The 112,203-nt window shown below is 42.2% G+C and overlaps 2 protein-coding genes across 5 annotated transcripts; both read left to right on the top strand.

The window, feature by feature from the left end:
- Positions 1 to 26,213: 26,213 nt before the first annotated feature.
- MARCHF6 (membrane associated ring-CH-type finger 6) lies at positions 26,214 to 90,903 on the top strand. Its single transcript, XM_080681768.1, has 26 exons — positions 26,214 to 26,504; positions 43,808 to 43,904; positions 44,688 to 44,761; positions 46,936 to 47,079; positions 49,525 to 49,597; positions 50,588 to 50,756; positions 51,365 to 51,554; positions 53,207 to 53,268; positions 54,050 to 54,082; positions 55,566 to 55,617; positions 61,831 to 61,889; positions 63,384 to 63,464; positions 63,709 to 63,777; positions 63,857 to 63,931; positions 64,990 to 65,124; positions 66,755 to 66,874; positions 67,625 to 67,725; positions 69,212 to 69,349; positions 70,563 to 70,767; positions 72,962 to 73,031; positions 76,375 to 76,556; positions 78,695 to 78,829; positions 81,244 to 81,333; positions 83,996 to 84,128; positions 85,435 to 85,570; positions 87,686 to 90,903. Exons 1-26 carry the CDS (start codon positions 26,486 to 26,488, stop codon positions 87,774 to 87,776), a joined length of 2,733 nt encoding a protein of 910 aa, XP_080537894.1. The 5' UTR covers positions 26,214 to 26,485; the 3' UTR covers positions 87,777 to 90,903.
- Positions 90,904 to 92,167: 1,264 nt separating this feature from the next.
- On the top strand, positions 92,168 to 109,601 carry ROPN1L (rhophilin associated tail protein 1 like). Of its 4 annotated transcripts, none has more exons than XM_080681766.1 (6): positions 92,168 to 92,230; positions 96,559 to 96,732; positions 100,424 to 100,547; positions 102,101 to 102,262; positions 107,611 to 107,786; positions 109,418 to 109,601. In XM_080681766.1, exons 2-6 carry the CDS (start codon positions 96,602 to 96,604, stop codon positions 109,479 to 109,481), a joined length of 657 nt encoding a protein of 218 aa, XP_080537892.1. In that variant the 5' UTR covers positions 92,168 to 92,230; positions 96,559 to 96,601; the 3' UTR covers positions 109,482 to 109,601. The 4 variants fall into 4 exon arrangements, with proteins under 4 accessions (XP_080537892.1, XP_080537891.1, XP_080537893.1 ...); XM_080681765.1 differs by lacking the exon at positions 92,168 to 92,230 and adding an exon at positions 95,912 to 96,111; XM_080681767.1 differs by lacking the exon at positions 92,168 to 92,230 and adding an exon at positions 96,115 to 96,303.
- Positions 109,602 to 112,203: the final 2,602 nt, after the last annotated feature.

The following is a 112,203-nucleotide window of genomic DNA, read 5'->3' as shown; positions in this document are numbered from 1 at the left end:
CAGTGTATCAGTAAGTGAGCAGTTGATGTCATTCCAAGCAGACATCCTTCCTCCGGGTACCCACATATTTCTCCCCACTAACCTTTTTAAGTTTTTCACACAGCTGAGTCTATTTCCTCCTCTCCTACTCAGTCCTACACCTACATACACTATACTCTGCCGGGTCCACTCCCCTTTTTTAAAAAAATAATTCTGTATTGTTGAAAGTATTACATATGTCCCCCTTTTTCTCCCATTGACCCCCTCCAGCCCGCCCCCACTCCCCACCCCAGGCCCTCACCACCCTGTTGTCTATGTCCCTGCCGGCCCACTCCCTTTTAAAAGCCTCTCTCCAAAGTCACCAAGGATTTTCATATGGCTAAATCCCAAAAGATGCTGATCAGCCCTTCCTTTCTTGACCTCCCAGCAGCATTTGACAACATAGATTAATGTCTCCTTCTTGGAACACTTTCTTCCTTTGGCCTACATGACTCTCTTATTAGCAACACTTCCTTTGCCATCCCCTTAAACTGTTGGTATTCCTCAGGATTCTAACTCAACTTCTTCTCTTTTTTATTCCTAAGTGATCTCATTGACTCCCCCCCTTTTTTTAATTCATTCTTTTTTTGCTTGTTTCTCTCTCTCTCTCTCTAACTTTTCTTGGTGTTTTCTTTCTTTCTTTCTTTTTCTCAAGACTTCAGTGAACTTTCCACCTATTGATCACTCCAAAATTCTTTGCTTCTGCTGAGATCTCTCTCTGTGTTGTTTTTTGTTTGTTTTGTCTCTAAGAGTTAAGGACTCTTTATTTATTATTTATTTTTCTTTCTTTTTTGTCCTCTTTATTGACTTTATTGGGGTAACACTAGTTAACAAATTGGTCATCAGTTTGGCTAAAATAAACTCTCTACAGGTTTGGACATTCTTTTTTTTAAAAAATATATTGTATTGATTTTAGAGAGGAAGGGAGAAGGAGAGAGAGATAGAAACATCAATGATGAGAGAGAATCATTGATTGGCTGCCTCCTGCACACCCCCTACTGGGGATCGAGCCCGCAACCCAGGCATGTGCCCTTGCCTGGAATCAAACCTGGGACCCTTCAGTCCACAGGCTGACGCTCTATCCATTGAGCCAAACCAACCAGGGCCAGGGTTGGACATTCTTACAGGATCATGTGTTATCCTGTAGTTGATGAACCTTGCTTTCACATGTATAGTAATCTGAGGTTTCTTAAGATAGAGTCTATGAGTATTCTCCCGTTGAAACACCAGAGCTCATTGAGTGGATGACTCCTGCCCCCATCACTTTCTGTTAACCCCAAGACATGTCCTTTCTGTTTCGATTCCGTTTCCTTAACTAGAAAATAAAATGGGGGATTAAACAAGATTTGGTTCTCAAACTTTAACATGCATCAGAGTCCCCTGGAGGTCTTGTTAAATCGCAGAGCACTGGGCCCCAACCACAGAGCCTCTGGCTCAGGACGCCCAGGGTGGACCCCAGGAAATTACATGCCCAACAAGATAGGTGATGACCCTGATGCTCCCGGTCCAAGGACCACACTTTGAGAGCCACTAGACCACAATCACAGAGACTAGCAGACTCACTTGGGAACTTATAAAATTCAGATGTCGTGGGCTCAGACCTACAGAACTATAATCTTCAGGGGTGGCACTGCGGAATCTGTATTTCAAAAGGGCTCCCCAGATGACTCTTATGATGGACCAAGTTTAGAAACTAATTGAACTAGAAAATCTGTACAGGTCATGTTAGTGTCAACCTTCCATGATTTCATGTTTTGGTTCAGCTGAAGGAGGGCAGGTACAACTGTCAGGATGGAATATTCCTAGTAGCTTGCTCAAACTGGAAATATACAAGGAAAGAGAATTCTGGGAAAAATATCTCAGCCTAGCCAAGTGGGTGCATTACCAAACCATCACACCATGGTGGGTACTCTCCGGTCCCCCTCACTGCAAACGTGTTATCTTGCTAGATATACATAGATTTACTATCAAAGAGATCCATTCACACCCCATTCGGAAACATCAGCAAACAAATTATTTTACTGCCTTCAGATTTCTCCACAATAATTTTTTTTTTTTACATCTGAATAATTCAAAGAACTCACAAGAGTGTTAATTACCCAGAGCAAACTGAGGACGGGGACAAATCCTTGTTTCTATACTAAAATGCATAAACTGCTTGCTTGCAACACCCAAAATGGCAGTTTTTCAGCTTCGCCTATTTTAATTCCAAACTCCTCTGGAAGATTCATCACATATGTTAATATTTAACCCAGGCTCAAAAAAATAAAAAATGAAAAGAATTAAAGGTTACATTCTTATAAAAACTCAAAGTAAATGAACACTAGGCTTTCATGGAGTTCCTTAATAAATTAAAGAGCTATGACTCGGCAGTCACAGCTGGTTATCCCTCCAAAGTTGTTTTCTTTTTTATTATGAAATAAAGAAATAAATTCCAGGGACTGGATGAGCCCAAGCTGAATTAACAAACAGAGCAAAGGCAAAGTTAAACAAAACCGCTGACTCTGCTAAAACCTCGTGATTAACACTGATCTTGAAGGCAAGGTCAGGAAAAGTATTTCATGGAACTGCTTCTCCCAAGAAATTTTGGATCAAAATCAGAAAAAGTGCTGGTGTGTTTTAGAACATCTCAAAATACCTGAAGGAGAATTTATTCCATTTCATCTCTTACCATTTATGGGGTGATGGTGCTGACTCAGCCTTCCACCCCTTGAATGCAGCAGCAGGCAGCCAGCAGGGAAAGCACTGAGTCTTATGTGGAGGGCAGGTAGTGCTGGTGAAGGCAGGTCAGAGGCTGGGTCCAAAAGAAAGTACCTGGTGTCTAGAAGATTCTTGAGCCATTAAGCCATCACTTCCAGACAGACAGAGAGCTTAAATTAGCTATTTTCTATTATTATGAAAATGTACAAATATAAAAGTAGAGAGAAGAGTAAACTCCATTATACCCTAGACTTAGATATAATTATTGTTAATAGTTTGCTAAATTTGCTTTATCAATTTCTTTTTTTGCTGAAGTATGTAAATTATAGACAACATGACATTTTGCCCATGAGTAATTTTGTGGTAGTCAGCCTTCCAGATGACACAGAACACTCGCTGCCTCTGGGAATCCACACCCTTCTCACATTCTTCTCACATTGTACCAGGCCTGGTCTGTGTGGCCAGTAGAATCCAGAAATAGTGATGGTATGTCTCTTCTGCTATTAGGTTGTAAAAGACACTGCGGCTTCCATCTTACATTCTCATTCTCTCTCTCTCTTTCTCCTTCTTCTCCTCCTCCTCCTCCTCCTCCTCATCGCTTCCTCTGGGGAAAGTCAGCTGCCATGTCATGAGCACCACCATGAAGGCCCATGTGGCAAAGAAAGCCTCTGACCTACAGCCATGTCCTGGGCCATCACGGACACAGATCCTCCAGCCCCAGTCAAGTTTCACATGACTGTACCCCCAGCCATCTGACATGTAACCTTGATGGTAACTGCCTGAGAGACACCAGGCCAGAACCACCTGGCTGAGTCACTCTCAGATTCCTGACCCTCAGAAACTGTGCAAGGTAATAATTTCAATTGCTTCAAGCTACTAAACTTTGGGCTACATTGTGACACAGCAATAGATAGTTTATAGACATTTTAATACCTGCAAGTGGGGTGCGCTGTGACAAAATCCCTAAAATGTGGGAATGGCTTTGAAAGGGGGCAGGGGCTCCATTGAGAGTGTGAAAGCCTGAAGTGCCTTGAAGAAAATGTTAACAACAGAGTCCACGTCTTTAAAGATTCCGGTAAGAGATTGCAGGAAAGTGAGGCAAATGCTATTAAGAACTGAAGGAAGGGGATCCTGGTAATGCTGTTGCCTGCAGGAATGTGGACAGAAGGAAACGTATCAAAGGCACTGGTGATCTGGTTAAGGAGACTGGTGATCTGGTTAAGGAGACTGGTGATCTGGTTAAGGAGATTTTGAACCAGGGTGTTGAAAGTGGTGCTGCCTAGTTTCTTCTAATCGCTTACAGAGGAAGCGATAAATCAAAGGAAGAGCTGTTAAGAGGAAAAGAACTATGACTGGATGGGTTTCAAAATTCTCAGCCTTTACAGATGGCAAATTATGCTAGAATTAAGGAACGGCTTCCAAGCAAAAATCAAATTCAGGGCTCTGCCAGGAATAACTATGAACCAGAGATAAACCCTGGAGTGTGCCTGTAAAGTCATTTTTAAAAGATTCAGAGAGATATAAGGTAGTACACCAGAATACTGCTCAGTCAGACAAAAGTTCCTCTAAAGAGATCAGAGGTGTGCCTCACCACCATTGTTTGAAAGTTTGCTTTTTCCCAAATCCACACATTGAAATCCTAATCCCAGGGTGATGACTTTAGGAGGTGGGGACTTGGGGAGGCAATTAGGTCATGAGGATGGAGCCCCTCTGAATGAGATTAGAGTTCTTTAAAAGAGCCCCAGAGAGCTCCCCTTCCACCATGTGAGGATACAAAAAGTGCAACCCAGAGAAGGTCTTCCCCAGACCATGCCGGCACTCCGATCTCAGACTTCCCGCCTCGAGAACTATGAGAAATACATTTCTGTTGCTTATTAAGTACCCAGCCTGTGGTATTTTTTTAATATATATTTCTTTATTGATATCAGAGAGTAAGGGAGAGGGATAGAGAGATAGAAACATCAATGATGAGAGAGAATAATTGATCGGCTGCCTCCTGCACGCCCCCCACTAGGGATCGAGCCCACAACCCGGGCATGTGCCCTTGGCCGGAATCGAACCCGGGACCCTTCAGTCCGCAGGCCAACGCTCTATCCACTGAGCCAAACCGGTTAGGGCTGGTATTTTGTTATAGCAGCCCAAACTGGCTAAGACTCCCCCAGACCCTCTCAATCGAAAAGCTTAGCTTTCTTAGCCCTCAGTTCTTTCCCGGAAAGCTTAGCTTTCTTAGCCCTCAGTTCTTTGCAGAAGCCCTGCCTGGAGAAAGGCTTATCTCAGAAAGAATTGTGGGCATTGCCTTTGTCTAATGGAGTGGATCCCAATGAGATTCACAGAAATTTCACAGAAGATTTTAAGAGAATTATATGTACAGAATCATGACCAGCTTGAACTGAAAGGGACAGGGATAGTATCAAATAAAAAGAGGCCTTTGGACCCTCAAAATTCTACTGACAGAGCGTAGACTGAGAATATCACTCAGCTGCAAACACATGACACCTTTTATGAAAAAGTATGGATGACTCACAGGGAGAACCAAGAGCCCGAGAGCAGAGCCTGGAGCCTTGGAATGTAGTGCCCAAGCCTGAGATGAGGAATTTACATTGACCTGTGTAGATTCTAGAATCTATATGGACCAGCAACTTCTTCATGGCTCTCGTTTTCTCTTTGTTTGAGCAGCAGGGTCTAGAATGGTTATTCTATGCCTGTCCCATTATATGTTCAGTGGGAGAGGGTGTTATGGATTGAATGTGTGTGTCACCTCAAAATTCATAAGTTGAAGCCCTAACCTCCCAACATGATATTTGGTATTTGGAGATGGAGCCTTTAGGGGTAATTAAGTTTAGATGAGGCCATGAAGGTGGGGTCTTCATCATGGGATTAGTATCCTTATAAGGAGCGATCAGAGAGCTACCTGTCTCTTTGCCTTGTTAGGATATATCAAATAGGCAGCCATCTCCAAGCCAGGAAGAGAATCCTCACCAGAATTTGACCGCACTGTGAGAAATAAATGTCTGTTGTTTAAGCCCTCGAGTCTATGACATTTTATTATAGCAGCTCAAGCTGACTAATACAGAGGGGTGGTGGGAGAAGACAACTTGTCAAGAAGAACTATACAGGAGAAACTATATTTAAGGAAATATGATTACACATGGACCTGATTTAGATTATGAGATTCTGGACATTAAGCAGATGCTATAATAGGCTGAGACTTCTGAGGACTCTGGAAGAGGTTGACTATATATGTGTGTGTGTGTGTGTGTGTGTGTAGTGTTTTTTTTTTATCCTCACCCGAGAATACTTTTCCGTTTTTTGAGAGAGTTGAAGGGAGAGGGAGAGATAGAGAAACATTGATGTGAGAGAGACACATCAATTGGTTGCCTCTCACACGTGCCCCAATCAGGGCATGGAATAGAACCTGCAACCGAGGTATGTACCCTTGACTGGAATCAAACCCTGGACCCATCAGTCCTCAGGCTGACACTCTAACCACTGAGCCAAACCAGCTAGGGCGAGGTTGACTCTATTTTGCATGTGGGAAGTACGTGGGTCATTGGTGGACTGTGGTAATATGCAAGTTAGGTTACTTGGATTCCCACCTCCTGGTATCACACTCTATGTAGTCTTCCTCCACAATTGCACCACAGTTCATCTGTAGGCCCAGTAGCATACAGAGGAAGTGATGGTACATCACTTCTGATATTAACTTACTAGTTAGTGGCCTGGTGCATGAATTTGTGCACATTGAAAGGAAATTAACTAGCCGAAACCGGTTTGGCTCAGTGGATAGAGCATCAGCCTGCGGACTGAAGGGTCCTGGGTTCGATTCCGGTCAAGGGCATGTACCTTGGTTGCGGGCACATCCCCATTAGGGGCTGTGCAGGAGGCAGCTGATCGATGTTTCTCTCTCATCGATGTTTCTAACTCTCTATCCCTCTCCCTTCCTCTCTGTAAAAAAATCAATAAAATATATTTTAAAAAAAAAAGAAAGGAAATTAACTAGAAGAAATATTTTAATATCGCTATTTGCCCTTTCTCTATAATAGAAGTGTCAATCAAATTCACAATCGACAATGATAGATCGACACGCATGCGATTGGCGCCAGTGAGACCTTTATATGTATTGTGCATGCGTGAGTCAACTTAGCCTTTTATAGATATAGAACAAACTTGCTTAATTAGACCTGCTTTCTGATTTAGCCCAGTGAAGCACCCCAAATTCTCTCTCAGGTAATTGTCAGCAACACAGCAGTAAATATCAACACAAAGCAGGTTATTATTGTAGGTCATGCAGGGAGAACAAAGGGTAAAATATTTAACTGCAGCAGTGTTTGACTATATTCTGTGCACTGAGAAAACCTGAAGTCACTTTCAAGGTCTACCATTTCTTATTTCTTTTCAGTCAGGTCAAGTTTCTAAACTTTCTAAATCTCCGTTTTGTGGCTAATGAAAAGAAAATAGGATTCCACCGAGTCTCCTATCCACCTACTCCAGGACTTCTGTGAGGATCAAATGAGATGAGGCACGGGAAAACGCTTCACAGACATTTGGTTACAGTGTAAAGTGTTTCCACCTGGCTATAAAGCAAGTCGTGGTCCTGGGCTAAAGAAACTGCAAGGAGGCTAGTGTTCTCTAGGGAGAGGAAGCCAGGCATTGCCATGTGACATCATTAACCAGATGGAGGGAAGGACACTTAGCATATTAGCCTTTTATATATATAGATTTTTGTAAGTGTGGCTTCTCTCTCTCTCTCTCCCCCCTCCCCCACCCCCTCTCTATCACATCACTTGTTTTAGGAGAAGCCAGCAGGCCTATGAAGAACTGAGGCTTCTGGCCAAAGTCAGCAAAGAATGCAGGCTTCTTTCCAACAGCTATGTGCCTAGGCCATCTTGGACACAGATCCTCCAGCTCCAGTCATGGTTCAGATCTGGACAGTGCACTCCTGAGAGATCCTGAGCAAAACCACCTGGCTAAGCCACTCCCAGATTCCTAACTCTCAGAAGCTGTAAAAAATACCAAGAAACTTTTAAAGTCACTATGTGTATCAACCATGGGATCCTGGGGCCTTGCTGACCCTGGAAAGACGCTCCCTCTAGGGCTAGCTAATTCCACAGAGAGAGCACGTGCTTTCATAGGCAAACCCGCTAATCCAGAGCCCATACCCCAACCACCTCCTTGATGGGACTCTCACAGAGCTCTCACACTCTGGGCCACTGTCTGCTGCACTAATCACCCCAGGACGTCTAGCAGACTAGAGATAGCCCCTGTGTCCCAGAGCCACTGAAATCATTCAGATCAGCCAATCCTAAGCTTGCCTACCCTGCCTCACCTGTTCCTCCCTGTGGAAACCACATTAAAGGCTCTTGCCCACATTTCTCCCCGACTCTCTCTGCCTCTGAATTGACTTTGGCTTCCCATGTAACCCACATGTAGCATGGCGTGCCCCCTCCTCTTGGGATGTGTGAATATGATGAACTATCTTTTTAATGGCAGGCATCTCCTGATCTGTTGAACTTGCCATACCTAAATAATAATAAAGCCTACATTTAAAATACTTTCATTGATTTAGGATACTTTGTTACACAATATCAGATAACTAATACAGTAAACATATATGTGTGTGTGTGTGTGTGTGTGTGTGTGTACTTTTCCTTCATACCACTAATGCCATCTTCCCACCTTAAAAAATCTTTTTTTTTTTAATCCTCATCCCAGGATATTGTTTCCATTGATTTTTAGAGAGAGTAGTCGGGAGTGAAGAGGGAGAGAGGAAGAAACATCTACGTGAGAGAGATACATCAACCAGGGCCGGGAATTGAACCCTCAACCCTTGGGTCCAAAGGCTGATGCTCTAACCGCTGAGCACTGGCCAGGGCAATAATCCTTTCTTAATAGCATCTAATACCTAGAACATCTTATAAATGTTCTCCGTCTCCCCAAACATGTCTTTACAACTGGTTTGTTGGAGGACAGGGTCCAAATAAGGCCCACATATTGCATTTGATAAAATTTTCAGGTCTCTTTTCAAAGTAGAATTTTTATTTTTTTAAAACGTATTTGTATTGATTTCAGAGAGGAAGGGAAATAGAAACATCAATGATGAGAGACAATCATTGATCAGCCTCCTGCATGCCCCCTACTGGGGATTGAGCCCGCAACCCAGGCATGTGCCCTGATAGGGAATCGAACCTGGGACCCTTCAGTCCACAGGCCGACGCTCTATCCACTGAGCAATACCGACTGGGGCTCAAAGTAGAATTCTTAAAAAGACAAAACCTGAGTCGCCCATGAGCATAAAGGAACTAGGTATCAAATATTTCATTAACTCACAAATGAGGGAAGCAGCAGGATGGCTAATTGGTTGAAAGAAACTTTGAGAAACTAAGTATACACAGGCATTGGAAAATAACTGCTAAATTAGATTAGAAAAAAAGCCTGGTTAATAACCTCCAAGGCAATAAAACTGGTCATCAAAATGTTTTTTTTCTTTTTTAAATTCAAAATGTTTTTGATTGTTGCTACCAGACAGAAATCATTTGCATCTCTACCAGACAAAATTAATCTCAGTTGCTCTGAGAACCATTGACATCACTGTCATTTTATACATGTTATCCTCTTCCCTCACAGAATTGCAAAACATCTTAATTAATCTTAAATAGCCTGAAGCAAATCTGCACTCCCCAGGGTGTTAGTGCCCCAGCATGATATTGAAAGGACAGGACATTGGGTCATCCGTTTCTATTTCCAAGTCTTGAGAGTTTATTTTTTCTTATCGCTCTTCTAATCTAAAAATTGAGTCATTATCTTATAGAAAGCCCCATATTCTGACTTGATGTGCTTGCTTTAATCAAATGTGATTTTTAAACCAATATCGAGTTGCTAAGAATAACACCATGTTATTAAGTGGATGAAATGATTTGCGTCAATAGGATCTATTAAATCATGATGGGATGTTGCAATAATGTTTTATTAATTTATGCATTTTCGTCACTAATCAAAAATTCAATACATAGGATTTCCTGTGGGTACGCTCCAGGAAAGGGTGTGGGCTTGCTTGGAAGGCATAACCCTGAGGTTTTCATTTGATTGTTGACCCAAGACACAATTCACCTCTCCTGCTCCTCCAGGAGTCCTTCGGTGTCTAACAGACAGAGGTTTCCTGGGGGTTTTCTTTGAAGCCCTAGGCTTTGAAACCATGTGAGGGGCTCTCCTTGCTCACCAAGGCAGGACTGCTGTCAGCTCGCTGGAGAATCAGTTGGGGACCTTGGGCACAGGTTCAGGGGGTTAGCCTGGGACAAGCTCCCCTGGTTGCAAGTCTCCTGAAGGCCCTTAGAATTTAGGAGGTGCACGCCTGTGGGGGAAAAGAGGAGAAAGGCGCGGATGCACTCCAGGAGGGAGAGCACACAGTAACCTCAATTTATTTATTTATTTTTTAAAATATATGTTTTTATTGATTTCAGAGAGGAAGGAAGAGGAAGAGAGATAGAAACATCCATGATGAGCCAAAACCGGTTTGGCTCAGTGGATAGAGCGTCAGCCTGCGGACTGAAAGGTCCCAGGTTCGATTCCGGTCAAGGGCATGTAACTTGGTTGCGGGCACATCCCCAGTAGGAGTTGTGCAAGAGGCAGCTGATCGATGTTTCTCTCTCATTGATGTTTCTGACTATCTATCACTCTTCCTTCCTCTCTGTAAAAAATCAATAAAATATATTAAAAAAAAAAAAGAAACATCCATGATGAGAGAGAATCATGGATCAGCTGCCCCCTGCAAGTCCCCCACTGGGGATCGAGCCCACACCCCGGGCATGTGCCCTTGACCGGAATCGAACCTGGGACCATTGAGTCCGCAGGCCGACGCTCTATCCACTGAGCCAAACCAGCTAGGGCAGTAACCTCAATTTAATAACCAATAAGAGAATGAGGATTCAGGACTTGTGACTTTCATATATTGAAAGTTAAAATGTAAAGCCAAAATAAACATCTGACAGTTTTTTTTGTACCCAAAACCACCCTCAAGGATGCCAAAACACATACTAACAAATCCATGCAATTTCTAGCTGCCAACATATTGAGTACTTTCTAAGGTCAAACCAAAAATGCATCAAATTAAAACAAAAAATTATTTTTATCTTCCCATCTTCAGGTCATGAGTAAAATTGGTCTGTTCCAAGCTACCACTTTAGTGTATTTGTATCTATTATATGGATTTGATCTTACTTTGTCTTGAGTTGTCACAATTTGTGGGACATATCAAATCACGTTTTTTTACAAAAGATATTTATCTAATGAAAGTGATAATACAAAGGAAATGCTCATGTAATCTCCCCCAAAACTATTAGAATAAGCACTTTAAATAAATGTCAAAGTGTAATAAATTATGGCTTAATATTTCTGCTGATAAAGTAGTTTTGAAATAAACAGCATACAGTTTTTTAAATTAAAATGAAACATTTATAGTAGCTCTATTCATAATTGCCTCAAACTGGAAACAAGGCAAACATCTTTCAGTGAGTGAATGGATAAACAAATGGTGATACATGCATACAATGGAATACTACGCAGATATAAAAAGGAACACATTATTTATACACCCCCAAACATGGATGGGTGATTAAAAGAAGCCAGTCTTAAAAAGATACATTCTATATGATTCAATTTATATGAACTTCTGGAAAGGCAAAACCAGTGGGTACCAGGGGCTGGGGGTGACAGAGGGTTTCATAATACAAGGCACAGGAGGGAGTTTTCTGGAGGGATGAAAGGTTCTTGATCCTGATTGTGGTGGTGGATACACATATTCCCACATATGCTGAAATACACAGACTTGTGCACTGAAGTAAAAAATTTACAGTATGGAAATGTACATTTTTAAAAATATATTTTTCTTGATTTCAGAGTGGGAGGGAGAGGGAGAGAAATAGAAACATCAATGATAAGAATAATTGATCCACTGCCACTGGGAATTGAGCCCAAAACTCGGGCATGTGCCCTGATTGGGAATCGAACCTGTGACCTCTTGGTTCTTGGGTTGATGCTCAACCACTGAGCCATGCCGGCCGGGCAGAAATTTAAAATATATAAAATAACAGTATCAAAAGTCTAAATAGTAATTTCTTAACTCATCCTTTTTCTCTAGGTATCTGTTGCCCAGTATTCTTGAGCTCAGAGAAATACATTCTGTTATCAATTCCTCAATTTCAAGAGAACCCATAAAAGGTGTATTGTTCAGTCATGTGTTTCTTTTTCGATAAAAGATCAAAGAAAAGAACAAATCCTGATATTGAGAGATAAGTTTTAATTTAAAGTCTCGAAAAGGGAAAGGTCATGATGTCAGGGGAGAGCGTGTTGTATGCCAGTGCGGAGAGAGCTGCTGTGAGGAAGCAGTAGCCTTGAAAGGGTGCAGAAAGGAAAGCACAATTTTGCTTATTCAAAGCCAAAGGCAAAGGAGGACAGATTCAAACTTCTTTGAGTTCGAAGCAAGCAAAGCACCGATAAGGACAAAATGAGAAGCAATCAATGAACTCATTTATCAATTTCTTTTTCTTTCTCCCTAACTAGCTCTTAGTCTGAAAAATAAAACGCCTCAGTTTTTTTTTTTAAATGGCTAAACATTATTATACTTTGGCATTCAAATTTAAACTCACAGACTTTCTTCTTTTCGTTAAATCTTTTTTATGTTTCTATTGAATTTAGAGAGAGAGGAATGGAGAGTGAGAAACATGGATGTGAGAAACATTGATCAGCTGCCTCCTGCACACATCAAACTGGGGATCAAGCACACAACCCTGGCTTGTGCCCTGACCAGGAACTGAACCGGTGATCTTTGGGTTCATGGGATGATGCTCAACCAGCTGAGCCACTCCAGCGGGGCTCACAGACTTTCTTGAACAACTCCACTTTCTTTATTTCAAAGGTGAAGACACTACCTTACTGTTCTGAAAGGTGGGAAAATATCTGTTCTTAGAGATGAGGTCAGTTTTTTATTGTAAAAGCTGTTACCATTTAGGATACTATTTGTATTTGTTATCTATTGGTGCATAAAAAATGACCCTAAACTCTAGTGGCTTAAAGCAACAATATATTGTTTCTCAAGTTTCTGCGGGTCTCCCCGGGCTCAGAGAGCTGGTGGAAATGCTGAGGCTGGAAGTCTTAGATGGCTTCATTCACTTGTCTGGGCCTTGGTCTGGCTGTCCGCTGGACTTCTCTTCCACGTGGTCTCGTGGTGCTCCAAGAGCTTTAAAGCAGAATTTATAATACCTCGTGAGGCCTAGTCTTGGAGTTGCACAATGTCATTTCTGCTGCATTCCATTGGCCAAATCAAGCCCAGAGTCAAGGAGTGGAGAAATAGTTGAACCTCTTGATTTAGGGAGGAGCAGCAAAGTCACCTTGCAAGGGAGTGAGGACGTGGGGACACCATTTGCTGGGGGGGCCACAACTTTAACAATGCACCACACTACCATTAATGACTAGAAGCCCGGTGCACGATATTTGTGCACTGGTGTGGGGGCTGTCCCTCAGCCCAACCCGCACCCTCTCCAATCTGGGATCCCTCGGGGGATGTCCGACTGCCTGTTTAGGCCCAATCCAGGCAGTCAGACATCCCGTTCACAATCTAAGACTGCTGGCTCCCAACTGCTCCCCTGCCAGCCTGATCGTCCCAAACTGCCCTCCCCTGACAACCCGGTCACCCCCAAATGCCCTCCCCTGCATATTCCCTCTTTATTAGATGGGGTTTTTTCTTTAGCATATTGGACAGCCCTAACTGGTTTGGCTCAGTGGATGGAGCATCGGCCTGCAGACTCAAGGGTCCCAGGTTCAATTCTGGTCAAGGGCATGTACCTTGGTTGGGGGCACATACCCTGTGGGGAGTGTGCAGGAGGCAGCTGATCGATGTTTCTCTCTCATAGATGTTTCTAGCTCTCTATCCCTTTCCCTTCTTCTCTGTAAAAAAATCAATAAAATATATATTTTTTAAAAAGAAACATTTAAGATTCCTCCATATCTGCCTGGCTGGTGTGACTCAGTGGTTGAGACCCCAGGCTGCCACTGCTGGAAGGGGATCGCACCCCGGCCAGGCTGAGACCCCAGCCCAGGCTGCCGCCTCAGCCCATCCAGGCTGAGACCCCAGCCCGGGTTGCCATATGAGCCTGGCCGGGGATGGTGCCGCGGTGGGTGCGCGCCCTGGCCAGGCTGAGACCCCAGGCTGCCATCTCAGCCTGGCCAGGGATCAGGCCACGGGGGTGTGTGCCCCAGCCAGGCTGAGACCCCAGCCCAGGCTTCCGCCCCTGGCCAGAAGATTGCGGGGTGGGGGTGTGCAGCCCTGCCAGCCTGAGACCCCAGCCCAGGCTGTGGCCGGGGATCGCGCCGGGTGCTGGTGCCTCCCAGCCGGACATCCCGGACTGCCGCCGCTGGGCAGACTGGGGGACTCCAGCGGGGCTAAGAGGACTGGGCGCTGCCATCTTGTGGCTATGGGCGCCGCCATTTTTGTTGCGGAGTGATGGCTAATTTGCATATTACTCTTTTATTAGATAGGATGTTTACTGCTCATATAAGCATTAATTAAATTAGCTCTTGGCTCTGAAAGTGTAAACAATATAATTAGGCTAAAGATATATTTTGGGTCAGAAGCTCATAATCATTCCAGCTTTGATATAATTAATCCTTATTTTAAAACTATCGGAAACCACTTATAGATGAATCAAAGCAATCTGACCCTGTGGACTTTATGGGGAGTTTAACCATTAGTGAAGAGAAAAGTAATAGGAAATCCATTAGCTATTTTTAAATACTCTATTATTATCTAACTGTATGTCAACTCCCTCTGTTTTCCTGATGTCTAAACATTTCACAATCTTATAGAATTATGAAAGGATCCAATTCCCAAAAGGATGTGGGCAAACCTGAATATAACTTTGAACTGGAGCTGGAAGCCTGGCAGGTTCCTGGAGCAGAAGGTACAAAGGCCAGGATAACAACCCTTGTGCACACAGCTCAGACTTGGCCCTCTGCCACCGCAGGGTGCCAAACCTGCCACACTGTGGCAGTACGGAGGGGCGCTCAGGCAATGCAGATGGGGACCAGGGCCATGCAGACACCTGACCACATCTGTAATCTGGGCTCATTCCAAGAACTCCCTGGGAAGAAAGTGGCTACAGGTTCAATCCAAACTCCCTGGCATGGAAGCCAGGCCTCCGTTTACCCTCCTGGGCCTGTCTCCCCCACTCCCAACCCCCTCTTTTCACCACAGCCAAGTTCACCAAGCACTTTCCCATGGCTGGGCTTTACCCCATGCTGTTCCCTGCTCCCTGCTGCAAAGTCTCTCAGATGTGGAGGTAAATATTATTTCAGCTGTAAAGCTCCTCCCCACACTCTCACCAGAGCCCCCACTCCAACCGGCCACCGGTGGGTGTTCCTGTGGACTTCTGCTCTCTGTGTAATGCCTCTGGAATGGTTATAGCTGGCAGTTGGGATGTCTGTCTCCCTCTCAGCAGGAGGAGGACGTCTTCCCTGGATCCAGCCCTCCCTGAGCCCTGTCTACTCCTCTCAATACAGTGAGCAATTGCTCTCAGAAGTCTCCAGAGAGCAGGCTTTCTATATAGAAGGTTCTTCGTCAACACCTGGGTTGCAGATCCATTCCATTGCTTTTTGAACTGGCCCCACCCCCTCTTTCCAAAATACCTAAAATGAGGTCTTTGATGGTTCCTTAAAATGTTAGGCTTAGAGTTACTATAAAACTTCGCGATTCCACTCCCAAGTATATAGCCAAGAGAACTGAAAACATATGTCCACACAAATATTTATACATGAATATTCCAAGCCGCATTATTCAAAATAGTCAAAAAAAGTGGATACAACCCAAATGTCCATCAACTAATGAATGGAGAAACAAAATGTGTTATATCCAAACAATGGAATATTATTGGTGATAAACAAAGAAAGAAATGAAGTACTGATACATGCTATAACATAGACGAACGGGAAAACATCATTTAGGGGTGGTGGGTGAGGAGGAAACGGGCAGTGGCTACTATGGGTACAGGCTTGATTTTTCAGAGAGGCAAACGACCCAAAATTCCCTGTGGGGATGATTGCACAGCCCTGTGAATATACTAAACCCGTGGTCCGCAAACTGCGGCTCATGAGCCACATGCGGCTCTTTGTCCCCCTGTGTGTGGCTCTTCCACAAAATACCACGGCCTGGGAGAGTCTATTTTGAAGAAGTGGCGTTAGAAGAAGTTTAAGTTTAAAAAATTGGGCTCTCAAAAGAAATTTCAATCGTTGTACTGTTGATATTTGGCTCTGTTGACTAATGAGTTTGCCAACCACTGGCCTAAACCATTGAATTATACACTAAGTGGACGAATGCTATGATATGCGAGTTATAGCTCAATAAAGCGGTTAAAAGTAAATGTCCTTTGAGCACTGTCAAAGGGTATCCAGAGTCCCCTACATTGTATATCATTTATCTAGAGGCCCCTACATTGTATGTCATTTATCCAGAGGCCCCTACATTGTATATCATTTATCCAGAGGCCCCTACATTGTATATCATTTATCCAGAGGCCCCTACATTGTATATCATTTATCCAGAGGCCCCTACATTGTATATCATTTATCCAGAGGCCCCTACATTGTATATCATTTATCCAGAGGCCCCTACATTGTATATCATTTCTGTTCTAGGCGCAAGAAAAACGCCTTGGAAACCGCTTCCGGCGCTTGGCCCTGTCGCTTGCTCTTCAAGCCTCCATCTCCCTCTCCCCTTCTTCCCCTTGCGAACCGGGTGGGTGGGGTTTTCGGAGTCGCAGCAGGTGGTGGGGAACCCCTGGCCCGCGTGCCAGGGAAGGCTGCCCCGAGGTCGTGCCACCTGCGGCCAGGGCACGTCCCCGGCGACCCCAGAGATGCACCCCAGAGGCCCCAGAAGATCCTGAAACCAACCATAACGGAACCCCCAGACCAGAGAGGGCTTTCCAGAGGGCGAGGGTGGCGGCCACAGGCCCGCTCCGCCACCGGGCACGCGGCACCTGGGTCCCGTCCCTCCGGAATCGCTGCTGGGGGAGGGGGGGGGGCGGGAGAAAGAAGAACAGCGGGGAGGGGCCAAGACGGGGTGTCCTTGGGTGGGCGCGATGCCCCTCAGGGGCCGCCGAGGTTGGGGGCGAAGGAGGGCGGGGAGGGAAACCGGGAGCGCCCACACGAGGTGCCGACTCAGCGGGATCCGTCCGACTCTCCCGGAGCTTTGGATCGCCCCCACCCCCACCTTGGCGCTGCAGCACTGAGATTCCGAGACCAGGCCCGGAACCAAAGGGACGGCAGGGGGCAGGAGGCGTGAGAAACCGCAGTATTGTTGTTTGAGAGAAAGCAAATACGAGTGTCCGAGCAGCAGGGGTTCGGGGGTCGCGGAGAAAGCAGAAACGGGGCGGCCAAGAGCTAGTGTGAGAGGCGGGGGCGCCCCACGGGGCGGGCGATGTGGGCAGGCCAGGCTGGGGGTGCACGGAGAAGCGGATGGGTGCCAAGGGAGACAGCGGGGTAGACGCTGCGTGCAGGAGATGCTCCGAGAGGGGTTCAATACCAACAACACCCAGTGCTTGCAATCCTTCTACTCGAATGGAAACCGCGTCCCAGGCGCCCCACGGTGTCCTGGTTTTGCCTCTAATGACCGTGCCACCTGCAGGATTAGGGGACATCTTGCCCCTTCCCAGTCCGGAGCCAGTCTCTCCCCTGCCCCCCGGCGGCTTGCCTTTGGGGCTTCCTTGGGCCACCTTGTCACAAGTCGCTCCTTCTGCTGCCCTCCAGCCAACGTGGCACGGGTGCTTTCAAGAGCTGGTGGCAGATGCCCGTTAGAGTTGCAGGGATGAGCAAGAGGGCAGCTAGCTGTTCATCAGGCCGTCTTTCTTACCACTTTTTAAAAAACTGATTTCAGACAGGGAGAGAGAGATAGAAACATCAATGATGAGAGAATCATTGATCGGCTGCCTCCTGCATGCCCCACACTGGGGATTGAGCCCGCAGCCAGGGCATGTGCCCTGACCAGGATTCCAACCGTGACCTCCTGGTTCATAGGTCAACGTTCAGCCACTGAGCCACGCTGGGCTGGGCATCTTATCACTTTTTTTATTGCCAAAATATTTTATGCTCATTATTTACAAGCTACATTGTGAGAGAACAAATGGCATTCCAAAGATGTCCACCTTATAGTTCCCAGAACCTGTACATCTTACACGGCAAAAAAACAACACACAACAAAAACAAAACAAAACAAAAGATAACAAAAACGTGCAGGGAGGCATGCTGGTGTGCAGCTGGAGAGAACAATGAGGGTATCTCCAGGGCTGTAGTGATGAGTGAAATAAATCAGACACAAAAGGCCCTTACTGCCTGATTCTATTCAGATGAAGTTCAAAAGCAGAACAAACTGAGGGTGATGGAAGTCACAGTCATGTCTGTGGGGCTGGGTAGTGAGTGGGGCGGACAGGAGGGAAGTCTGTGCGGTCCTGGGTGTTGTTACAATTTATAAAGAATTGCACTTTAACAGTATGTGTTAATCCTACATTCTGAAAGCTTTGGATCGCCCCCACCCCCACCTTGGCGCTGCAGCACTGAGATTGCGACCACGTTAACAAGCCTTTCACGCAGATTCAATGGAGATTCGATTTACGTTGTTTGTTATTTCGTTGCTAAGCAACACAGTCTAAGCTGTACAACCAAGTGACACCAACCATTAGCAGTTAATGTGGGGGATGTGCTAAGCCAAGGATCCGAGAGCTACCTACGTGGACAGTCCCCAGCCCCAACCCCTTTATGCTCTGGCGGGGTGGGGGTAGAGGTGGTAGGAGGTGAGCGTAGAGGTGGGAGGAGGTGGGGGTGGGTGTTGAGCAACAGGGACCAGCAGCAGGCCTGGCCTCTCCCTGACGTGGGCTGGCTGCAGTGAGCCACTCTCCCAGCCGCCTGCTGCATCTATCCCTATGGCAACTGCTCCCCAGTACTAGGGCTAAAATGAGGCTCTGTGGGTGTCAAGGCAGTGATTGGAGATCTCACCTGCCCTGCAACACAGTGGTCTGATGAGGAAATTGATGAGTCACTGCAGGAAAAAAGCTGATGCTTGTTGGGCAAAGTCATTCCTGTCCAAATAGGGCAGATTTGAGGAAGCGGGGCAGGCCCAGAGTGATGAAGGTTATCTGAAGGGCAGGGGTGGGCAGGGCACTACAGAAAGATCTAAGGACCAGTGAAAACTAAAACAATGTTGAAATAAAGACCACCCAAATGAGACAAGCAAAGTCTGTTTACTCAGAGCTTGCTGTACAGAGGAGTAAGCCACCCTCTGTTGTTTGGCAGAGGCTCAAAGGTAGGCAAAGGAGTGGGGAAAGCTTCATAGTGGAAAAAGGGACGCCTTCAAATGTACTGCTTGGTGGCTGTTGGCCTGGGGAAGCTAAAGGCAGCTCCCCTAGAAGGGGAGGGGCATCCTATGTGATTGGTTAGGGGAGCACGTTTGTCTTTCTCCAGTTGGTCCTAAATTGGAAGCCAAGTCGAAAATAAAGGAAGTGACAGTTAGGTGCTGGCCATCCTGGGCCAATTGCTGCAGAGGTTGTGGTCTGGCTTTCTGGGCTGCTTACAGCAGGCTGTGGGTCAGAGTTCTGTTGTCATACGGTCTGGCCATTGTTCATTTGCATATATTTTTAAAAAATATATTTTTATTTATGTCAGGGAGGAAGGGAGAGGGAGAGAGATAGAAACATCAATGATGAGAGAGAATCATTGATTGGCTGCCTCCTGCACACGCCCTAATGGGGATCAAACCTGCAACCCAGGCATGTGCCCTTGACTGGAATCGAACCCGGGACCTCTTAGTCCACAGGCCGATGCTCTATCCACTGAGCCAAACCAGCCAGGGCCATTTGCATGTTCAGTCTCTCAATGACTAGCTGGAGGTCATATACTAGTAGATTAAGGGAGTGGTCTCCATGGTCTTACTAACAAGGGGGTTAGGCACTGTGCAGGGTAGGAACACAATTGTAAGTCTCCCTACCCTCCAAGAAGTGGGACATGGGGGAAAGTAAAGGGGAAAGTTTAAACACCCATCTAAACTCAGAAACACAGGAGCAGGGGCACCTTTGATGGAAATTCAGAGTTTCTCCTGTGAGCCTTTTCCTCTTCAGCTCCTACTCATCCGAGTGCTGAGAGCTGAATGAGTTACTTCATATCAAGTTCTTCAGACAGTGCCTGGCATTTAGCTAGCACTTGGCCAATGTTAGTTATATTATTTTTAGAGCTTTTGAATAACTGCTCAAAAAATTAAATTGAAATATTGTTAGGATCAATGTCAAATTGTGTTGATGTAACTGTGAACTAAAGAGTCAGAAGCCTGGCCTCAGAGCTGAGTGGAGAAGGGTGGGGAGTGGATTGAAGGAGCCAGCAGTAGAAACACAGCACCCCTGGGTCCCAAGAGTAGACTTTTGGTCCAGCCCAGACAGCATGCCCTTCTCAGGGGCAAAGGAGGAAGGGGGTCGGGCCAGTGGGGAGACTGGCAGCTCCTCTTGAACTCTGTTTGGGGTGAAGGAGGAGCAGTTCTCTAAAAAAGAGGCAGATAATGTTGCCTGGAGGAAGGGAGATGGAGGACTTCACAAATATAACATGTATGTGTGCTCATAGGCTTACCATTTGTTGTCCAGAAAACCTATGAAATCCTGAAGTTATAGTTAGACTTCAAAGTTCCATCTAAGCAGTTACAGTGGTAATCAGTATGTGGGTTCCCCAAGTGAGGTTGTTAAAAGGATCCTTTCCCAGTGGAACTCGGCAGAAGTCCCTAATTCATTGCTAATGTTCCTTGGGGATAGGGATCAAGTCTTTCACTTGCCTGACCTGCATATCTTCCAGGTTTAAGATAGCATATTCAACAGAATAAGCCCTCAATAAATGTCTGATGATAATGAAGACATACAAGAGGGTGACACAAGAAATTCAGCTTCAGAGCTTAATGGTTTTCATCAAAACAGGAGTGAGAGGTGCCAGATAATCCCTTAGGGTTCCTTTGGGATCCATGCATCTGAGATAAAACCTCTAAGGAAGAGCTTCCCTGTAGGGCAACTACATAATGTCAGGTTAGAAACCAAAATATCGGATGGAAATGTATATTTCAAGAGACTCAACAGTAAGAGAGACACGCCCTCGAGGCCCAGGAGCTGTCCAAAGTGTGGCCCAGGGGATTGAAACTGGAGATGCGGCCACAGCCTCTGAAGCCAGCAAGTCAATGTTGAAGTCTAAATTGGTGGTGAACACAACTTCCCTGTGGCAGCTGTGACAAATTATCACAAACTTGGTGGCTTTACAAGGCACTTTGTTCTCTCACAGTTCTGGGGGTGAGAAGTCAAGGTGTGGGCAGGGCCCGTTCCCTACAAAAGCCCTAAGGAGAATCCTTTGCTTCAGCTTTTGTTGGCTGCCACTGTCCTTTACCTGTGGCTGTATCACTCCAGTCTCTGCCTCTGTCTGCACGTGGCCGTCTCCTCTGTGTCTCAATCTGCCTTTGCCTCTCTCTTATAAGGACAACTGTCATTGGATTTATGGTCTATCTGGCTAATGCAGGATGATTTCCTCATCACAAGATCATTAATCACATCAGTAAAGACCATTAAACATTTTTTTAAAAATATATTTTTATTGATTTCAGAGAGGAAGGAAGAGGGAGAGAGAAACATCATTGATGAGTGAGAATCATCAATCAACCGCCCCCTGAATGCCCCCCCACTGGGGATCGAGCCTGCAACCCAGGCACGTGCCCTTGACTGGAATTGAACCTGGGACCCTTTGGTCTGCAGGCTGATGCTCTATCCTCTGAGCCAAACCATCCAGGGCTAAACTTTTTTTTTTTTTTTACAAAACTGTATTTGAGTCAAATAAAGGATATACCTGGAAGCAAGATCTTGACAGACTTAAGATAAATGTGTGTGTGTGTGTTTTTTAAATAATAATAAGGTAACATTCACAGGTTTTAGGAATTAGGGCAAGGGCATATCTTTTGGAAGGGGGCCACCATTGAGCCCCCTACACCATATCTCAAAGGCAAGAACATTAAAAAATCCACTCCTAAAAATGCTTGTTTATGGCCACAGAGTTCCCATGAGGTTCTGAGGATGAGCCCATGAGCTCACATGGGTCAGCCCGGCTTCCACTCTCAGAGATGGGATTCATTGCCAGCCTGCTGTAACCTGACTTTACCTGGGAAATCCAACATAGTTCAAAAAATTCCCAAGCTACAGGATCCTCTAGACCTGGAGGCTCCACAGCCAATTTGGATGTTTTTTAATTCCAAGGGTGGACGTGATGGTTCATTTATCCTTGGGGTCCATGGGGCTTGCATGGTTCAGCATTTTGTGGTTTGCATGTTTGGGTACCCCAGCTATGTGAGATGGCCTCTTAGAGAAACAGACACCAGTGGTGACCATATTCCCCTCTTATACTCAACACATTTTTATAGATTAAAGGCACCCAGAAATCTTATAGTAGAGAAGCCTAGTATTTCCCAACTTGCCTGCAACCCTTTGCAACTCATAAATCACACTTTGCTTTGAAATGGAGACCTCTGAAAGGGAAATGTATAGGCATATGTCTCATTGTTTTCTTTGGGTTGGCAGAATGAGGAAATGTCAGATTACGCCTCTTTCTGACCAAATTCGCAGCCCCAGGGCTGGTGCCAACTGCTAACTCTAATGGGCTCTGGTCCCTGGTAGGGCCCTGGGCCCTGGCTGATGTTCAGCAGCAGTTCTGTGAAACTGTTGCAAAGCCATGAGTTCCTATTAAAACATGGGCTCACAGTAAAAAGTTGAGAGCTTAATGGCAGTGTTAAGAGGGTAGCTGCTAATGGTGAGGTTTATCAGTTGGAGGCCTAGAGTAGGACAGACCTGTTCTTTTAATTCTGGTTCTTCTACTCGTATGGCCAAGAGCTAGTTACTGATCAGCTGTGAGTCTCGAATTCCTCGCCTGTGAAATTGGTATAATATTTATTTCACAGCATTGCCATTGATGTTCATTGGACATAATTATTGTTGTTTTTAGTTTGTTATTGTTATAGGTAGTGCTCAAAAAATTATAGCCTCTTGTTCATGTTATTGCTATATGAAACCCAGCATTACTCTTGTATCCTCATGACAAAGTAAACACACACACACACACACACACACACAGGCACAAATGAGGCTGGAACATGTGTATGCTATACCTTTAAGTACCACTTTTGAGCAAAGTAAAATTTCTTTTTTCAGATTGAAATTCTGTACCAGTTCTAACATTGGTTCTGTTGGATAAAATGTGGCAAGTAAACATATTTCCATATGTAATAATGGTGTTCTTGTTTGAAAACAATGAGAATTCTAACATAATGGGCTTCTATTGTTTTGTCCTCGCCTTTTCACGGATATGTTCTTTATCCACTTCCATAATGCAGTTCCATGGCAGTGTCCATGCTCTTACAGGTCCTAGTTCTTTGGCAAAATCATTTGGTTCAGGGATGGGCACCTTGCTGAACAAATTAACTGTCCTTCCCTGGGAATTTTACTTTTTAAATCCTCATCTGAGGATATGTTTTTATTGATTTGAGAGAGAGAGAGAGAAAAAAAAAATCAATGTGTGAGAGAAACATCAATCAGTTGCCTCCTGTATACACCCTGATTTCGGATTGAACCGGAAACCTGGGTATGTGCCCTGACTGGGAATCCAACCCACAACCTTTCAGTGTACAGGACAACACTCCAACCAGTTGAGCCACACCAGCCAGGGCTCCTGTGAATTTTTGACTTGGGACAATAGATTATCATTCTCAGCCTGTCTAATGGTGAGGCTGAAGATGTGACCTTGAGAGCTATCAGTGGCCTTTTCTCCAGCCACATGGAGGGAGCTAGTCTGATAGCATGAAGCTAATGTGCAGAGAGAAGCAGAGCTTCAGAATGGAGACCGAGAGAAGTCCCTGGGGTCCAGGAGGCCAGTACTTTTGGGACAGTTTATTCATATCAACACTACATTCCTCCCTTTTGCCTACCAGTTTAGTTGGGTTCCTTTCCAAGAGAGCTGTGACTGACTTATGAATCTCAAAGGGATGTTGTGAAGACCAGTTCTTGGCACAGAGCAGAGACTCAACTTATGTTGGTTTAGTACTCTTATATTTGACCAACAAATGAAAAAGAGATTGGGGCAATTTTCAATTCTAGAAGTAACTTTCCTTTAAGCATCATTAAGTTAGACCTCTAAAGACAAAAGGAAGGAGGCCTCCACCCCCCACCACATACACACACATCCCTCCAGTCCTAACTGGGTTCTGCTCCTGGAGGTTCACATACCTGCCTTGAAATGCTAGAACTTCCTTCAGGAAATCCTACAGTCCATCTTTCCCTTGGAATCCTTTCCCCTATGCTATCCCACATCTGGGAATTGGTCTGGTGGCTCTGAACTGTGCTTGGACCTGAGGTGAGAGAGATGTGTCTCACCACAGGCTTTACAAGGCTGTAAGCTCATGGGTAGGGGGGTGGGGGTGGACTCAAGTTGGGGTTGGGTGTGAGGGATGAGGGTTAGAGACTGAGCCTCCTTCACATTCAACACCAAAGAGTTAAATAGGCTCATTTCTCAAGACCAGTCATTGAAAACAGTGAGTCTCCATTATTGTGTCAAGAATTTGCTTTCGTGCCTTGGCTAACGTTAGTCAAATCAGTGACATTAGACTTCGAGGGCTGCTCTCTTTTTGGAGGACTCCATTTCATAATTTTTATTCTAAGTCTTGCTGTGATAGATGAGGCTTGGGAGAGGGGCCTTCCCAATTCCTTCACTCACACAGATGGAAAAAATGTTTGCTAGCATTCTTGAATCTATCTGCATATTGTTTAAAATATTTTTTGTTGGGGTTAGAGACACCTTTGCTTCTATTCAGGCAATTCTATGGTGGTGGCCTTTCTAACCTGCATTTTCTTTTTTTTCCAATCCTCACCTGAGGATATGTTTATTGATTTTAGAGAGGTGAAGGGGGAGAAGAGAGAAAGAGAAACATTGGTGTGAGAATGATCGATCCCTCCTCCCATATACACCCCGAACCCGGATCGAATCCACAACCTAGGTATGTGTCCCGACCAGGAATTGAACCCACAACCTTTCTGTGTACAGGATGATACTCAAACCGAGCCACACCGGCCAGGGCTGTAATCTGTATTTTCTAAATAGTTTTTCATTTAGAGAAAAAGCCAGGATCATGAGGAAAGGCAGAGTACATTGGGCCGAAGCAATTTAGCTTTGGCCAGGCAAGCTTCCATAACTCAGTATATCAAGCCCTGTCCACAGCCGCACCCATTTCTTTCAGGTTCATGTTTCAATCACCAGCCTAAGCAGTTTATAGACATAGTCCTTCCAACCCAAGCAGAAGTCTCCCTGGGTGGAATCTTGGTAAAGTTAGTGCTTGTCTTACTGTTAGCGATATTTTAGCACTTCCTCTTAAATTTCAGAGATATTTCAGTACAGTGAAATTCGGTGTACCACAATAATTTAAAAAAAAAAAGGTTGATTTTAGAGAGGAGAGAGAGAAATATTGATTTGTTGTTCTACTTATTTGTGCATTCATTGGTTGGTTCTTGTAGGTGCCCTAACCAGGATTGAATCTGCAACCTTGGTGTATGGGATCATGCTCTAACCAGTTGAGCTACCTGGCCAGGGACACAGCACTTTTTAAAAAAAGCAATACCAGACAATTTAGTCAGGGGCATTGACTTCTTTTTCCCTTAGATTGTCAAATAATAATAAAAAAATAACAACAGCTGTATGGTGTGAATGAATAAAAAAATACACCTATTTTTTGGATCAGATTGGCAAAAAATATATTTTTTGGTGTGCCGCGGAACTTTAGTAATTAGTTTACGTGTGCCATGAGATGAAAAAGGTTGAAAATCGCTGTTTCAGTGCTTCCTCAAAAGGAGCATCAGAACTGGCCAGGTGCGGAATAAAAAAATCACCTTCCTGGGCCCACTCCAGACCGGCACCAGAATCTCCGAGGGGGTGGGCGAGTCGGGTGGCAGGAGGGTGCAGAATCCTTATTTTCACAAGCACCCAAGTAACTCTTTTTTTTTTCTTTTCAAATATATTTTTATTGAATTCAGAGAGGAAGGTAGAGAGAGGAAACATCATTGATGAGAGAGCATCACTGACCCGCTATCTCCCGCAGGCCCCAGCCCCAAACCCCCCAGACGTGACCGCCTGGTTAACAGGTGGAAACTCAACCAGTGAGCAACACCAGCCAGGCCGAACCCAGGGAATTCTTAGGCACCCCAGGGACGGTCCACGCCGCCCTCCCCCTTCGCATTCTCTGTCGCCTCCCCACGGGGCCACCAGAGTTCGGTTCCCTCTTAGTTACAGCCCCACGGCCCCCGCACAACCCCGGCTCCCCCTTGCCAGGATCTCTGGCTCTGCCAGTACCCGACCCCTTCGCCCCAGGGTCCCCGCCGGAAGTGACGGCCCCCGTCGTTGGGAGATGCCCCGCCCCTTCCGGGCCTCGCCCCGCCCAGGCCTCGCCCCTCGGGTCTCCCAGCCCCTCCCCCTCCCGCTCTCGCCCGCTTTCTGTCAGCCTCTCCCTCTCCCTCTCCCCTACACTCCTTCCTCTCGCTTCCTCGCTCGCACCTGAGCACACGCACCTGTCCGGGCCGGCTCCGCTCTCTCCTCTCTCCTCCCCGCCCTCCCCGCCCCAGACGGAAGGCTCGGGCCTCCGCCGCGGGAGCCTCGCGGCTGCGTCACCGCCGCCCCGCCAGACAAGATGGACACCGCCGAGGAAGGTAAGTCGCGGCGTCCGCGCCCTTGCACCGGCGCCCGGGTTTCGCCAGCCCGCACCCCGTCCGCGGCGCTCGAGGAGTGCGGCGGGGCGCCACCCCTCGGGCGGGGGCGCGCGGGGACCGCGGCGGAGCCGGCGCCCGAGCCGTTTGCCCGCGGAGCAGTCGGCGCGAGGGGCGGTGGGCCGCGGCGGCGGGGGAAGGTGACCCCTCGGCGCCCCCCGCCGTTTCCCGCCCGCGCGCGGAGGTCCGGACGCTGCGGGGCAGGGGGCATCTGGGCTGCGGGACCGAGGCTGGTCCGCCTCCTGCCCCCTGCATCCCGCCAGGCCCCGGGCGGGGGGGACGCGGCCGTCGCGGCTGCTCCAAGTGTGGGGGCGTTTCCCACGCCCTCCCCTCACTTGGTTTTGTCTTTCTTTCTGTCGTCTTGCCCATCGCTGTGCAGGCCCTAACCCCCTCGCGACAAAACTTCTTTGTTGACTCTGAAACTTTGCGAAAAATACCCCGCCAGGTGACGGCCGAGTGGCGTGAACTCGACTGACCCCGATCTAAAAACCCTGCCCTCAGCCTGCTGGTCCCAGTAGAATATGTTTACAAAACGAGGAAGAGGAAGGCCCAGCGAGGCTATTCGAGGGAGGGAGGCTCTTCAGAATTCTTTTGTGTTGGTGTAGTTTATTCTGTGTTTAGTCCCTGACACCAGGACCAGGGCTTGGTGTGTGTGCTTTGGGTGTGATTGTTTTGGAACAAGCTGAGCTTTGTAAACGGAATACATAGGTATAAACATCTGATTATGGAAATGCATTTGTTTATCCGGATACTGAATATGGTAGGTTATTTTTAAGCAGTTTTTATCTTTTTAGAGTGGGTCAATTTAGAAAATGTATAGAGGAAATTCTTAAATTATCCTGTTTCTTGATGTTTTGGTTACCAGTGAAGATACGTTTATGTTTTGGGTATATTTAGGTGGGGAAATGATTAACAGCTTTCAACCTTATGAATTGCGATTTTGGTGGTTTTAGGTGAAAATCATGGAGCGCTGTCATGGCATGGAATAATGAGTGATAAAAAGTTTGATATTGTCTAAATATACCATGAGTTGATAGAACTCGACTTATCTTTTTTTAAAGAAGTCTTTCCTTTGATACAATCAACGAGAACCTCCATTGTAATAACACTGCATGTGACACCCCGGTTTACAAAGCATACTCATATGCATTCACATTTGATCTTCACTGGAGCTATGTGGGGTAGGTAGGTATTATCTTTTATAGACGGGGAAATTTGGGCTTAGGTATTTTAATAGGTTTTTCAAGTTTCACACCCAGTAAGAGACAGATTTGAAACTAGATATTCTGATTATAGAGTTTTCCTTTTATTATGCCTTAGTTGTTAGACAGAACTTTATTTTGTATTTGCTTTATGAAACTGCCAGTCATTAAGTGAAAATGAATTTTAATACTTCTCTTGCCTACTTTTGCGAAATTACAAATTGGAAATCTTGTGAAATTTTCAAAATTAATTTAAACTGAACTTGGAAAAAACACTGGAAGAGAAGAATTTCATAATAAAAATGTTAGTCAAGATGCAAAAAGTGCAAATAACTGTTCTATTTGCTAAATTACAGATAATTTCTTATATTAAGAAAATGGATTGAGTTCTTATTTGATTACAAAAGAAATCTTTCAGGAGATTTGGAAAATATGGCTAAACATAAAATTTAAAATATTTTAATTTTATCACACCTTATTAAAACACTGATGATATTGTTTACTTTTCTATTTTGAATGTTAATCTGAACAAAGAGAATAAGAATGCTACTAAAATATCAACCTTGCAAACAGTGTAACTCTTCTCTTTTAAAAATAGCATTTGCTTTCCTCTAGTGGCGCCATATATGATGTTATAATGCTCAGAATGTTTTGTATTTATAGTAAGCAATACTGAATTCTGCTAGAAAATTGATTATTTGCCAAATGGATTTTGCCCTTTCATATTATTTACTAGATTTTAGAGATCTCAAAAGTGTTTAGTGTGTTAAATTTTTGTAAAATCAACAGGTTTATAATAGATTTTCATAATACAAAGGATGGGTGAGTCATTCTTAGGTTTGTATGAATGCAGATGTATTACATAAACTGTTATCCATCATCAAATCTTTAAACTTGAGAGCTGAGGGAGACTATAGATACGAAGCTTCCTCATTTTATGGATTAGGAGTCTGATCCTGCAGTGCACTGAGATTTTTCAGTTCCTGGGGGGCGGGGAGGGGGGGAAATCTATCCTTTGCTCAAGGATATGTTTTTTATTCTTATTTATTTATTTTAATTGATTTCACAGAGGGAAAGGGAGAGGTAGAGAGACAGAAACATCAATGATGAGAGAGAATCATTGATTGGCTGTCTCTTGCAAGGCTCCCACTGAGAATCGTGCCTGAAACCCCAGCATGTTCCCTGACAGGGAATGAACAGAGACCACCCGGTTCATAGGTTGACACTTAACTACTGAACCACACCTGCCTGGCAGGATATATGTTTTTTAAAAAAGCACCACACTATTGGGATAGATGTTGCAAGCTAGTATTGATGTATGAAACTCTCATACGATATTAAACATTTTGCCATTGTAGACTGCTCTCATTTCAGCCCAGTGATACATAGAACTGATTTTTTTTTCATTTTGCTAAATTATTCCTTATGCTAGCAGAACATAAAAAACAATTTTATCAGCTTTTTTTTTTTTTTAAACAAAATGCCAAAGCAATTGTTCTTTTTTTTAAAACCCTCACCTGAGGATATTTTTTTCCATTTTTTTTTTTAAGAGAGAATGAAGAAGGGGGTTGGGAGAGGGAAATATCAATGTGAGAAAGAAACATTGATTGGTTGCTTCCGTTTATACCCAGACAACGGATTGAACTGAGGTAGTGCCCTTGACTGGGAATTATACTGGAACCCTTTGATCCTGGAGCCGGTGCTCTAACCACTGAGAAAAATCGGCCAGGGCCAAAGTAGTTGTTCTTTTTTTTAATTTGCTATTTTTATTTATTTATTTATTTATTTTGTTAATCCTCACCCAAGGATATTTTTCAATTGATTTTTAGGAAGAGTAGAAGAGAGAGGGAAAGACAGAAAGAAGAAACATCAATGTGAGAGAAACACATCAATTGGTTGCCTCCTGCACGAGCCCCAACCAGGGCCCCGGGCTGGGGAGGAGCCTGCAACCGAGTCGAACCTGGGACCCTTTGGTCTGCAGACCAATGCTCTATCCACTGAGCCAAACTGGCTAGGGCCAAAGCAGTGGTTCTCAATGCTTTATGAAACACTAGTGGCCTGGTGCATGAAATTCATGCACATTAAAAGGGAATTAAGTAGAGGAAGTATTTTAATATTGCTATTTGACCTTTCTCTATAATAGAAGTGTCAGAGATGAAAGAAAATTAGTAAAATGTATATGGAGATCTCAAATCTTCCTCCTGTCAGTATCTGGGGCACGCCACGAGACCCAGAGTCAAGTCCCCACCCACCTGTGTGTGCTTTGAAATCACTCGAGACTCAGACCCTATCAAGCCCCACATTGGCTGGGGTTGCAGCCTCAGGTCCCCCGGCCTGGCACTGGGCAGGGGGAACAGCCTAAGGTCCCCCATCAAGCCCCGCTGGGTGGGCAGCATGGCCTCAGGTCCCCCGGCTCAGCCTCTGGTCCCTCGACCTGGCCTCCAGTCCCCTAGCCTCAGCACGGGGGCAGGGGGCATAGCCTCAGGGTCCCCTGGCCTGGCCTCAGGTCTCCCAGCCCCAGTGTGATGGCATGACGGCGTGATGACCATTTGCATATTAGCTCTTTATTATATATAGATAGGCATTGGGGCGGTATGAAGCTGAAGTGTATTGCAATTGATCCTGTTCTGTATTTACTATGGGAAAACCTGAGGTGACTTGGATGAGTTAAGTGGATAAGTTGTAGGAACCAGATAGCTAGTTACTGTCTCTCTAGAACCACATGGTCTTTTAATTCTGCTTCCAGACATGTCTGCTTCATTCTTCTTACCACAGATCGACTTTCACTGTTTGGGCATGCTTATGATCAAGCAAATATGCACTTATTTGACAGAGTTTTATTGAGCACCTGATACAAGCCAGGCACACTATTTTATGCACTTGGGCTAGGCAGAGAACCAAATATACAAAATCCAAGCCCCCTCCCCCCCCCCCCAACACACACACACACAAAAATGAAACAACACATAAAAAACAAAAGCACAAAATCATGTAAGGAATTATATGGCATAACTAGAAGGTTATAAATGCTGTGGAGAACAGTAAATCAGGAGGGAATAAGGAGTGCCAGCATATGAAGATGGGTTGCAATTTTAAATGTCTCCTGCTCACTGAAAAGGAGTAAAGGAAGAGAGGGAATTACATGTGCAAATAAATGCTCTGTGGACAGAGCAGTCTGGGCAGAGTGAACAGCCAGTGTGAAATCTCTAAGCTGGGAAAATGCCAGGAATTTTCAAGAAATAATCAGGCTGGCCAGTAAATGAGTTGGGGGAAGAATAAGTAAAATATGAGGTCAGAGAGATCATGGGGCCAGTGGGGAATGTCGAGGTGAGTGAGTAAGTAGGACTTAGGTGACTTACTTTTGTGAGGTAGGGAGCCATGGGAGGGTTTTAAGCAGAGGCAAGACAATTGGCTACTCCCCTGAATATACCCTCTTTCCTGATCAACTCTTAAACCCAAATTTCTGGGAGCTAGAATCTGAGTGGTAACAAGATAACAAGAATAAAAATCATGTCCAAAGATACAGACTTCCAGTTCTGAATAAATCCCGGGGAATGTAATGTACAGTAGGGTGACTATAGTTAATGATATATATTTGAAAGTTGTTGAGATCTTAAAAGTTCTCACAACAAGAAAAATAATTTGTAACTGTGGTGATGCATTTAACTAGACTTATTGTACAACATGTACATATATTGTATCTTTATGTTGTACATTTGAAACTAATGTAATAGGTTAGTTATCTCAGTTAAAAAAAAAAAGAATAAAATCATGGCTGACTGTGTCCATTCTTGATCTGGGCAGACATCCTAAAGTTGTCTGTTACATTGTTGAATACCTTCTAGGTTGGAATGCTCTGAGTAATTAATACAGGACTACCCCAGTATTCTCTTCCGGACAGGCTGATTTTAGTGGATTTCACTTTTCTCCTGTAAGAACATGAAGTTTGCTTATTTTTAGTATAATGCAGGTAGAATGGCAAAAGTTCTTAAAAAGGGGACAGGAAGTAAGACCCCAAGGAAAACCTGTTATTTGGACTATATTTTAGAATTCTATTGCAGTGAGCTAGGCAAGATATTACAGGCATATCTTGGAGATAATGTGAGATCTCTTCCATACCACTGCAATAGAGCAAGTCTTGCAATAAAGAGAAGTTTAATCTTTTTGCTGTTGGATGTTCTTGCCTTCACTTTGAAGCACAATAAAACAAAGTGCAGTAAAACAAGGTTTGCCTGCGTAGGTATTTAAATTAAGGAGTGGGAATAGAGAGAATGAGAAAGAAGAAACAGATCAGTAGAATTAATAGAATAATGAATAATAAGGTGATGTAGATATAGGGGAGAGGAGCATTTAAAAATGATTGATTTAGAACTGGCTGGTGCTTAAGTGGTTAGAGCGTTGGCCCTTGCACTGAAGGGTCTTGAGTTTGATTCCCAGTCAAGGGCACGTACCTGGGTTGCAGGTTCCATTCCTGCCCTGGTTGGGGCATGTGTGGGAGGCAACAAATTGATGTGTCTCTCTCACATGGGATGTTTCCCTCCCTCCCCCCCTCTCAAAAAAAAAAAAATAAAAATCAATGGAAAAAATATATTCTGGTGAGGATTGACAAAAAGAAATTTTTTGATTTCTAGTGTAGTTTCATGAATTGTGAATGGGAAAACAGAAATTTAGTTTCAGACATTGTATTAGTTTGCAAGTGTTGCCATAACAAAGTACCACAGTCTGGGTGGCTTAAGTAGCAGAAATTATTTTCTTACAGTTCTGGAGGCTAGAAGTTTGAGATCAAGGTATAAGCAGGAGACCCAGTGATTTCACTTCTGGGAATATATCCTAAAAAACCCGAAACACTAATTCGAGCGTATATATGCCACCCCTATGTTCATTGCTGCGTTATTTATAATAGCCAAGATTTAGAAGCAGACTAAGTGCCCATCAGTAACTGAGTGAATAAAAGCTGTGGCACATTTATACAATGGAAAATGTTCTTTTAAAAATTAATTGACTTAAATTAAAGAAGGAAATTTTACCTTTAGGGACAGCATGGGTGGACCTGGAGAGTGCAATAAGCCAGAGAAAGGCAAGTACCATATGGTTTCACGTATATATGCAATCTAGTGAACAAAATAAACTAGCAAACAGGCTCTTAGATACAGAAAACAGAATGACAGTTGTCAGAAGGGGAGGGTGGTTGGGAGGCTGGGTGAAAAAGGTGAAGGGATTAAGTAAAAGAAAACAAACCCCCTCATAGACAACAGTATGGTGATTTTCAGAGGGGAAGGGAGGTAGGGGGAAGTGGGGGGAGGTAGAAGAGGGTAAAGTAGAATAAATGGTGATGGAAGGAGACTTGACTTGGGGTCTGAACACACAATACAATATATAGATGATGTATTACAGACTTGTACACCTGAAACCTTTATAATTTTATTAACCAGTGTCACCCCAATAAATTCAATAAAAAAGAACAGAAAATGGTATCAGTGGGATTGGGTTCTTCTGAGACTCCTGTTCTTGGCTTGCAGACTTTTTGTGTTATCCCTGTCTTTACATGGTTTTCCCTCTGTGCTTGTCTGTGTCCTAATCTCTTTTTATAAAGCACCAATCATATTGGGTCAGGACCATCCTAATGACCTCGTTTTTAAACTTAATTACCTCTTTTAAAGACCTTGTTTTCAAATACAGTCATTAGGTATCAGGGGGTCAGGATTTCAACATAATGAATTTTTGTAGCGGTGGGAGAAACAACACAGTTCAGTCTAGACCTGGCAACCACTGATCTGTTTTTGTCTTCCAGTTTTTCCTCTTCCAGAATGTCATAAGTGGAACCATACAGTGTGTAGCATCTTTAGACTGGCTTCTTTTACTTAACAAAATGCTTTTTTTATTTCAGTCATTTTTATTGCTTAGTAGTGTTTTCTTACAGGGATGTATTACAGTTTGTTTACCCATTCCCTAGGTGTAGAATGTTTGGGCCCTTTGTTTCCGGTATACACTATATTCAGATAGATTTTTGTGTTAACATAAATTTTCATTTTACTAGTTAAATACCTAGGAATAGGATTGCTGATTCCTATGCTAAGAGTATCTTTTTCTTTTTGTCATTTTAATAGGTATATAGTGTTACCTAGTATGATTAAAAAATTTTTATTGTGATAAAATATACATAAGATTTACCATTTGAACCATTTTAAGTGTATAATTCAATGACATTAAATATAGTCATATTGTTGTGCAGCCATCACCATATTATTGTGATTTAATTTGCATTTCCCTAATGACTTCAGCAATTTTTTATTTCTGTACCTTCTTTTGGTAAAGTGTTCAAATGTTTTTCTGATTTTTTTTTTGGGGGGGGGGCGGTAGGGGAGGACTGTTTTCTTGTTAAGACCTCAATTAGTAAGCTGGACAAAAGACTTTAAAAGATAATTCACAGAGAGAGAATTTAGTAAAATGTGAAACTGTCCAGCTTCACTAGTGATAAAACTGCTTTTTAAAAAAATCCTCACCCTAGCCGGGCAGGTTTGGCTCAGCTGTTGAGCATCGATCCAGTAACCAATAGGTTGCAAGTTTGATTCCAGTTCCCGTCAGGGCACATGCTCGGGTTGTGAGCTCAATCCACAATAGAGAGGCCGTGCAGGAGGCAGCCGATCCATGATTCTCTCTCATCATTTATGTTTTTATCTCTCCCTCTCCCTAAAAAAATAAAATTAAAATAAAAACATAAAAAAATCCTCACCTGAGGATGGATATATATGTGTGTGTGTGTGTGTATGTGTGTGTGTGTATATATATATATATATATATACACACACATATATATATATATACACACACACACATACACACACACACACACACACACACACACATATATATTTTAAATTGATTTAAAAGAGACAGGAAGGGGGAGAGAGAGAAACATCTATGTGAGAGAGAAATATCAATTGGTTGCCTCCTGTACCTGCCTCGACCGGGATTGAACCTTTTGGTGTATGGAAATACCAACTAACTGAACCATCCAGCAAGGGTGATAAAACTGTTTTTTAATTAGCTGCTGTATTACCTAGTTATTTTTATACTTATTTCAATAGTGCAGTGTATTTGGGGGAATGAAATAAAGGTGGAGTAGATAGTAAAAATATAAAGAATACTGACACTAAATTGTGGGGAAAAAATTCAAGAAAACTCGATCACACAACCAGGGTGGTTGTGGAGGAAGTAAATAAAGTGGAAAGGAGCACTCTTTTGGATTGAAGGTTAGGTTTAAATCCTCATTCCCTCATTAACTTGATTGATAATTTAGTTGGGTCTCAGTAATTGAAATAGTTAACTAAGTCAACTCTTAACTCAGTCGTGGCTGATAGAGGTGATGTTAGGTCCACATTTTTTTTTTCTTTTTGGTGGTGTTTGGATGGGGTACAACAGCAGTTATTGTCTAAAGATTTTCTGTCTTGCTAGGTAGCCCCTTTCCTGGTCCTTTGGCTAGAGAGAGCAGGCTTTTAGGGGGGATATTTTCTGTCCTCATCGATGTTTCTGAAATAGAAACACCAGCTTTTCCACCTCCACCATCAGTCCAGGGTATATGAAGCAAAACACAAACCCAGAGAACTAACTGGTAGTGGGTCCCCAGGTCCCTTGCTGGTCTGCCTTCTCTTTACCTTTTAGGATTTTCTTATGTTTGTTTTATTTATAACTAGAGGCCCAGTGCACGAAATTTGTGCATGGGTAGGGAAACCTAGGCCTGGCCAGCGATCAGGGCCGATCTGTGGGGTGAGTGGTGGGGCGATCAGGGGGGCCCCCACTGGCACCCGCCCTGGCTGGCCTAGCGCCACCTGCTCGATGGCCCCGCCCCCTGCCGATGCTGCCGGTTGCCTCCCTCTCTGGGGCGATTGGGGAGGGGGTGCCGCTGTCACCTGCCTTGGCTGCCTGGGGCCTGTGGGCTGGAGGCAGCTCCTGTGTTGAGCGTCTGCCCCCTGGTGGTCAGTGCACATCATAATGACCAGTTGTTCCACTGCCGTTCAGTCGATCTGCATATTAGGCTTTTATTATATAGGATATCCTGGGTTTTTAGCTGTACCCGGTGGGAAGAATAGGAAGAAGTACATCTATTTCATTTTGTTCTGGAGCCTTCAGTCCTCTTACAGTCTTTACTGCCTTCTCCTCCTAGAGATAACCACTATTCTGACTTTTAATGATATATGTTAGTCTTTCCTGTTTTTGAACTTTTTAAATGTGCATTTGTATAGTAGTTACCCTTTGTGTGATAAATCCAAATTGTTGTTTGTGGTTTTAGTTGGTTTATTCTCATGCCATATAGTATTGTGTGAATGGTAGTTTCCATTTTGGTGGTATTACTGTGAATAGTGCTGCTATGAACATTCTTGTACATGTTTTTGAACATTACTATATAGGAAACTATTGCTTTTAAAAGTAGGATATTAGCAAAATGCTACACAATATATACTATAGGCATTACACATGTAAAATAAGGAAAGGACTTCTTTTTCCCATCCCTGATCCACCAAAGGTAGCAATAGTTTTTTATGTATCTCCCAGAATAGATATTTAGTTCTGCATATTTATGCCTTGTTTCAGATTTTTCTTCTGGAACTTGGAATGGCAGGAAGAAGCTTCCCTTCCTTCTAGACCAGTGGTCGGCAAACTCATTAGTCAACAGAGTGGTAAACTGCGGCTCGTGAGCCGCAGTTTGCCGACCACTGTTCTAGACTACACGCAGATTAGTTAATGAAATTTAGCTGGGGATATAGAGCAAGAGCAGGTGCAGCCTCTTTTCAGCAGCTTTTTCTAGTCTTCAGTTCCCTAATAAGGTGTGGAAATGTCCATGACACAGTCTAAGCAGCGCTCAGGGCCTGCTGAACAGCCAAATGTTTGCCTTACAAGTATTTTATAGCAAGGGCTTAGCACTTTCCTATTGATTTACACCAACAATCTTTGCCTTTCCATTTAGGGGAATATTCATATATAAAGTACTCTTGAACAAAACGCAGTCACATCATGTGGGGAAAAAACAGTCAATACTGCCAAAGAGATTTGTGACATTCTTTAGAACAAATTCCATATTCGAGACACTTAGATTAAATGATTTTAAATTAGAATTGGGTTGTTGGTTGTGCAGAGATAGGCTTTTAGGAATGTTGAGACAGGTATTATTTAAATCTGATTCTGCTTTCTTCCCTGATGAAGATATAGCCAGTGAAAGTTTTATCACATTTAAAAAAACATGACCAGTGAAATAAGAAAATTGCTAACATGAATTTTCAAAATTGTGTGTGTTATATAAATCACATGCTCAGCCCTCTTGCTAAAGAACTTCATTGATAAAATTAGACTTGGTAGTGTCAGTAAAATAAGAGTTCAGCTGTGATATTTGCAGATTGCTTACTTAAAAAAAAGTGTTATGTAAAATTTTTTACACTTACAAAATAGACTAATTTAATAAACCTTTATATAACCAGCATGTAAATTTGACAGATTATGTCAAGCATATGTCCGATAATTCTTGCATCTCACCATTCTCTTCCCCCTCTCCCCTGACTTTGTATTATTTTAAAGCAAATCTCAGATATGCTATCTTTTCATCTGTAAATACATATATATTCTAAGAAATAACTTTTTAAACACGTAACCACAATACCACTATCATACTGCTTATTGTCTTCATCTTCCAAGTTTTAAAATGACTGTCAATGTTGTTATTAGCTGATGATTACTGAATTCTGCTTATAATTTCTTGGCGGTTCCTTCTAGCTTAGGATATAGATATAGCCTACTAGGGATGTATGATTGGTCAGATTACTGTTTGAAAGTCTCTAGAATAATTCTCTTCTGTGGTTAAGCTTCATATACATAGATTAGTTTGTTTTTATTTAGGAGTTGTCTGTTTTCCATTTTGATATAATTTTGTTTTATCCTATCTAATAAAGAGGGAATATGCTAATTAACCATCACTCCATCACAAAGATGGCTGCACCCACAGCTGAGGCCAAGTTCCCATAAGGAGCCTTAACAAGCAATCAGCAGGGAACCTGAGGCTACGCCCTCCCCCGCCCCCGTGGGGCTTGACAGGGGACCTCAAGGTGCGCTTCCCATCCTGGTGCTGGGCTAGGGGACCTAAGGCTGCTCCCCCGGCCCCAGTGCCAGGCCGGGGGACCTCAGGCCGCGCCCCCCACCTGGTGGAGCTTGTCAGGGGACCTCAAGGTGCGCTTCCCATCCTGGTGCTGGGCTAGGGGACCTAAGGCTGCTCCCTCGGCCCCAGTGCCAGGCCGGGGGACCTCAGGCCGCGCCCCCCAACTGGTGAAGCTTGACAGGGGACCTCAAGGTGCGCTTCCCATCCTGGTGCTGGGCTAGGGGACCTAAGGCTGCTCCCTCGGCCCCAGTGCCAGGCCGGGGGACCTCAGGCCGCGCCCCCCAACTGGTGAAGCTTGACAGGGGACCTCAAGGTGCGCTTCCCATCCTGGTGCTGGGCTAGGGGACCTAAGGCTGCTCCCCTGGCCCCAGCGCCAGGCTGGGGGACCTCAGGCCATGCCCCCCACCAGGTGGGGCTTGACAGGGGACTTCAGGCCGCGCCCCCTACCCCGGCACCAGGCTGGGGGACCTCAGGTCGCACTCCCCGCCCCAGCACCGAGCCAGGGGACCTGAGGCTGTGCCCCTCTGCCTGGTGGGGCTTGACAGGGGACCTCAAGGTGCACCCCCAGTGCTGGGTCGGGGGAACTCAGGCCATGCCCCCCGCCCAGGGGGGACCTGAGGCTGCACCCCCCTCCCGGTGCCGGGCCAGGGGACCTGAGGCTGCGTCCTCCTTTCCCCCCACCTGGCGGGGCTTGACGGGGGACCTCAGGCCATGCCCCCCATTCAGCGGGACTTGACAGGGGATCTCAGGCCATGTCCCACACCTGGCTGGTCTTGACGGGGGACCTCAAGGCACGCCCCCCCACCCCGGCCTGGGCTGGGGGACCTCAGGCCATGCCCTTGTCCTGGCGCCGGGCCAGGGCACCTGGGGGCTACGTTCCCTGCCTGGCAGGCCTTGACAAGGGTGGGACTAGCCAGGTCTGGATCTATCCCAATGAGGTAGGGGGGGCCGGCCAGGTCTGGGTCTCACGCGATTTTGAGGCGTATGTGGATGGGCGGGGACTTGACTCTGGGTCCTGTGCTGTGGTGTGCCTCAGACTCAGACAGGGGGAAGGTTTTCATATACATTTTACTGATTTTCTTTCATCTCTGACACTTCTATTATAGAGAAAGGGCAAATAGCAATATTAAATTATTTCCTCTAATTAATCCCCTTTTAATGTGCGCGAAATTCGTGCACCGGGCCACTAGTACTTATATAAAAGGCTTGGTGTACGAAATTTGTGCACCTGGCGGTGGGGGGGGGCGGGAATCCCTCAGCACGGCCTGCGCCCTCTCACAGTCCAGGAGTCCTTGGGGGATGTCTGACTGCCGGCTTAGGCTCGCTCCCTATGGAGCGGGCCTAAACCGGCAGTCAGACATCCTTAGCGCTGCCACGGAGGTGGGAGAGGCTTCTGCACTGACCACCGGGGGCAGCTCCTGTGTTGAGCATCTGCCCCTTGGTGGTCAGCATGCGTAATAGCGACTGGTTGTTCTGTCGTTTGGTCGATTTGCATATTAGTCTTATATAGGATTTCTGTGGTTCTAAAGCAAGGTGATTTAGATGTCTAATGTTCTCTTATCTTTCCTTTTATAGATACAATGGTGGTTTATGAAGCCCCTGACAAAATAATGAAAAATTTGTGTATGTGTATATTTTGAGAGAATCATAGTTATTCTCTCATTTTTTCCCAAAGGTTTCAAGGCAAAAACATATTGGAACCACTACTACAGAGCAGTGGTTCTTGAACTTTTTTGGTTTCAGGATTCATTTACATTCTTAAAAACATTAAGACTAAGAACTTTTCTTTTCCATATAAGAAAATGAAACAAAAAATTGGATATATTTATTAATTCACGTAACATATCTATTATGTGTTAATATAAACTTTTTTCATGGAAATAACTATTCTAAACCCAAGATATTGGTGAAAAGAGTGGGTTTGTTTTAGATTTGTAAATCTATTAAATGTTTGGTTTAATGGGAGGCAGCTGAATTTTTTTCATCTATGGCTTCATTCAATCAGTTGTCTCATGTAGCATTTGGAATATATCCCTGTACATAGGCAAGACAATTACAGTAAAAGACAGACAATGTCTTACTGTTAAAATGAAAATAGTTTTGACCTTGCAGAGGCTAGATGAATCCCAGTTCTCTACGCTGGACTCAAGCAGTGTCTAGGGCAGCCGTGGGCAAACTACGGCCCGTGGGCCGGATCTGGCTGTTCTATCCGGTTCTTTTGCTCTCCCCTCCACTCCTTTACTTTGAATTTATATTAGTTCACACAAACACTCCATCCATGCTTTTGTTCCGGCCCTCTGGTCCAGTTTAAGAACCCATTGTGGCCCTCGAGTCAAAAAGTTTGCCCACCCCTGGTCTAGGGGCTTGATTTAGATTTGTTGTGTTTGCTTATTCAGAAGGATTGAGTCTTCTGAAAAATCGGTGTCTCCTCTTATTCAAGTGTGTTCCTCAATCCCCTTAAGTGGACATCCAGAGTCTCCACCTTCTTCCCTCCAAGCTGACCACTGAGGATCCTTGCCATAATTCCTTCCAACCTCTTAGGGCTGGGTTGCCCTCATGGGGTCTGGTCCATATCAGAGGAGGAGCCCACCAGAATATGGTTCACACCCACGTGGATATTGCTCTCAGTATAGTCCTTGCATCCTGTTGGCTGTAGTGTGCCAACAAGGATAATCCCTGCTCTATCCCAGTCCATTGCTGCATTTGTGGTCATTTACCATGTTTATGGAGGGCTATGTGGAGACTCCAATTCCAGTGACCACGGTGTCCTGCTGGCTTCCTTTGCACTGTGCTCTGCCTACGGGACACCCCTTGCTACACTGTCACTGCAGTGCTCTACTTCCTACATCCACAGTTGCCTGAGAGCTGGCTGGAGAAACAGGACAAGGGAACCGTTTGGCCCTATGTTTGACCGGCTCACCCACATTTGCACCCAACCCACCCTACATTGCTGGTCTTGTAGTACTAGGTAGTAGCATGGGCCAATCGCTGAAGTTAACCCCTGAGCATCCAAATACTGTGGCTGGTTGGGTCATGATGAGAATGGCTTTTATGCTTGTTCCGCTTCTACCTGGATAACTGGTAATTCCATACCTAATCCAAGCCCACAGGCACCAGCAGCTCTGGTGATGGAGCATCCCATGGTCCTATCAGCTACTTTAGATGGAAGTCCGTAGTGGCTTATGGTGATCCAGAATCCAGGTAATAGGGAATCAGTTTTGGTTCCATAGAGGGAGCCTAATGATCAACTATCCCAGTCAAGGAGGGTCAGCAGAGGTGCAAATTACAATGGTGGAAAACAATACTGGACTCCTTTGATATACTGTAATTGGAATGAGTCCACTTTAAATCTTTTTTTAAAATGTATTTTTATTGATTTCAGAGAGGAAGGGAGAGGAAGAGAGAGAGAGAAGCATCAATGATAAGAGAGAATCATTGATTGGCTGCCTCCTGCACGCCCCACACTGGGGATCGAGCCCACAACCTGGGCATATGCCCTGATTGGGAATCGAACTGTGACCTTTTGGTTCATAGGTCTAAGCCAGTGGTCGGCAAACTGCAGCTCGCGAGCCACATGCGGCTCTTTGGCCCCTTGAGTGTGGCTCTTCTACAAAATACCACGTGCGGGCGCACACATACAGTGCGATTGAAGGAGTACCCTAATTAAGTTAATAACAATGTACCTACCTATATAGTTTAAGTTTAAAAAATTTGGCTCTTAAAAGAAATTTCAATCGTTGTACTGTTGATATTTGGCTCTGTTGACTAATGAGTTTGCTGACCACTGGTCTAGACAACCCCACCTGACTCTGGCAGGGACAGGATTGCCATGGGTGGCGATGTGTGGCATTTTGCTTGCAGAGTGATTTGGCTGGCTTATTGATAACCGAAGGAACTTGTGTGCTAACTATTTAGGTTATGCTGAGTGCTCAGTATACCTCAACTTCGACAAGTGGCGTTCCAGCCGGTGCCAGCGGCCCTTTAAATCCATTAGTGATGGGCTTGGATTGCAATTATTCTGCATTAAGGAGTTCCCTGTGCGAGTAGATCGAAAGGTTGCATTAAGTCCCTGTCCCTTGTACACACTGCCTGTTGCCCCTCAGATTGTCCACTTGGGGTTGGCACTTGACCCCAGCAGATTCTAGAGAAGATGGTCTAAATGAAAGTTGCAACCAGATTTTGGTTGGTGGTCCTGCAGGAGGAGCATAGAGGAGTGAGTGAGAGCATGATGGATCTGTTGTGATTCCTTCTGTGTGATTACTTCTCTGTATGTTTCGGGCTACCCTTTCGAGAAGAGATGTCTTCTCACCAGGGGTGGTCCGTGTTCCCAAGAGCTACTTGGGATTGTGGTTGGGAGGGTGAGGGATGAGCTGCTGCCCTCTAACTACGACCAGTAGCCCTGTGCCCCTGTGGATTCTTCTTGTGGTGGCTTCTGTCCCGCCTCTCCCTGGCCTGCCATCTTGTTCTTGGGGTATTCCTCCCCTACCCCCAGTCACATGTGCTCACCTGTGTCTTTCTCTCTCCCCCTCTGGTAGAGTGAGGGAAAGCTAAAGGGAAGTCCCTGCTGCCATTGCTATTACTATGTTAAGTCCCTAGATGTAGAGTGTAAACTGTTGATTTTATTTTGACTTTTAGTTTTATGGTGTTAGATACTTTTTATATTCTTTTTTGTTGTTGTTGTTGATGATACTATTACAGATGTCCCCATTCTCCCCCACATCCTTTGCCCACCACCATCCAGCCCCCACTACCCCTACCCTGATTTTCACCTCTCTTTTGTCTGTGTGCATGGGCTATGTGTTTATGTTCTTTGGCTACTCTCTTCACCTTCTTTTATCCAGTCCATTCCACCTCCCTCCCTTTGATCTCTGTGGACTTAACTTTAAACTGTTAGGACACTAATGGTGACTTGATATTGCATATTTCTACTTAGCATTTATTAGTTATGGAAGGAGTGAAGTTTTAAATAAAAACTGTTACTTTTAAGTTTGATATACTCACAGAACAAAGAAACAATTGACCTTCTTATATGTTAGGGAATTTTTAAGGTACACACACACACACACACACACACACACACTAGAGGCCCAGTACACAAAATTCGTGCACTGGGGGGGGGGGTTGTCCCTCAGCCCAGCCTGCCCCCTCTCCAATCTGGGACATCCCTGTCAAAATCCGGGACTGCTGGCTCCCAACTGCTCGCCTACCTGCCTGCCTGATTACCCCTAACGGCTTCTGCCTGCCAGCCTGATCGACACCTAACTGCTCCCCTGCCAGCCCGATTGCCCCCAACTGCCCTCCCCTGCAGGCCTGGTCACCCCCAACTGCCCTCCCCTGCCAGCCCCGTCACCCCTAACTGCCCTCTCCTGCAGGCCCGGTTGCCCCCAACTGCCCTCCCCTGCTGCCCTGGTCACCCCTAACTGCCTTCCCCTTCTGGCCTGATCGCCCACAACTGCCTTCCCCTGCTGGCCATCTTGTGGGGGCAGCCATCTTGTGCGAGGGTGTGATGGTCAATTTATAGGATATCCTAATCACACTTTTTTGGTTTTGCATGCTATTGATTAATGTCTTATCAAGTGATAGGTTCTTGATTTAGCATGCACTATTTTAAGTTTTGTGGTCTATTTAAAAAAATATGTTTTTATTGATTTCAGAGAGAGGAAGGGAAATGGATAGAGGGATAGAAACATCAGTGATGAGAGAGAATCATCTATCTGCTGCCTCCTGCATACCCCCTACTGGGCATCAAGCCCGCAACTCAGGCATGTGCGCTGACCAGGAATCGAATCGTGATATCCTGGTTCATAGGTCGACGCTCAACCACTGAGCCACACCTGCCGGGCATATTATTTTTTTAAATTATAACCAAAGATAACTCAAGTTTTCCTTTTTATTAACAGACATATGTCGAGTGTGTCGGTCAGAAGGAACACCTGAGAAACCTCTTTATCATCCTTGTGTATGTACTGGCAGTATTAAGTTTATCCATCAAGAATGGTGAGTCATCCTTCTAGAAAATCTTGTCTGAACTTCAGTTTTGTCATCATATATAAGGGGGATTGTTTGAATAAACTTTCTCTATAATTATTTAATTTTTTTTTTGTTGTGAAAATTTGGAAATTGCCCATATTCCTTATTGCTATGCTATGTAATTTGGAATATTGCTTTCCAGGTGTATGTGAATCCTGTTTATTTCTACCATGGAGGGCTTATTTTGTTCATTGGAAGTATTAAGGTTTTCTAGTTTTGCCTGGCATGGTAATAGCTTACATTATGAAATACTTTGTGCCAGGTAGTGCTCAGTGCTTTTCTCATTTAAGCCTTACAACAAAACCATGAGGTGGAGTTATTATTATGCAGATGAAGAAATTGAAGCATAGAAAGGTTAACTAGTCCTATGTCACATAGCCAGGAAGTTAGTGACAGATCAGGATTCAGACCTAGCCCTCAGGATAACAGTATTATGATACCAGTATTAAAACTGGTGTTGATGTTTGGGGATTTTCTTATAATCAGTTAGCTTTGAGGATATTACAATTTAAATTAATCTAACCATTTTAATAGTAGGTATACATATTGTTCTTATCTCTATTGTTATTGTTCTCTACCTTAGAAGGCATCTGTTATTAAAAGTTTGGAATATTTTAAATTTGAAATTGCCAAAATTGTAAAATCTTTATGAAATGTAACATTTTAATAAAACAGAACATTAGTTTTTAATGAAACCTTAAAGTTTTCTTGTTATAAATATTATACTTATGAGTATATTTGTAATTGCAGCTTAGTTCAGTGGCTGAAACACAGTCGAAAAGAATACTGTGAATTATGCAAGCACAGATTTGCTTTCACACCAAGTAAGTTCTTTTAGAAGTTTTCACTGCATTTTTGGGTAGTAACTGGCCACATGAAAGTGTTTAATGATTATTTTCAATTAGTTTTTCTTTGATAGTAATGGAAAGTACTGCTATAGCATTTTAGAAAATACTTTTAAAAATACATGTCTGCTTTTAACACATGAGAGATATTGATTTAATTTGTGTTATATTTCTTTTTTATTTATTTTTTTAAATTATGGACAAGTTCAAATGTTTGCAAAGGTATAATGAGTCCACTTGTACCCATCAATCAGTTTGATCCATTTTCAACTCATGGTCTTTACATGGCATTAATTGTGTTAAAGCAAATGCCATTATTTATAATTTCACCGGTACACCTTTCAGTATCTCTAAAAAGTAAGGGTTTCTTTTAAAAAACATAACTATGATAACATTACTCACCCAGCAGAATTAATAATGATGCCTTGATTTTATCAAATATCATATCACTGTTCAGATTTGGGATATCTTTTGAGTTAAAAGTATGTAGGTTGGAATAATAATGATAATAAAGTTTTAACTCGTTTTTTAAGGTCAGTATTTTCTAAGCCTATAGTAAATATTTTGCAGGTCTTTAAAATTTTAATTGCATTTTATAATTCTGTACCAGTTGATTGATATTTAATATTGTTCATTGTAAAGAATGAGAGCAGTGGTCACCAACCTTTCAGACCTCACGGACCACCTATTGGCGACTGCTGAATTAGAGGACTATACTGGCAAATTATCAAGGATATGAAGCATGATTTTTATTCTGGGATCCTAGTACATTGCCCTCCTCCCCCAAATGTTTTTTTTTTTTGTGTGTTTTATGTTTTTTGTTTTTAAGTATCTTGAGCTGCTGAGTATAAATGCTGTGAATTAGTATTAGTTTTAATTCATTGGTTGATTCTTGTGTGTGTCCCCTGATCAAGGATTGAATCTGAAACCTTGGCATATCGGTTGGATGCTCTAACCAACTGAGCTATCCAGCCGGGGCCAGAGTACAATTTATTAAAGCCATTACAGTTTCACTTTTGGAGCTTTATATTCATTACCATCAAAATGTCAATTCTGTTGTTTCATAATCTTTAATTTTTTGTAGGGCATAAAAATTTAGCTGCTTAGCTATAGTAAACTGTAAGACTAAATAAAGGATCTTTGAGGGTGTCTTGTAAAAAGTTGTTGTTTGTTAATTATTTCTTAATGTTTGTGGGTGGGAACAGTTTTGTTATAGTGTTCTCATACATTTTTGACATTTAAAAAAAACTTTATATATCATAATTCTTGTTTTGGCCTCACTGGAGAAAGAGGCACTCTACTTCTGTGTTCTTTTGAAGATATCTGTGGTGGAGCAGTGGTTTACATTGGAAATCTTTCTAAAGCATGGTACAACCTCTTCCTCTGAGTGTATTGAACGACATGTTACAGAGAGTTGGGAAGACCTTAATTTACCATTTGCAGTGTTAATTATTGTGCTAAAATTGAGAAATGGTTGGTTAACAAATGCCAGTTGTCTGTTTGCTTCACACAAAATGGACCTGCAGATTGTTATGCCTTTTTTTGAATGTTTCGATTTTTTTAGATGGAGAGGAAGAGACAGGGAGATAGAAACATAGCTCTGCTGCCTCTTGCACTTCCTCTGTTGGGGGTTGAGCTTGCAACCTGAGCATGCACCCTGACTGGGAATCGAATTAGTGACCTCTTGGTGCATGGGATGACACTCAGTTCACTGAGCCGCGCTGGCAGGGGCCAGGTGTTGTGCTTTTTTAGTACTATTTCTAAGGCTTGTGTTTGGAAGGAGGGCTTATTCTTGATGACATGTCACTAGCTTTACCTTTTTCTCCTGTTTGCTTTATCTGATATTTTATAATCTGGGAAGCCAGATAATCATATTGTTTGAAACCTAAAATATGTGTAAATTAGCTTTTCATGAAGTTCATGGCTGTGAATGAGAGACGCAGACTTCTCTTGAATCTTTTTTTCTGCTCAGAGGTCTTTTTTGTTGGCTCTATTTAAATGTGGTATTATTATAAGTATTTGATTCATTTTTTATAGGAAAAATACTTGTGTAACACAAATATTGAAAGTTAACTTTACATGCCTATTTTATATTTATGAATTAATCTACTTTTCAATCTTCATGAAATTATATATAATTTTTTCTATAATAGTTTATTCCCCAGATATGCCTTCACGGCTTCCAATCCAAGACATATTTGCTGGACTGGTTACAAGTATTGGCACTGCAATACGATATTGGTTTCATTATACACTTGTGGCCTTCGCATGGTTGGGAGTTGTTCCTCTCACAGCATGTGAGTACTTATTCCTCTGTGGTTGGAATTAATTAAACATTGCATAACTATTTAATATTATAGAGTAATATTAGATCATATTTTTATTCGAATGATATTTAATTATTTGATATTATTATGTCATATATTAGTAAAGCCTCAGGAAACAATTCTCCTGAATTAAGTATTTTTAAACACATTAGTTTCTTTCTTTCTTTTTTTTTTTTTTTTAATATATTTTATTGATTTTTTACAGAGAGGAAGGAAGAGGGATAGAGAGTTAGAAACATCGATGAGAGAGAAACATCGTTCAGCTGCCTCTTGCACACCCCCCACTGGGGACGCGCCCGCAACCAAGTTACGTGCCCTTGACCGAAATAGAACCTGGGACCTTTCAGTCCGCAGGCTGACGCTCTATCCACTGAGCCAAACTGGTTTTGCCAACACATTAGTTTCTTGAATGAATGTGTGAAAGAAAAATACAGCATACAGAGTCTAATAGTGAGAGTTCATGAGAGAATTGAAAAAACAAAATCAATTCATAGTGGAAGAAACTTGAATTTTATTTCTGGAAGTTCGTTAGAGCCTTCAAAGATTGTAAAAGATGGGTTTTCTTGAGATTTCCCCCCTTCTTTTAGAAGTCACTCACATGTCAAATGATCTTGAATAATTGGGAGGCTTTCTTTCAAATACAGGAGGCTCTCAGGGAGGTTGGTATACTAACTCTTTAATTGATACTTTTTGAGTTCTTCATTGTTCTTAAAGACATGGAGAGGGTATACGGTGCCAGATTATATAGATATGATTTTTTGCGATCTTGAATGCAGATAAGATTTTTGAATAAATATAATTCATATTCTCAGGTCTTCTTAAAATAAGATAAACTTACTCATTTATGAAAATGAATGTCTTGGGAGATATACCACATAGCAGAGTAAGTACTGTAGAAGTGTGAATGAATTAGTGAACTAGAAGATTGAGCAAGGAGTTCTGTAGGATGTAACTCAAAGAGACAAGAAGTTGAAAGTATGAGGGAAAAAAGTGAGAGATGGAGGCTACATCAACTTTTTTAGTATCTGTCTAATAAGTAGTTCCAGAAGGTAAAAGAGATGATGGAAGAGGAAATGATAGACATCTTGTAGATTGAAAGAGAGCTGACCATGATAAAAGAAAGAGACTCAATGTATTCTAAAGTTTTCCAGTTTTGAGTAGGGTGTTGTATAGATGTAACGCTTGCAGCTTATCCTACAAAGTAATGAAAATCAGACTAATGTCAGACTTAAAATCAGCAAATATTTTGCTGAAGCTAGAAGACAGCAGCAACTTGAAATTGAATGCTAGAAGGCAAATTTCAAAATCTGACAAAATTTTTGAACCTAAAACCTACCCATAAATTATCAGATGGTGGAAGGGCAATATACAGACATTTCAATAGATGCAAGGACTGAGAAAGTTTATTGCCTCAAACTATTTATGAAAAATGTGTTTGAGAATATGCTTGCATAAAATAAGCAAGGAATCAAAGAGAAAGTTGTGAGCTACAGAGAAAAGAATCAAGTATGTCTTACAGCTAAATCGTAATTGTTAATCTACAGTCTCTTTTAGGTAATAGCATAGAACTAAAATTCTAGATGATCTTAACAGGGGAGAAATTGTGAGGGGAGGATAGAAATGGGCGCTTTTTAAGTTGTTTGTCGTATTTGTGGGAGATTATAGATGTGCTACATGCAGATAGGAAAATATAGTGTAACTATACATTAAAAATATAGGGTAGCCAAATAGTGTAGGACTAGATTCACACTTGCATTGTTACCTGATTAACAGCAGAGGAGCCACCGCTGTTTATGGCATTGGAGCATGTACTCTATTGAAAACTTCTCTTAATTTCAAAAATGTGTACTCCCAAAACTGAAACCCTTTAATTTCATGAGCAGACTCAATGAATTTTAGAATTCTAGGTTAAAAAAAATTCTCCATATTGTAATTTTGGAGATATCTTTATTTTAGATTTTTTTCCTCTTTCAGACATCTAAGCTCATTCAATAAAAACAAGCAAGTGTGAATCTAGAATCTAAACTTTAAACATTTTTGAGTAACTTTTACTCTTCACTACCACTATTTTTATGCTTGACCATTAAAAATTTAAAAAAATTTATTTATTGGTTTTTTAGAGGGAGAGAGAAAAAAAATCTATCTGTTTTCTCACCCTTTTATGCATTCATGGGTTGATTCCTGGATGTTCCCTGACCCGGGATTGAACCCATAGCCTTGACTCATTGGGATGATGCTCCCCAGCCAGGGCCTTGACCATTTTAAAAAAGTTTAATATTTTGAGACTCATCCTTGCAAAGACTAAATGTGTATTTTAGTGGCATTCATGGTATTCCACTTTACGTGTTTAATTGAACAACTGTGAGGTTGATGATGAGAATTGTAACTGTGTGCCATTGTGTCCTCTTTTGATAGGCCGCATCTACAAGTGCTTGTTTACTGGCTCCGTGAGCTCACTACTGACACTGCCACTGGATATGCTATCTACGTGAGTATGAACTTTGTGACAGTGGAAGGCTGCATAATGGTGTTCGTTTTTCTCCACGTTTTTATTTTTTTAAATACTTACTGAAGGATATGTTCTTTGATTTTTAGAGAGAGGGGCAGGGAGAGAGCGAGATAGATTGATGTGAGAGGGAAACATTGGTTGGTTGCCTCCTGCATGTGGTTCAGGATCAAACCTGCAATCTAGGTATGTGCCCTGACTGGGAATCGAACCCTTGACCTTTTAGTGTACGGGGTGATGTTCCAGGTGAGCCACACTGGCCAGGGCTGCTCCACATATTTATTTTTGTTATAATTTGAGAAGTTTTTCAGTTTCAAGGACAAATAATAATTTCAACAGTAGAAGTAGCTGACATGTATATATACATATGTGCTGTTTGTTTTAAAATATACCTGTCTTAAAAACTGTTTTGTAATGGTGGGACAGCTTGTTAAATAGGCTGTTGTGCATTGTGGGATATGTACGATTATGTTCATTATGTTCACATGCTGAAAGTTCATTTAAATAGGTTTTTGCAATATAGACATTTGAATTCAAATTTATTTTTAAAATGTTTCTTGTGATTATTAGTGTCTGGACTCTAAAAAACGTCTTCCCTATAGTAGTTTTACTGTATCTTAATTTGACATTAAGCATTGTAATTGAATTTTCTTTGGGAAAGACATTATTAGATGTGTTTTATTTATTACTGATGTCAGAATTAGAAATGCTATAAATTATTAACTATATCAAGATCATTAGAATATTAAGCCTGCAAAAAATAATACTTATATATGCTAAATCTTCTTTTGTGCCAACTGCCCTTAGTAATTATTTTTGAGAAACTGATTTTTACCCAGAAAATTATGAGTTTTCTGGCTGCCTTTTTCCTGAGATTTTAGTATAAGATGAACTGTTGTTTTCTTGGGTTTCTTGGGTTTCCTTAGGTGTTCTCTGGAGTAATTCCATATAATTTTTTTTTTTTTTTACTAGGGACAACTTATTGGCAGATTGTTTGCAGGGTTGTTTTGTGGTGACGTGCACATTGTGCGCATTCATCAGCCTGGTGTGGTTGCGAGAGCAGATTGTCCACGGGGGAGCGCCGATTTGGTTGGATCATGCTGTTCCACCCTTCAATGCTGCTGGACACCACCAAAATGAGGTTACTCGTGACTTCCTTCAATTCTTTTTACTGGGACAGGACATGAGAGTTGTCGTCACCCTTTAAGACCCAAGCCCTTGACTCCCATGTTCCTCATTGCAAAGCACAGTAGTGAAAAGGAGTGGGAGAATATTAAGGGAGATGTGAAAAATCAAAAGAATGCTGCTGTGACTTGGCCTCTTAATTTTCTAGCAAGACTGGGAGCAATATTGGGGGTATACTGAAGTTTTATATCTGTATGTGTATAAACAAATAAATATATTTTTATTCCTGAGGGGCCATTAAAGACGGGAGTTGACTTTTAAAGAAGGATTATGTATGGAATGATGTATTCAAGATAGCCATGTTGTAAATCCATAATCTATAATGCTTTATGAAATGGTAATCCTTAAATTATACTGAATGAATATATACACTGTGAAGTGAATTTATATCCTTATATACCAAATTGATCCAAAATAAGATACATTTGACTTTGAGAGGTGCGTTTTGGAATTTCAATATTTTGAGCTTTGCTATTTTGTTTTTTTAGAAGGAAGAGCTTGATTTAGAAATAGAGCAAAACTGAGGTAAGTTAGCTAAATGTCTGCGTTCTCCTGTCATTTTAGGCTCCAGTGGGAGGAAATGGTGCTGAAAATGTTGCCCCTGACCAGCCTGCCAACCCACCAGCTGAGAATGCAGTCGTGGGGGAAAACCCAGATGCCCAGGATGATCAGGCGGAAGAAGAGGAGGAGGAGAACGAGGAGGAAGATGAGGCAGGCGGGGAAGATGCAGCGGATGCCAACAACGGGGCCCAGGGTAATGGCTGCTTGTTTGTTCTTACCACCTCTTCTCCACCATGAGTCCATTACCAACTTGCCTTGGGGGGAGGAATGGAGTTTTCACAATTTAATGGGTTTAAAATTATATTTTTAACCTGTCTTTATTTTGGCAAACTTGCATGTATGGATATACATATGCATACATTTTTTTTCTGTGAAGCAAGGCACATTTTGTGTTTTAAACGCCTACTTTACGCAGGACTTTCGTAGGATGGGTAGGAAGAAATTATTTGTAAGGTGGTGTAGATCCTAGTTTTTTTTCCTTTTAAAGGAATTTGATAAAGATTTACCTTTTTTTTGGCCATTCTTTTGAGTCAGGACTTTTAATATCAAAGAAAAATTCTTGAAGTGTGCACTGTAGACCAGATGCAATCCAGAGAAACCAGTTTCTGTTTTTAAAAATATTTTATTTATTGATTTTAGAGAGAGGGAGAGGAAGGAAAGGAGATAGAGTAAGGGAGGGAGAGAGAGAAACATCAATTTGTTCTTCTTATTTATTCATTTATTGATTGCTTCTTGTATTTGCCCTGACTGGGAATCGAACCCACAACCTTGGTTTATCGGGACGATGCTCTAATCAACCTGAGCTACCCAGCCAGGGCTCAATTTCTCCTTTTCTAGCATGTAATTTTGCAATGTAAAAGAAGATCCGAGACTGAGCCCTCCAAGTCAGCTGTCAGTAGCTCAGTGCCTCCTTTTCTCTCTTCCCACCCAGAGTTTTCTTGTCAGGTGCTGCACTGTCTCTAGGTCCACTTGACATGGCTAATATTTGAGTGTCTCCTGTGTGCCAGGCACTCAAAACATCAGGGCTCTGTCTTCATGGAGTTTCTGGTCTAGTGAAGAATACCTAAGTGAGCAAATTTATTACACACTGTGATAAACATTGTGTAGGTTGCTCTGAGCATGCTATTGGAGAGAGACTTATTTAAACAAGATGCCCCCGTCGCTCAGAGTAAGGGCTTTTTGAGCTACGACCTGAAGGTTGAGAAGCGAGTTGTGTAATGGGGCCTTTGCCAGGGAGAGGCAAGTATCCGTTCAAAGACTCTGAGGACGCAGCCTACTGCTTCCCTAGTGCTGGCCACCATTTCTGTCTCAGTCTAATGCAATAGCTCCTAACTGGTCTTCCTTCTTCCATTCTTGCTCCACGTAGTATTTGGATTGCTCTCCTGATTTTAAAAATCTTTTAGTGGTTTTTCCATGATACTGAAGAACAAAATAAAATCTAGGCTTCACATTCCTTTTTGTATGATCTGATCCCTGTGTGCCTTTCATACTATATCTTCCACCGCCTCCTAATCACAGAATTCTAGTCCTCTTGCTTCCTTACTCTCCTCAATTCCACTGGAGTTATTCCTCCTTCAGAGCTGTTCAATTCCTTTCTTTCACATAACCCTCTTTCTTTCCTTTCTAGTACTTTCCACATAGTAGCACCACCTTATTTATTTTATGTTGTATTTATGTATATGGATTCTTATTTATTGCCTAATAAGTAAATACTCATATGGAAAAATTTTAAATGTGGTTTAGCTTCTCAACAACAGTTTACAAAACACCAAATTAAAAGGGTGCATTTTATTATTTATAGTTCAAGTTACATCAGTAATCTTTGAACTGCATTTTTATTTCTAGATGACATGAACTGGAATGCTTTAGAATGGGACAGAGCTGCAGAAGAGCTTACATGGGAAAGAGTGAGTAAGACTTCTATCAAACATCAGTGTTTTAATTCTGTAGTTGTTTGATTTAAAACTTTAATAGATCTTTAATTTCTAGAGAAAATTAAGTGATGTTTTATTTGTACTGAAAATGGTAACTGTTTTTCTGTCTTCTGGTTTTTGAAACAAACCTTGCTCTACTTAGGGAATGTTTAGCCTGAAATTGTTGACTTTCAAAAAATGAAGTATCAATTTAAAATTTAAGTATTATTCTGATGCTTCAGTTGACAATATAGTTGTATCATGAAGTCTTGACTGGCTCCATAGCTAATGTAAGGATGAAACCCAAGATGGAATTTTTTTTTTACTTCAAAACCATGATTTGGAATAAAAGGAAACCCAAAATACAAAGCTTCCATAAACAGAGGAGTTTTTTATTCTCTGAAAATGGTAGGCTATATTGGAAAGTAGTGGGTAAGGATTATGTTTAAAAGATATTGAAAGGGCCCTAGCTGGTTTGGCTCAGGGGATAGAGTGTCGGCCTGCGGACTGAAGGGTCCTGGGTTCGATTCCAGTCAAGGGCACTGGGTTGTGGGCTTGATCTCCAGTAGGGGACATGTGGGAGGCAGCTGATCAATGACTATCTCATCATTGATGTTTCTAGCTCTCTTTCCCCTCTCCCTTCCTCTCTGAAATCAATAAAAAATGTTTTTTTTTTTTAAATAAAGATATTGAAAGGAAAATGAGCCATTTTTAATAAATAGAATTAAAAAAACCTGTTTTATCTTGAATTAATGCCTATTATTATTCATTTTAGATGCTAGGACTTGATGGATCACTAGTTTTTCTAGTAAGTAAAGCTAACTTTTTTTAAATAATAGAATTGTGACTTATTTGTCTTAGTGATTCAGTTGAGGTAGTAGTTATACTGAGGGATGTATCTGGCGGTAATTCACAGATTAGTGAGAATATGATGTTACCGAGCTTCTATTCAAAGTTTGATCACAATCAGTATAGAAGGTATTATTTGACTACATACTCATTTATCTCTCATACCTCATCAGTCCCTCATAGATGAGTCTCAGAAGTTAGGCAGTGGTGTTGACAAAAGTGCATTCTAATTATTGGAAAAAATATTTATAGGATGACTTCATTCATGGAAAGATATTTTTAGTATCCACCATGTGCCAACTATTGTGATAGTTACTGGGAGGTTCAGAGGTTAATGAAATAGGATCCCTGTTCTCAAAGATGCTTTATAGTTAGTAGAAAACGACACGTGAATAAGAAACTTTAGAGGTACTACATGGTAAAGACTCAGTTACAGAAGGTGTGTATCAGAGGTACAGAAGAGGCCTTGGTTAGGTGTTTCTTATTGGAGTTTGTCAGCAGGGAATTTTAAAATAAGATAATTTAGAGGTTGAGGCACAGAAGATATAGGGAATAAGTACAGTTTGGGAGCCCTTAAGGCAGAAAAACTGAAAAAAAATTCAAGTGATAGAAGCTGACATGGTGAATAGGAATGTACCAGTCATTTCTTAGACAAACTAATCATCCTTTTTGTCACTTGGATTGTAGCAGATTGGGCTATTCTTTCCTGATGGGAATATCTTTCCAAGAAGAAAGTCTTACAGTGTTGGCCCTTTTTGGAAGGATCATTTAACTTGATGGGGGAGGAGTGGTGGGCCTAGACAAATGGGCTTGATCTTTCTAGTGTCAACAAGGAGTGTAACTAAAGTATATGTGTCATGGCTGGAAATGATAGCCGTCATCTTGGAGCTGATAATACATAACTGTGGAAGTGGATCAGTGGCAAAGTGAGAATGAGTATTCTGAGGCATGAACAAAGAAAGACAGGACAGCATAGGGAGAAAAGGGACCAGAGAAGATAAAGTGACCCTACAGAAGTCTTGAGAACAAAATGGACAGTGAAGGAAGCACTGTATTTTTCCATTAATATGTTGTTGAGAATTAATGGGGTTTTCTAATTTTTCTCCATTTGGAATTTTTCAGTGTCATTTGATTTAATGCAGTCTGGAAGTTATTTATGAGAATCTGTGTAGTTTGTAGTGAATTATTAATTTCTGAAGAGGAAATGTTTATAGATTAACGTCTTTGTGTTTTTTTTCCCTACATGTAACATCATGAACTTGAGTTTTATTAGTTTTATTTTTATGAGCTTTCTAATGAAAAATTTAAAGTTGTACATAATTTTTAGAATGAAATCTCAACTATAGAGTGAACATTTCAGTCTTCTAATTGAATAAGTGGAGTAGTCTAAACATATGTCAAGTAGGAATTGAATATGTTTTATTAATGTTCTTTTCCTTTAGGAACATGTCTTCTGGGTGGTGTCTTTAAACACACTGTTCATTCTTGTTTTTGGTAAGTGGTTTTATGCTTTTGTTTATTGTATTATGGTAGTTTAATTTTCTAGGAGTCTTCTGATATAGGTTTTTGTTTTATTTTTAAACAGGAATATATGAAATAGTTTTAGATAGTAGTCTGTATAGAAATCCGATACAGATACCTTCTTTCCTAAGCAATAGTGACTTCAATAACCTATAGTTGCCTACCATCTCTGCTTCAGTTGGGCATTTCTGTCTCTTTGTAGAAGCTAATTTTACTAGTAGACTGACTTGAGAATATACAATATTCTACCTCTGGAATTAACTTTTTGCTAATTATCTGCGTGCGCTTCCCTATGGCAGAAGGTCTTATTGCCATCTGCCAAGGCCTTATCAGAGACCCTACTTGGGAGTTGCCACCGGAGATGGATATAGGCTTGAGGGAAGACAGTGACCCTTCCCCAACTCTGAATTCCCCTTAAAACCAGATTTCAGTAAATGCAAAATCACTTTTAAGACACTTTCACTACTACAGCTGTGAGGGTTCTATGGCAACACACACGAATCCCTCCCATTGGGTATAATTAGAGAAAGGAAGGCAGGGCTGAGGAAGTGCAGTTGCCAGATTTTTCTGCTTTGGGAAAGATAAGGTAAACTGAATCAAGTAAACCAAGACCTTAGAATTCAATTCCTGCATCTCTCAAGGGAGAGAAGATAGAATTTGATAAAATCAGGTTATTGCTGGGCTGGGCTATGATTTGTGGAGAGACCTAAGAGCAGCAGTCTCCAGCTAGTGGTCCGCGGACCGCTGGTGGTCCGAAAGGTTGGCGACTGCTGCCTTAGAGTACAGATCTCTCCATAGGGGTGATCTTTGAGAAATTCCTTCCTTTAATGCATATGAGTTACCCCTCAGTTCTACTGAGGAGGAAGGATTACATTGAATTCCAAGTTACTTGCTTTGTGTTGTGGACCTCTTTGTGACATAGAAAGCAGTTCTCTTCAATAGGAAGGAAGCCATATGGTCAAAAAGACACTGAACATGGCCCTGGCCAGTGTGGCTCAGTTGGTTGGATGTCATCTTGTACACCAAAAGATCACAGGTTTGATTCCTGGTCAGGGCACATGACCAGGTTGTGGGCCTGATCCCCAGTAGGGGGCATGCAGGAGGCAGGCAGCTGATCAATGATCGATGTTTGGCTCTCACATTGATGTTTCTCTCTCTCCCTCTATTTTCTTATCTTAAAAACATCAATAAAAAAGACACTGAATATGTAAATTGAGGATGAGACAAAATTAATTTCTGAGTATTATCAGTAAAGAACAAAATAAAATTACAGGTAACTTGTTAAAACAAATATTTTTTTTTTTTAAAGAATTTTTTTTAAAAATATATTTTATTGATATTTTACAGAGAGGAAGGGAGAGGGATAGAGAGTTAGAAACATCGATCAGCTGCCTCCTGCACACCTCCCACTGGAGATGTGCCCGCAACCAAGGTACATGCCCTTGACCGGAATCGAACCCGGGACCCTTCAGTCCGCAGGCCGACGCTCTATCCACTGAGCCAAACCGGTTTTGGCTAAAACAAATATCTTGATTAAAAAGATGGCACAGATTAACAGGAAGCTCATCTTTTTGTTGTTTCCCCTTGCATAGGAGGGTAAAAAATATGCCTGAAGATTATTCTGCATTTTTTTTATATGTAAAATTATATTCACTTTTTGAGTATAATGAACTCATGGATTTGTATATATTCAGTGTGTTTCCACCAGAATGTGAAACTTTTCATCTTGACCAAGTTCTTCTTTTTAAAATTATTTATTTTTTTATTTTCTTTATTGATTAAGGTATTACATATGTGTCCTTATCCTCCCCTTGCCTTCTCACCGCCTCCCCCCCCCCCCCCCCCCCCAGCTCATGCCCTCACTCTCCCCTGGTGTCTTTGTCCATTGGTTGTGCTTATATGCATGCATACAAGTCCTTTGGTTGATCTCTACCCCTTACCCCCACCCTCCCCTTCCCTCTGAGGTTTGACGGTCTGATCGATGCTTCTCTGTCTCTGGATCTGTTTTTGTTCATCAATTTATGTTGTCCATTATATTCCACAAATGAGTGAGATCATGTGATATTTATTTTTCTCTGACTGACTCTGAGCTTAAAATAATGCTCTTCAGGTCCATCCATGATGTTGCAAATGGTAGGAGTTCCTTTTTATAGCAGCGTAGTATTCCATTGTGTAGATGTACCACAGTTTTTTCATCCACTCATCTGCTGATGGGCACTTAGGCTGTTTCCAAATCTTACTATTGTAAATTGTGCTGCTATTTTGAACATAGGAGTGCATATAGCCTTTCTGATTGGTGTTTATATTGAAGAAACAAGTCATCTTTAAACCTGAATTAGAGAAATAAGAACTCTTATTATATAAAGGAAATAGCATCTAAGTAAATATTTTTCTAATCCAATCCTACGCTTATATAAGTTTATATGAAAAAAATTTCTTGGTACACTTATATAACACTAGAGGCCCGATGCACGAAATTCGTGAAAGAGTAGGCCTTCCTTCCCCTGGCTGCTGGCACCCAGGACCTGGGCTTCCCTTGCAGAGGGAGGCCCCACCCACCTGTTGCAGCCTGCCTGTCAGTGGCCTGGGCTTCCCTCTTTGGGGTGATCGTGGAGCCCCCCGATTGATTGCCCTCCCGGCCGGTGGCCTGGGCCTCCCTCTGTGGGGCAATCATGGGGTGATTGCCGGGCCTCCAACCAATCACATCGCACTCACCTTGGCTGGCCTGGCGCCAGTGGGTGTCATAGCATGGTCCCGGATGGTCATTCTGCTGTTCGGCCATTCGGTTGATTTGCATATTATGCTTTTATTATATAGGATTATACTTAGAATCTCTTGAAATGAAATACATTTTCTTCTTTTTAGGAATATACTTTTCCTTTTAGGTGAACACAGTCGTCATTGGGATTAAGCACACGTTCTTTTTCCTACTGCAATTTTCCTCTGGCAGTTTTTGACTCTTGTCATCATGTAATTTGAAGAAATATAACCTTACAGCACTACTGTCTCTAGTAGAGTGGAGTGATCCTGAGAAACTGACCTTAATTTCAGGATACCTATCTAGTAGTTGCTTCAAATAGGATAGAAATTGATTGTTACAATTGATGCTCAGGTTAGTGTGTTTACATATACAAATAGAGTTGAAACCTGAAAGTTTGCCTTTGTCAGGGACCTTCTTGAGTCATCCTCAGAGTTGGGTATGAGAACAAATTAGAACAAATTCTGCATATGTATTTTTTCTTATTTAACAATTTCTTGTGCTTTATAATATATATAGTATTAGTAAAATAATGCACATGTCTACTTTGTAAATAAATTCTAAATAGATCTTAGACCAGGGGTGGGCAAACTTTTTGACTCGAGGGCCACAATGGGTTCTTAAACTGGACCGGAGGGCCAGAACAAAAGCATGGATGGAGTGTTTGTGTGAACTAATATAAATTCAAAGTAAAGGAGCGGAGGGGAGAGCAAGAGAACCCTCCGCTCTTTCGGCTCCGCGGACCGGATAGAACAGCTGAATGGGCCGGATCCGGCCCGCGGGCCGTAGTTTGCCCACGGCTGTCTTAGACCAATAAATAAATTTCTACCCATAGGATACTTGATCAAAACTGTTTGGTGGCCAGATTCCTATAGATTCACACTCTAACTTTTGTGTTAATGATTGAGTTCCTCTTCCCCCTTCTCTAATCTATGCTACTCATTTTTTAAGCATTAGTAAAAGATAATTAAATTTTATTATTAAGAACAAATTAAAATTTTATTAACATGGCAAGAAAAACTTGAAGAAAAGAGACTGTAAAAATTGTCACTCTGGCCCTAGTTGATTTGGCTCGGTGAGTAGAACGTCAGCCTGCGGACTAAAAAGTCCCGGGTTCGATTCCGCTCAAGGGCACATGCCTGGGTTGCGGGCTCTATCCCCATAGGGGGTGTGCAGTTGATGATTCTCTCTCATCATTGATGTTTCTCTCTCCCCCTCTCCCATCCTGTCTGAAATTAATAAAAATATGTGCAGGAGGAGGCAGCCAATCAATGTTGATTTTTCTTTCTCATCGATGTTTCTATTCCTCTCCCTTCTTCTTTCTCTAAAAATTAATAAAAACATTTTAAGATTCTTACTATGAAATAGTTAAGGATGTTTTCTTATTTAACTACTAGAGGCCCGGTGCATGAAAATTCATGCACTGGAGGGGGGCATACCTCAGCCCGGCCTGCCCCCTCTCACAGTCCGGAAGCCCTCGGGGGCGGGAGGCGACCCGGTGATCAGGGGAAGGCGACGCCCCCATCACACCTCTGCTGCTGCCACTGCCAGCAGCGCAAGCCTCGGCCAGCCCTGGTTACCTGAGTCTCGGATGGCCCTGGGCGGCTGGGCAGCCACCATCCGAGGCTTGCCTGTGTCTTGGGCCAGCCCTGGGTGGCTGGGGGGCTGAGGGGACTGGGGACTGCAGAGGCAGGTGTGTGGAGTGGCTGGACCCACCTGGGGGCAGGCCTGGCCGTGCTGCGTGCCTGCTGCCCTGGTGGGGCTGAGGGGACTGGGTGCTGCCATCTTTTGAGGGTGTGACAGTCAGTTAGCATATTCCCTCCTTATTGGCTGTGGGCGCCGCCATCTTTGTGAGGGCGTGATGGTCAATTAGCATATTCCCTCCTTATTAGATAGGATAATGTCATTCTCACACCTTAGAGAATCACCAGTACTTAATATTTCTTAGTAATCCAACATAGTAAAAGTTTCTAGATTGTTAGTCCTTAAATGTCATTTTATAGTTGGTTTGTTTGAATGAGGATTCAGATAAGGTCCAGACATTACTTTTGGTTATTAATCCTTTTGATCTAGAATATTCTTCTGTTTAATCCCCTTTTTTGCCATTGATTTGTTGAAGAGACTTCGGTCAGCTGTCCTATAAGTGCCTCGTGTTCTACATTTGTCCAACTGCTCCCTGATAATGTCTGTTACCTTGTTTCTTTGTCTCCAAGGGCCTCATTAGATTCAGGTTCAATATGTTTGGGACAGATCCTGAACTGGTTGTGTTTTGCCTAGTAATATAACATATCAGAAGATAGATGATGTCTGGTTCTCCACCTTTCCAATTGGTTCAGGTGATAGCATCTTGAAGTCTTTATTGTTAGATTTCATTTTTCCCTTAACCATCAGAAAGTAGTGTGAGGGGGTGGTATTTTAGTATCATGCAAATATCTAGCATTTCATCAACATTTCACCTAATGATTTTATTATCCCTTGATGATACTTGCCTGAAATAATTTATTAGTCATTACAAAATGATTCTTTTCAAATTGTCATTTTTTACATTTTTTGGGTGGATTTTCTATAAAGAAGAACTTATTTATCAGCTAGAGCTATTTAATTAACCTGAACTTGTTGGTTCAGAAGCAGCAGGACAGATGTGCAGGTCTTTTCCTTTATCAGTTTTCAGGGTAAGGAATTGATGAGCCCACTATTTCCATTGGTGATAAAAGTGTTTTCTGTGATGTTGCTTTTTTCCCTTTTGTTTTTGATTTTGGCCTACCACTTTTTGAGTATAATGAACTCATAGATTTGTATATACTCAGCGTGTTTCCACCAGTTTGGGTCATTATTCTTTTTGATGCTCATATCTTCTCTTTTTTTAGAAATTTATTCTGTACAGATTTGGAGGCCAGAATTTATTTTATTATTAATTAATTTATTTTTAATCATCACTCAAGGATATTTTTCCGTTGATTTTTAGAGTGGAAGAGAGAGGGAAACACAGAGAGAAATATCGATGTGAGAGAAACACATCAATTAGTTGCCTCCTGCACACAGCCCTGGGCCTGGGACTGAGCCAGGGCCAGGGAGGAGCCTGCAACCGAGGTACGTCCTTGACCAGAATTGAACCCAGGACCTTTAGGTCCGCAGACTGACACTCTATGCACTAAGTCAAACTTGCCAAGGCGGTACTCATATTTTTTCATTGGCCCATGAGACCCTCTTCACAATGGTTCTCAGGTCCTTTTGCCATTAGTCTATTAGACTTTGATTACTTTGTTGTTGTCTGGTTACAGAGAATGTCCCAAGAAATACATTTTTAGCCTTAGTTCTGTTATGTTCCATTACTTTAAAAATCCCTGGTTCCTTTCTTGGGAGATGGTACTAGGAGTGCTCATTGTTTTAATTTTGATGTTTTCATTGAGTTTTTTCTTCCCTTTTAGCATTTTGCCCTTACCACATTGGTCATTTCTCCCTTGTTGGTTTGGGATTTGAAGAACATGTGAGTATAATACTTTTACAAACTTACTTTTATTGATCTCTCCCCAAAATTTGATATCTGTTGAGTAATTAATAATGTTGTAGAGTTACTTCATTTCTCAATCTGCCTTATACAAAAGAATAGTTATCCAACACCAGCTTGTTCTTTTCTTTAAAAACTGATATGTATACTGAGTGGTATAAGACACAGTAGGTTATCTTGCCAGCTAAGAAGATATGCTCTAAAATCCCATGGTGCACTGTGTTCCTTCCTGTTGGGTGGGCCAGTGGCATACTATGGGAAAATTTTTTTGCAGGCTGATTTATGATTCGTTTTAATGAACCTTGTACCCTTCTCTTCCTTTTCACCAGATGCCCCCTGGTACATTTAGAAAAGTAACAATATATCAGTCGATTAAAAAGTGGTTAGTCGATCTTGGAATGGTGTGCTGTAGAGTTTTCTAAAGAATTTTCTTTAATTTTGACATTTTATCATTGTCAGGGGACAGATACATTTGGATGGACAGCTACTACTGTTTTGGGGGACAGAAAGATTTAGTTTTTTAAGGAAGAGCTGACAGATCTGGATACTCTGTTCAGTTTGTGTATGTGAATCCTGAGAGAGTACATTTTGAAGTGTTCTGAAAGGCCAAAGAGATGTGTTTGCTTGTTTCTTTTTTAAAAAATTTATTTTTATTGTTGAAAGCATTACAGATGTCCCTTTCCCCTCCCCCCTTGACCCTTTCCATTCCTCCCCCATGCCTCTCGCCCCCCGCCCAGGCCTTCACCTCACTATTGTCTGTGTCCATGAGTTATGCATATATACATGTAAGTTCTTCGGTTGATCTCCCCGCCTTCCCTCTGAGATTTGTCAGTCTGTGCTAGTCTGGATCTATTTTGTTCATCAGTAGAGATGTGTTTTCAATATTTGATACAGCTCTCCAAATTCTCACTAGTTGAATGCAAGAACTTGAAAAGTTAGGATAAATTCTTCGATAAATTTTGACTTTCCAAGCTATCACCACTTGCTATCTGGAATTCAGGAATAAAAATGATGGACAGTATTTGTCATTATTGAAAACTCTTGTTCTATAAGTTGAGAATGAGACAGATTTGGAGAGTAGTCACTTCTAGTGGTAGGAAATGAGGTGGCTGGGATGCACTGGACGGGTGGACAGCTTGTGCTCAGCCTTTAGCAAGTCTACTTCAGAATGGAGTAAAGTGCAGACTATTGCATTACAACTTTTTCCTTATTTTTGTAAAATTTAATTCACTATTTTATTTTGTCTGCTGGAATAAAGTTATTCTTTATTTTTTCCTCATTCTTATATAATACATGACATTCAATGGGAGAATCTGGTTTAAAGATGTCATCCAAAGGGGATTTTAATGGTTTTCTAGTTGTAAATTGCCTATTTTCAGTTCACTTCCAGTCTATTTGAATTGTTTAATACATTGTTAAACTGGGGTGGATGCCATGTGGTACAATTAAAGTTTATTTTGTTCTTATTTCTAGGTCCAAGCATCTCATTTTGAAGGCCTAATCACAACCATTGTTGGGTATATACTTTTAGCAATAACACTGATAATTTGTCATGTATCCTTTAATGAACCAACTTGGGTGTTTAACATATTCATACCAAAGAGTTGTTCCTATTACTGACAAAGCTATTTCTCTCCCCTTGTCCTCTTAGTAAAAGTTGTAGGCATTTGTATTGAGGATAAGGGCAGACAAAATGTGAAATACATTCGTCTGCCAAATAATATTAAGTGTTGCTTAAGTTATTATGAGTTTTATTGCACCTTGAAATGCTCAGTTTTTCCTTGACTAGATGCTATAGGGCTTGGCAACTCTTGTTAAATTTCATAGGTCTCGTCGTTTGCTGGGAGTCTGCTATATTGTTGTTAAGGTAATTCTTGTTATAAGTTAAAAGTGGAAATGATTTCTCCTCATTTGGGTGATATTGATGACATTTATTTTTGCTTAAGGTCTCTTTGCTAGTGGTGGTAGAAATTGGAGTGTTCCCTCTAATTTGTGGCTGGTGGCTGGATATCTGTTCCCTGGTGAGTTTATTATTCATTATCATACAACCTGATTTAAAGGCTTCAGGAAAGACATCTTTAGAATGGGTTTCTTTTAAAGGAAAGTCAGTATTTGATAATAATTTGCTTATTTTTTTCTGAGAATGTATCACTATGGAGTCTTAATGTTGCTAATTTTTCCTGATTTTTTGTTGAGGCTTCATGCAGATTTCTGATGTCAGAGTATTTTGATTGAAACTTTTCTAATAATCAGTGAAGAATTTTCTTAGTGGCTTTACTCTTCTAAATTTTATGGTAATGCCAAGACATTACGTGCATAAAAAAAGCAATCAATCTGAGAAGATGGTCCTTGTTACTACCATTTCATAAGTTCAACCCTAACTACTTGTTTTAACTAAGATGCTCATTTTTTATTGTTATAATCTCTTTTTAAAATATTTATATTTTTTAATTTTTAGAGAGAGGAAGGGAGAGGGATAGAAAGAGAAACATCGATGAGAGAGGAACATCATTGACTGGCTGCCTCCTGCACACTGCCTACTGGGGATTGAGCCTGCAACTTGGGCATATGCCCTGACCACTGGGAATCGAACCATGACCTCTTGGTTCATGGGTCAACCACTGAGCCATATCAGCCGGGTGTTTATTACAATCTTTAGTGGCTGTCGGTGATAATCAGTTTTTTACTTTTCAAAAATATTTTATATGTGGAAAAGCTACCTTTGATTCTGAGATAACATTTTCTCTCATACTTTACTATTAAAATTTGTCATGAATGACCTGTAACCAAGAAAAGGGTTTTATGTTAACCTAAAATGGTTCTTTTTACTTACCAATTGGTTTATTAGTCTTGCTACTTATATTTAAAAATTTAAAGTGTCATACATCTTTGAAATAGTATTTAACCTTATATCATTTATATTTCTATGACACCATGAAATGGTATTAAGAGAACTATAGTCCTGGAACATCATAACTTATATGCGTAGTGATTTTTATTCACTTCCTAAAAGATGGAAATACTAATTTGGCAAATGTAGATGCTACAACTCTTATTCACCTGTTCCCTTTTGATTTAGGAAATGTTTGATGCTACTCTGAAAGATCGAGAACTGAGCTTTCAGTCAGCTCCAGGCACTACCATGTTTCTGCACTGGCTAGTGGGAATGGTGTATGTGTTCTACTTTGCTTCCTTCATTCTGCTACTGAGAGAGGTAAGTTCTACGGGGAGATCCTGAAGCTACACATTCATGAACAGGACTTTTGTTTAACCACAGTTGTGCCTCAAAGGTTATTATGATTTCCTAACGAAATAATTTTCTCGATTTTAATCTAAAAGGAAAAAACTGATAGTAATTGTTCTAAGCTGTTTTTAGTCATTTGCTTTAAAAATTGACACGTTTTAGTATTTTTGTCTATAATTAGTTATGAGTTTGAAAGATGAGTAGACTGAGGGGAAAAAAATTAACCAGTTAGCTGCCACACGTCCAAAACAGAAACCAATCCTGCTTGCGTCTATTGACGCTTATGGCATACAAAGGGTTAAATAAAAGCACTTATTTTACATGTGGCCATCCTCTAATACAAATTCTTGGACTTTTATGTGATCTGTGCCTGTCTTGGACTTCATTCAAAGAAATGTAATGTTGGAAATACCTTAAAGATATGGTCTTGCAGGATTAAATATGTAAAATGGTCTTGAAGCAGGCACTTTAAGTGTAGAATTAGAGTGAGGGTTCTTTATTATTCCAGTTCACTTGCCAAATGGGTACCTTAACTATTTTTGGAATACAGTCTTTACGATTTGGAAGACAGTGGCAGTGGGGTCAGTATTTGATTAGTATACATCTCATGCTCCATCATTCTGGTGCAATAGGAAGTATAAAACTGATACATGTACTTGCCACTGTGCATCCTTTCCCTCAGTGTTACTGCATAGTCACTCTGTTGTTAGTCTGCTATTTGCTGGTGTATTAATAAGTGAGAAATAAAGACATGATTCCCATTCTCCTTGATTTTGCATCCTGGGAAGGAATACAACCGTTGAACAAGTCAGCTTAGTCCTTTAAGAGTGCTTTGAGAGTGGTGATGGGGATGTGCACCACTGAAGGACCAGGCCAACTAATGCAATGTTAATGGAATCCAAAAGCACAGAGGCTTAATGCTATTCTTGTACTTTGCTGTTTGAGTGTTTTGAGGAATTGGGGAGGGGGTTGGAGGCCAACATGTTCTCCTGAGTCATATAGTGTAAGTTCAATAAATTCTTCTCAGGAAGGGTAAAACTGAAATCAGATCGTCTACTTAGGACATTTATAAATTACAACCTAATTCTTTCACCAGATGATACAATATAGTGACAATTTTCAGTTTTTTAAAAAATTTATTGATTTGAGAGAGTGGGATAGAAACATCAATTTATTGTTCCACTTATTTATGCATTCATTGGTTGATTCTTGTATGTGCCCTGACCGGGGATTGAACCTGAAACTTGGTATATTGGGACGGCGTTCTAACCAACTGAGATACTTAGGCAGGGCCAACAATTTTCAAAACAATATTTATTTCTCATTTAGGAGATCTAGATATGACAAACTGTCCATTAATACATTTATTTATCATTAATTGATTAAAAGCATCAAAGGATATCAGTCACAGGGTAGTTTTCATAAAGATTCTGATTTAGGAATTTATTTTCCCAGGAAAGTCATATATGAATTTTCGGGGGCCCATTTTTTAAGATGCCAAAATAATTTCACAAACTTATTTTTCTGTTAATGTTTTAGTTCATATACAGAGCCCTGAAGACATTAGTAAGTATTTATAGCATTTAAAATACATTTGCAGGTACTTCGACCTGGTGTCTTGTGGTTTCTAAGGAATTTGAACGATCCAGATTTTAATCCAGTGCAAGAAATGATCCATTTGCCCATTTATAGGCATCTCCGAAGATTTATTTTGTCAGTGGTAAGCATACCTTTATATTGTTTTTGAAGTAAAGTGTACTACCCTTTAGATTTTTGGTCAGGGGTACTGGTACAGTAGATTGAGTATCTTATGTTTAAGCCTGTGGAACTAGTTGTTAAGTAGGAGTTTTATTGGTTACTTTGATAAAGTAAATAACATGTCTACTAAAACAAAAATGCCTTCTATTACTTTAGCAGTATAGCTGATTGCCAAATTATGAGTTTCTGAATTATAATTAATTTGCATTAAACCAATGGAGACTTGTTTATATCTTCTAAATTAAACTCTTATCAGAGGGTCTCAAAGTTTCTTCCCCATCTAGAAGAGGAAATTACCTAGTTAAATCTAAATTTTTCCAAAATAAAATTCTAACAGTAATATTGTGCTTTTTGGAAACTTTTGTAGCCATTAATATGGGTCATGTCTTATAATGATTACAGGTGATTTATTATTTTTCAGACAATTCCGATCCTTCATTGTCAGGTTCCAGCTCTCTCCTCACATACCATGCAGTGATTATCCTTTGTGGCTCATGTTTGAGCCCTTGTGTCCTAGAGAGAGAAGAGGAATAGCCATCTCAGGAATGCATTCTTTATACAGAGTGATCTAAGTATAGTGTGTTGAGTGAGAACACTCCGGGCCCTGGGTGGGTATAGACTTGGGCTGCATATTGGTTGAGTGTGTTCAGAAGTCAGCCTATCTCTCACGGGAGTGGTTTACAATGGTGTTATGCCCTTTTTCTTACTACAGATTGTCTTTGGCTCCATTGTCCTTCTGATGCTTTGGCTTCCTATACGTATAATTAAGAGTCTGCTGCCTAATTTTCTGCCATACAATGTCATGCTCTACAGGTAAGTTTTTGAAATTCAGAAGCTTTTCTAATTTAGCTCTGTTAGGGATTTGATATTAAGAGTACATACATTTAAAACATATATTTCTTACCGGAGCATCACTAAGGTAATTACAAAGAGCCATTTTCTGCATATGGAGTTTGCCTTTGTTCAGCATTTAAATTTTTGCCATACCTAATGAGAGTTGGTTAGTAGCATTATCTTTATATGAAAAGCACTTCATAAGGAATGTAGCCATAGTTGCACATTTAATTATGGATATAAAGTTTATAGATGGAAAATCTTCGATTTACAAACTGAAGCCACCTGGAAACCTAGTCTCTTATTCCTCCTACGTTGTTTACATTACCCCTTCAGTCACCTAAAGCAGAAATCTGCCTGGCAAATTATATTTCTCAGTTTTACTTTTAATTACCCTTTAAATCTTGTCATTTCTAATTTTTTAAGATTCTATCTATTCCAAATCCATTTACCACTTACTACTTTAGTTTAGGCCTTCCTCTTGTTCTCCATTTATAATCCATAGAGGCCCGGTACACGAATTCATGCACATTGAAAGGAAATTAATTAGAGGAAATATTTTAGAGGCCGGGGAGGGACTGTGGGAGATTGGCTCCAGGGCATGTCTGGCATATCTCGCCCAGTCGAGATTGGGCTGATTTGGGCTAGGGAGGGACCGAGGGAGGGCTCCAGGGCATGTCTAGCCCAGTCCTGATTGGCCTGACCCCAGCAGCAAGCTAACCTACCGGTTGGAGCGTCTGCCCCCTGGGGGTCAGTGTGTATCATAGTAACTGGTTGAATGGTCGAACAAATGGTCAGACACAGCATATTAGGCTTTTATTATATAGGATTCTTAACACCCTTCCTTTATAATCTACATGATAATATTCTGGTTGGGATGATGTAGAGGAGCCAAGGCATTCAAGAAGGTGTGTTGAGCCCTGGATGGTGTGGCTCAGTTGGTTGAGCTAGTGCCATGCACCTATTCGATACTAAGGTCAGGGCATGTGATACTGAGGTCAGGGCTGATGTCAAGATGCAGACTCAATCCCCAGTAGGGGGCATGCAGGAGGCAGCTGATCAATGTTTCTCTCTCACATCAATGTTTTTCTCTCTTCCTCTCCCTTCCTCCCTCTCTCTCAAAAAAACCCCAATAAAAACATATTGTAAAAAACGTTGTGTTGAGTAATGAGTGAGCAGTCATATAATCTGTTACTAATATAGCATGTGAGGTAAGGACTAAGACCTCACCATCAGATTTAACCACATGAAGGTCATTAGTAGCATTTGTTAAGGAAGTTTTGTGGAGTTTGAGGGGGAAGCCTTTCTGGCCTCGAGAAAATGGAGGAGAGGTGATAAAGACTAGAGTGGGTTTATTCAACTCTTTAAGGAGTTCTACTGTCATCTCTTTAAATGTTTAATATGATATAATTATAATGGGAAATAGAACTCACATTGTGATTATGGCTCTTTGTAATTACCTTAGTGATGCTCCAGTGAGTGAACTGTCCCTTGAGCTGCTTCTGCTTCAAGTTGTCTTGCCAGCATTACTTGAACAGGGACACACACGGCAGTGGCTGAAGGGGCTTGTGCGAGCATGGACCGTTACTGCTGGATACTTGCTGTAAGTATAGGCAGGTGACTTGTAGGCATATTATATATCGATTAACGACCTTTCTGAAAAAGTATGTTTCATGTCTCAGGAAAAATAAGTTTTAATAAGAAATAATTTAGTGATATCTTCAGGTATATATAATACTTCTAAAATTTTTAATGACAAAAAAATTTAAATCATTGTGCATTATTTTATGGAGCATGTGTGCATATTCTTATTCTCTTACAGAAGTTTGCTGCTGGCCCAGGTTCATTTCATACACAGGGTTAAAAAAAATTTTTTTTTAGTGCATTAAAAATAAACCAATATACCCTTATTTTAAAAGTCTTAACCTGATATGAGCTCTTCTCAGATTTTGGTTGTGTTTTTTTTTTTTAATATATATATTTTATTGATTTTTTTATAGAGAGGAAGGGAGAGGAATAGAGAGTTAGAAACATCAATGAGAGAGAAACATCAATGAGCTGCCTCCTGCACACTCCCACTGGGGATGTGCCTGCAACCAAGGTACATGTCCTTGACAGGAATCAAACCTGGGACCCTTGAGTCCGCAGGCCGACACTCTATCCACTGAGCCAAACCGGCTAGGGCTCAGATTTGGGTTTTTGGTCATTTATTTAGTCAGCATTGTTGCATTTATTTTTTTAAAGCTTTATATGTTATGAACTTATTTAAAAGTTGAATCTTTGTGATTTAAACCATTTTTTTTTTTTTTTTAGAAAATATACGGCATTCTGTAGATACCTTAATGTGGCATATGTATTTGGCTATATGTGATCATTTATTTTTTTCTAACTGCCCTGTATTTTGCCCTGAGCCTTTTCCTCCTAACTCATTTTTGCCTTAATCTGGAGGTTTTAGTTGAGAATACATGTCACGGCAGAGACAGTAGCCATTTATAGAGAGGAAAAGAAGTTGTTTTTTTCCTTAAGATGTTCACATTGAGTATTTGTGTATTGATTTCTTTTCAGATACTGACTGAAGAAAACAAAAATAAATTTATAAATGGGATATTTTGTATACTAATTAACATTAAATTTGGAAAGGTTTGATTTAAGGTGGGCACCAACATTTAGACCAAATTGAGGTGATAGTACTGTGTACAGATTCTGCTTGTACATTTCTACCCTAAATAATTATTAGTATTAAGGAAGTAAATCTCACGTCTGCTGTTTACTCTGATCCTGAAGTGAGGATTGTCACTGATGTAATTTTTCCATAGGGATCTTCATTCCTATTTATTGGGAGACCAAGAAGAAAATGAGAACAGTGCAAACCAGCAAGTTAACAATAACCAGCATGCTCGAAATAACAACGCTATTCCTGTGGTGGGTGAAGGCCTGCATGCAGCCCACCAAGCCATACTCCAGCAGGGAGGGCCTGTTGGCTTTCAACCTTATCGCCGGCCTTTAAATTTTCCACTCAGGGTAGGTACTGTACAGACTTAACCAAAAGTCAAGGTTTTTTCAAATTTCTATTGAGAAATTTTGGTGCTATTATTGTTGATGTTAGCATGTAGTTATCTGTGTAAACGTGTCTTACAGTGTCCTGATAAGAACTCATGTTTTAGTCCATTCATTATGTAACATGTTAATGTCAGGTAAGTTTATCAAATTTTAGAGATGGGTCATAGAATTGGGATTCCATGTGCTATTGCTCCATGCTGTTTGAAAGTAACTAAGTAAAAGACTCTAGAGCAAATACGAAATTAACATTATTGATACATTTCAACTGTATCAGGAACTAAAATGGGCAGTTTAGTATTTTTCTCCCATTTAATTCTAGCCCAAATACTTAAAGGTCTGAGTGGTAATTTCATGTTTACGTTTGATGAAACTGAAGACCAGATTGGTTAAGGAAGAGACGTTTGGTCTGAGTGAGACATTTCCCCAAAATCACCAAAAGTGTTCTTGACAAGGGTCACCAGTGTTGTTAAATCCTATGGTCAGGTCTTGATTCTCATCTCGCTTGCTCTATTAGTAGTGTGTTACATGATTGGTCACTCCTTGTTGGAGTGACCAGGAAGAAAAGTACTTTCACAAAGTACTTTTTTGGAAGGTGTTCAGGAATCTTTGTGGAAGTGATGCCTGAACTAAGTCTTCAAAGCTAGGAGGCCAGGCAGAGTGGAAGATGGAAAGGAGGAAGGGCATTTTAGGCAGGTGTCAGGACAAAGAGGCAGGTGAGACTTGTAGGTTTGAAACTACAGGAAATTACATGTATCGAGAAGGTGGGGTATGTGTAGGCAAGTGATGAGAGGTGAGGGGAAGCCCGGAGAGATGAGAGGGAGCTGGGAGAGATTGGGGGGATGAAGCTGGGAGAGGTTGGGGGGATGAAGCTGGGAGAGATGAGGCTCTTGGAATGACAAAAAGTGCTTTCTGGTCTAGATCAGAGAGATATATTAATGGGTTTCTCAAGCAGTGAAAGCTGACCAAGCCTCACAGTGTCCTCTTGGGAGTGTTCTTGCCTATGTGTTTCAGTCTTCCCACCAGAGCTCTGCCTGCTGGGCTTGGGAAGGCTGTGCCCAGTCTGATAGAAGGCAAGCAGCAGTCACTACCTTTCTGCCCAGGGAGACATGTGCTGTTTTTATCTTCTCAGTATAGGAGCCAGTAGCTACACATAACCATTTACATTTAAATTTAATTAAAAGTGAATACAGTTTGTAAAAATGTGGGATGAGAGATATGTTAATTATCTCAATGGTGGAAATTCCCTCACAATGTAATGTATCAGATCATGTGGTACACTTTAAATATATTATAATTTCTTAATAAACATTTTTATTGATTTCAGAGATGAAGGGGGAGAAAGAGAGAGAAAGAAACATCAATAATGAGAGAATCATTGATTGGCTGCCTCCTGCACACCCCGCACTGGGGATGGAGCCTGCAACTGGGCATGTGCCCCGATTGGGAATTGAAGTGGGACCTCCTGGTTCATAGGTCGGTGCTCAACCACTGAACCACGCCGGCTGGGCAATATATTACAATTTTATTTGTCCACTATACTACCATAAAGCTGAAAAAAAATACATTTTTTTTGTAGGCCACACACACACACACACACACACACACACACAGTAAATACAATTTAAAATTCCATTACTCGTGCACATTGACCCCATGTCAGGTGCTCAGTGGCCACAGGTGCCAGTGGCTCCTTTGTTGGGCAGCACATTACTGAAAAGATAGCTTTCCCTTCATGAATAGTTGTTTTTGAGAATTTGATTTTTAAAAAGTGAATATTCAGTCACTAGTGACTGACACTATACTTTCCATCTGGAAGACAAAACAGGCTGGGCGCTTAACGTGTTAATTGTGAGGGAAAATTTAAGCTGATTATATATTTTTATGCTCTCCGATAAAAAAAAATATATTTACCTGTTACTTGCTGATATATATAGCTGATTATGTGAAAATGGACATTTATTTTCCTTTTGGCTGAAATTGTAGGTAATTCTATTTAAAATTAAAATGTCCTTTATGTTAAACGGGAGGAACCCTGGAAATACCAATTCAGACCATTTCTTTTTATTGGGAGAATTGTGTTGATTCTTTGAAGGGTGTCATAAAGTGCATGTAGCCCATATGAACCATTTATGCACTCTCATGTTTTGCCTTGCAGATATTTTTGTTGATTGTCTTCATGTGCATAACCTTACTGATTGCCAGCCTCATCTGCCTTACTCTTCCAGGTATGAGCTTATCCTAGCTCTCTACTAATGACATCATGAAAAGGTGCTGTGTTTTAAAAGGGTATATGTTGCTGAGATGTGACCATTCATCAGATATAAAGTTGAAATAGTTTTCCCTTCATTTCTGATTGAATATGGGGTATTGATCTATTTAGGGTTCTCCATCTCATCGGAATCCTTTGTATTAGAGCAGAGTGTTACAAAGTCAGGATATAATTTGTGATTCATTTTTGGAGGTCAAGTACTTGTGGCCACTCAGTTTTCATGGACTTTGTCTTATTACTGTGGGTTTTCAAAAAGTCAGCTGTGTGGCTTAAGTCATTTTTTCAAGCCACTCTTTTGGTGTTAATTATGTTTACTCCCATTATGTAGTTATCTTTTCAGTCCACTGCATGCTCTTGATAGAGACCTTTATGAAGTCATACTCTTATCTTTTTTATCGTCTGGTATTCACAAAAACTCAACTTTAAATTTCAGTTAAACAACATTTCTTAATCTTATAAGAAGTTGTGGATGAATATAAGTAGTTTGTCATCTTCTCTGGAGATCAAGGGTAAATGGGGGTGGGCCACAAATCTAGTGACAAAGTGGCAGGAACACTTGCTACCTTCACCTTCCCAGTTAGTGTGTATAGAGAGCCAGAAAATTCCAAATTGTACTGATACTGTGTTAGCCACTTAAATAATCATTAATTGGAAGATAATTTTGAGCTCTTGTAAAGCATATACATGTATACTGAGTTAGTGTCTTGATTATAACACTAATTCAATATAATTTTGTAAATCAAATTTGTGTTAGTAAGTACTTGAGTTTTCCCATGAGTGCTAAGGCCATGAAGGAGCAACTAGGAAATTTTACTCCCAAGGAAGATTCTAAATATAAATACACACACATACACATTCTAATCTGTAGGAATTGTGATGGTAAAAATAAAGATTTTTCCTTCTTTTTCTTTTTATGTATTTATTTTTTAATCCTCACCCAAGGATATTTTCCACTGGATTTTAGAGAGAGGATGAGAGAGGGAAAGACAGAAATATCGATGTGAGAGAAACACATCAATTGGTTGCCTCATGCACGAGCCGGACCAGGGCCCCGGCCAGGGAGGAGCCTGCAATCTACATACCTGCCCTTGACTGGAATCAAACCCTGGGACCCTTAGGCCCGCAGGCCGATGCTCTATCCACTGAGCCAAACGGTCTAGGGCAGTGGTCAGCAAACTCATTAGTCAACAGAGCCAAATATCAACAGTACAACGATTGAAATTTCTTTTGAGAGCCGAAAACCGACTTCTGCGCCTGGGCCACGAAATTTCAATCACACTGTATGTGCGTGCCCACACGTGGTATTTTGTGGAAGAGCCACACTCAAGGGGCCAAAGAGCCACAAGTGGCTTGCGAGCCGCAGTTTGCCGACCACTGGTCTAGGGCGAGATTTTTTTTTTTTTTTTTTTTTTTTACTGTTTCTGCATAATAATTTTCAACCTTTAGAACTTTGCTCTTTAAGCTCACTACTCATCATAGCTGTTAAAATGACAAAGTTTAATCATTGGGAGTAATGCAAACATATTGAGAAAACTTAGTTTTTGAACTTTGAACAGATTTACATTTATCATTTTTATGCTTCATTTTCACATTTTTATCAGAGATATTAAGAAAAAGTTAACAAGAGGGAAACCTAGTTTTAGTACTTGAATTTGAGACTAAAAAGTACTCTTAATTTCATTAAAGATTGTTAACTAAATATTTCCCTGTTAATCCAGTCCCACCATCTAGTGGAAAGAATGCAGTTACGTTTAATCGTAGAAATGCTTAGTGTCATAGTACACATTTAAGGTGGCGAGGATGCTATTGCCCCCATAGATTACTTTTCTGTAGCTGCAGTTTAATTGATGGTAGCTGCAAACTGAAACCTAACCCTGTCCTCTCAAAAACACTTTTGCTTAGGAGATTATGAAGTATGGAATAGAAAGTGGCCTTTACATTTTTAAAAATCAAAAATCAAAATGAAAAAGCCCTTGTAGTAGAAATATATATAGACATTTTTATAGAATTATCAGTGATTATTATATCTTCACATTAACATGCAAATGTGTTCATGTTATGTAACATTTACAGGTATTTGTCTTTAAAAATAAAATTATCTTTTCACCCAAGCCATTTGTAAGGCTGCCAAGAAGTGTGTTTATCAGCATTATGTCCTGTAAGACTTGACAGTTGAGCTGGTTTAGTTTGATTGGAGACTGCGGTTTCAGTGGTCAAGAGCATGTAGACATGAGTTCAAATTCAGCCTCTACCCTTGTGTGAGCTTGATTGGGCAAGCTTCTATTGCTGAGCCTAGTTCCTTAATCTTCAAAATGGAAGTAGTAGCTATGATGAGGGATTGTAAGAAGGATTAATGATAGTATATGGAAATTGCTCAGGACAACCACTAGCTCCTTTTAGAATTAAAAAAATAACAGATAGTTGTACATTAAGGAGAAATCAGTTCATAGAAAAATGCATTGTAAATATGGGTCTTGCTGTTCTCTCTAGCCTTATTAAGAAGTAACCATGTAAAGAATGTTACTAAATAAATGATCTTGCTTGAGAATTAGGTTTATTTTGAGTACATTGTAGAATTTATTTATGATAACTGTATCTGAGGCTATTCCTTAGACCAGCGGTTGCCAACCAGTGGTCGCGGACCACTGGTGGTCCGTGAAGTCTGAAAGGTTGGCGACTACTGCCTTAGACAACTTTCAAATCTGTTTCCTAAGTTCCTAGTATATTTAGATTCTAATTTTTCCCAAGAAAATTAAGATGATATTCTTCGGTTATTGTGTTTTCAAATGTTGTTGTGCCCACTTATTAAAATAAACTTAGTTTTCTGTCTAGGTAGTCATTTGAAATAAAATTGTTCTAAATTATTTTTAATGCTTCTAAAGATTAAAAGTATTGACAACACAAGTAATAGAAAATAAAATTTCTAACTTTTGTCTTATGTGCATAATGATTTCATTTTGTGATAAAAACAGTGAAAACAACAACCTCCTCAAGCTTTTTCAGTCCCGAAAGCACAAGTAATTGGCATGGCAAGTCAGAATGCATGTCACAGGAGAGGTCGTCCCCAGTGATGAGCTATGTTTTGGTTGTGTTTTAATCAGATCATTGTATTCTTTAAATGTGAGGTGTTTGGTTTTGTTTTTTCGTTTGTTTGCTTTTAATGAAGACAGTAATATATTAAAACGTGTTATCTTTTGACTAATTACTTAAAAGGATTGAAAATACCAATAAAATAACATTAAGATTGTAGTTCTCTTTTTGTAGCCAAGTTTCTTATTTATCAGCCTTTCTATTTTCAGTATTTGCTGGCCGCTGGTTAATGTCGTTTTGGACAGGGTCTGCCAAAATTCATGAGCTTTACACAGCTGCTTGTGGTCTCTATGTTTGCTGGCTGACCATAAGGGCAGTGACAGTGCTGGTGGCCTGGATGCCCCAAGGACGAAGAGTAATCTTCCAGAAGGTTAAAGAGTGGTCCCTTATGGTAGGTTTTTCTAATAAAGACTGATCTAATAGGAATAATGGATATTTTTCAGTTATTTTAAAAAAATCTTTTCACCTTTGTTTCTTCATTATTCTGTTAGCATCAAGAGAGTTATTTTTTTAATTAAAAGGGCTAGTCCTTTTAAGATAGTGGCTTTTTAGTTCATTCTAAGAACCACAGCCAAATGTATTTGAGAGGTAAAAGAAAATCATGTTATTAAGTGATCCAGTAAGGCTCTTGAGTAAATAATAGAATTAGAAAACTTAGTTTGGAGATTGATTATATTTTTAAGGAAAAAGGTATTCTGTAGAATTTAAAATAAATTTAAGTAGAAATTTTCTTTAATGGTATTTTTTTCTAAAATTTGGTTTTTTGATCTATTTGAATATGTAAAATCTTGACTTCAGGATTGAGTCAGTTTTTCAGATAAATTCGTTTCCTTTAATTACACAATATATGGCTAATTCAAGAATGTCTTGGCTAATGTGAAAGTGTAGTAAATAATGGAAATTTTTCCTCTCAATAAAGAACTTAATTGCCACAAAGATGGGGGAAAATGTCACTGTAAGATACTAGTAATGGTCCAAGTATGGCAATTTATTGATTGTAATGTAGGTAACTGCTTATGCCTTTTAATTTGTATAACCAACTCTTGTTTTGTATTTGAATCTATATTTTGGTTTCAGTGAAAGTTTATATCCATTTAATATTAATGTTGAAAGAAAACAAGAGATTCATTGTATATTATGAGTGGAGGGATTTAATTGCTATTTAATTCATAAGATAATGAGACACTTAACTATATTTAAAATACAGAAACCACCTAATTCTAGTTTTCATTTGATGTTCTTTTAAATCATTAATTTGCCATTTAAAGGAGCAAGTACTGCGTCTTCAAGCACACCATATTATCACTGTTGTTGAAACACATGTACTCACAGAGGCTGTCTTAAGAAAAGGGAGGTCATCAGACATCAATGCCACTTTTTAAAGACTGATTCTTTTGTCAGGATTTCATAGTGGCTCTTTTATCCTATCTCTTATTTTCTCTTTGTGTATACTTTTTTTCCATTTTAAAACTTTGTCCAAATTCTAGAGCTGCATTGTCTAATATAGTAGCCCTGTGGCTAATGGCTACCATACTGGACTATACACATGTAGGACATTTCTATTATAGTAAGTTCTGTTGGACCACACTGTTCCAGATGGAGACACTTTGATCATCTTGATTAATTACCTTAATTAGGACTATGCTGAGCCCTTTCCCTATACCATTGAACCTCAGGAGTCATAGATCAGCTTGTGGGTGGGTTACCATTGGATCAGAGGCCTGGGGCATTCAGTAGTTTTTCTTGGACAAACAAAAGCCTACTACTAAGAATGAGATTGAGAAAAACAGCACAGCCACCTAGTTAATATCCTATATAATAAAAGCCCAATATGCTAAATGTCCGGTTGTCTGTTCAACCAATCAAAGCGTAATATGCTAATGATATGCTAAGGCCGCTCATCTGCTTGCTATGACATGTACTGACCACCAGGGGGCAGATGGTCTACCAGTCACTATGACGTGCACTGACCACCAGGGGGCAGACGCTCCAATGGGTAGGTTAGCTTGCTGCTGGGGTCTGGCCAATCAGAACTGAGCAAGATGGGCCAGACACACTCTGGAGCCTTCCTGCAGTCCCTCCCCAGCTGGCCAACCTCCCGCGTCCCTCCCCAGCCCCGATTGTGCACTGGTGGGGTCCCTCTGCCTGGCCTGCACCCTCTTGCAGTCCGGGACCCCTTGGGGGATGTTGGAGAGCCGGTTTCTGCCAGATCCTGCAGGCCAGGCCGAAGGGACCCCACTGGTGCACAAATTCGTGCACCAGGCTTCTGGTATGTAATAAAATGAAATTTCTATAATTTTGTAGCAATAAAGCATAGTAATATGTTTTCATTATAGCTTGAATTTTTATAGTCATATATTCAAATCTCATTTAAACATGTAGCATACAGTATGTGTAAGTTGTTTAAGGTAATGTATTCATTCTGTTAAGACAAAAGGGCAAAGAAGAAAAACTTCCAGATGGAATGAAGAGCTTGGCTAAAAGTCAGAAAGACTCTCATTAATGACGTGGCCTTTCGTTTCCTAATAGATAATGAAGACTTTGATAGTTGCGGTGCTGCTGGCTGGAGTTGTCCCACTCCTTCTAGGACTCCTGTTTGAGCTGGTTATTGTTGCCCCCCTGAGGGTTCCCTTGGATCAGACTCCCCTTTTTTACCCATGGCAGGTAAGTGCGTGTCTTTTGCACATGATATTTCTATATAGATTTGGCATGAGACAAATCCTTAATTTTTAAAGTGATTTTAAGCATTTGTTTAGAAAGACTCCTTAACAGATAGTATGTGCCTCCTAGTGTTATGCAGGATGCAGCATTGAGAAAAAACAAGGCAGCTCAATATCCAGGAGCTGGCCTGGCACTATGAGCTAGGCCTTGGTGTTCTGTTGGGCATCAACAATTTACAGAATGTCAGCATTACATAAGGTCACTCTGACCATGATGGATCAAGACAAAACAAGACCCCTGCTGTAATCATGTCTGAACACAGGTAAAACATTAGTATTGTCCAAACCACAAAAATGACCAATATCCTCAGTCCCGGCAAACATGATTGGCTGCTGCTTCATTACCAATACAGTTTTAGCCTCAGCCTGTCCCTCAGTCTGATTTATTAAGATACCCAATTATAGATCCTCTGCTTTCTAATAACATCTGCCACAGAGCAAGGCCCTGCTTCCTTAAATCCTTCCCAAATCACCTCACATAAGCTGAAATCCTGTATCAGGCCCTTCCTAACACGCTGTTACTAAGCATTTCCAGTTCCCCATTCTGTGTTCTTCCTCACCTCAGTGAGTAGTAAATGCAACTTGTTCAGTTACATGTGTGTTCTCGTGATCTTGCAGTACCCAACATTGTTGCCTTGGAGAATTATTTGAAATTATCCAATTTCAAGAATGATTATATATTGTGACCCAGCAGTTTCCCTCTTAAGAATCTGCTGCAAAGAAACATTTTTACACATGTGAGTGTAGGAAGAGGCAAGAACAAGGCTTTTTCTGCTGCTATATCATTTTTATAATGTCAAAAAAATTAGAAGCAACTCTGATGTCCATTAATAGAATGAATAAATAAAATGTAGTAAATTTTTACTTTGGAATTTATTGTAGCAGTTAAAAGAATGAAGTAGAGCCTGGCTGGCGTGGCTCAGTGGTTGAGCGTCATCCTATGAACCAGGAGGTCACGGGTTCGATTCCCATGCAGGGCACATGCCTGGGTTTCGGGCTCGATCCCCAGTGTGGGGCGTGCAGGAGGCAGCCAATCAATGATGCCCCATCTCTCCCTCTCCCTTCCTCTCTGAAATCGTTAAAAATATTTTTTTTTAAAAAGAAAAAAGTAGAACTGTCTGTTTTGATATACGTATCTCTCAGATGTCTTTTGAAAAATTTTAATTTTTTTTTTATTGATTTCAGAGAGGAAGGGAGAGAGCTAGAAAGATAAATCATGAGAGAGAATCATTGATTGGCTGCCTCCTGCATGTCCCCTACTGGGGGCACTGAGCCCACAACCCGGGCATGTGCCCTTGGCCGGAATCGAACCTGGGACCCTTTAGTCCGCAGGCCAATGCTCTATCCACTGAGCCAAACCAGCTAGGGCTGTTTTTTTAAATTATGTATTGATTTTAGAGAGAGGGGGAGGGAGGGAGGGAGAGAAAGGGGAGTTGTGGGGGGAGAGAGAGAGAAACAGAGAAACATCTGTTTATGTATTAATTGGTTGATTTGTACATGTGCCCTGACGGGTTATCAAACCCACAACCTTGATGTATCGGGATGATGCTCTAACCAACTGAGCTGTCCGGCAGGGCTCAGGTATGTTTTTGAATAAGGGAAAAACAAGTTGTACACAGACATGTGCAGCGTGGTGTCCTTAATATTAAAACCCTGAACTTTGAAAACAGAACAACTTGTTTTTTTTTCATTCTTGACTCTAAGCTCCTTGCCTTTCCTGCATCAAGCAGCTGCTGATCTGTGGGAGACTGAGGAATGCAGCAGAGGAACTAGCGTGGTGTATTCTGGCTGAGGGAAAACACTGGAAAGCAGTGGGTCTTGAAAGAGCTTGAATCGCAGTGATCTGTGGACCTCTTAAGTGAGGCATCTCCCACAGGGAGGAGCCTGGGGTGGCAGCAGAGGTTCTAGTAACAGTTCAGCAGAGCTGTGAAGGCACCAAGCTGGAAGCTGTCTGGGAGCCTTTGGGTGGTTTCTTTAGGCCAAACATGGCTCCACATGTTGGCATAATCAGCTCAGTTAACACCAATAAAACAGCCCAAGAATAGTTTGATGAAATAAAGTTTTATTTATTTGCTCCTTGACATCTCCATTAATGTTATGCTTTTCCTAATTCTCTTGGGAAAATAAAGTAAATTTCTGAAAGATACAAGAATGATTTTGATAGGAATGTTGTACTTGAGTCATTGAGAAAAGAATTCCTGTATTTTCCAGCATAATGTTAGTCTTCTGTAAAACTCTTACTCATCCTACAGGACTTCTGTTTTGAAATGAAATAATTAAGAAAATTATATAGCTTCTATGTTGGGTTACTGCTAAAAAGAACAGCAAAAATCTGTTAAATGTTTTTTATTAACCTAGGACTGGGCACTTGGAGTCCTGCACGCCAAAATCATTGCAGCTATAACATTGATGGGTCCTCAGTGGTGGTTGAAAACTGTGATTGAGCAGGTAAGTAAAATAATTTTTCAGAAAAAGACTGGGAGTAATCATGATTATATTTAGCTGATGGGACTCATTTTTCTTCTTTCATCTTTTCTGAGTTTTCTACATTTTCTTTAATGAGCATATATAACTCTTTTTTAAAAAGGAGGAGTCATTTGCTCTTTCATCATCATGAATTTTCATCTTCCACTCTTAAGACTTCTCTTATCTAAAGGTTCATCAGGAGCTTAAAGTACCTAGAACTTTATCCAAAGTAAAGACAAAAATTAGCATTGTGCTTTTTTTCAGGGCAGGAGTTCTGATGGAGGCTTGTTGTTTAGTTTTCTAAGCCTGTAGTAGGGAAAAAGCTATTGTGCGAGGCAACAAATAAAAGGCAGAAAAAATAATAGATTACAAAATTAGAGCTGTTTGGGAATATTCTAGCTATGTAGCCCCTAAGAGTATTATGGAACCATCAGATAATAAAGTCATTGTGGTGATAAAACCTTGAAAAAGAGATTGTGCTTCTGCATCCTGATAATAAGACTAGGAAATATACACTTCATTTTAGGGAGATTTCTATCCAAAATAGCCAACATAACAGATTTGATGCTTAATTAAGTTTTAGTTATCTAGAAAATGTTCTTGTGGACAAACCTCTTATCCAGTGCCCAATAAATAAAGTGTTACAATTCTGTAGCAATAAAGGTGCACCTACTTTTTATGTATAGGAAATAAAGGGCAGTCGTTTCCAGCTCAGTCTGCACAAGAAAATGGTAATAATAATAAAAAAAAATCCCTATACTTGGAGATTTGTGGGGGTGGGGAGAGACAGGGAATTGCTGTGTGTTTGCATGCATCACTTAAGTGTGGCCTTACTTTGTAAGTGCTCCAAAGTGAGCTGGATAGTGGACTGCATGGCAGCATATCCATTCACGGTAGGAGTGCGGGCCACTACGCTAGAGCAGTGGTTCTCAACCTTTCTAATGCTGCGACCCTTTAATACAGTTCCTCATGTTGTGGTGACCCCCAACCATAAAATTATTTTCGTTGCTACTTCATAACTGTAATTTTGCTACTGTTAATGAATCATAATGTAAATATCTGTGTTTTCCAATGGTCTTAGGCTCTACAGCAGCGGTTCTCAACCTGTGGGTCGCGACTCACAGGTTGAGAACCGCTAGCAGGGTCGCCTAAGACCATTGGAAAACACAGATATTTATATTACGATTCATAATAGTTGAGAACCGCTAGCAGGGTCGCCTAAGACCATTGGAAAACACAGATATTTGCATTATGATTCAAAACAGTAGCAAAATTACAGTTATGAAGTAGCAACGAAAATAATTTTATGGTTGGGGGTCACCACAACATGAGGAACTATATTAAAGGTTTGCGGCATTAGAAAGGTTGAGAACCACTGCTCTAGAGTCTCCACGTAAGACTCCTTTGCCCTTGCAAAAGAGAATGGAGAATAAGGGTTTAATCACTGCTGGAGGCTGTGAAGCACTGTTGATCTTTGTAATATTTTGCTCTCTGATGCTTTCTTTTCTCATACATATGTGTAAGTTTAAAATGGTTGAGAAACACTAGGATGCCTTACAACATGATTGTAAATGCATTTGGGCTAACCAGGTTTCTTTGGGATTAGAAGCTACCTCTAGTGGTTAATCCAGTTGGTCATTCTTTCTGGCCCTCTCCTGAGGGATGGAGTGAGTTGTACTTTGAGGTGTGACTGTGGGCAAGGTGAGGTTGAAGTGCTAGGGAAATACAGGAACACCACTCTAGCCATTTTGTCTTCCTTTGCATGCCATCTTTGTTTCTCATTATTCCCAAGGTTTTCCCTCTTTAATCTACTCTTTCCTCTGCAGTACTATTCAGTAGAACTTTCTGGGTAAGATTATGAAAATGCTCTAGAAATTTTTGAATTAAAAAATATTCACTGTAGAATAATTTTATATTACATTTTTACATAAAGTACCTTTGGTTTGTTAAAATTTGATTTATACAAGTTTTTCAGAAACATGTTCTTTATAATGTTTTTTTTATCTATATATATAAAAGCCTAAGCGACCATTATGACCAGTCAACCAAATGACCAGTCGCTATGATGTGCACTGACCACCAGGGGGCAGATGCTCAATGCAGGAGCTCCCCCCTGGTGGTCAGTGTGCTCCCACAGCCAACCTCCTCGTGGCCAGCCAACCTCCTGCGGTCCCTCTCTTTTCCCCTCCTGGTCTGGCCAGGCTGAGGGACCCCACCCGTGCACGAATTGGTGCACCGGGCCTCTAGTATTCAGATAATAAAATGAATGCAGTCTTAAATGGTAACAGATGACTTACGGAGTTACTTTAATATGGTCTTAAACTAATATTATTGGATGCCATCTGGTATTATTGTACAGATCAAGGCTAGTGTAATTATGATTCTAGATTAGTGTCTTATTATTTCATATCTTAGCAGAGTTAATTTCAAAGTATAAGGAGGTAAATGCATTTCTTTAAAAACTTGTGGGTACCACACTTACGTTTGTATTCCAGAATTTGCCTTGACTTTGGAAAAATAATCCGTTTGAATCCTTTGAGACTGGTAGATTCAACTCCCTGCAGCATGGATTCAGTAGAGATTACTCTGTAAACTTGGAGGAATTGTTTTGTATCCTTGTTCTCATATTTCCCCCCATTTTCAGGTTTATGCAAATGGCATCCGAAACATTGATCTTTACTATATCATTCGTAAACTGGCAGCGCCTGTGATTTCTGTGCTCTTGCTGTCCCTGTGTGTACCTTATATCATCGCGTCTGGCATTGTTCCTTTACTAGGTGAGTAATGCTGGCTGGGGAACTTGGGAGAGCACCTTTATTTTATTTTATTTTAAATATATTTTTATTGATTTCAGAGAGGAAGGGAGAGGGAGAGAGAGGTAGAAACATCAATGATGAGAGAGAATCATTGATTGGCTGCCTCATGCACGCCCCCTACTGGGGATTGAGCCTGCAACCTGGGGATATGGCCCCAACCAGGAATTGAACCGTGACCTTCTGGTTCATAGGTCTACTACACTCAACCACTGAGCCACGTGGGCTCGGCGAGAGAGCACCTTTATTGACATTGTTACATTATTGTCACTTCTGGTATCATAGGTTGGCTGGCCCCAAATGCTTTATTTGTAAATATAAACCCAGCTAAAACAATGATTTAAAAAACAATTTTTCTTAATTTGACTACTCGGAGCAAGATTAAGAGGATCATAAAGCCTTTGGTACAGTTTTGTTTTTCTCTAGGCAGATGAGAAAGTATTGACATTTACACTCTCCCCAAAATAGGCAAGAACAGATTTCCTTCAAGTTATCTTCTAACTAGAAGTGCTGTGATCACATACTTATAAAATTAAAGATATGTTGTAATTAATTTTAAAATGTTTTTTAGCATAAAAGGAAAACCCAAGAGGAGTTGCTGATTTGTGACAATTCATGAACTAGAAATGATCAGTTTTGTACTGAAGGACCCCCACAGGAACTTAAACCCAGCATGTGCTCAAAATTATAAGCACAAAGTTTCCCCCTTTAAATCTTTTTCTTATGAATTTACTCATACTGACTAGTGTTGTCATCCATCAAGTTGCATGAGTCAGAAACCTTGAAGGGCATTCATGTTACCTGAGGCTCTCTGCTCTCCATATTCAAATGGTCTTCAAGTCCCACTGACCCGACATCTGAAACTCATTCTCTCATTTCTGGCACTCTTATCCATGGCTCGTTGAGCTGTGCATCATCTCTCACCTTAACATCAACAGCCTCCTGTCTAGTTTCCCTGCTTTGACAACTAATTCGTTGTCTATACTGCGGCCACAGTGACTTTCAAAAGGATGAGTCTCATTTTTTCTCTTCAGTGAACATCCTTTCTTTGGTCTCTCTGTGGCCTTTAGAACATAATCTAGCTCCTAGGCTTACTTCAAAGGCTCCTCCTGGTGCTCCAGTTTGACCTCACTTGTTGACTTACTTCATTTATATGCGATAGGTTTTAATTAAGCATCACCGACCAGTCCCCTCTTCTTCGTGAAAGGACATATTTTTATTTCACTGCCATTCCATATACACTTAAGAGCTCTCCTTTTTTGGTTTACAGGTGTTACTGCGGAAATGCAGAACTTGGTCCACCGGCGGATTTATCCATTCTTACTGATGGTCGTGGTATTGATGGGGATCTTGTCATTCCAGGTCCGCCAGTTTAAGCGCCTTTATGAACATATTAAAAATGACAAGTAAGTCTAGACTTCCATAATTTAGCCACTCATATTAAGATTTCTCACTTGTTAATGTTTGTGTCTAATGTGATGAATCACAGAAGGGAAAATTGCTCAGATTCTGGGTGTATTTTGAGGTAGAATTAATAGAATTTGGTAACAGATTGGATGAGGGTGTGAAAGAGCATTATTAAAGACTGTTGTACTGAGCAGCTAGTAATACGGAGTTGTCATTTATGTAAATCAGCGATTTTCAACTGGTGTGCTGCAGGAATTTTTAAAACATATAATACCTGACTAGTCAGGGGCACTAACCTCTTTTTTCTTAGATTGTCAAATAAAAAAAAAAGACAACAGCCAACACAATAATAACATTTGGTGTAAATGAATAAAAATTAAACCTATTATTCTGTCAAATCAGCAAAAATTATCTTTTTTGGTGTGCCACAGAATTTTAGTAAGTAGTTTATGTGTGCTATGAGATGAAAAAGGTTGAAAAATTGCTGATATAAATGAAAAATGAAAAGACTGGGAGAAAATGGTTTGAGGAGGAAGATCTTTTTAATGTTCATTTCAGAGTTTTCAGATGCTTTGATTTGACAAAATATAAAATAGTTTGAGATATAAAGAAATCTATGTTAAGAATTTTCAGTACCTGCCTAAGCCTTTTTTGCAATCAAGGGCCATTAGGTTACTATGACCACTGCTGAGAGAGGCTGCAAGGTTACTGCAAATGTGTCGAGCCTCTGTTTTGAGAAAACTCTGTGACCTTACCTCACTGAGAGATTGAGAACAGCCAAGGATAGCAGCCATTTGATCTTCCATGTCCTCACAGAAGGCTGAGTCTTGCTCTGCTTCAATGTTGTCTAGCAAAAAAAAAGTGAGTTTATAGCTATCCATCCTGGTTTGCCTGGGAGAGTCCCAGTTTACACATGCTGCTTTCATGTCATCATTAACAGAACCCTCGGTTTGGACAGCAAATTATATGCTCACCTTATTTACTCTGAGGACTCCTAAGAGTATTATTTTTTAAGTTTAGAGTGTTCAAGGCTTCTCCAAAGCCTATACTGACGGTGGAAAACACAAGTGCATTTTTAGGTGATCGGAGTACAAAGTCTTTCAGACATGAAAGAAGGGGGAGGAGGTTTCAGTGATGAGAGTCTGCTTTCTCACTTCTCTTGTTTTGGTAAGGTCTTACTGGGCATTCCTTGATCTGCCATCGATGCTTCCAAATGGTATGGTACTTGCACACTTGTACTCTGCCCCTCTAGCTTGTTGCCATTCAGTTTTGTCACTCACAGGCTTCCAGGGGTCAAGCTCGAGGTCATTCCCATGTTTAGTGAGGCACATCACTGCTGCTTTTTAGCAACCCCGGCTGATGTCTTGGGCTGTAGCGTTCTGGTGGAGGACCTCCAACCTTGTCATTTCAACCACAGTTACTTCTGTCTCTGTGTCTACTGTCCTGCACTCTTGGCCATAACCTCCCTGTCAACATGTCATATGAATTAGGAAATCTAAATATTCTGCTCTTGGACCATACCCCCCTACCTTCTGTCACTCGCATACACTCACTTCTCTATCATCTCCCATTTGATATCATTGAAATCATTGTCCTTTGATATCTCCTTTTCTCTAGAGCTAGAGCTGTTCAGGTTCTACTAAAAAGGTTAGGGTAAGTCCCCTCTACCCAGCTTTCTGACTGTTGTATTTCCAGTCCGTTTCTTCAGATCTGCCCACTAAGCTGCTTCATAAAATACAGTCCATACAGATAAATCCCTGCGTAAGTTTTTCTGCCTTACCCTCCTCGGGTCTCTGAGCGTATGAGTTCACGAGAAGCCATGGACTGGGGCACGTGCCCCGTTGTCCACACTGAGGCCTCTGACCTGTGCCGCTCAGGTCTTTGCTATAGGAAGACCGATGGGAAGGTCTTCCGCCCCTCACTATAAGGTGCCTGCCTTTGTGCCTTTGGCAGGTGTTCATTCTAGACTTCCCTTCTACCTGCCTAACCATGAAAGTAGGAGTGAAGTGATCTGATTTTTCATTTTTAGAAATGAATCACTGACTGCTTTTTGGAAGTACGTTTCAATATGTAAGATCATAGAAGAGAGTAACTACCCTGTTTTTACATCCTAGGTACCTTGTGGGCCAACGCCTTGTGAACTATGAACGGAAATCTGGCAAACAAGGCACGTCTTCGCCACCTCCACAGTCGTCCCAAGAATAAAGTGGTTGTCTCAACTACCTTGACCTTCCCCTTGCCTTTACGTGTCCTTTTCTGTGGACTTCTCTCTTTGGAGATTTTCTCCAGTGATCTCTCAGCATTTTTTTTAAGTTAAATGTATTTGACTTGTGTTCTCAGCATTTGGAGAGAGCAGCAGGTTAAGTTGCTGCCTTCCTGCATCTTCTGACATCACTGCTGTCTGAGATCTGTATATGTGTAAATAGAAGTTCCTGGATACCCTAAAACCTTGGATTAAACAGAATGTGCATTGTACATCTTTAAACAAATGTATATTAATTTATTAAATCTAGTTGTCACTTTATTTTGGACCTGCTGTGATCTTGACAGGAAATGTGCCACAGAGCCACAGTGCAGAGGTGAGACTTACTAATGACGTCTCTGGAGCACAATGTCATGGTGTTCCTAGCAGTTCTTATTAAGTGAACTGTACATTCTGTCTCTCATGGCTGTTGAGACCTTACCAAGAACGTAAAGGAAACAGAAATCAGCAGTGGAGTATCTGTGGTAAGAAAACATGAACTTTGTGCTTCACTGTCAATCGTTTTTGGAAGTTATTTTGTATAACACCAAAGCTGTTGTACATTTTCTACTGCCTGATTTTTTTTCATGTGTCTGTGTTTGTAATATTGTATAGTATCTTGTGCTAGTTGAGGAAATTATTTTTAATTTTGATAATTTAATATTCCTAGTGATTAGCATTGGGAGTTGGGTTTTTGTGCTTGTTAGGGGCATGCCTATACTTAGAGGGGGAAAAAAGTCCAAAAGAAGATTTTCATTAGTCTCCTCATCCTCCTTTTCCCACACAGCTATCTTTTCCGTTTAGGCAGCAGTAGCCAATAGTCATGCAAGATCATAAGTCTTACAGAATATCGTCACCAACGACACTGCATCTTACTGGAGTTGGGACAGACTGAGGTGTTCCTTAAATGTAGACATGGTGTGTGGTCTGAGATTGACAGCATTAGGAAAAACTGGTTAGAACATAGTCCTGCTAGTTAGTGCATCATTGGGTGAGGATTAGGGAGTACATTTCTCCTAGTTTTCCATGAATAAATCCCAAGGTTTTAAAATTTTTTATTTACAGAATAAAACTACAAACAAAATCAAATTGATTTTATTTGTCCAGAAGGAACCTGGTTGAGTTGACAGTTTAATAGAGGAGTGCAGAATGTATCTCATTGGAAATGTGCTGTAAAATCTTAGAGAAATGAACACATAAACTTGGTTTTTCCCTTATAACCAAAGCTACAAGTAGAAATTTAGAGAAATAAAAGTTAGGCACATGATCCAAGTATTTAATGGTCATGGTTTAATGTAAGGGTAGTGTTTGTTTTTGAATGATAACAAAGGTTCTCAGAGAAAATGAACAGCATAGGTCTTCAGAAACCATATAAGAATTTCCAAATAGTATTAAAGCCCATAACTCAAATCTGAAGATTTTTTAAATATGAAAGTTAGCCACATAAGCTACCAAAATAAAAAGCAAATGTTCTGGTTTTATAATTAAACGATTTTTCCCAAAGTGGTAAGCAATTACTTAAATCTATATTTTAAAACATCAGTATATATATAAAAAAAGCTTGCCATAGGATTCAGTGTTATACTTTTTAGCACTTTGCAGTAGGCCTTTCTCTTGTATTTAAAATAAGGTCTTTGCGAGCCCTGCCTTCACTTAGAAATTTAGTTATACTGTAAAAAATGAGCATTTTAAAACATATTGCCACCTGTCATGGTATATGTCCATACAAATAGAGAAACTATCAAATTTGGCATATAACTTGATTATATTAATTTAAGTTTCTTTTGAAATTTTCAGAGAATTTGTAGATGTTGACATAAAGTCATTAGAACATATTTATCTGTTTTACCAGGAAGATATAGGCAGATACCGCAAAAGATTAAAAATTGTTATTCTACAACATTTTAAATAAATCTTATCAGATATTTTATAATATATGAATGGCCAAAAAGTTGCCCTCCATTTCACTTGCAATGACTTGTCTTCTGTAATGATTTCCCCCAATTTTCCAGTTGTGCTTTGTCCTGTTTTCAAAAAGATGAATACTTTCCTAAGGAAAGCATCTGCTGGTTACTATTTACATGGATAGCATCAAGATTTTCTTAGCCAGTTGTCTTACAAATATTTAAAATAACTAGTTCAGAAAGTGCTAGTATTGCTGCCCTTCATGTAGAATTTATTTTTAATAATAGTGTAGTTTTACTTCATTTTACATTGGGTTTAAACAGTCTTCAAGAAAGTTAATTAGGAGAGAAAACTTTTTTGCTTTACTTTTACTATTTAGAAATTGAAGACAAATCAACATTTAGGGTTAGTTTTACATGACGAGTTACCAAATGGCCATAGTATCAGGTGTGCAGTTGTTTATTATTAGCAAATTATGTTTGATTTTTAAACTTAATACTAAGTACTAAAAGTTGAGATGAAAACTGAAGAAAAATGCCAATGTGAAGTTTGTGTATGGCAAGCTTTAAAAAAGCTAAATGTTTTTAGGTGATCTTTTCCTGTTAGTTTTTTGGAGAAACAGTAGAGATTAGACATCTCAATTCCAGATGTAAACAAAAGTAGTTTTTATTTCAACATTTAATGTAACTGTTATTACTATGGATTCTTGTCTTGGTGTTTTTTTCCCTTTCCCTTATTCAAGTAATAGAAAGTAAATTTTTCTCAAATGATTTGATCTGTATTGGCAAAATGCTGTCATTAAAGTCTAATTCTTGGATTTAGGATGAATTGATGACTTTTTAAAACAATGCAAAGCAGCGCTGGACATTTCTACATTGTATTGCATTTACACACACACACACACACACACACACACACACACACACACACACACACACACACACACACACAGTAGTGCCAGTATAGAACACTGGCACAGATGTCACAAGTTAGTTTCTTATTCTCATGTTCAGGATTATTTTAAGCTTTCTATTTACTGTGATAAGTTTTTTACATTATAAAATTATTGTGTTTAAAATACTCCTTTAGAATGGTATCTAATGAGTCATAATTAAAAAAAAAGACAAAAGTGAAATGCCTTACCACTGAAGTATTATTAAAGCCTCATTTGTGGAGATTCTCTGACTTGTTGGAGCTGTCTTGGATCTTTTTACTTAATTTGCTCCCTCAAGTAGATGTTTTCCCTTCACCCCCTTTACTGCCCTATGTTGTTGTTTTTTTGTTTTTGTTTTTTTTTTAAACAGCCAGAATGAGCAAGGGCTACTTTCAAATAAAACCATTAATACAGCATGAAGATAGACAGTATATATCTTTTCATTTCTATCTGTCTTATGAGTGCCTCATTTTTTAGTCATGGAAGTAATATAATACCTTCAATGAATATGTAGTGACTATAAAGCCTGGGCATGACTACTATAGAAGCTAAGTAGAACACTTTGTTATTTGGGATACCAATTTTCTATTAAAGCAAACATCTTAGATACCCAGACCAATTTTATGTATATATTCTGAAATGTTCCCCTTTTTTATGTGGTCATTTGTTGTCTTCTGAGTTGAGAGAACAAGATTGAATAAAGTGAACATTAGTTGTAGTCGAGTATTTTTTTCCTTGTTGGTTTTTGCTTTATTGCAAGATTGCTTGAGAGTTACAGAAATGTGTATTATTAGCATAAGTTGATAATCCAGATACATTTAACATAATTATGAAAGTAAAATAATTCAAGTTACATGTGATGATAGCCCCTCTGTTCTAAGTATAAATTTAAAAAGATAGTGGCACAGGACACATCCCTCCTCTTCTCTCTCCCTCACTGTAATAGACTCTCTTCACCAGGGAGAGCAAAGAAAGGCCCTCATCTGTGCCACCCACCTCTTTGCCTCAGCTACAAGGTCTGAACATCAGAGCTGCACCAGGTTGCCTATTTTAGGTAGCTGCTTGGATAGAGTAAAACCAATCAAACCCATTTTATGTAATTGACCATAAGTCTCAGAGAAAAAGGAAAGGGTTCCATGAGGTTTTTTTCCTCCTTACTGTGCTGTATGAAGAGATCTTTTTGTTTCTAATTTTTCTTTGTTTCTAGGTTCAGTTTTTTTCCATGTTTTTTTTCCTTTTTATTAAATTTATTGGCTAACAAAATTATACAGGTTTCAGGTGCACAATTTTACAGCACATAATCTGTACACTATTGTGTGGTCACCCCAAGTCAAGTCTCCGTCCACTACCATTTATCCCCCCTATGATTTTTTTAATCAAGTGCATTTTTATTTTAAATGCAGTGGTGGTAAAGTTGAATTTTAATTCTGTGAAGTTGATTTTTTACAGCAAAGGAAATTGCATGGTGAATCTCAGAAGTGGCCATTAAACCCCTCCTTTCCCCCCACCCTGCAGTGTGCAGCCCTTCTTGATGCAAACGTAGAACCCATACTAGAAGTGGATTAAGGATCTGAGAAGGTAACCTCCCCTCCTAGCCCCAGCCCCCACATACACATGTATTTCTGGTGTCTGTTTTGTTTCCTTGCACTGTACTCAACATTATAATTGAATGAGGCATTGGGTCTGCCTTCAAGAAGTCCAGTTAGAGTGGAAAAGAACAGAAAAAGGAGCAAAAGATTCTATTAGAGATGCATAAGATGCCACAAGGAACAGATAAAGGATGTTCTTAGTTACTATTTGGTATATATAGGCATCCTTTCCCCACACCCTCACAATTCCTGTCAACCTCCTGCAGTTTACTTCCACTCAGTCCCACACTTCACTAAAACCATATGTCAAGAGTCAGTAACCTGGGTGGGGTCCCTTTTGGCACTTTACATTATCTAATCATCTTGAAATATTATTTTACATAGGTAATAGTGTTGTGTCTTTCTGCTGCTTGCTTGCTCAGTAACTTCTGTAGGACAAAAAGGTTTATGCCAGGAAGCCCATTCATTCACTTCTTTGTTTTTTGCCCAAATGGATGAACCCCTTCTGCTGGCTGCACGAATCCATTGGTCTGATGGAGCAGAATAGAGTCAGTATAGAAATAAACCCATATGTATATGGCCAGCTGATTTTTGTCAAAGGTACAAAAGTTGAACAAACAGTGCTGGAATAATTGGACATCCAGATGCAAAATTAAAAACAGATCTATATCTCAACATATGTGAAAGTTAACTCAAAATGAATTATAGCCCTAAGTATAAAACTCCAAACTATAACTTCTGGAAGAAAACAAAGGAAAAAGGTTCAGCCTGGGGTTAATCACAGATTTTGATACAACCCCAAAAGCACAACCCATAGTAGAAAAATTTGATGACTTGGACTTGATCAAAATGGAAAATACCTGCCCTTTGAAGTTTACTGTTTAGAGAACAAAAAGACAGGCCATTGCCAAACATTTCTGATAAAGTACATGCATTCAGCCCTAGCTGGTTTGGCTCAGTGGGCAGAGTGTCCGCCTGCGGACTGAAGGGTCCCAGGTTCGATTCTGTTCAAGGGCACATGCCCGGGTTGTGGGCTCGATCCCCAGGCAGGGGCTTGCAGGAGGCAAGGCAGCTGATCAATGATTCTCATCATTGATGTTTCTCTCCCTTTCCCTCTCTGAAAAAACCAATAAAAATATTAAAAAGTTTACATTAAAAAAGTAATGCATTCAGATAAGTCTCAAAAAATGCTATAGTAAGAAAATCTACTTGTTGATTTAAAAATGGGCCAATATTTAAAAAGACTAAAGTGGTATACAGATGACAAACACATGCAAACCTGTTCAACATCATTAGTCATTGGGAAAATGCACATTAAAAACAAAATGTGATCCCACCACATCTATTAGAAAGGCTAAAATTAAAAATACTGATGGTATCATGGTTTGGTGATGATGTAGAGAAACTGGGACTCCCATACTGTGCCAGAGGGAAAGTAAGATGGTGCAACTACTTGGGAAAAGAGTTGGGCATTTCTTAAAAGGTTAAAATATGTACTCACCACTGCTAATTATTTGCCAAGAAAAGAAAGTGTAAGTCCATATGAAGAATTGCACACCAGTGTTTTTAGTACTTTTATTTGTAATAGCCCGAAGCTGGAAACAATCCATATGCCCATCAGCAAGTGAATGGGTAAATTATTATCAATACAATGAAAAGCAATTAACTATTGATATACACAACATGTACAAATCTCAAAAATATGCTAAGTGAAAGTAGACCAAAAATGTATATGCTTTTGTTTATATAAAAGTCTAGAAAATCCAAAGAAACGTATCTATAGGAAGGAGATCAGTGGGGGTGGTGAGGAGGGAAGGATTTTAAAGGGGCATGAAGAAATGGGGGTGATTTACTATCTTGAAGGGGTCTGGTCTGACATGTCTACATATGTCAAAACGTGTCAAATTGCACACTTCAAATTTGTGCAGTTTATTTCAAAAAGTAATATGTTAATGGCTCTCTAGTGGACCACTTCATACCTTTTTTCCTCTAAGTGCCACTTTCTCCTATTTTCTCATTTTTGGCTGCTGACTTTTATTTATTTTTTTTAAAGAGTGGAAAGATTTTATTAGTTTTTTCAAATAATGCTAATATTATTTTTGATAATATTGCTATCAAACAAAACTCAAATGGTAGTTTCTTAAAAGTTGTTTGCCATATATAACTTGATAGAACATCAGCAAATTTTTCATACTTTATTTTTTCTAGTCCCAGATTTAAAAAAAAAAATTTTTATGACTTGTATTCTTATTTCGCTGAAAAGACAGAATCAACCAGAACAGAACTTTTCACAAGTCCACACCCTCCCTGACCCATCACACCCTGTTTATTGACCCAGCCTTTTTTTCTAGAACAGGGCAAACCTCAGGGCCTTTGCACTTCCTGTTCTCTGTACCTTACTGTTCTTGGTCCAGGCTCTCCCCATCCTCCCATTTCTTTAGTGAGGCTTATCTAAAATTGCAGCTACTGGGGCATTCCTATCTCTTCTGCTATGTTTTTCTCTTTCCTGTTTATTAACCAACTATCGGGTTTACCTATTGATACTTGTATGTTTTCCTTCACATGGATGTAAGCTCCATAGATTTTGAAAAACAACTATTTGGGGATTACTATTGTGTTCCAGAACAGTCCTTGGGACATATTTAGCATTCAGTATTGTTGAGGAAATAAGTCAGAGTCAAAATAATGTAATATGGTTAAAATGAAACCTGAAAGCCCTGTGCCGTTCTCCAGAGGTAACCACGCCAGCTTACCCCAGACCCCTCTGTCACAGTGCCGCTGACATGCTCCACAGCCTGCTCTACAGGGTGCTGCTTTCTCCCACTTTATATTTCACAGACACCTTTTTATGTTGGCCACCCCTTTTTAAAATTCTGATTATTGTATTCTATCCTGTGGGTAAGACTACGGTTTAACTTTTCTGAACTAGTTACCCCATTTTATTATATGCTGTAGTAAACATTTTTGTCCATATTACCTTATACTTTGGCTAGAATTTCTGTAGGATAAATTTCTCAAAGTAAGATTGCTAAATCATCAACATTTTAAAGTACCAAATTGCTCCCAAAATGTATTAATTAACACTCCTTTCATCGGTGTATGAGATTCCTTGATTTCACATATCGTCATGAACATTAGTGACTATTTTCAGTTTTTGCTAATGCTGTTCATTTGAAAACGTGTGTAGAGGAACCAAGGTTGGGGCTTTGCGCCTTTAGGGAGGGAAAGGGCCTGTGCCTGGCCCCACCTGAACATAGCTCATTCTAGTTCTCCATCGTCCTCTCTACAGGTGAGCCTTCCTGTGTGGACGTGGGTCTCGGGCTTCTTTCTTTCAGCATGGGTGCTAGGGGCCGCTGCAGCCGCCAGCCAGGATACCCCTAAACCAGGGCTCATCCCTCGCATGCTGCCCTGGCCAGCACCCACCAGAGGGGAAGTTTCTTCTACCCTTCCACCTAAAGCTATTGTATCAGAAGAAGTGGCTCATTTTCTCTTACACTCAGATTGGCTCAACCATCCTACCTTGATTAAGAAACAAGTTAAACAAACTCCCCCTGTCTAAATTCTAAGTAGCCTTTAAACTGGGATCTGAAGAATGAGTTCACTAAGGGTGAACTTGGATGCACGAGGAAGTTGATGGAGGCGGGGCCCAGATTCCTACAGGGAGGCACGTGCTGCCAGCACCGACGGATCAGCCCTCACGACTTTAACCGTTTCCAACGTGGGAGGACCCCAATCACCCCGGCCCCAAACTTCGCGTGGCCAGAGCAAGAAGGGGCGGTGGCCTTTGTGGATTCGCCTTCCACAGTCGGCAGTGGGAAAGCGATCACAAGGTCCTTTTCTAAGTGAACCGGTCAGCTCCCTCTAAACTAGGTTAGTGGTAAAGGTTAAGGGACCAGGGGGACCATGGGGCCAGTCAGACTGCGCACGCGCATTGCCTCCCGGACGCGCCATGGGCACAACCCACCCTCGGCTCGAAGCGTGTGCGCGTGAGCGGCGCTAGGGGGCGGGGCCCCCGCGCGCGCGTCACGGTTGCCTGGATACCATTGCGAAACAATAGCACCGGTTAGCGCTTCTGAGTAGCTGTGTTGGGGCCGCTAGAGGGGGCGGTTGGTCCTCATTTTCTGAGGAGGCTGAAGAGGAGCGGGTAAGAGCTCCCGCAGGCCGCTCGAACCCCGGGAAAACCAACTCTTGGCCCGATCCCAAACCCGGGACCCGGCCCAGACCCGGCTGCTGGACCTCGGCTCCGCCCCCCGGCCCTGTCCCAAACCTGGGGAGGGCGGGCGGCCCTAGGCTGACTCTCCGCCCTTACCCCCGCAGCACACCTTGATCGTCCCAGCCTGGTCCTGGTCTTTGGAGAGCGATGCCGCTTCCCGACACCTTATTCTGCGCGCAGCAGATCCACATCCCACCGGAACTGCCGGACATCCTGAAGCAGTTCACCAAGGCCGCGATCCGCACCCAGCCCGCCGACGTGCTGCAGTGGGCCGCGGGGTAAGCGCCCGGGAGCGCCGGCCGTGCCGCTTTAGCATCCGTGGTATCTACACCTAAGTGTCTATCTAGGAAGCACCGTGGTTTATTGACCATGGGACCAGAAGTTACTGCAAAATGCTCCTTTATCTACAAAGAGCAACAACTCCATTGTTGGAGAGTGGTATTTAAGCAGATAGACTAAAACTTAGAAAGCAAGTGCATTGGGTATAAAGTTTCTGCATTCGTTATAAAACTATAACCTCAGTCCCTTTATTTTATTTGCAAGGTGATTTTTACAACCGGAAATCGTATGGCTGTGTTTCTCCTTCTCAGGGAATCCCCCCAGGGTTAGGGACTGGATGACCCAGAACCGCGGAAGTCATGTTGGGGTACCCAGCCCAAGGCTGGGAAGGCTAAACGCTGCCCAGCGTGGTTCACAGCAAATGAGCCTTCACAGTTCCTTGTGGCAAACGTTCTATTTCCTGGACAGACATTCCTAATTTTTTTTTTTTTAAAAATATTTTATTGATTTTTTACAGAGAGGAAGGGAGAGAGACAGAGAGTTAGAAACATCGATGAGAGAGAGACATCGATCAGCTGCCTCCTGCACACCTCCCACTGGATCAGCTGCCTCCTGCACTCCTCCCACTGGGGATGTGCCCGCAACCAAGGACATGCCCTTGACCAGAATCGAACCCGGGTCCTCTCAGTCCACAGGCCGACGCTCTATCCACTGAGCCAAACTGGTTTTGGCAGACATTCCTAATTTTAAAGTTACAAATCAACAGACCTTAGAACCATTAAAATAAACCCTTTTGATTTTACAGGAAAGCTCTTTGCCCTTTTCCAGTAAACAGACATAGAAGCTTAATTTTATGACCACAAGAATCAGTATAAATTTAACTAAAATGTTTTAGCAAATAGTGTATTGAATTTTGCTGCCTTCTAAACTATATAACCAGTGAATTAGTTTCCTATGAACTGCTGTACAAAATCCCATAAAATTTGATGGATTTATACAACAGACATTTTTATTCTCTTATAGTTATGGTGGCCAAAACTCCAAAATCAGTGTCACCAGGTTAAAGTCAAGATGTTGGCAAGGCTTTGCTCTGTCTGGAGGGGCAAGGGGGAATCCATCTGTTTGCTTGACTTTTCCAGCTTCTAAAGCTTCATTCCTTGTATTCTTCCCCTTCCTCCATCTTTAAAGCCGGTAGTGTGACAGCTTCAAGTCTCCATCTCCCTCGTCTGAGGACACTTGTTGATTGCATATAGGACCCATCCAGATAATACAGAATAATTCTCCATCTCAAAATCATAGGCAAAGTCCCTATTACCATGCAAAATCAGACACACAGTTCCAGGACTAGGGCCTAGATATCTTACCGGACCTCCCATACGAGGCTACTGACTACTTGTTAATTGGGGCTTTGCCTCTGACACGTTGGTCAATTGTTTCTGAAGTAACCTTTCAAAGTCCTTAAAAAAAAAAATTATGGCCTCTGGTTTTAACCATTATTCAAGCCTAAATAAAAGATAGTAAAATAAAAAAAGATAGTCAGGACTTGTAAGATTTATTTGTGACTTAATCATTTTTATTTGGACCATTAAATTAGATTATTTGGTAACACTTTAGAGACAACTATTTTAAGCTTCACTTTAATTTAAAAGGCTAAGTTGAGAACTTTCTGAATGTTCTGTGCAACTCATTTCAAGAACAATTTCGGAGTTTAGGAGAAAAATCAAGCATTTTTCATTAAGCAGTGTGTGTGTGATGGACTCAGATGTGTTCCAGCTGTCCCAGAACACACTCCGTTAGGACGTTGTTCAGAAGGAGGTGACTTGGCCTTGGAGAGATTGGGCAGAGATTGGGGTTAAGACAAGGTGGAGGGTATTCAGGAGGAGGACACAGCATGTGAACAAAGGGGCTGTGCCAGGAAGAAGAAAATACAAAATAAAAGCAGAGCAGAAAACCAGGGTGCATATGGGAGTAACTGCTGTGGGAGACGCAAGTAGACTTTCAGGTTAGCATTCTTTTCAAAGAAGGAGGTGTTCCAGTGGCAAAGGTGGGACAGCCTTGCCCGCCAGCCTGTGCACTCTGCTGTGATGTCACAGCTAATCAGCTGTGCCTTATGATGTCATCGAGCAGTCGTGCATCCTGCAGCATGACGGAGGACAGAACTGGCTTAGTACTAGAAGGCTGCCTTTGCTCACAGGTGCCTCTAGGGAACTAGCAGAGACTAACACAAGCTGGTCTTGCCACTTTTGTGGGCTTCCCCAGCCTCGGCTCCTTTGACACTTTGGAGGGGACAACTTTTGGGCCATGTACAAGGGAGGTGGGGTGTAGGATCCTTAGTGGAATCCTGGTCTGCACCCACTAGATGGCAGTAACACCATCTCCCTCCTGTGGTGACAACCAAAATATCTCTGGAAATTGCCAGTGCCTTCTTGGGAAGGGGTAGGACACAATTGCCCCTGTTGAGAACCACTGTTCCACAGGCTCTGTCAGGCTTGGGGGTGGGTTTGATAGGTTATGAAGAATAAAGTCCGTGAAGTGGAAACCGTAATTAGGAACAATATGGCAAATCTAAGCCCCCACCCTTCAGCCTGGCACTTTGGTCTTAAGGTCCACATTGGTCTCACTGCTGCCTTCGTTTTGACTCTCCTTATAACCATTAAACAAGATATGTCTGGAGTTGTCTTAAAAACATGAAAGCAAAGTGGAATTTGAGGGGTGAAGAAAAGGGATGAGTTATAAAATTTGTTTTAGTGCATCAGCTATCTTTCTGCATTTTGTTACATATTCAGAGTTGCTTCCAGGGATTCATATCTTTTAACTTCAATCTGTGGCCCTGGTGGGTGGTCTAGAGTTCCTTTCCCTGGATACGTTGTTTCGTTTCATGGTGTTAGTTGTTAGAGCTGCATGTGACAGGGCTCAGCAGCTGGCCCCCTCTGGCATGCTGGCCCAGAGGGGAGTGAGTTTTGTAGAAGAAACTGCCTGGTGCCCTTCCCACCAGCCAGAGGCTGGGTGTGTGCCCCCTCTTGACTTGTTGCCCCAAAACATTTCTGTGCCCCTACTTGCCCCCAACATAAGTAGCAATGTTGGGATCCCAGAAAGGAACAATTAAAGGGGAAAATACTAAAAAATAAAACAAACCAAACCAAACCAGGCGGGATCAGGGAAGTGGGAGGGAGGGTGGTCTCTGACGTGGCAGAGTGGCGCAACCCATCCTCAGTGGAGCCAACAGAACCGCCCTGATCTGGGTGCCTTAGGGTTGGATAGGCAGAGATGGATGCTCTGAAACCCCAGGAAAACAGCAAGGCCCGGAAAGGGAAGACCACGCCTCAGCTGTTAAAGCGGAATACTGGACCATGGCATTGCCCTTGGATGCTGTGGCCTGCATCTTCCAGCGCCTCTGGCCACATTTCAGGACCATTCAGGACCATTCGTGTTGTGTCCGCTCAGTACTCCCTGGAGCCCTGAGACAGGGACTGTTCTTATCCCCGCTTTACAGACAGAGTCACTGAGGCAGCAGAAGGGTAAGTAGGAGAGCTGAGTGGAGGAACCAGGATGGGCCTGCCCTTCAGACTCCAAAGCTCTCCTCCTTGATCACTGTTGGGCTTAGGGCTCCTTTAAGAAAGCGCATTCATTACTATTAATTTGCCTTTTGTGTATTGATGCGTCTTCAGAGATGTCTGTTGTTGTTGTTAGGTATTTCTCAGCTTTGTCAAGAGGAGATCCACTTCCTGTAAAGGAGAGAATTGAAATGCCCGTGGCCACTCAGAAAACAGATACTGGCCTGACTCAAGGAATGCTCAAAGTGCTGCACAAGCAGGTATAAGGGCTTTGCTCCCAGTCAGCGGCGCCCCTGAGGCCTGACACAGACCGCCACCATCTTCTCGCAAGCCGCTTCCCCTGCAATAAACCTTTGAATTTCATTCAAAAAGGAATTTGTTGTATTCAGTGCCTTTCTTTAGTTGAAAGAACCCACAATGGCTATTCATGATTAGATTGTAGAAAAGTGAAACGTAATTTCTTTTAAATATCAAATTAAGATGCTTAGGTGCTGCTGGACTAAAAAAAAGGCTAAAGATAGGAAAGTATGGCATTTTAGACATGGGGATGGCAAATCCCTTTTGAAGCGTGCTGATGAAGCTGTGTGCATGCTGCAGTGGTCATCTGAGGACGGTGGTCCTGGGAGGCTGGTTTCCAGTCCTCCAGGCAGCCGGGGCCTGGCCCTGCCAGACAGCCCATGGTGAGTCTTCTCCACCCACTGGCTCGCTTTTAGAAACACGAGTTAGTAGGAAGTACATCACCCAGCTTTGAGGCTCGGCATTGAGATGATTGGGTCATATTACTAAAAAAGATTTTGATTTTTTTAAAGTGACAGGTCCCCATTATACATTAAAAAAAAAAAAAAACACCCAATTTTTTTTACTTTTAAATTACAGTTGACATACACTATAATGTTAGTTTTAGGTATACAACATAGAGGCCATTATACCTTTTGAAGTACTGGGCTTCTGGACCAGATACACTGACTTTGAAACCAGATTCTCCATGGCTCTCCATTAAAAGGGAACACGAATAACCACTGAAAGAGGGTAGCTTGGGGAAGGACATGCTAGTGTTGCTGAAAGCCCTCACACAGATTAGTACCAGCAGTCGCAGAAGTTACCCATTTTCATCGATTGTTTTGAAATAGTAGAAGGAATAAATTTAGTTTTAAGATTTCTCCCATGTAACTATTAACATGTTTATGGGGTGGAATTTTAAATGTTTTCATTTTATTTATTGAAGTTAGTTTTTGATTGCCAAGTATTACAATCAGATAATGGATGCCATCTCTAGCACCAGCTCCCCCCCCCCTTTTTTTAAAAGGTATTTTATTGATTTTTTATAGAGAGGAAGGGAGAGGGATAGAGAACTAGAAACATCATAGATCAGCTGCCTCTTACACATCCCCTACTGGGGATGTGCCCTCAACCAAGGCACATGGCCTGGACCGGAATCGAACCTGGGACCCTTCAGTCTGCAGGCCGATACTCTATCCACTGAGCCAAACCGGCTAGGGCCCAGCATGCCCTTTTTATTAAGTTATAGCACTATGCCATGTTTGCCTCATGGCCCTTATTTAAGAAGTAAATTTCTGTGAACATTGTTGTCAAGCTCAGTGCTCCCCGCCCCCCCCCCGCCCCCCCCCCGCCCTGCATGTTGCCCCTCCCACTGCACATGTCCCCCTCCCTCCACAGGGCTAACTGGGCCATGAAGTCAGTCCACCTGTCCCTTCATGGAGTACATGGTATGTGTTCAAGTGCTCATAGTATTAGAGGATTCTGTGGGTTTTTAAACTTATGTAAATTGTATTATATTGTGTTTTCTAAACAGTGTAGCCACAAGCAACATGTGGAATTAGCTGACCTTGAAAAGAAATGGAGAAGTTTGTGCCTGCCAATGGAAAAATTCAGAGCTATCTTACAATTGGATCCTTGTGAATACAGAATCGAGTGGATAAAGTTTTTAGCACTTGGATGTAGCATGCTTGGTGGGGTATGTATCTGGAAATGGCATGTTGATAATTATGTGAAATCATAGGCTTGGCTGAAAAATAACTTAGGGGTTTCAGTCACTGAAGGAAACACATTATTTTAGTAACTTTGTCTCAGAAAAGCAATATTTTTTAGATACCTATTATATTTTCAGGCTTATAGTTATTTTAATTTACAGAAATTAAATACTTGCGAATACCTCAATTTAAAAGGTGTTAACAGTAGATAAAATATATGGATGCCATTAAAATGTATTGAGGTTTTATTAAACCACACATCATTTGGTAAATGGATAATACCTGTTTTCCTAATCTGTGGAGAGAGGCACAGAATTATTTTATACTTTAGTTAAAATCTATTATTAGTAACTAACAGATACAGACAGCTTTGCTGATGGTAAAATATAACCCAAGCGCTTAGGAGTGAAGACAGACAACGCTGCTGTTTCAGAGGTGAGAGGGTTCCCGAGCCCAGGAGAGGGGTGCGATGGGGGGCGGAGCTGGGAGGACTGGAAGTCTAGACTCTCTCTTCAGCTCCTGTGTTTGAGTCACGCTGAGACATGGGCCCAGTGAAGGGAGAGCTACCACTTTAAGCTCTTAGAGGAGGTTGAGAAGAGAGAACTCGCTTTGCTTCAGAGATGAGCAAACTCTCACCGTCTTTGGACCCCACAGTCCCTAACTGGATAATTCATATCCCTCACTTCATGCCACCCGCTTACCGTGGGTCCATGCGTGAGCCTCTTTGACTCGATTTTAATTTGTAACAATGACTTTCTGTAATACTGCCCCAAACGACCACGAACACTGACAAAACCTCCCCGCCTGCAGCCAGGCTCTGTGGAAGCTCACGTTCCCTTTTATCACATGCAGACGCCGGGAAATGCCTTATTTCACTGTAGCTGGTTTTACCTTTATGAAGAGAAAATCATGTTGTTAATAATCTTCTGGAACCTTTTTGCATTCCCAATTAGATCTCTGCATTTATTCATCTGTATCATAATACCTCTGTCGCATAATTCCCCCAGTGGGAACGCACTGCAGTTTACTGCCCGTTAACGGCCCAGGGAGAACCCTGCAAACCCAGGGAGCTCCGGTGCCGGGCTGGTGGCTGCCTACAACTTTTGCTGTGTAACTGCCCAAAAGCTAAGGTGCCAGGGCTGGACACTGGCTGACCACGTAGGAAAGACAGGCTCAGGTGTCACCAGGGAGGCATCTCAGTGGGGTGTTATAGGGAAGGACAAAGACAATTTAATTACTGGAGAAAACTTCACGTTGTAGTGTTCCCGTAGGTTTTAGTAATACAAAATTAATAGAGAGTATTTGAATTAATGTTTGAATTAATGTTCGTGCCTCTAAATGTAGGTGAAATTTATATTTTAATAATGATGAGAAAGCAGAATATTACATATTTTGGGACCCATCTTTGTCATTTTTATCTCCCTAATTGTGAAAACGAAGCCCCAGATGTAAAACCACAAGGAATCATCTGTTTGGAGAGGCGGCCTCGTCCATGTGTAGTGTGTGCCGCTAGAGGGCGACATTGTCCAGGAGGGCGCGTCATGGGGAAGGGGACGCGGGGCTCGCTGTGCCCTGGCCTTCCTCTCTCCCGGAGCCCCTTCCTGCTGTGGGTGAGGTTCGCGTGTGAAAGCCTCAGGGTGGGGTGAGGGGGTGCAGAGCGAGTTCCCTCCGCGTCATCGGCAGGGAGGCCGAGCCGGCCTGGATGCGGATGTGAACTTGGCCTTTTGGACGCCCCTGTATCTATCCCACGTGGGCGGGTAGCTTGGAGGTGCGCTAACTTGAAGCTGCGACTTCCCCGAGACGATTCTTGGGAGTAGTTTGGCATCTGAGCATTTATCTTTATGCTTAAAAAAACAGCACCGTTTCAAAAAGGAGGAAGTGAAACAGTGAGGGAGATGCACGAGGAGTAATTTAGAACGGACTACTGCCTCTTCTCTGCGTAGAATTGGAATTTGGTCTCTGCTTCCTCCGTGGGCGCTGTTCCTGCTGCCGGTCCCTGGCGTCTGCCTGGCTCTGGCTGGCACAGTTCCCGCTCGAGTTTCTCTTAACAGTCAGATGGATCGAGTGGAAGGTTTCCACAAAGACTAGAACCCGTCCCCTTCCCCAGAGCCCGTGTGCACCTGGTGACATGATCGCATGTGTATGTTCCCACCTGTGTCGTTATATTTCTGCAGCGCCGTCAGTGGTCTATGACTCCGTCACGGACTTTCTCAGTCAGTGTGTAGTGAACGGGGAACTTGGCTCAGAAAATGATCCCCATGCTTAAAAAACAAAACCAAAAAATTTGATCCACCTCTTTAGTGCTTAGGATCATGGGCGGTGTCCCCTGTCCCGGGGGTGGGGACGCGTCTGGCTTCTGTCCCCAGTGCCTTCCATCCAGGTTCCCCGTTGGCCTCACCGCCTGCTCGGAGATGGCCGAGAGGAACCCTTACCCCCAGCCAGCGACAAGATCCAGCCCAGAGGGGCTTAGCCACTGCGCCCAGAGGGGCTGCTCTGGGTTCCTGCCTGCCCCCAGCACCACTCGCCTCACTACGGGTCCGAGTGTCTCCCTCTGGGGGGAAGGGGACAGGTGGGGTGCGCTTTCCACTGCGGCTGTCACCCCCACACCCAGGCCGCACACGTGGCGGATGCTGGGCGTGGTGGCCTCTCCGTCCCTTTCCTGGACAATGCCTAGGGCAGCGTCAGGCCTCAACAGGTGCTTCACTCTGGGACCGGGTCCCAGCTTCCTGGAGAATGTGGGCCTCCCACCCTCACCTGCCTCAAGCCCCAGCGCCGCCTTTTAAATGAGAAATGTCACGGGACGGGGTTAGCACCACAGTCTGACATGAAACTGCCTCCTGAGCAGTCAGGCCTCCCAGGGAGCAAGAGCTGACTGTCCTGACTCCGTCCGGAGGGGGCGGCCAAGCCTGCCCTCACTGTATCCCCATGCTCACTGGAAGGGCACTTGGGGTGCGAGGGAGGTGGTTCGGGGGTGCCCTCACCATAGCAGCTAAGATTCTGAAATTGAAAAATTCCACGGAACTGGCACCTGGAAGACACTCAGGAAATATAGGAGCCTCCTCGCCTGTGTTTCTCACACGTCTGCACTTGGATTTCAGATGACGGCTCAGGCTCGAGCACTTGGCTACACACAAAGTGAGGGTGCCAGTCTCCCTCCCGGGAAGGCTTAGGTACCTGGGGGGAACCACAATGGCAGGCGGATGGAGGGGACGGCCTGCCAACATGGTGAGCGGGAAGCCTGGCCACCTGCCCCCTTAGGAGCTGAGAAATCTGTTTACAAGAAAACTCTCAGTGCAAAACCATGCAGGTTGCTTTATGAATGCTTTCCTGCAAATCTCACTGTCAGAAATGTTAACAGCAGGACTGTCATCACACCTTTGCGGAAGGCAGCGATGCTGGAGTGTTTGGATGTATTTTTTTCCTTAAATACCTCCCGTCACCGGCACACAGACCTCATCTGCCTGCTCCCCGCTGGGCTCCCCCACTCGGCGGCGGGACCTCCTTCCACTTGTGTCTGATATAAAAGGAACGTCCAATGTAGCCCCATGTCTTCGCAGAGTGTCAAGCAAGAAACACGGACTGTTAACCACGCAGCTTCGGTTTACCAGGCGCTCTCAGAGGAGCGCAGAGAAAGTGACCCTTCTGATGCTGCATCGTGACACCGCCCTACACCAGCGCGCCACGGCCAGTCAGTGTGGGAGCTGGCTCCCCAGACGCCCCCAGGCCCAGCTGCCAGCCCCGGGGGGCCCGCGTGCCCAGGCCTCCACCTCCAGCCCGGAGCCCGGAATGCCGGGCATGTGGCAGGTGTCCGCTCCTGCCTGAGCCAGCCCGGCTGCAGGCGAGGTGGAATGTGCTGGTAGGACGGTGCGTTCTGAGCAAGGAGCTCACTTCTGTCCCGCTGCCTCCGTCTCCCCCTGCCAGAAGCACAGGTGATTTTTCTCGGACGTTCACTGCGAGGACCGGGTCGAGCTCCTGGGGCCGTGGAGAAACAAGCTGCCATGGGTGAGAGGGCCAGCGTCCAGGCCCTGCAGGCGGCCGGCCAGAGGGAGGCCGCCAGTCTTACAGCAGCAAGGACATGAGTCTGCCAACAGCCTGGAGCCTGTCGCGGAGCAGCAGCTAAGCTCTGCCCTCCTGACCAACAGACACTGCCAGATAATGTGTGTTGTTAAAAACACACACACACAAAAAAACAACAACGTGGCTCTGCCCTTTGCATGCCCCGAGGACGTCAGAGTGCTAGCCCCACAGTGTCACTGCTGAGGTCAAGCAGGCCCGTGGCTTCCCCTCCACCTGAGCTCCCCCGGACTGCCCTCTGTGCCCGCCCCACTGGGGCTTTTCTTGCTCTTTTCTCCTGAGTGCGGCCCAGATTCTTCCCTCAGCAGCTTCCCTGGGAGGAAGGCCCTGATTGGCAGTGTTTGCCCATGACTGTGGTGTAACTGCCCCACCACGGCTGATTTCAGCCTACCAACATGACCGGCTGTCTCACAAGCTCCTGCGAGTGTAGAAACCAGGTCAGGAGCCGCTCCGTACCCACTGCACGCTGGCCTTGGGCCCTGCGCATCCACGGTGCTCTTGTGGAGTCACCAGGGGTCCGACAGTTCCTAGCATGAAAGCAGCCCTCATCTTTGACACAGCCGATGGCTCCCCCATCCTGAATGCATCTCCCCTGCCCTCATAGCTTGAATGGCTGGAAGGGGAGAGTGGGACGGGTCACGGCTCTGGGAACTTCGTGGTGTGGGGGGAAGGCTTCCCAGAAGATGGGCATTGGGGCTGAACGTTGAGGATGTGGGCCAGGCTGGGGTGAGGGTGACTGATACAGGCAGAGGGAGAGAGCATGAGCGGGAGGCAGGCAGGTGCTTTCCAGAACTGAGACAATGCCCAGAGCAAGGGCGGGCCTGCACGGAGCCCAGCGGGCAGGTGGGCATCAGCAGGACGCTGCCCGCCCCTCCACAGGTGGCACCTCCAGTTGGTACCAGTTTGCTTCGTCCCTAGGTATGTCGAGGGGCCAGAAGGGCTGGAGGGTTCTGCGTTGGCTTAGGGGGTGTGTCTTTAAGGAGACTGATGCTTCCTCGTCTTTAAAAGTCATTCCCATTTTAATATAAAAATCTGTGGATTAAAACTTTTTTTCAAACCAGTTGCATACTGATGCGACCTTTCCTTTTTATTTCTTTATGTCACATATACATTCACCTAGTTCTTAACTTAGATAAGAACATTGTGTACTTTCAGGAGAATTTCTGTAAAATGTAATTGAGTGTCTATTCCAGTTTTAGCAAATGCAAGCAATAATTATCCACCCCCCGCCCCCCCCCCCCCCCCGTGCCATTCCTAGTCCTTGAATACTGCGATGAAGAACCTGTGCGAGATCCTGACCCAGGACCCGGAGGGGGGGCCTGCGCGCATCCCCTTCAAGACTTTCTCCTACGTCTACCGCTACCTGTCCCGCCTGGACTCGGATATTCCCGTTTCGGAAACGGAAGCCTATCTCGCCTCGCTGAAGGACAACATGTGAGTACGAGCAGTCCCTGGCCCCGGCCCAGTGGTCCTCAGAGATCTCCTCCCACCCCGCTTGCTTGTCCCGGATTCCTGGTCCCGCTTCTCCTGCGGGGATGGAGGAGAGGCCCGCTGAGGAGCTGCGGCAGGAGGTGCTGGCTCCCCGTGGGACCTGCGGCGGGGCGGGTTCAGCTCTCTTCAGACTTCGGAGGGAGGAAATGCATCCCGCCTCTACAAAAAGTTCATCCACACTTACCTTGACTCTGAAGTGCAGTGTGTCACGTGGTTTAAAATCATAGCCTGTTGAACAGTAAGAAAGAATTCACTCTGAGCAGTGAGACCAGGAAGCGGGGTGACTGCAGGTGGAGGTGTGACCGGCTATGGACACAGCTTCTTCCCCGCTCCTTGCACATCTCTTGGGTGACTGTGTGCCCCGGACTGTGCGGAGGACGAGCAGCCTGCGGGCAGGTGGGGTGATGGTGGCAGCCTCCCCGGGGGCCGTGGCCCCGCAGAGGGGGCTCCCTGAGGGTGGTGACAATGCCCCTCATGAGCTCAAGCCCAGGAAGCCTGGCGATTCCAGGGGAAGGGGCTCTAGGGGAGGCAGAATGTCCCACAGGGTTCTGGGGAGAGAGAGAGAGAGAGAGAGAGAGAGAGAGAGAGAGAGAGAGAGAGAGAGAAACTGTAATCCAAGGCCTTCCAGCACCTCCTGGGCCACCCCTCCAAGTGCCTGTGAGGGTGTCCCCAAGCCTCACACTGCCATCTGGAGCTTTGCCCCAGCACATGTTCATGGGGCGCCTGCTCTGCCAGGGATGCGGTTTATGGACCAGAAGTTGCAGTCCTGGGTGCTCCACATGCACAGATACCCGGACAGCGGGTGGGCGGGCTGGAGGGCCATGGGGACGAGAGAGCCGGGGCACGGGGCCTGACTAGGAGGATACGTTCCTCCGGTGCTGAGAAGCCCTCCCTGGCGGCCCATCATCACTGCCAGACGCTCCTCCCTCCCACCTTTTCAACCTTCCACAGCTGGGACCCCAGCATGGGCCCAACTACCTCACTTCCTGCTGACAGACCCTGGCTGCCCCCACAGCGCTCACTCCTGTCCCTTCCAAGCCGTGTTCTCTGCTCCCTCTTCAAAATCGCATCCCCTCTGAGGCCCCTGCCACCTGACTCTGCCTCCAGACGCCACAGTCCACTGTCTTTCCTCTAGTGACTAGAGTCTAGTCTGTCACCCACCAGCTTTGTGGCCCTCCCTGTAGCTCCCCGGTTACTCTCTTCCTCTCCACAGCACTCCCCACACCGCCAGGCCCTTGGTGGCCCCACACTGCCCTTTTTAAATAAAAGGGTGCTTCTGTTAACTAGTGACTGAAATTTGTGTTGTCAATAAAGGAAGTTCATTAAATATAGTACTGATTTTTTCACCTAGAAACAAATGCCCATTTTTGTACCAAAAAAAAAAAAAAAAATAGAATGCTTTAATTTTCCAGGTAGAAATTACTGATTATTGACCATAAATAATTAATTTTTAAGTTAAACTGTTAGATTATATTGCATTTAAATTACAGTTTAATTAAATTATACTAAATCATAAAATTTGTATTGCGTGTTGTGAAAAATTACTAATAAGTGTATTTCTATTTCCATTTTAGAGACAGTAGAAGGAATGGCATGATAGGACTTATGGATTTCTTCGTCCTAACGAGGAAAATGTGAAAAATCTCAGATAGAAAACTCAGAAGACATGCCATTAATACAGAGCAAAACACATTTTAATGTCAAAAGAGTGTGTTTTAAAACCTTGGCACCAATTACAACTTGTCATTAACCACATGCAGATGTTGCGTGAGTTTTTCTGGTGATGGAAATTGAGTGTGACCAGTGAGTCCGGGGGTGGGGTGGGGTGGGGCTATTTAATGATTGCTCTTCACTGTGTCCTTGTAAGAACCTTCAAGGTGAATAATTCCTAGTAGTAAAATGATCTATTCAGTGGTCGGCAAACTCATTAGCCAACAGAGCCAAGTATCAACAGTACAACAATTGAAATTTCTTGTGAGAGCCAAATTTTTTAAACTTAAACTTCTTCTAACGCCACTTCTTCAAAATAGACTCGCCCAGGCCGTGGTATTTTGTGGAAGAGCCACACTCAAGGGGCCAAAGAGCCGCATGGGGCTCGCGAGCCGCAGTTTGCTGACCACTGATCTATTTGATTGGAACAATCTATTCGGAAGCTGCAGAGTAGGGAGGAGGATGGGCAGCTTAAAACCGCTGTTCTGGTTTTCCATGGGAAACTCTTTATTGCCTGGCAGCTGCGCCCAGGACAGGCCAGGAGAGCGTCTCTGGCCGAAGCTGGGTCTTCTCTGGGAGAGGCGGGCCTGCGAGCTTGTGCTCCCTGAAGGGCATCTATGGCTGCGAAGCAAACTGGACAGGCAGTGTGGACCAGCGCTGGTCCACTGAACAGGAATACTGTGCAAGGAAGTAACACGCTGGGCACTTTTCCCGAGAGCGGGGGAATGCTTTGGCTCGTTGGATCGGGGCCATGGGCCACCATGCTAATCAGCGTTAGCAAAGTGAAAACCCAGAGTTAGGCAAAAGGGTTTGCTGTTTCCTAAAAGTGTGTAGTATTTTTTTGCATTTAGATGTGTAAAGTGTATTTTTCATCTGGACACTAAACTCCCTTATTTGAGATGATCACTTGCCTGGACTTTTGGTCACCATCCCAGTAAATAGACAACATATAAAGATTACTCAGAAATGTACAAGTAACTTTTGGAGTTTCTAAAAGCTTTTACAATTTTTAAGTTGCTTTAAACTTTCTAAAATCTTGACTGCCCCAAAGAATTTAAATATATCCCCCAGCTGTAATGCCTCAATGCATGGGGCTAAGAAGAAAAGAAACCTTAGGTTTTGTGTCAGCGCAGTTGTAAGTCACGGTGTGAATAAACATGTGGAGGGGAGCAGGCTGCAGGAAAGGCTGTGCAATAGAACACAGAATGGGTGTGTGTTTAAGACAGAAAGTTGGCCACCCTGGGAGCGCACACATGGCGTGGAGTACACAGGACATTTGCATTTTATGAAGATGCTCTGGCCTATCGGGAGACAGAAAAGGGAGAGTTTAATATAGGGAATTAACAGCTTCCCCTCAGGTGGGACAGTAAGGGAACCGAGGACTTAGGAGAGTCCCCAACCCCAAGGCTGGACCTGGACTTCCCAGGCAGAGGGCCTGGAGCCCTCGAGGTCTGCTGGGCTCCTCAGGTGAACAAAAAGTGAAGCCAGAGCCGAAAGGGATGTGTGCTGTGCCTCTCCCCCCTGGCGTGTCCCTCCAGTGCTAGATGAACATGGACCTCGCTGGCAAGGAACTGTGAGTATAGAAGCCACAGAGAAGCTTGTTTGAACATGCAAGTCCTCGGGGAATATGTCCCCACCAACCCTTCCTTCCTGGAGAGTCTGCTGGAGGAAGAGGGCCAGGCAACCAGAAAGGCTGGAGAGGGCACCACGAGACTGTGGAGCGCTGAGTATGTTTACCTGTGCAGCTACAGCCAGGTGACGGTTATAAGGAAGGGGTACACTACATAAATAATGGGTGTCTGCGCTGACCAGATAGGTACCGATCATCTGTCAGAAATTTGGAGGATGGAAAGTCTGCATGAAGGTTAAAATGATGTTCACATCAGACGTAGGGGAAATTTCATTACTGATCATAGTAGAGAATCAGCATTCAGTAGCCAAAGAAGAAAAGACGAAGGATATTGTATAAAGGTATATGTGGTAACAGCAAAAATACAAACCTTCCTAAATACCTAAATGTAAGCAGGGAGGTAGAACAGCATGGAATAACCATGTTACCGTGTAGGAGGAGGGAGGTGTGGGACGAAAGAGGCGGAGCTTGACGCTGGCCTCCTCTGAACCTACCTTTGTACTGATTTGATTTTGGAATCCTGTAAATATTTTACATAATTATAAAACACAATCACATTTAAAAGAAATCACTGAAAATTGGCAGTAAAATGAAACCAGTGAACTTAATTGTGTATCCTGTTGGTGGCGTCACCACAGAAACTATTCCAAGTGACTTTAAAGCACAGCAATTTGAATATTCTTAGTGGCATATTCAAGAAAATGTTACAAAAAAGTTAAAACTCCCAAACTTCCTTTAGTAATCAGTATTGGTGGTACTAGAATAAATGAGTAACAATTTTGGTGTCATTACCCTGGATTTTGGCATGGAATAATGAAGATACAAAGTAAATTAGATAAGGTTAAGTCAAAACCCTGTGGTCCTGATTTATAACTGAGTGTCTGTATGACATCATAGTCTCTGTCCACGGAAAAGGGCCAGAAACAGCCACCCATCCATCATGTAGGGCCACATCTACTAGCCAGACTGTGGGCCCTAACTACCCTTCTCCAGGGAGAGGAGCCAGCCCTCCTTGATGCA

Source organism: Plecotus auritus (assembly GCF_963455305.1).
Source record: "Plecotus auritus genome assembly, chromosome: 7".
NCBI lineage: Eukaryota > Metazoa > Chordata > Mammalia > Chiroptera > Vespertilionidae > Plecotus > Plecotus auritus.
This window is presented reverse-complemented; position numbering and strand designations above follow the sequence as displayed.

What these genes read in the sequence shown, in the direction of transcription:
- ROPN1L (XM_080681766.1), top strand. Translation starts at nt 96,602, where the DNA reads ATGCCGCTTCCCGACACCTTATTCTGCGCGCAGCAGATCCACATCCCA. An exon ending in TCAAAGTGCTGCACAAGCAG is followed by an intron (nt 100,548 to 102,100) that starts GTATAAGGGCTT and finishes TTTTCTAAACAG; the next exon opens with TGTAGCCACAAGCAACATGT. An exon ending in GCCTCGCTGAAGGACAACAT is followed by an intron (nt 107,787 to 109,417) that starts GTGAGTACGAGC and finishes TTTCCATTTTAG; the next exon opens with AGACAGTAGAAGGAATGGCA.
- MARCHF6 (XM_080681768.1), top strand. An exon ending in TCATTCTGCTACTGAGAGAG is followed by an intron (nt 65,125 to 66,754) that starts GTAAGTTCTACG and finishes ATACATTTGCAG; the next exon opens with GTACTTCGACCTGGTGTCTT. An exon ending in CCCTTTTTTACCCATGGCAG is followed by an intron (nt 78,830 to 81,243) that starts GTAAGTGCGTGT and finishes TTATTAACCTAG; the next exon opens with GACTGGGCACTTGGAGTCCT.